Source organism: Delphinapterus leucas, chromosome 4 (genome assembly GCF_059928025.1).
Source record: "Delphinapterus leucas isolate spDelLeu-1000000601 "Yukka" chromosome 4, BTC_Dleu_Yukka2, whole genome shotgun sequence".
Taxonomy (NCBI): domain Eukaryota; kingdom Metazoa; phylum Chordata; class Mammalia; order Artiodactyla; family Monodontidae; genus Delphinapterus; species Delphinapterus leucas.
Window position 1 is genome coordinate 74,131,075 of NC_143132.1, and position 125,445 is coordinate 74,256,519.

At 40.6% G+C, this 125,445-nt stretch overlaps 2 protein-coding genes across 15 annotated transcripts; both read left to right on the forward strand.

Annotated features, from left to right (window-relative positions):
* The first annotated feature begins 8,435 nt into the window (after window positions 1–8,435).
* Window positions 8,436–88,101, forward strand: ATP13A3 (ATPase 13A3). Of its 14 annotated transcripts, XM_022569259.3 has the most exons (35): window positions 8,436–8,505; window positions 9,282–9,325; window positions 27,631–27,688; window positions 33,638–33,736; window positions 34,176–34,349; window positions 35,001–35,183; window positions 35,486–35,556; window positions 37,512–37,592; window positions 38,730–38,799; window positions 40,769–40,903; window positions 41,385–41,457; window positions 43,795–43,926; window positions 45,240–45,419; window positions 45,560–45,717; window positions 46,451–46,639; window positions 48,234–48,295; window positions 51,813–51,963; window positions 54,572–54,688; window positions 55,298–55,315; window positions 55,456–55,609; window positions 55,706–55,826; window positions 59,629–59,753; window positions 61,437–61,612; window positions 62,134–62,256; window positions 62,335–62,414; window positions 63,161–63,203; window positions 63,292–63,401; window positions 63,710–63,806; window positions 64,695–64,767; window positions 66,415–66,592; window positions 67,253–67,449; window positions 72,821–72,909; window positions 78,720–78,800; window positions 80,411–80,500; window positions 87,196–88,101. In XM_022569259.3, exons 4-35 carry the CDS (start codon window positions 33,686–33,688, stop codon window positions 87,391–87,393), a joined length of 3,780 nt encoding a protein of 1,259 aa, XP_022424967.2. In that variant the 5' UTR covers window positions 8,436–8,505; window positions 9,282–9,325; window positions 27,631–27,688; window positions 33,638–33,685; the 3' UTR covers window positions 87,394–88,101. The 14 variants fall into 14 exon arrangements, 13 of the variants coding, with proteins under 13 accessions (XP_022424967.2, XP_022425006.2, XP_022425012.2 ...); XM_022569298.3 differs by lacking the exon at window positions 80,411–80,500; XM_022569304.3 differs by lacking the exon at window positions 43,795–43,926.
* Window positions 88,102–90,762: 2,661 nt separating this feature from the next.
* Window positions 90,763–98,475, forward strand: GP5 (glycoprotein V platelet). The gene has a single exon (XM_089910666.1). It carries the CDS (start codon window positions 95,639–95,641, stop codon window positions 97,346–97,348), a length of 1,710 nt encoding a protein of 569 aa, XP_089766792.1. The 5' UTR covers window positions 90,763–95,638; the 3' UTR covers window positions 97,349–98,475.
* The last annotated feature ends 26,970 nt before the right edge of the window (window positions 98,476–125,445 follow it).

Consider the following 125,445-nt stretch of genomic DNA (forward strand, 5'->3'; position numbering starts at 1 on the left):
GTACAGTTACAATCTTGACATTACTTTTCACTTGTCTTATTGGCCAAGAACACAATTTCAGAACCAGCTTGACCCTGGGAACTACTAGGCTCAATAATAACCATTGCCTCTCCCCGAATAAAGAGGCAGGATACCCTAGAGCAGGGATCAGCCAACTTTTTCTGTAAAGGGCCAGATAGTATAAATATCTGGGGCTTTGTGGGTCATATGGTCTCTGTCACAACTACTCAACTCTGCTGTTGTAACACAAAAGCAGCCATAGACAATATGTAAATGAATGAGTATGGCTGTGTTCCAATAAAACTCTATTTTTAAAATCAGGCAGCTGGCTTTGACTTGGGGCCTTAAAGGGTAAAAGTACAGACTTTGGAGTCAGGTTCAAATCCTGGCACTATTACTTGCTAGCTGTGTGACCTTAAAGAACTTAATTAACCTCTCTGTGCTTTGCTCTTTTCGCATCTCTAAATTGATAATAGAACTTACACCACAGTGTTGTTATGAAGATTAAATAAGTAAATGTGTAAAGTACTTAAACAGTGCCTAGCAGATAGTGTTATACAAGTGTTTGTTAGATAATTAACCATCCTGTGAAGTAGGTAATATTATTCCTATTAAAACTGAAATTTGGAGAAATAAATATGTTACTTCTAAGAAGGCTAAGACTGGAACCTAGTTTTCCCATCTCCAGTACAATTGTTCTTTTCTCACCAGAGGTGAAATCATTACCTCTAAACACAGAGAAATCCTGGGAACAGCCTAAGGGGGCAGGCTTTGTCCCTAAAACCGTCATTTAAAGAGCTGCTTGTATTTCTCCTCTCCCTGTCCACACGAGGAGGCCCTATAAGCAGTAGTGTGCTGGAGCTGATTTGTGTTGGCTCATTAGAGCAGATTGCTAAATTTTCAGGAATCTGTGAGCTGTGTAAACTGTTGGTAGCTTGAAAATGGCCGTGGTGGGAGTATTTACACCATGAACCTGGCAGGTGCTCCAAATCAGGGCTTTTTTCCTCCAGGAGGCCTGGATCACTAGCACATGACTGGCTACGTGTCAGCAGAGAGCACCCCTCCAAGCAGGGGTCCTATGATCTAAGCGAGTTGGTAAACAATATTCAGCGGCATGTGACCCACCATATCCTAGTGTACCATGGCCTGAGAAGAATGCGCATCCCTGGCTTTCTGTCTCGTGGCAGAGACAGAAAAGATTACATGCTTTGTTTAGCAACAGAAACGAGTCAGCGGTGGCCCCTGGACTCTGATTTCTATACATCTGATTCACAGCTCTCTTCTTATTCCTGTTCCAACACACTAGTGTGCATGCACGCACACACACACACACACACACACACAGAGGCCTGTGTGGTTCAAGCTAAATAGGGACAAAACGACTTAGGAGGGACTAAGGGAAAGAGAGAGCTTGTTAGGCACACATCATAAAGTACTTTTAATGGTCACTTTTTATAGGAAAGGCAGTGAGTGCTGTGGCATTTTGTTTTTAGTCTTCTAAATTTTTTTTTTTTACTTCTTTTTTTTGGCTGTGTTGGGTCTTTGTTGCTGTGCACGGGTTTTCTTCTAGTTGTGGTGAGCGGGGGCTGCTCTTCATTGTGGTGTGCAGGTGTCTCATCGTGGTGGCTTCTCTTGCTGCAGAGCACAGGTTCTAGGCGCGCAGGCTTCAGTAGTTGCAGCGCATGGGCTCAGTAGTTATGGTTTGCGGGCTCTAGAGCCCAGGCTCAGTTGCTCCGCGGCATGTGGGATATTCCCAGACCAGGGCTCGAACCCGTGTCCCCTGCATTGGCAGGCAGATTCTTAACCACTGCGCCACCAGGGAAGCCCCTTTTTTAGTCTTTTCTAAGGTGAAGTCTTCCTGAACACTGTCCTCTAAACTGTGGGAGCAGCGGAAGAAATACAAAAGAGGGCTGGAGTCAGTCAGAAGGACAGTAAGACAAATCACTTCCTCTTATGAAGTTGTGAATCTCATTTTTCTTCTCTATAAAATGGGAAGCTTAATCATGCCATTGTTAGTTTGACATGGTGGTTGTGAAAATCAATGACAGTTTGTTATTCATTTAGTCGACATACTTGTTACTGAGTACCATCATTAGCCAGGTCCTCCACTAAGTGGTAAGGATCCAGAGATGGGTGAGTTGGGTCCCTGCTCATGAGAAAATCAGAATCTGGGTGTTTAAACAGATAATCCAAAGAGTTTGGATCCCAGAGGCTGGATCCCTGTGGCTTCATTTGGTCGTACTGATGAAGGGTTTGACCCTGGAGCCAAGTTGCCTGTGTTGAATCCTGGCTGTGTGTTGTTTATTAGCTCTGTGACTTTGAGTGAGTTATTTAGTATCTTTTCCTATCCTGTAAAAGGGAATTTTAAGCTCTCCTCAGTTTCATCTTTAAACATTGAGATGATAATAGTACCTACTTCCTGGATTATTCCAAAGATTAAATGAGATAATACATGTAAAGCTTCCTCAGTTTAAAAAATACAGATAATAAAATCTATTAAAAAATACAGATAATACAAATAAAAATCTCTTTAAAAATACAGATAATAGTAACTACTGCTGCTTTTAGTATTGGCATTGTTGTAATGATCAAATAACACACAAAAGTACTTAAAACTGTAGAAACAAAAACACAAATTCAACATAGACTAATGGAAGACACAGACGCTAAACAGGTACTTGTTCAAGGTTGCAAATGCAGTAAAAAGATGCACAGAATAGGGATGCTTAGCCTGAGAGTCAGGAAAGGCATTTAACAAAGATGATGTTTGGGAATGTAAGTTCATTCATTCATTCATTCATTTGACAACAAACATTTGAGAGTCTACCATATTCCAGGCTTCATCTAGTACTTGATATATAGTGATAAACCAAACCGATTCAGTCTTCGCCAGTAGCTGCACCAAAAGATGGCTTCTGGGGAAGGCAGGGGAAGTGCTTCCTGTGTCCCTTCCCCTTAATTCCAAAAATCCTTTCCCCATTTACAAACATGGACAACTGATCCTTTTTCAGTTTTACATAAAGTGTCATGGAAGCACAGCCGCAAGACAAACCCTCATTTCTTCGTCCAAAAAGACCACTACTTTTAAGCCCCTTCTAGAAAAATTCTTGAGTTGTAATCAGTCCTCATCTTCACAGAATTGAAATCAGGTGGGAGAGACAGGTGTTAAATACGTACATAAACTCACAGGTAATTAAAATTGTGGTAACGGTTATAAAGAAAATAAATGGAGGTCATCAGAAAATAAAGGAAAGAATAAATAGCCAGGGAAGGCCTTTTTCAAGAACTGAGGTACACGTATTTAAGGCATGAGCTGAACTTGTACGAGTTAGCCAGGCAAGGAAACAAGGGAAAGAGAGAAAGAAAAGGTTGTGCAAAGGCCCTGGGGCAGGAAAGAGTGTGGCATGTTTGAAGAGCTGAAAGAAGGCTTACTGTGGTTGGAATGAGGTGAGGTAGGGAAGGATCTAGGGTGGGGGGAAGGTGAGGGTGCAGGAATGCCACAGAAGGGGGAGTGATGGGCAGGCCGCGTCTAACCCTGGACTTTGTAGGTCAAAGAAGTTCACATTTTATTCTCAGTGAAATGGGAAGCAATTGAAAACTTTTATCAGAAGCTATGCTTGGAGTCACACACAGTAATACACTCTGGCTGCTATGTAAGAATGGATTGGAGGGTGGTAAGTGTGAAAGTGGGGAAATCAATTGGGGGCTAAGGTAGTAGTTCCAGGTGAGAGAGAAATTTGAGAGGTGGCTTGGATTATTCTAGTGGAAGTAGAGATGGAGAGAGGTGGAAGGATTTGAAGTGGATTTGATATTGGAATGGAAAGAATGACAGCCAGGTTTCTGGCTTGAGCAGCTGGGTGGGTGACAGTGTCTTTTGCTGACGAGAAAGTCTGAGAATGTAGCTGGTTTGGAGAAGAAGGGGAAGAGCTGGGTTTTGGATTAGTGAATTTATGAGGTACCAGTGAGACATCATGTGAAGATGATATGGACGTATGGCCCAGAGACTCTGAAGTGAGGCCTGGGCTGCAGGTATATGTCTACGGTTGTGAGTTATTAATGTACATGCAGACAATAGCTACAGCCATGGTATTTGAGGTCATCGGGGGAATGAATGTGGATCAGGGCTCTCATCCTTTTTTGAGGTTCCAGATGTCTTTGAAAAGCTGATAGACACTATACTTCTTCGTTTAAAGTATTTTCATTCAAGTTTAAGGAATTTATAGACCCCCTGAAGCCCATCCACAACTCCTGTAAGGTCCATAGATGACAAATGGAAAAAAAAAAAAAAAAAAGACCCAAGCAATAAGACTTGTGTATACAGAAAAACACGCCCTGGATTGAGCCCTGGAGAGCAGCACCATTTAGAGGTGAGACAGAGGAAGTATCCACAAGAGTCTGAGATGGCGTAGACAAAGACGGAGGAGCAATTCCAAAAGAGACTTATTGAAACTGAGAGAAAAGCCTTTCAAGAATGGGAGATAAGTGTTGCTGAGAGGCCTGAGAGATAAAGACTGAGAAGTGTCCACTGAGGTTGGCAACAGCAGTGACCTTTGCGAGGCCCAGGACTGTACTTATGAAGGGTTAGAGCTCTCAGAAGGAGGCATTGCCTGCTCCTCTGCAAAAACTGGAGTGAGGGAGAGATACTGGATGCAGAGGTGGGTTGATGTGTAGACTTGCAGGTGTTCCCTCTTGATGGCCTGCATTTTTTTCAGTGAACTAGAAGGTAAGGTGACGGTGAGAGAGGAAGACAATTGAGAACAAGGGTGGAAAGTGAAGTTAGAGCTTAGTAAGAGGACTGTTACCTATTTGGGGTTGTGATCAGGGGTTGGGTCTTAAAGAGTGAGTAGGATCAGAGGAGGGAAGGGCTGGGCTCAGTATGAACAGAAGTGTGGGCACAGAATCATCGTGGGCCAAGAGCCAGCCAGGCTTCCAGAACTTCTCAAGGCTTGCTCCACTCCCTTTCTCTTCATCCTGGGCTTCTCTTTTTTCTGGCTTGTCTTTCCCCTCAGCCTATAAATATGCTCAAGCTTTACCCAGTGACTCAGCAACTCCTCTCATCAGTGTCCAAATTCTCTTCTTTCCATACCCAAAACATCTGTAACAGGAAACTTTATGAAATCTTCAATTGCTCTTGTTCTTCCTATAGTTTTCCCTTGCTTGGTTGTGTGTTGCCTTATTTTGGGGATGTTGGCTGCTTTTTGAAGTCTGGAGCTTTGCGTGGTCTTTTAAAAGCCTGAGTGCATTGATAAGTTCATGCTGGAGATACAAGCAACAGCCAGAAGCCGGGGGAACCCCTGCAGGATTTTAGATAGGTATGTGTTTTAGACAGTTCACTCTGGAGGCTGCGTGGAGGATGAATTTGTCTGAAGGAGACTGTTAGGAGGCTACTGTAATAGTTCAGGCTGGAGAGGATGGCTGGAACTTTCGCCAGTGGGAATGGAGGTAGAGATTTGAGGGTTACTGAGGTGAAATAGAAATGACTGGATGATTGGATAACACAAAAGGCTGAATCTAGAATGACTCACACTCATTCCCAACTTTCTAATTCGGATGGCTGTGGATGGTGGTGCCAACAGCTGAGGGAGGAGCTGCTATGAAGGCAGAGGATGAGTTCGGTTTTGGACAAGCTGAGTTCGGGGCGCCTCTGTGATATCTAGATAGAGCTGCCTGGTAGGCAGTTGGATATTTGGGTCTAACTTTCGTGGAAGAGGTCTGGGCTGGTGATCACTGATTTGGTAATCGAAACTGTGAGGATGGAGGTGATTTCCTAAGAGTGGAATGAGACGAGCTGTGGGCTTGCAGTGGAGTCTTCCATATAAGGTGCAGACTCACAATTGGTGGTAAAACAGGATAGAAAGGGGCAGGGCACAACTTTTTAAAAAAATGACATAGCCATAGTACATGACAAAAACTACTGAGAAGCAACTAGGTCCAAGATGGTGGAGGATTCGACTTCCAGTAGACCTTGAGCCTCATTATACGCTCATTGTAATACCATGCTAAATGACACACCCACAGGCCCATGACAGTTTTGAGGCCAACCATAAAACGTCAAAAAGTGGAAATCCCCACCCCTTCCCCAAAACAGTTGGAATAATCCTCCCACTCATTCGCTTACGAAATCCATGCCATATTTCAAGGACTCTTGCTTCTTGCCTTCCGAGATGGCCCACACTCTGTCTGTGGAGTGCGTTTCTCTCTAAATAAATCTGATTTTTACCTACCACATCGTCTCCGAATTCTTTCACAATGAAGAAAGAACCTTAAATTCACGGGCAACAGTGGCACTTAAGGTGCCACCCAAGGAGGAAGAGGCTTTATTTACTGAGATGTGAGAACTGGAAGAGTTCTCACATCTTCTGAAAACCAAGACAATATTGAGATTCCAGAGGTGGAAGTCATCTGAGCTGTCAAATGTAGCAGAGAGATTCAGAAAGATACGGGTCTGCAGGATGCCTGCTAGGTTTGGGAAAATGAAGGTCATGGGTTACTCTTGCCCTAACAGGGTGAGGAAAGGTGTTGGGGTGGGGGGAGAAGAGGGGAAGCGTGAGTGCCTAGTGCTGAGAAGGGAGGAAGTGGAGTCAGCAGGATACACCACCGTTTAAGAGGTCTGTATGAGAGGAAGAGAGATAGTTTTGTTTTTAGAACCTAAGCTTGTTTAAAGGCTGAGGGAAAACAGCGACGAGCCAAGGAGCCCAGAGAGGTGAGGAAGGAGGCTTTAAGGGCTCCACGCCGCCAAGACAGCTTCTTAGAGTTTGCCCAACGCTTCCACGCTCCTTATCTCATTTAATCATTTGAGGGGGAAAACAAACGGTGAGACTGAGCCCAGGAATCGGGGAGTAGAGCTGTAGATCCATCCTGGTCCCGTGCGCAGTCCATGCCACGTGGTACCAGGAAGTGCGTGGAAACCGTCCAGCTCCACACAACCTACGGGCCAGGAGCAGCGTGTTCCTGGCTCCCGGTGAGGTGACATCGGTGCCGCGGACTTGGGGATGTGTGCTGCCCCCAGATGAGGTGTCAATACGTGTCACGGACCAAGGGTGGCAGCCCCCCGCCTAGTGTTATCATGTGCTATGAACCGGAGCATGAACGCTCCCTGCCCTCGGCAAATATGCCCAAGTGCTGTGCACCAGAGGTCGTTGAGTCTCCTCCTTTCTTACGCTCCAGCAGCTGGGAGTTCTGTTAGCCGTAAGGTGAATGACAGTAACAGTGATAGCCGGGCCTTAAGGGCGCGGGCAAGGTAGTCTCACGGCCGACAGATGGCGGGAGCCCGAGGAGGCAGATGGCTGAGCGCGCTCCTCGCGCGAGTCACCGAAGGGACGTCGCGAAAACCAAACTCGCGATTTGTTCATCCGGCCGGGGCCCTTCTCCGAGATAAATCTTCTGCGGAGGGAAGTATTTAATTTGCATCCAGCGCTGTCGGAAGAAACCCCTTACCGCTGGAGGCGGTGTAGTGGGTGCGTGGGAGCTTTCTCTTGGGTACGTCTTCCAGTCCTCAGCCCAAGGTCGGGCGAGCCAAGCAGGTTGTTAAATGCAATTTATAGTTTTTGGTTTGTTTTTGGAGGGGGGAGTCTGCTGTTAAGGAATGAAAGGTACCTGGATTGCGAGCCAGGATCTGACCTCCTCTCCAACATTCTAGTACAAGCTACCTCTGTGACCTTGACTCTGCGCAAGTTAAGCTAGGCCCTTCACTGCGACTCAGTTTCCCTGTTCATAAAATGGGGATTTGGACTATGATCTGGTCTGCACGGCCAGGATGGCAAATTCCACCTCCTCCCGCCAAAAAAATGAAGTCCTCCATTAGGAACATCCCCTCCGCAACAGCCGGCTCCTCTGTAGTGCCCTCCCTCACCCTTTTTTTTCTCCTCCTGCCTGGGGGGACGGGACCAAACGGGAGGAGGTGGGCGGGGCCGCCCCTCGCCCCGCCCACCACGCCCCACCCCTCCCGACTTCCCCTCTGCGCCCCTCCGCCTTCGGCGCTGGATGAGGCAATCACGTGACCTCACATCCGGCTCGGGAGTCCCGAGCTCACCGCGCGCGCTCCCCCGCAGCCAGCCGGCTCTCCCCGCAGCGTGATCCAGGCGCCACCGCGGAGGGGAGGGGGGGTTCGCTACGTCGGTGGCGGCGGAAGGCCGTTTCGGAGTGCAGAACGCCCCCCTCCCCTGCCTACCTCCCCCTGCTGCCCGCCCTTGTTCTCGCCCTGCTCCGGCTACACGCCGCCGCCGCGGGCGCAGAGGAGGAGAGCGCGGACGCTCCTGCGCCCGCCTCGGCCCGGGCCCCGCCGCGGCTCCTCCCTCCCTTCACCCCGAGCCGCAGCGTGCGGCGGCGGCGGCGCCTCGAGCTCGAGCGACCCGCGGCCGCCAGCGCCGGCCGAGGGCGATGGGGCTGGGCTGAGGCGAGGCGGCGGCGGCGGCGGCGGCGGCGACAGCGGTGGGCCCCGGCCCTGCGCGGCTCCTCGGCTGCTGCGGCCGGGAGGCCGCCGAGGAGACGGCGCGGCGGTGCCGGGTGAGTGGCCCCAGCTTCCCCGAGGCGTCGGAGGGCTGGGTGAGCAGGGCGTGGAGCCGGTGGGAGGTTGGAGGAGGTGAATGGTATTGTCGGGGGTGGCGGGTACCAGGTGAGCTCGTGGTCGGCCTCCTGGAGCCGGAATTGGGCATCACTTCTCGGGGAAGGTGTGTGTGGTGTGGGGAGAGGAGCGTTAAGACTGCGGAATGTCTGTCTGGGACAGGTGAGGCGCGGAGGAGGGCACCACGTTGTGGGTGTGAAGGCCTGGTTGGGACACGCCGCTTTGAGGGGAAGGCGAGTGTGTTGGGTTTGAGAGTGAGATGGTGGTCCAGCCCTTTCAGAAAGTACGGGAGATGGTGAGATCGAAGGTAGGGGTATTGGCAGGGTGCTTGATGGGTTTGTGCGGGTGCTGACTGAGGAATCTTCATTTCGTCCTTAGCCACGGAGTAGTGGAGCTCCTGGCCAGTCACCGCATTAAGCTAAGTGAGGCCCAGAGAGGAAAAGTGACTTACGACTTGCTTAAGGCCTCTCACTTTGACTCTAGAAAAACCCGGGGCCCTTTCTCCAGTACCTCCATGGCCGCTCTCTTTAGAGCCTTTCCTTCTCTCCACATCATTCGCAAAGTTAGGTTCTGGTGGATATGTGACCTCTTTTTTTTTTGCGGGGGGCGGGGGGAGGGGGAGCGGAGGGAATCTGACTGGGGATTGACAGTAGTAATTCAGAGCTTCCCAGTTTGGAAAGCTTTTGTGACAGGTGTTTATCATTTCCTCTTCCCACAGATCTGACAGAAACATCCTTGGATCTTGGTGTCTGGACATAGGAGGTATGAATCACTCAGATAATTAACTACTTTTTCATCAGTGTTTTAGAGCTATATTGAATGGTTACATTAGTGCAAAATGAATGGGTATGGAGTTGTAAACCTAGAAACAGAAACCTATGTTTCCTACATGATCCCAAACGAAATGAGTAGAACGTTTATGTATGTAATGGCTATTTTAGATCTATGAATCAGGAAGTTAGAATTTTTTAAAAATCTAAGAAATGCAGGGACGTTTAAGATAATTGCAAAATGAATACTTTTCTAAAGACTTTGTTGCTAAAGTGAAGGTGTTCTGATTTGATTGTCTCTTGAAGGGCGATTACTTAGTTAAAAATGCTCTACCGGGCTTCCCTGGTGGCGCAGTGGTTGAGAGTACGCCTGCCGATGCAGGGGACACGGGTTCGTGCCCCGGTCCGGGAAGATCCCACATGCTGTGGAGCAGCTGGGCCCGTGAGCTGTGGCCGCTGAGCCTGCGCGTCCGGAGCCTGTGCTCCGCAACAGGAGAGGCCACAACAGTGAGAGGCCCGCGTACCACAAAAAAAAAAAAAAAAAAAAAAAAGCTCTACCTTTGCTTAGAATTCAGCCTTTTAGTACCAAGGCACATTTATTAATTTTGTTTCACTGGAATATATGTGGTATTCTTTTCTTAGGAGGATTGTTGCTTTGCTGAATAGGCTACAGTTGCCAAAATAAATGTATGCGGGCATCCCATTCTGGTTTAGCGACCCTTTTTTAAGGCAAGTCAGTTCCTGGAAGTTGCTTGAAATAGTAAGCCTATTATTAATAATTGTTAAGAAAGTTTACTTTTGCTGCTACCCTTGCTTTTGCATTATCCACCATTAAAGCATATGAGGATGGGACGGCTAAGTGAGATTTTTGAACATTATTAGAACAGCAAAGCCTGTTTTTGGTCAGGGGATTGGATAGGAAGAACGTTGACATTGGTTGGTTGCGTTACTTCCTAAGTAGTACAATTATAAAAAAATAAAAATATTAAGTAGCAATAAAGTTGACAGGCTTCACTTCGACTCTGTGTTCAAATTATGTAGTAAGAGGGCAGAGTTCTTCGTCCAGGCTGACCAGGAAGCTTTATTTGGGGTAGCTTTGGTTGTTAAAGTTTTAATTTACAACTGATTTGAGATAAATAGGATAAATTCCTATATAGATAGGAAAACAGTTTCACAGTAGTTAAAACAAAACTCTATAACCTGAATGTCTAAACAGTATTTTCTGATGAGTTTTCTACTTGGTTCTGCTTATTAGTTATTAGAGCTAAAATCCTTCTGTTGGTTTAGTTAGCCCTAAATAGTTATTTCATTTAGGTAACATCAGTTTCCCATCTGTTATATTCCGAGTATGGATTCTTATGTGGATAATAATGTGTGTTTGTAGCTACAGAATATTGTAGTAGAAGAAGCATGAACTTGGGAATCAGACCTGAGTTTGATCTGACTTTCTTAACTAGCTGTTGACTTTGACCAATGCTGATGGTTATTGAGTAAGCTTACTGTATACTGTGCTTTGAATTAAACATGATGTGAATTGTCTCATTTAAACCCCATTTTACAGATGGGGAAACTGAGGTTCAGAGATGTTAAGTTGCTCAAAGTCACATGCAGCTAATCCGGTAAACCTAGAAATAGAAACCTCTACGTCACGTACAGTAACATAGAGCTAGGATTCTGGCTGTGTTGAAAGTCCCTTATACTGTTGCTTAACTTCCCTGTTCTGCTTTTCTTTCTTCTTTTTTTTTTTTTAATTAACAAAGGAGAATACTAGTACTTACATCAGAGAGTTTTGAGGATTAGCTGAGAGCATTTGTAAGGAAAGGAGCACTCTTCCTGGCACATAGTAAATATTCCTTTCCCCCTTCCATTCCATATACTGAATCAGGGCTGTGCTTGTTTAGCATGGTGGTTTTGTAACCACTGTGAATATAAGGTTTTAAATGTGAATATACTTTATTGCTGAAATGGATAGCAGTCCTAGGAAATGGGCAATGATGAATGATAATGGGGCATGCTGTGGAGTTTTGTCTTTAGTTTTTGTATTTTTTCCCACTGGTCTAGGTGATGGTGGAAATAGGAACTTCATGCTTGTGAATGACAATGAGGTGGTGGTTGTAGTTTCTAAAATCTTAGAAGACAGAAGTAGAATTTCAAAATGATATTGATTACTTGGTTCATCTAAAGCTGGCTTTTGTTCACTGGTATACTGGGTAACCTAAGCAGGGGACCTTGTGAACAGACCCTAAGTTGAATAGGAGTTAGCAGCTTATCACTAACTGGACAACATTCTTAAAACAACTCACAGTGGTATGCTAAAGGAAGATAATCTAGTGTCTGACGTCTACCTGATACATAACCAGAAGGTTTGTTCCAGTGATGGAATGTGTTCTGAATGTGCTGTATAGCTCATCTGGTTAAACCTGGATCTAAGAGTTAGCTGATGGGATTTAGTCTTTGGTTTTAGAACACAGTTTTTCTGTGTGAAATGAAGCCAACTGGCCTGTTGGAGAGAGTAAATCTGTAGTCATCAAAACCGTATTCTAATTAACCCACTTAACTAGTCCAGGTAACAAGCAAGAAGCAAGGAAATTATCATTACAGTCTTACTTTAATGTTGTTGATCTTCATATTTTGAGAGTAGAGAAATGAGAGAGGATCAGGATTGGGCTACATATTTTAAGATTTAGGTTAAAAAGTAAAAGGTTCTAGGCTTATTTAATCTGGAGAAAAGTATGTGTCAGTTACAAGGTAGAATGTCCTGAAGTTAATGGTAACTAGTAATTATAAAAATTGAGTTAAAAACATTAAAAACATATTAGTAAGATTAAAAATAGAGGTAATGTGAAATGTTATGAATAAATGGTAACTGGAAAAAACGATCACTGTTACAATGGTGAGTTGAAACTGATTTTTTGGTCCTCAGTAAGAAGGGAGAAAAGTGGAATGAAGGAAAGGGAGAGTTGTCCAAATAATCGAATATCTGAGACAGAGGAAAGTTGAGGATGAGGATTGCTGAAGAGTTTCCAGAGAGCTATCCCAACACCAGGCCTCGTAATATCTTCAACCCACAGGCTTGTATTGGGGCCTTTGCTAGGTCTGAGATTGTAAAATATTAACTCAAATAGCAAACTTGGAGACTGTCCAAATTAAAAAAGGACTTATGTACCTTATGTATGTGTCTCCCCAAGGGAAGGGTCCACATAGATTTATGAAAATGGAGCTCCTCAGAGGCATGTATCTTTGAAGTTACAGGTGAAAATGCATCTTTTATCTTATCTATCACCAAAGGCCACTAATGCTAGTATGAGCTGGGAATGCAGGAAGAAAGTAGTACCCTGTGTTTGAAGTCTGTTTTTTTGTATGTAAGATGGGATGAATGAAGTGAGGTGTAATTAATCTTTTTTTTTTGTAATTAATCTCTTAATCAAAATTTCTCTCCTGTTGACTCTTTCACTTACTCGCTGTGGATCTTGCTTTTAAATAACCCATTGAGGGAATTCCCTGGAGGTCCAGTGGTTAGGACTCTGAGCTTCTACTGCCCGGGGCCCGGGTTCGATCCCTGGTCGGGGAACTAAGATCCCACAAGCAGCACAGCGTGGCCAAAAAAATATATATATATATCTCCAATGACACTCAGATACTAGTTAGATTAGAAGCATAATTTCCAGGAAAGCTGAGTTAACTGTAAAGTAGAATTTCTTGATTACATGATGTGGAACACGCTGATATCTATATAATCTTTCTCAGAAATTATTAATAAAATTTATTTATATCTGTTGTTGGGTGATGAGGTGAAAGACAGGTCTGCCTCAGTGATAGCAAGCTAGATTGACTCCTGTTTTTTTGTTGTTTTTTCATTTTTTTCACAAAGGAATTTATGAGTTGGACATTGAAATAAGGAGGTATGAGATTGGAAAATAATAATGCTGAGTGGTTGTAGGTTATTTAGACTAGCCCCTTCTTTTTATAGGAAAGGAAACTGATGTCTGGAGAGGTAAGTGACAGCATGTTGGTAAAGGAGAAGCTTCCTATTAGTTGGGTGTTCTTTTCACCCTTGTCTTTAGTTTGTACTCTGTAGTAATGGCACATCTCAAAACTCAATGTATGTTTTGTGGGGTGTTTTTTTTTTTTTTCTTATTGAGAACCAACTTTAAAGGATTGATTTGGATCACTTGACAGACTTCTATTACATTTTTAGTTTATTTTAAAATAAGTCATGGAACAGCTCCCACATGTGTCTAGCATGGCTTCTTTACAGCATCCCTATTGCTCTATTTTTCCTATTTGTAAAGTAGGATGAAAAATATGTTAGTAACTTACTTTGATATATAAAAGACAAGTATTTTGGTTCCTAATTCTTTCTGATCTAAACAGCTGAGTAAAATGAAATCCCCTTTTATGTAGGGGCTTTGGGCCTACATTCTCATTTAAGATAAAAATCCTGTGAAGTCAAAATTACCCATGAAAAAGTCATTTAGGAAGGCCACCAGTTTGAAAACTGGTTAACTGACATATGGTTTTTCAATTCTCACAGCTAGTTTTTTCTTCAGCTATTAGTATAGGTTACTTTTTTCTGGAATCATAATTGGTTATGTGCTTTGGATTGACCAAGGAACACCAGATTTAGTCTGCGTTGCATGCTCACTCTGGGACAAGGATGTGAGGGCAAGCGTCCTGCCACCATTGTTTAGAGTATTTTTCTCTCTTGTTTTTCTTTTTTCTTGCAGCACAGATAGTTGAATTGTAATTAAATCCATATGTAATGTGATTCCACAGTGTGAATAATGGAGAAAGAAATCAGGTGTTTAGGAAAATCTGCTATTTCTTAGGGTTATACTGGGTGTTCTATACCACACAAAAAACCTAGCATAATTAAAGGGCTAAGTAATAAAGTTGGGATTATTGGGGCACTGTTGGTACTTTTTATAATTCTAGATGGATATTCAGCTACTATCAGTGTTTTTTGTTTTTGTTTGTTTGTTTTGTTTATTTTGTTTTGGCTGTGTTGTGTCTTTGTTGCTGCTCGCCGGCTTTCTCTAGTTGCGGTGTGCAGGCTTCTCATTGTGGTGGCTTCTCTTGTTGTGGAGCACGGGCTCTAGGCGTGCGGGCTCCAGTAGTTGTGGCACATGGGCTTAGTTGCTTCGTGACATGTGGGATCTTCCTGGACCAGGGCTCAAACCCGTGTACCCTGCCTTGGCAGGTGGATTCTTAACCACTGCGCCACCAGGGAAGCCCTGACTATCAGTGTTTTTAAGAGTTAATGTCTCCTTACTGCTAGCAAGATTTGCCTTATTTAAAAACAACTCTGTAAGTTAATGTTTTCCATGAAATTTAAAGTATTTGAACTTAAATATCATTCTGGGGATAGCACAGTAAGAAAACGCCAGTCGTTAAAGAAATGTTATGGTGACTAAAGATTTAACAGTCATATGCCCTGGGAGAGGGCATGTGTATTGGTTAAAATGTGGCCTCAGAGCCATATACAAGTGATTTTGAATTCTAGCCTCATCACTTACTAGCTCTGTAGTCCCTTAACCCTATTTAGCTTCTTCATTGGCTGAATGGAGGTAATAAAACATAGAGAATTGTGAGGATAAGAGGCTCAGTAATTGGTAAATTACTATTATTTATTAGTTTAATAACATTTAACATATTCAAAACAAGTCACACTCCTGTGTGTACCTGTGTGTCGTGAGAGAGTGTGTGTGGGTTGTGATTGAGGATTGCTTTTTCTCAACTGGAGCAGCAGGCAATAATGACATACTGTTTAATTCAGGCTTTTATAGCAAAAATACCATGATTTTGCATCTTTGGTAGTGACATCCTATAAAGCTCAAGATGTTAATTTCATGGGTCTCTAATGTACATTTGATGTATATTTTTATCTTGATGTTTCTGGGTGTGTTTGCAGTCTCTTTTTCCCCCATCCTCTGTGTTAATGTTACCTGTTGTCTCTCTCCCTGGCTGCATTATAAAATTTAAAAATATGTTTATTTAATAGGATTTTATGTTTCCTTTTTTTTTTTTTTTTTTTTTTTGCAGTATGCGGGCCTCTCACTGTTGTTGCCTCTCCTGTTGCGGAGCATGGGCTCCGGACGCGCAGGCTCAGCGGCCATGGCTCACGGGCCCAACCGCTCCGCGGCATGTGGGATCTTCCCATACCGGGGCACAAACCCGTGTCCCCTGCATTGGCAGGTGGACTCTCAACCACTGCGCCACCAGGGAAGCCCTATTTTCCCTTATTTTCATTTAGAGATTCTGGTTAGTGAAATGTGTCTACATCTTTTCTTTAAAAAGAAGTCTTGAAATTTTGTTTTACTTCTCTGGCCTTCGGATTGATTAGATGTAGTCACTGGTTCTTTGTAGACCAAATATTTTTTCCTTATTGTTTTCCCAAGCACCTGAGATGGAGTTCTTACTTACATGCTAATTATCATAATATAATTCAGTTTACTAAGTGAAATGTAAAGTACTGCAGGCAAGTAACCTGAGTAGCACTTAATTATTTGAAAGACTAGTCTAGCAAATTGTTAGTTAAAATAGATTTTTATTCCATGGGTCCTATATAAAAATATACTTTTTATAGTTATCACCACTGTCTTAGAGTTAGTTGTTGAATAATTTTGAGCTAATCTACAGTTGTTTTCTGTTCAGTTTTTGGTGAGAAGAGTAGAAAAACTGCTTAATTTTGTCAGGTTCAAAAACATCTTAATGTGTGTTTTCTCAAAATCCTTTCTAATCTCTGGTGCAGCCCTTACCTTTCCCCATGTTACTTTAAAAGTTGTGGCAATTACCAATTGTTGTAGTGTGTAAGAGTTGTGAGTTTTATAGGCAGTAAGGAAGGAGGCTGGGTTAGGGCCTCTTAGTTGAGCCCTAAGATTGTGTTGGCACATCTAACTATTGGATACTTTTTTAGTTCCTGTCTGTGCCAAGCACAGGGCTAGATGCTGGGTATATGTTGATGAGTGAGTTCTGCCTTCTTGGAGGTAAACAGTCTAGCAAGGGAACACGGAACTGCTGCTTTGCACGCCATTCACATTGTATTCTTTGGGAATGTGGCCCCTTGGCACGTCCTTGGGTCTCTTTCAGTTGAGAAAAGTTCAGAATCTCCATCACGTACAAGTTAATCCATATCTTTGTCAAACAAGGTCTTTCATCATAACTTGATTCTGTTCCATCTTTTTAGCTCCATTTTCAGCCATTCCCCAGAGGCCATCCTGTGCTCCAGCTAGTTCAAGTAACTTGTATTCCTGACATTTTCTGGGATTTCTCACCTTAGCACTTCTGCATATGGTAATTCCTCTACTTGGATTCCATCTCTCTCTTATTTCCCCTTTTTACTGCTTGTTTGCTTGACGAACTTCACACCCGTCAGGTCTTAGATCAAGGGAGAGTTCTTCTCTGAAGACTCTTTTGTCCCTTGCCTGCCTCTTCCTCCCTCCCTGTGCCTCTCCGTGCTCCCAATGCTCGCATGATACTTACTTTACTGCAGTGTGCAACTGCTTTGATAGGTTTGTTTACTTGTCTAGCCTAGGTTTGGCTTCTTGAGGTTAGAAATTTAATCTTTGTAATCTCCAACATTTAGCACGTACTTGGCACGTGTAGACAATGACATTGTAACAAATGATTTTTTATGAAATAGGAAGTAGTGATAAACCATACTGATTCTTTCTAGAATGCTAATTTAATAATTACAGATTTATTTTGAAATATTAAGGATACTTGGGCAACATCTTGGTTTTCTCAATTAATTTGCCTTTTCCTAAATCAAACAATGGTCTAGGGTTGGATTTTAAGATATTACTTGGTTAGAATAGAGGCATTGTTTTTTTTTTTGTTTTGCTTTTTTGTTTGTTTGTTTTTGCGATACGCGGGCCTCTCACTGTTGTGCCTTCTTGCGTTGCAGAGCACAGGCTCCGGACGCGCAGGCTCAGCGGCCATGGCTCACGGGCCCAGCCGCTCCGCGGCATGTGGGATCTTCCCGTACCGGGGCACAAATCTGTGTCCCCTGCATTGGCAGGTGGACTCTCAACCACTGCGCCACCAGGGAAGCCCTAGAGGCACTGTTTTAAGTTCATCGGTGACCGTGTTGGTGAGACTTTCTGTCCATAATAATGAAAAACTGACCATCACTGGTCTCTAAAGCAAATAAAACTTTTCAACCCAAAAAGAATGGGTGATCCGTAGGATTGCCATAGCACCAACTCCATCTGTCTCTGCTAGTAGTGCCCACTGCTGCTCCTGGGAAGCAGGGAGACTCAGTCAGGAGGACTCCCAGATTTTTATGGGCCAGCCTCTCTGAGTGGTAGAACTGTAATGCCCACTCCCTGTATCTCCTTCATGCTTAAAGAAAAAATATTTTGGGGACTTCCCTGGCTGTCCAGTGGTTAGGACTCCACGCTTCCACTGCAGGGGGGCACGGGTTCAACCCCCTGGTCAGGGAACTAAGATCCTGCATGCCTCATGGTGCAGTACAAAATAAATAAGTAAATAAATAAATTGTTGCCTAGAGATTCATCTTAGATTTGCCAGCTTTGAGAAGCTGTAACCCATTTGTGTATTAACTTCTGAACAGAATAACTCTTGATGAACTGGACGGGGAAGTAGTTGATACTGATGAGCATAGTCTTTTGGCGGCGGTTGTATAGAGTTAGGTGAGGTCACTAAGGACCTGGAGAGAAGGTATTGGGAGAGTCAGGAAAGGGAAAGGGGCATAGGGATGAGATGTGGGAGTGGGGCAAAAACAAAATTTACTTTGTTGTGAAATTTTGCCCAGAAAAAGGAAAGATTTTACCCCTTCCTCACACCTCCTGTCTTGCCCTGTCTGATTCAGTCAGCTGTGTTGCTGGGTGCTGGCCTGCTTCCCAACTTTAAGTCTGTTTTTAGTCTGTAAGCCCAATATTGTGAGACAAGTGCTGACTGCTCTGACACGTGTAGAGGAGCGACAGAGGTGGGACAAGTCTGCTGCGGGGTGGAAGGGACAATCAAAACTTAGTAGAGAAAATAACTGACCAGGGGCTGGAAGGACTCACAGGAGCTCTTCAGCCAGCCTAAGTTAGGGAACGGCATTCTTAGTAGAAGGAACGATGTATATAAAAGAATGGAATCAGGAATCAGTAGGGCTCTTTGAGGAACAGCAAGTTGTGTTCTGTATAGATGGGATGTAAGGTTTGTAGGAGGTGAATAATAACCATTGATGAATGGAAGGTGATGTTGACAACTAGGCAGGGCCAGGTTCTGAAGGATTTTATGTCTCCCAATTAGTTGTGACTTTGTCCTTGGAGCCCAATTGGGTCTCTCTTTTGCCCCAGTTTCCCATGGTAGGCAAACACATAATAGTATCGTGTGTTGTAAGACTTTCCAAAGTCTTGCTGGCAAGAGGGCTACTTAACTTTGTTTAATGCAGTACTTTTCTTCAATTTATATGAGCAGTCAATGCCTTTAAAATTTTTTTATTTTGGGGCTTCCCTGGTGACGCAGTGGTCGGGAGTCCGCCTGCTGATGCAGGGGACGCGGGTTCGTGCCCTGGTCCAGGAGGATCCCACATGCCGCGGAGCGGCTGGGCTCGTGAGCCATGGCTGCTGGGCCTGCGCGTCTGGGGCCTGTGCTCCGCGGCGGGAGAGGCCACAGCGGTGAGAGGCCCACGTACCGCCACAAAAAAAAAAAAAATTTTGGAGGGACTTGTACCAGTTGGGAAATGCTGCTGCAGACAGTAGGAAGCCCTTGAAATTTTAAGCAGAGAGAAACGATCACATCAGGTTCGTATATTGATTAGAATGAGGAAGACTGGAGAGGGGATCAGGACCCAAGGTGAGGCATGCCAGTGCAGATAGGGTGGGGTGAGATGGGTTTGAGAAAGGCAGGAATGATAAGACTTAGTGCCCAGATGGATGTAGAAGGTGTGGGATAGGAAGGAGTCTAGGATGACTTCCCATTTCCTAGCATGGCTTTTTAGGCAAGTCCTATTCGTTAAAGGAGTAGAGGGAATTGGTAGTGGCAGCAGCAGGTGAGAGGGCAGGTTTTTGGAAGAAAGTTGAAACAAGCCATTTGAATTTAGCTGTCTGCAAACATGGACTGTAGATTTTTTTTTTTTTTAAACATCTTTATTGGGGTATAATTGCTTTACAATGGTGTGTTAGTTTCTGCTTTATAACAAAGTGAATCAGTTATACATATGTTCCCATATCTCTTCCCTCTTGCGTCTCCCTCCCTCCCACTCTCCCTATCCCACCCCTCCAGGCTGTCACAAAGCACCGAGCTAATATCCCTGTGCCTTGCGGCTGCTCCCCCGTAGCTGTCTACCTTACTACGTTTGTTAGTGTGTATATGTCCATGACTCTGTCTCGCCCTATCAAAGCTCACCCTTCCCCCTCCCCATATCCTCAAGTCCGTTCTCCAGTAGGTCTGCGTCTTTATTCCTGTCTTACCCCTAGGCTCTTCATGACATTTTTTTTTCCTTAAATTCCATATATATGTGTTAGCATACGGTATTTGTCTTTTTCTTTCTGACTTACTTCACTCTGTATGACAGACTCTAGGTCTATCCATCTCATTACAAATAGCTCAATTTCATTTCTTTTTAAGGCTGAGTAATATTCCATTGTATATATGTGCCACATCTTCTTTATCCATTCATCCGGTGATGGGCGCTTAGGTTGTTTCCATCTCCGGGCTATTGTAAATAGAGCTGCAATGAACATTTTGGTACATGACTCTTTTTGAATTTTGGTTTTCTCAGGGTATATGCCCAGTAGTGGGATTGCTGGGTCATATGGTAATTCTATTTGTAGTTTTTTAAGGAACCTCCATACTGTTCTCCATAGTGGCTGAACCAATTCACATTCCCACCAGCAGTGCAAGAGTGTTCCCTTTTCTCCACACCCTCTCCAGCATTTATTGTTTCTAGATTTTTTGATGATGGCCATTCTGACTGGTGTGAGATGATATCTCATTGTAGTTTTGATTTGCATTTCTCTAATGATTAATGATGTTGAGCATTCTTTCATGTGTTTGTTGGCATTCTGTATATCTTCTTTGGAGAAATGTCTATTTAGGTCTTCTGCCCATTTTTGGATTGGGTTGTTTGTTTTTTTGTTATTGAGCTGCATGAGCTGCTTGTAAATTTTGGAGATTAAGCCTTTGTCAGTTGCTTCATTTGCAAATATTTTTTCCCATTCTGAGGGTTGTCTTTTGGTCTTGATTATGGTTTCCTTTGCTGTGCAAAAGCTTTGAAGTTTCATTAGGTCCCATTTGTTTATTTTTGTCTTTATTTCCATTACTCTAGGAGGTGGGTCAGAAAGGATCTTGCTGTGATTTATGTCATAGAGTGTTCTGCCTATGTTTTCCTCTAAGAGTTTGATAGTTTCTGGCCTTACATTTAGGTCTTTAATCCATTTTGATCTTATTTTTGTGTATGGTGTTAGGGAGTGATCTAATCTCATACTTTTACATGTACCTGTCCAGTTTTCCCAGCACCATTTATTGAAGAGGCTGTCCTTTCTCCACTGTACATTCCTGCCACCTTTATCAAAGATAAGGTGTGGACTGTAGATGTTTGAATCCGTGGGTCTGGAGCTCCTGAGAGAGCAGTGCTGACAATACTGATTGGTGGTTGCCACTCTAGATGGGCCAGTGGTGCCACCCTTTGCCCATGATATTGTTACAGAGAGAGAAGCATGGAGGAATTAATAGTTAAGAAGTAGGCAGAGGAAGTAGAGGCTTGGGGAATATTAATAAGAAGTGGACAGAGGAGGTAGAGGCTTGGTAACCTGGCTACCTGCCTCAACACCCAGTCTAGTATAATATGAAGTAGATCAGCAGCATTGTGAGAGGTAAAAAGGTCATTTGCGGGCTGTCTTAGGAACCTACGCTGTTTTCCGTATGAAAGCGTGTATTTCAAGTACACGCTGCTTTCAAATGAAGTTTTGGAAAATGGATGGTGCTGTCTACATTAATTTGTTGGCAAGGCTTTTCGGTATAAAGTCACCCTGTGCTTGACTTTCTAGGGAAGGTGAAAAATGCTAATCTTAGTTAAGTGAAGATTTTTTTTTTTCCTGTTTTTAAAAGACAGTATTGATTGAAAACTGGTAAATGATAATATTTTGTAAACTAAAAATCCCTTTTCAAATGTCAGTCACTATTATTACGGTTGACATAGTACCCAAATACATTGATTTTTTTTTTTTTTAATCCTGAATAGTGGATTATAGAATGATGAGGAAGTTTAGATTTCTGTGATGGTTGTACCATGAGTAAGGCCGTTATCCTCTTCAGTAGTAACTTAAAGTTCTGTATTATTGAAATATTTGCTGAATGGAAATGTTAAGGCCTTTATACTTCCTTTCTGTGCTGAATCAGCATGAGTAGGTTTCAAATTGGGGAAAAGGAGTAAAGTGGAAAAAAATTCACATAATTGAAAAAAGTTGATCCAAGTGCCTATCAGTTGTAAGTGGAAATTTGCAGGATTGTACTTTTTGTACAGAATGGTTTCCTGGTGATTTTGTGCTTCTTTGAGGTTGAGCCTTTATAATGTTTGGAAAAATGAAATGTGAACCATACTGTAGTATAGATCATGAGTAAAACTAATTTTGTTTTCTTGTAAGCATAATACAATAATCCTGAAGTGACATAATTTTGTTTTCTTGTAAGCATAATACAATAATCCTGAAGTGACATATGCTGAGTTAGTGAAGAAAAATTATTTTGGAGTTTGTTGTTATAAGAAAAATGAACATATCTGTAGTCTATGTGTGACTCCTTAACATACTGAAGATTTAGAAGTATAATTCTCCGGAAAGTTCTTCTGTTCTTCCTTTTTCCTTCTCTACCTTTCCCTATCCCCCCACCCCTTCTGATCCTAGTTCTTCCTTTCCACTCTCCTGCTCTATTTTGATACTTTTCTGTGCAAATGATTACTTCTTGTTTCAGTATGCAACTACAGTGTAATCTTTTTGAATATTTTTAATAATCAATTTAAACTCAGCATTGTACTGCCAATAATGCACTTTACTCAACTGAAATGACAATGCTATAACCAGTTGACACCAACTTTGAGTGTGTGCATGCATTGATCACTGCGTCACCACGCTTACCTGTCAACTGCAGCAGTAAGATTTCATCAATAAGTTACATCCCGATTTTAACTATGCTAAAATGTGGAAAATACGAGTCTTAGAATTAATGAATGTTTAAATTTCAAAGACCATCTTTTAAATTGCTGATTGAAATGTCAAACAAGTTATTAGGGATTGGATTAATAGCATTACATTTTAGAAGAAATAGTCACTAATTTGCATTAAAATGGAAGAAACATTCACGTATATATTGCTTAACAAGAACCCTTACCTTACCTCTGAAAAGTGTAACTTTTTTTTAGTTGAAATATAGTTGATGTACAATATTATGTGTTACAGATGTACAATATGGTGATTCAATATAGTGATTATACTTCATTTATAGTTATTATAAAATATTGGCTATATTCCCCATGTTATACAATATACCCTTGTAACTTACTTTATACGTAATAATTTGTACCTCTTAATCCCTTACCCCTAAAAGTGTAACTTTTAGTTTGGGGACTTAGGCACAAACAAACAATTTGGTTTATTTATACAGTTGTTATTAGAACTCTTTTTTAAAATAAATAAATTAATTAATTAGGCTGCGTTGGGTCTTAGTTGCGGCACACGGGATCTTCGTTGCGGTGCACGGGCTTTTCGTTGTGGCACGTGGCCTCCAGAGCGCACGGGCTCAGTAGTTGTGGCACATGGGCTCTCTAGTTGTGGCTCGTGGGCTTAGTTGCCCTGCGGCACGTGGGATCTTAGTTCCCCGACCAGGGTTGACCAGGGATCGAAACCCGTGTCCCCTGCATTGGAAGGTGAATTCTTAACCACTGGACCCTGTTATTAGAACTCTTGATTTGTCAGTTCCTATTGTATTAAATGCCCATGGCACACAATTTCTTTTGTGCGTGTTTTAAAATACTCTCATTTGTTTCAGCTAGGCTTGTTTGTTTGTAGGTACCCACTTTCACCCCTAAAGAAAAAAAAAAGCACAAAACATTTATAGTCTATTTCATAAGTCTAACAATGCAGAGAGGAATTTGAAGAAACTGTTAGTAGTAACATACATGTATAGGTACATGTGACATGGATTTCTAGTTGGGATTGTTGGATCAAAGTATGTAGGAAGTTTAAATTTTTGTATACTGTCAGTTGGTTTTCCAAAAAGCTAGTAGAGATGCACTGTTAACAGCAGTGTATAAAGGTGCTCTTTTTTTGTGTGTGTGTGCCAATTTAATAGGCAAATAATGTTTTATCACGTAATTTCATACTTTACCTCATCTTGTTTTCTAATAGGATCATGTGCTCTTTAATTGTTACTGTTTTCCCCCTCCCTGGTTCTACAGCATTGTAAGGTCCCTAAATTCTAGTTTCAGATGATTGTGAATTTGGCAGTAATCTTTATAAAGGGAATAATATACCTGCCTTTCCCTCCCATTATCATATGTTTTATGTGTATTGCCATGTCTTATTTTTCCATTGAGACCCATGAAATAGAAGTTCTATTATAGGCAACTCCTACTTTCTCTTATTAGTATTTCCATTGGTACTAAAAAAAAAACATATAAAATTTCTTACCTTTAATCATTCTTGATCAGTGATTGCCTTGCTAAGGCTTGTGAAAACTGTCAGCCTCTTTTCTTACCAATGTTGGAACGTCACCTAGTGGTGAAAGAGTGCAAGAGACGCCTATATACACAGGCGATACTTGTGTAGCTCAGAAGCTTTCATGGTTGGAGTAAATCATGAGTTATTGGGTTGGCCAAAAAGTTCGTACGGGTTTTCTGTAAAATGTTACAGAAAAACCCAAACAAACTTTTTGGCCAACCCAGTATTACAACCGTCTCATTTTAGTGGAGAAGTTGAAACCAAGATGGGTGAAGGAACTTGCAAAATAGTTCGTGTTGAATTAATTGACATTTAAGAACAAGTTGAAGCTGATTCTTGAGTTGTGTACTCTTTTCATTTGTTTTTGTTTTGTTTTTTTGTATTTTGGGATAAAGTTGTATATCTCCTACTGTTCCTAATATAGTAGTGAATATGTCATATATGCTCACTTAATACTTATAGTTGAATTAGTTTGATAAAATAATTTAGAATTTGCTGTTGCTTATGCTGTATCACTGGCTAGTACTTTTCCTCAGTGGAGCCAAAATATGGAGGAGACAGAAAAATAAAAATAGCTAACTGTAGCTTTCTTGAAATATGCTTGTTAAAGGAGCCTTCAAAATGGTACTTGTACCTTGTCTGGGGTAAAATAACAATAAGAGTGCATCCAGGCAAAGAGAGTGGAATGGTCTGATAGAGACCATCTGGAGGGTCCTACAAGTTCAGGCCCACAGTTTGCCACGTGTGGTAGAATTAGAATTCTGTACATATGCTCAGTCTTCTTCCTTTCCTTTCTTTCTTTAACTATTTAAAAATATTATTGCACATAGGTGGTGAAAGCATTCAAAGAGCACGAAAGTCTCCCTCATTCCCATCCTGACACACTGTTACCCCTGATAGTTACGTCACCAATTTACAGATATATTCATCCTTTGGTTGTCTTAGGGGTGGGTGCCAGTTTTCTTTTGAGGCCTTTTTGGTTCTGCCAGTTTTGAATATTCACTCTTTAGGACTGGTCTTATCATAGTGAGCCTTTCTACTGCTTTCAGTTGTCTGCTGTAGCATTTTTCATAATAGATGGTAAGATTTTGAAATCAATCTAGCAATTATAATACTTTCATAACTCTCAGTCCTTGAGTATGGAGTTTTAGAAAGTCACATACATGAGGAAGGTTTAAGGGGAAGTACAAAAGTTTTAAGTTCAAAGTAACTTGAATAAATGAAAAAAATCTCTCACTCATATTAAGTAGACAAACTTAATTATGCAAACTTAATTATGCTGTATATAAATTATGTATTTTACTCATTTCCTTTTTTTAATAATGAGAATAAAGCATAGATACCATTTGTCAGTCCAAAGGTACCTTCTCCCAGTTTTTACTGATTAAATACTATACAATTGACTGTAATAGTCAAAGCCATTATTTTGTCTAATGATAGTCTTACCACATGGGGTTTCTCTGAATAAATGGGTTGATTTCTTTCTTTAAATAGCGTATATAATAAAAGTGATAAAAATGTATGCATGTATGTTATACTGCAGGGTAGGTTATGACTCTTAATGCTCTTGAATTGACCCTAAGACAGAAAATTGCATTATCTTTCCTAATTATAACTTATTTTGTTACAGCTATCACATTGTTTTATAACTTACAAAAAAAATAATTTTACAAAGACTGCATTTTACAAATGTAAATACAGTTTTAGTTTGGTGTATATTGGATACAATGGTCTTCCTTAAGCCTAAACACAGAAACAAAAGCATGTATTATAAGAGAAAGTTCAAGATGGGAAGTGATAAAGTGGGTATTGAGTAGAGCTTTGTTAAGATTTAGCTGGTATCCTCGTAAAATTTCCATGTATTCATTAAATTATATTATGTCATTCTTATTGTTAGGAGCTGACTTGAAGTGTTAAGTTTTGCCCTCATAAAGTTGTCACAATTTGGTTACTGTTGTTGGGAGATTGAGATTTTGTCATTCTTTTTACACAAATATTTGTATAGATACTAAAATTAAGGTTGGACAGTGAGTGGAGTTAGGATTTTATATTAATAGGGCATATTTCAGTTGTAAAGGTAGAACGCTTTTGAATTGCAGAAAGTCATCTTAATTGCTGTGGATGCTACAAATTTGACAATGAAATAATATTGATTGAAATATTGATGAAATAATACGGAATGCTGGCTTTGCTGTTTATACTTCAGAATCTTTGAAACACCCTTTGTTTTGTGGTTCTGAAAGGTGTGTTTATCAAATCTTTATTTAACATGTATAGGTATGTTTAATTCTCAGGAAAAAACCTAGAACTACAAAATAAAGTGGGATGATTCATTTTGTTTTTCAACAATACAAGGTGGCCCCAAAATTTTAGTGCAGTTTTAATTTTTAAAACTTAAGAAGTACATTTTCCAAACTTATAAAAAATATCATTTGAGAATTTTTAATACTTATTTAGTTTTGCAAATATTGAATAGTATATTTTTAATTTAATTTTTTTTGTGTGGGTGGTACGCGGGCCTCTCACTGTTGCGGCCTCTCCCGTTGCGGAGCACAGGCTCCGGACGCGCAGGCTCAGCAGCCACGGCTCACGGGCCTAGCCGCTCCGCGGCATGTGGGATCTTCCCGGACCGGGGCATGAACCCGTGTCCCCTGCATTGGCAGGGGGACTCTCAACCACTGCGCCACCAGGGAAGCCCTAATTTTATTTTTTTAACTTCAGTTTCCCTGAAATTGGCAAATACCAACAGAAGTAAAAAATTAAATTAAAAATATTTATTCAGAATTTGCTTGAGGTTTTACTTGAGTGGCAGATCATTCATTCCCTAATTCACCTCATAAAATTACCTGCTTTGGAAATCTAAGCACATACATTGAGTATCCTCAAAGAAAACCCTCCACATATAATACTATAATATTGTTACAGCTCATGCGAAACTCAGGTTTGAAGCAAAGATGCCTTAGGTGTGGGGATTCTATGCTTGTTAAGGCCAGCTCATCTTGTTTTAGGAAATGAGATCTGACTCTTAACCCTAGGTTTAAGACTGTGCCTTAAATGGTTCTTAGTAATTACATAATATGAAAAAATGAGTTAACTTTCACAAAAATTAGCATTAGATTTTGTGTGATTTATTCCTGATAGCTTCACTTTGTCCTGTGCTGCTGTTTTTACTCACACAAAAAAATCAGGTTCATTGTAAATGCAAGGAAGGGTTTGGTTAAGCACAATAGCCTATAAGATGCTTGCTATTTAGATAACATCAAGGCTCAGTCATGCACCGTGGAATTGGGACTTCAGTATGCTAGCTAGATATGATTTATTCACGTAATAGGAGCTCTGCAGTGACAGTCAGATGGCAGAAGGTATGTCTTCTGAAAACCCATTTAAAATTGGAGCATTAAAAAATCCTAAATTTTAATGTCTTAGTCCCTTTGAAAACAGTTCAAAAAGAACCCAAACAAGTATGTGGCAGAAAATTGTCATTTGAATGGATTTTTATGCTTAGTTTCATTTTATTTTTGTTATTAAGAGCCGGCTTTTGAAAGCTCTGCTAATATCAACAGTTGGAAAGAATGATGATACAGTGCTATTGGTAAGAAAAATTTCTTTGTTTTTTATGATCTAGAAATTGACTTGATTAAAAAGCACATGCCCTCAAGCAAACCACCGGGAGTTATACTTCTGTAAGTTAAATGGATTTTAGAAGTTTGATATTAATGTTTTAAATATCTAATTGGGTAAATGGTAGAATAGTATTTAATATGTATTTTCATCTTGATAAGTAATATATTTTGAAATATGTTATATAGATTTTTATCTTCATGATGTCATAAAAATGTTAAGGGCTTTCTATATATGTACATGTTTTTAAAATTTATACATTTATGATATTTATATGTTTTAAATGTAAGCTGTTGCAGTTGTCTCACTGGGTTTTACTAAAAGTTTATGTGATGAGTGAATTCTTAGTAATTTCCTATGAAGTATAATATGTTTATAGAGAATAATAATTGGTGACTTTTAGAGCAACTTTTAATTTGAATTACTTAAATTATTTTTAACATTGCATCTTTGGTAAAGTTTGGTAAGACTTAAGAACTTTGCCTTAAAAAGTAGAACTTTGCCTCAAAAAGTAAGTTAAATTTCGGAGAAATAACACTTATAAAAAGAGTAGTGAGATAATACAGTCAAGAATTGTATTTAGAAAAGTATGAACATAGATTGTTGTAGGCAGTGCACCATGTGTAATGGCTCATTTAAAAATAATTTGAGTATTTTTTTTGCTGTGGTCAGTTTTTACCTGTAGAAGATGAGATGAAAATATAGTTATCTTGGACTAATTTGAACTCTGTCAAGAGATATTTGGGGAAAAGATTTTAAATAGTTATGAGCATATGGAATTAAGGAAAACATTGAATTTTAATGATAGTTCTTTTTCTAAAATTATGAAAAGCATGCTTATTTATCTGCAAATATATTCTACATTGAAAACTTAGAATTTACAGAAGTGGGGAAGTACATCTATATTTCTAGGCAATGGATGAAAGACAAGAGTGAAGAAGAGTTAGATTCAAAACCCAGGGGTAAGAGTTTATGGATAATACCTGAACATAATAGGTTGAGTCAGTAGATTTAGGACTCAGAGTCCTCAAGATTCATATCCCTTTGTGCCAGGAATGACTATCCTCTGAAAATTTTCTTTTATTTTCACTTCAGATGGGTGAATTTTTTTTTTTAATTCAAGTATATTGATTTACAGTGTTGGGTTAATTTCTGCTGTATAACAAAGTGATTCAATTGTGTGTGTGTATATATATATATAATATATATATATATACACACACATTCTTTTTCATATTTTTTCCATTTTGGTTTATCACAGGATATTGAATATAGTTCCCTGTGCTATACAGTAGGACCTTGTTTATCCATTCTATATATGATAGTTTGCATCTGCTAATCCCAAACTCCCAATCCATCCCTCCCGCACACCCTCTCCCCCTTGGCAACCACAAGTCCATTCACTATGTCTCTGAATCTGTTTCATAGATAAGTTCATTTGTGCCATATTTTAGCAAATGGATGGCTTTTATTTATTTAAGAAAACTTTTCCATTATGGACAATTTATACATATTAAAGAGTAGAAAGATGAGTATAATGAACTCTCATGGACCATCACTCAGCTTTTTTTTTCTTTTTTTAATTTTAATTTTTTTCCATCACTCAGCTTTTAAGTCAGCTTTAGCAGTTATCAACTCACAGCCATCCCCTGACTGATAAAGATTTTTTTTTTTAAGTTTTTTTATTGGGAAGTAAGTTCAAACCTGCAGAAAAGTTGGTTTGTTTGTATAAAGTTGTTTGTTGGTTCCTTGATTATCCTTCTGATATCTGCATAATCTATAGCAGTGTCTCCTGTTCTATTCCTGATATTGATAATTTGTACCCCCCCTTTGAGTTTAACTAGAAATGATCAATTTTATTAATGTCAAAGAACCAGATTTTGGTTTCATTGATTTTTTTCATTTTTCTGTTTTTTAAAATTTCATTTATTTCTTCTCTGAGTTTTAGTCTTTCCCTTAAGTGCCTACACTGGGTATAACTTGCTGTTCTTTTTCTACTTTCTTAAGAGCATTGTAAGAGTGTACTTTCATTTCTCCATGTTCTTTGTGCTTTTGCTGTGTATAGTTACCCACTTAGTTACCATTTCTGGTGCTCATCAATCCTTTGTGGAGATCCTTATTACCATTGGTTATCTTTTTTCCCCCCATCTGAGGAATTCTCTTACAATTTTTTTTTTTTTAAATAGTGTAGGTTCACTGCTGGTGAATTTTTCCCAGCTTTTGTATCTGAAAAAGACTTTTATTTCACCTTTGATTTGGGAAGATATTTTTGCTGGGTATAGAATTCTCAGAATAGTTTCTTTTTCTCAGTACTTCAGAGATGTTGCCCTGCTGTCTTTTCACCTGCATTGTTTTTAGCAAGAAATTTAATGTCATTTTTATTTATTTTCCTTTGTATGTGACATGTCTTTTTTCTCTGGCTTCTTTCAAGATATATATATATACACACATATATATATACACACACATATATATACACATATACACACATATATATATACATGTATATATATACGTGTGTGTGTGTGTGTGTGTGTATATATATATATATATATCCCATTTTTCATCATGGGTTTTGATGATGATATGTCTTGGTTTAATTTCTTATGTTCTTTGGTTAGTGTTAGTTGGACTTTTTTCATCTAATCTGGAAATTTTGGGGCCATTATAGAATTACATATTTTTTGTTCCCTCCTGCCTTACATGTATATCAGGGTGCTTGAGATTGTCACACAGCTTACTGATGCTGTTATGTTAGCTTCTTTTCCCCTCTAGTCTTTTTTCTCTCCATTTTTCATTTTGGATATTTCTATTACTATGTCTTCAAGTTCATTGATTATTTTTGTGTAATATCGAATCTGCTGTTAATCCCATCTAGTGTGTTTTTCATGTCAGACATTGTACTTTTTATTTTATGTTTGATTTGGTTCTTTTTTATATTTTTCATGTCTCTGCTTCACATGATCAGTCTTTCCTCTTGCTTTTTGAACATATGAACTATAGTTGCTTTTTGAACATATGAACTATAGTGGGGGGACAGTGTCAGGGCAGAGCTCCTTTGCAGTTATTTTAATGTCCTTGTCTACCAGTTCTATTATCTCTGTCAGTTCTAGGTCCTCTTCTGTCCTTTGATTTTTCTCATTGTGGGTCATATTTTCTTGCTTCTTTGCAAGCCTGTTAAGTTTTTAAATTTTCATTTATTTATTTATTTTTTTGCGGTACGTGGGCCTCTCACTGTTGTGGCCTCTCCCGTTGCGGAGCACAGGCTCTGGACGCACAGGCTTAGCAGCCATGGCTCACGTGCCCAACCGCTCCGCGGCACATGGGATCTTCCCGGACCGGGGCACGAACCCGTGTCCCCTGCATCGGCAGGCGGACTCTCAACCACTGCGCCACCAGGGAAGCCCAAGCCTGTTAAGTTTTAATTGGATATCAGACATTGTAATTGGATATTTTGTATTCCTATAAATCTCCTTGGACTGTGTTCTGTGAAGCAGTTAAGTTACTTGGAAACAATTTTATTCTTTCAAGTCTTAAAAGTTTTGTTAGGCAGGATCAGAGTAGCTTTTAGTTTCAGGGTAATTTGAACCCACTACTGAAGCAAAACCCTCTGAGTACTCCACCTGATTTCATGCAGCTAATGAGGTTTTCCCACTGATTGGTGGGAACAGGTACTCTTCCCAGCCCTGTGTGAGCCCTGATGCATTTTCCCCTTAAACCTTTTGGGTGGATTTTCCCCTGGTCTTGGTAGTTTCCTCACACACAAGTGCTGATCAGTATTCAGCTGAAGACTTGAGAAGGGACCACTTTGCAGATTTTCAGTGTTCCTTCTCTGTACATACCTCTTCTCTGGTAATCTGCCCTGCAAACCCAGTCACTTTGGTGCCTCCCCAGACTTCCAGCTTCATCTCTTCAACTCAGGAAGATTGCTGGGCTCCCCCTGGGTTTCCTGTCCTACATTTTTTTTTTTTTTTTGCATCCTGTAAATTATTCAGTTTGTAAACTGGGACAATTGTAGAGCTCACCCATTTTTGTATCAGTTTCTTTCATTGACGTCCAGTTCCTTGAAGACTATATAGTTTTATATATTTTATTCATTTTGTTGTTTTAGTTAGGAGGGCTAGTCTTGGTTGGAAGCAGAAGTCTCTCCACTTAAGAATTTGAAGAGGTTCTTCCCCTCGAGAAACATATTTTAGGTGGTGGTGGGAAATGGGGATCAGAATTATATGTTTTGATTGTTAAAAATGACTGGTAAATCCTGAGTGATGATCCTGAGACACAGTCCAGAGCTGAAGGAAGAACCACGGATTAAAGGTTAAGAACCCCAGACTGGAATCTTTAGTGGGGACAGTGTCAGGGCAGAGTTCCTTTGCCTTATTACCCTTTGAAGGTAGGCATGTGCACATTTGAAACCTTGCAGGATTGGGCTAAACCTTACAGGTTCAGGCAACAACAGCTGATCTTTTCTACAGGGAAAGAGGTTGGACTTGCTAATTCTCCCCCAAAGTCTGTAGCAGCAGTTGTATAGCCCTTGAGAATAACTGCTGCCTCAAGTTGTATTGGTTTGATGGAACAGTCTTACAATGGTGGGATGACTCTGGTACTATACTTTTCAGGGCTCTAACAGCACCCTAGACTGAGAAGAAATTGTTACTAAATTGCCTAAAAGGTTTTGTATGATAATGTGTCTTGTTTTCCTCTGAGAAACAAGATACCTCTGAGGCTTCTTTTCCAAGATGGCACTGAGTCCAATATATTGTGTGTGTATGTGTGTGTTTGTAATTAAACTCTTGCATTTTATTTCTGTGGAAAGCCCTGACTCTACCTAGCCCTAACCCCGTCTTCAGGGCTACCAGAAAGTAGAGAAACTTTGCCCATTCAGGAGGCATCAGTATTTTTTATTGGTCATTTTGTTGATGACATAAATCAGGAGATTTCAGTAGTCTTATGGCGGGGGGATTAACTTGAAATCCTGCAGTTGGTTTTACTTTGCTATTAATTCATATCATGTAAACATTACATGTGGCTATTGCTGTCTTAGCACAAATTCTTTATCAGATCATTCATTCAGCAAGTATTCTTTGAGTGCCTACCATGTGTCAGACTTGTGCTATACACCATATAGATGAGTGGAGGTATGGCATCTGGAATGAGGGAGGTAATATTCCCACTGTGTTCTGCAGAGATCAGCCTAGTCTAAAGCAGTGGCTCTCAAACTCTTTGGGCTCAGGGCTCAGACCCTTTTACATTCTTGAAAACTGTTGTGAACCCTAAGGAGCTTTTGTTTATGTGTTATCGCCACATTAGTTTTATAGATCTTTAAGAATATTAATTTAATAGAACAGTTATGATACTACATGTTAAGTAACATATTTTCCAAAAATATATATATTTTCCAGAAGCAAAAAAAAAAAAAAACGAGAAAACTGGCATTGTTTTACGTTTTGCAACTCTCTTTAATGTGTGGCTGAATGTCTAATATTTGAATTTAATCTGTTTTTTAATACAGGAAAAAGATTTTTGTCAGTGGGCTCAATGAATTTTTTCCTACACAAGCATTATGGGTAGTCAGGAACAATAAGATTGCTCAGTGGACTTGGCATCAGAATGACATAGTCAGTTGAGTGGTCTCCAGTAGAGGTACACCTGCCTTAGAGATTAACCCAGCAATTGCCATACATGTGATAGGTGCTCAGTAGATGAGTCTGGGGAATGAAAACGGAAGAGTCTGTACAAATAGTTTCTCTCAGAGTTTAAATGGCTTTGTAGCAAGGCTAGTGCTAGTATAAATTAATTAATGAAATATGCCAAGTTTTGTGATAGTAGTAAGCCAGGCAGTTTCAAGAACTGGCACACCATTGAAAATGTCATGAGAATCAGCACTTTAATGACTACTTAAATATCAGTTAAACTTGTATCAAAACAAGAAATCTGGTAGTATGAAGTTAGTATCAGATATAGACTACCAAGATACAAGATAATGTTCTAATATTTGTTCCTCTTTCCCTCAGTTATCTTCAATTGTTCTGAAGCACAAGACCTTTCCAACCACTGTAGATATGGACAAAGAAGAAAGAAAGACTATCAACCAGGGTCAAGAAGATGAAATGGTAACCAGCTTTTATAATATACTTATAAAGTGTGAAGAATTTATATTTCTAGGGAAGTAGAAAAGTATATTTAAAGAACTGCTAAACTAAAATACAATAAAACAACAGCTAAATCAGTGTGCTGTCGTCTTTCTGACTGTGTTTTTGAGTTGGGATTATGTAACACCTCTGGTTCCAGTATAGTTCCTGTTTCACTTGTGAACTGTTAAAACTTAGAGGAAAGAGATATGTTTTTTCATTTGATAATTTAAGAAGTTACATTAGCTAATGCTTAAATATATCCCAAATGCAAAATTTCTAATTTTCCATTTAAAAAATGTTTAAAGTCAGCTTAATAAAACTCAAGTCTTTGTTGGTGGTATGTGAGGGGAAAGATAGGGTTCTGACTTTGAAATTTACCTCTCATGTCACTTGATGTGTAATCACTATGTCCATGCAGGAGATTTATGGCTATAATTTGTGTCGCTGGAAGCTTGCCATAGTTTCTCTCGGAGTGGTGTGTACTGGCGGCTTTCTTCTCCTGCTCCTCTATTGGATGCCCGAGTGGCGGGTAAAGGCAACCTGTATTAGAGCTGCAGTTAAAGACTGTGAAGTGGTGCTGCTGAGGACTACTGTAAGTCCACGTGTTTACTTGTAGCTGATTATTTGAAGAATAAAATAATGTCTTTGTGTGTATTCAAAATAAAATACGAAGAGAACATCACTGCTAGGATACAATGAGGAATACTAATCCTAGTATTTCTAAAGCATCTGTGTTTGAAGTGACTATTATCCCAGTGATTAGAGTTTAAAGGAATCTTAAAAATGATCACATCTACCCTTTTTTATAGTTCTTGATGCACTGAGAGATTGGATCAGTGGTTGGTCTATCAAGGTCTCTTGACAGGACTGTATCCCAGATCTCTTCTACTGTGCGATGCTGTTGCACCCTAGGATTTGTTTTAAAATCCTAATTGGAAGCATTTTATGAGAGGCTTTAATATCTAGTCTCAGTATATAGTTGGATAAATTAAGAAATTATGATCTTTTATGAGATCCTCTCAGTGAAGTATGACATACAAAATGGTGAGCAGTTGAAAGCACTTCATGTTTGAATTTATGCATCTTCGTATTTCGAAATGGTTTAACATTTAGTGAGTGGAAAGTGAGACTTTCTCAATTAGAGATAAGTAAATAATATATCGTGTAAAGAATGGAAACCAAATATATATGGTTATGTAATATGCATAATTGACTCTTTATCCTTATTCCTTTCTCTTCTAAGGATGAATTCAGAATGTGGTTTTGTGCAAAAATTCGCTTTCTTTCTCTGGAAACTCCCCCATTTTCAAGCCCCAAATCTATGGCTAATAAGGTTTCGAATGGCCATGCAGTTCACTTAACTGAAAATCTGGCTGAAGAGAATAGGCTTGAGATGAATAAATATTCACAGTCTCAATCACAACAGGTATTGTGATCTTAGTCTCAAAGTTCCTTTAAGAACCAGAATTGTTACATTTTATACTATTACGGATAGTCTATAATTTTGTACTTGCAGTTTTTTTGTTTGAGATTATATGCATATAAAATGCCTATTTATCACTGTATATAACAGTTTAGTTATTTACTAGAAGAAATAGATTACATGTCACATGTGATTGCTTTAATTTTAATAGTTGTTACATTGTATGCTAAATTTGTGTTAGTAAACTTAATTGTTAACAAGTGATAATAATGCTTTTTGATGTAACCTTTATGTATGTTCTACAGATTCGTTATTTCACCCACCATAGTGTAAAATACTTCTGGAATGATACCCTTCACAATTTTGTTTTCTTAAAGTACGTACTTTTCTTTTGTTTGGATTATGAGTATCTTGATAATGTTTTAGCTAGAAAAGAATTCATTTTAGTGTTACATAAAATTGAAGAGGTTTTTGTTACATAACTTTCATTCAGTTGTTCATTAATAACTCCTTGGTGTTATTTGAATACTTACTAACCATTTTAGAATAAATCCTATCTGCAACTTGTACCTTGGCAAAACTTACATAAAAGTTAGAAGCAGTATGCTCCCAAAATCCAGTCTGAGTCCTTTTCTTTTTGAGGATTCATCTAAAGTGAATTTCGAGTATACCTTTATTTATTTATTTATTTATTTATATTTTTGTGGTACGTGGGCCTCTCACTGTTGTGGCCTTTCCCGTTGCGGAGCACAGGCTCCGGACGCACAGGCTCCGCGGCCATGGCTCATGGGCCCAGCCGCTCCGCGGCATGTGGGATCTTCCTGGACCGGGGCACGAACCCGTGTCCCCTGCATTGGCAGGTGGACTCTCAACCACTGTGCCACCAGGGAAGCCCTGAGTATACCTTTTAGTCTTTCAGTTCTTTTTCTTTTTGAGGGTTCACCTCAAAGTGAATTTCGAGTGTACCTTTTAGCCTGTCAGAGTATCTGAATTATCACCTCTCAATTTCCTGACAGTTCCATCCACTTGTACTTAAGGGATGGAGTGATAGACAAACATTAATTTCACTTTAATATGTGGATAAAGATGGGACATCATCAAACAAGTTAAGCCTTGGGTAGGACATATTGGAATAATCCTTTAAAATTTATTTTTTGTGGAGGCTTCAAATGATATAAGTACTAAATTAACTAGGATTCTATTTTTATTGCTGTTAAAGTGATTATTATAAACACTCGTTAAGTATTGTTGCTTGAGAGTGGCAAAGGAATTCTTAATATTAGCAATAAAAAAAGAATCACCTTGTGAACATTTAAAATGTTCATGCCTGGATTTTGTTCCTCAGACACTAAAGAATTGGTATATTCTGGAATGGAGCAGGGCAGTTCCACATGCCCACTTCTGAAGACCATTCCTAGTTAAGAACCATTGATTTCTTTATAGAACACTGCCTATAAACTGTCATTTTGTTTTTTAAAAAAATTTTGACTTGGAGCTGATCCCTGCTACCTTTGGAGAAGTAATCAATCTCAGTGGGAAAAAAGAGTCAAACATATTTGCTGTGTAGCCTTTGCCAACCACACCAACTTGTAGAATTTAAACTTATCCCAGTGATAACAGCTAATCATGGGGCTTGGTTTTTCTATCCGAAAAAAGTAGAAAAGGATTGGAGTTAAATGATGTGTTATATTCTCTTTAGAGTTTTTCTGAATAGCATCTCAGTTAAAATAAGCATAATTAAGACATTTGTGGTGGAAAGTAGATGTGCTAATTGAATCCCAGTTTTAATTGTTACAGATTTTAGACATTGCCTGTGACTCATACAGATTCAGCACTTCTCTTCTCAGTATGTATTAGATGAGGGAAGGATTTAGATTGATGCTTTTGTAGAAAGAAAAATGAGTAGGACTTCTTAGAGTGAAGCTTAAAAATTGAAGAGGGAAAACTAGATAAAAAGTAAAAACTTTTTCATCTTTAGTTTGGAATTCTTGAGTTAGTCATACTTTAATTTTATTAATTATTAGCTCTTACAACTTTGGCACAGACTTAAAGGATAATAATATTGTTACATAAGCTTGAGTATTGAGAGCCATCTTACTATGTGACACGTTGGATAATTTAGAAGTTGCCACATTTGAGACTTAGACCTCTCATTATTGTTTTATCTTAGGAATTGGAGATTTAAAAATTGTCATCCATATCTCAGTTTTTGTTAGGGGTTTCTATTTGTAAGGAAGTCACACTTTAAAACCAGGAATATAGAAAAATGAGGCATTGAGAAATTTGGATATTTTAAACTTTGTTTAAAGTAAAAACTTTGGATTTATTTAGGGGACTGGATGAAGGTGTTTCTTGTACGTCAATTTATGAAAAGCATAGTGCAGGACTGACAAAGGGGATGCATGCCTACAGGTAATTTTTATCCAACTAAGGTTAGACCTATTATCAAAATTCCTAAATAAAGTAGTATATATAGTCTACCCTTTTACCATATAGTTGTAATATTAACAGGTATTTAAGTATTATAGTAGATGACAACTTATTGATATTTTATTTGGGTAGCATTGTCTCTCAGTTTAAGAATTATAAAAATGTTGAAGCTGATTTTGAAGTGAATATCCCTGATAATATACTGTATTTCATCAGTTCTAAGGTGCACACTTCCCTGCATTTTAACATCTCTATAAGGAGGGTGTGTCATACAGTGGGTAGAGTGTCACCCTTTACTTGACAGCATTTTTGTCTTTCTTGATAGTACATAAAATCATGGAATGTCTTACAATTCAAATCTTAGATTTACTGAAATGTTGGGAATTGTAAGCATGAGCTCAAATTTACCACAATGAAAATTTGTAAATTGGGAGACATAATCCTTTTTATAGTGCTATTCTTTGCTAAAGTATAAAAGTATACCAGTGTATTACATATCGTAGAGATAAATGCCTTTTTCAACTACACTAGAAATTTTCTTGTACTCCTATAGCATGTTCTTTCAAAGGGTTGGAATATAAATTTATTCATTCAGGCTTCTACTTCATAAAAGGCAAGAATTAATGTATCATATAGGAAGTACTATTATAAGGAATTTAAGTGGAAGGTTTTAAGCAACTTAAGCATTAAAAAAAGCCAAATGTATAATGTTTTGAAATAAACATTTTTAGTACAGTATTCTTATTAGAAAAATAGTACAGGACCCCTCAAATTTACTTACGTAGTCTCTTGCAAAAATTAATTGCAATTCAAAATTGTTGAGATGTATTGTGTTCATGGGTGGAAAAGAAAGTCTTTTGTTGATATTGTTATTATAGACTAGTGGGAGAGGTACTTGTCACACAAAAAGATAAAGTGATAACAGTATAGTTATCCAGTATGGACTACATTGATTTAAATACTATAGATAGAGAGTTTAAATTGTAGAAGACAACTGTTTAGAAACATGAATGTTTAAGTTCTGGATTTAAGGAGCAGTCGGTGGTTTGAGCCTTACCTAAATTGTTATTATGATATAATATAATGTAATATTATTATTATTGTATTTTCCTGTTATAGAAAATTGCTTTATGGAGTAAATGAAATTGCTGTGAAAGTGCCTTCAGTTTTTAAGCTTCTAATTAAGGAGGTAAGACAATTGTACTTGTCTCAACATTTGTGATCAATAGGTTTGCCATTTGAAAAGAGCCAGGATTTAAGTAATGATATCCTTGGTGTTTTGTTTTCTAACTTCTCTTTGCTTATTTTTTTACTTGGAAGGGCAGAAAGATATTCCTCTGATAGATCAGTAATTTGGGAGCATGATTACTTTTTTATTTTGTCTAATTTTTTTCTTTTCGAAGTCTGTAGTTTTTTGTTTTTGTTTTTTTACTCTCAGGAAGTTGCACATCTAAACCTTGCCCTATTTTACAGATGTATACACCTGTCTTTTCTTTTTTCCCGCTAATTTTTTTGGTTGTGCTGTGTGGCATGTGGGATCTTAGTTCCCTGACCCAGGGATCGAACCTGTGCCCTCTTCAGTGGAAGCGTGGAATCTTAACCACTGGACGACCAGGGAAGTCCCTCCTTCTAATTTTAAAAACGATTAATCATGTTTTCTTCAGGTGGTACACTCTTAGGAACTAGGCATTGTGCCAGAAGTTTGGAATTAAAAACATGACATGATGAGTAACAATGAGGAGCTTGCACTTTAGCCCAGGAGTAATACATGTCAGTAGTTACTGTGGTGACCCTTCAGTTGTAAGAGCCGTAGAAGCGGTGGGAATGAGGGATTGCAGGCATGTAAAGGAAGGAGTAAGTGGTTTTGCCGAGGAGAGTTGGGCTCTCCAGTCTTTCTGGTTTGGGGCTAAAGTATAGAATTAGCTGTACTGAGTGAATACTTTTAGTAGAAGGTACAGATTGTTTTCCGTCAGTTCCTGAGAGTGGCCATATAATGCTGATTTAGAGCATAGCAAAGTGTAATAATGATTAGGAATTAGAAACACTGGTTTATAATGTGACTTCATCAGTAACTAGCTTTGGTCATTAGAAGACCTTTCTCCCTGCTGTTCCTTTATTGGTAAAATTGTAGGAAATCCTTTAATGATCTCATTTGATTTTTTTTTTTTAAGGGAACTTTTATTTATTTATTTATTTAATTTATTTCTTTATGGCTGCTTTGGGTCTTCGTTGCTGCGCGGGCTTTCTTTAGTTGCAGTGAGCGGGGGCTACTCTTCATTGCAGTGTGTGGGTTTCTCATTGCAATGGATTCTCTTGTTGCGGAGCGCGGGCTCTAGACACATGGGCTTCAGCAGTTGTGGCTTATGGGCTCTAGAGTGCAGGCTGAGTAGTTGTGGCGCACGGGCTTAGTTGCTCCGCGGCATGTGGGGTCTTCCCGGACCAGGGCTCGAACCCGTGTCCTCCTGCATTGGCAGGCGGATTCTTAGCCACTGGGCCACCAGGGAAGCCCATCTCATTTGATATTGAAGTAAAATGGGACTATATATGTGAAAGTGCTTTAAAAAGTACAGAAGCATCAATTTTAAAACATTGGGGGGTTATTAATGAAATTGGTAAAATACTATAAAATTTGGGTAAACAAAGTCTATTGCCAGGACTCCTTATCTTTTTTGTTTAATTCAAATTTTAATACTTAATTATTTCCTTAGAGAAAGCAAAACAGTGTAACTTATTTCATGTTTGTCTTCTCTTTGGACTCCAGTGAACCTTTGACATAATAAGTAAACGTTTGTTCCAGTTGGTTAAAAGTTTTTGTATCCTTTAGCAGCACAGTAATTATTGAAAGTAAATGTATTTTATTGCTAAAGCAGAATGAAGAACAGCTAAATTCACACGTGTTAGCTGTTTCTAGCTGAATCTGTATTTGGGTTTGGTATGAACCTAAATGGATGCAAATAAATTAAGCTTATTTAGTCAAACTCTAGTAGTTTGATGGTAAAAAAAAAAAAAAAAGTAACATCCTGCCCTGCTCTTTGGGTAGTTACTTGTTACTGTAGGATACTACAGAGCTTATCCTGTAAGTATCCTGTTGGTTATTTCTTAAATCTGTGTGCTTATAAATATCTCATTCAATTTGACTTAAAAATCTTGTTTTTTAGGTTCTCAACCCATTTTACATTTTCCAGCTGTTCAGTGTTATACTGTGGAGCACAGATGAATACTATTACTATGCTATAGCCATTGTGATTATGTCTGTAGTATCAATTATAAGCTCCCTATATGCCATTAGAAAGGTAAGTCCAATTTATTATGGGTTTCACAAATGTGTTTGTATTTTGTAATAATAACACGTAAGGTGTGTAGAATGATACTTGGTATAACGTAAGTACTCCATACAGTTATTCTTTTAGTTATGTGAATATGTGTTCCCTTTCCCTCTTTTTTGAGGTGGGGGAAGGCAGCTGCTTTTTAAGAGTCAACGTATCACTTGACTGCTTTGAGGCTGTAGGATCTATAGTTGCTTATCTAAGACTGGAATACTGGAGGGCTGATTCTGCTGTTTTCAGGGCTGTCTCATTAAAGTGCTTCTTATTTTGTCTAATGTTTTGAGCTAAAATATTGAATGATCTTTGAATCTTTTGGTCTTGACCTTTTCAAAGGCAGAGTGATATGAATTTATTATTTTAGCTTGCCTTATTTTATATTACCCTTGCTTTCTAATAGCTTGAAGAGTTAGTTTATATTAACGAGTTAAAATTTTTTTCCCTGATTCAGCAATATATTATGTTGCATGACATGGTGGCAGCTCACAGTACTGTGAGAGTTTCAGTTTGCAGAGTAAATGAAGGTAAGTAAGTACTTCAGTTTACTCTTGGAAAAGTAAATTTAAAAAGATTTCCACTAAGCCCTAATGTGTGATGAAGCAAGCCCAATATATTATACATATGAACTTATTTCCATAAGAAATAAAAATGTGTGTTTGGATTTGTACTCATGTTTCTGTATCAAATTCTTTTATTTATGTGAAATTGTATTTTTCTTTTTCTATAATGTGACACATACTATACTAGGCTCTTGGGATACAGTGGATGGACATAGTCCTTGCCATCATTGAACTTCAGTCTAGTTGGAAAGACATGATAAACAGAAACAGTAAAGTGTGATAAATGCTATGATAGGGAGAAGTCAGGGTTAGATATTAGAGCTCATTTACTGTAGGTGTCAGGGATGCCTTCTTTGAAAAAGTATTCTTAAGTGATTGAATTAGACAGACAAAAAGTAGGTGAGAAAGTGGTAAGGTGGGGGTGAGAGAGGGATAGAGGAGGGTTCTAAGTGCCCAGAGGCCTGGGTATTAGAGAGAGTTTTGTCACTGTAATAACTGAAAGAAATTCAGCGTGGCAGAGGCAACAACTAGATGGTGGACAGCCTTTTAAGGCTTGTTAAGGGATTTGGACTCTCCCAAAAGGCAGTGGAAAGCCATTGAAGAGTTTTAAGTAGGAGAGTGATATGATCATATTTGCCTATTTGAAAAAATCGTTCTGGCTGCCATGTTCGAACTTATTTAGAGGGGATTAATATTAAAGGCATGAAATGAATCAGGGTGAGGGTTGTGGAGATGGAGAGTGGTGAGATGGGTTTGAAAGATACTTAAATGCGGGCGTTGAAGAAGATTTGATGATTCATTGGATGCAAGGTGATACAGTGGTGTCAGGCTGGGGGCATGGACGTTGGTGTCATTTAATTAAATAGGGAACACTGGAGGAGAAGCAGGATTGTAGGGAAGGATAATGTTTTGGACACGTTAGTTTGGTGAGATATTGAAGAGGTAAAGGAGATAAAGGGGAGGCAGCACAGCATCATGGGCCTTGGAGACAGTAGCCGCTTTGATTGATCAGGAAAACCAAATCAGTCTGCATTCTCTTGGCTCAGTATACTACATCCAGGTGTAAACCCAAGTTGGCCTGGCAGGTTGCTTTCTTCCGTGCGCTTCCTGGTCACTTGCTAGAGTACTAGCTGATAGTTTCTGCCTCCCTAGCTGCAGTCTTAGATGTGTAGCTTATTGGTGCTCCTCCTCTCCCCACTCTGCCGCTGCCGAAGATCCTGAGGATGCTGGGACAGATGCACTGCTCAGTGTTTAGCTTCCTTATCCCCTTTGTATAGTCCAACAGATCATTGATATTTAGTTTCTCAGTGCACCTAAGAGGGTTAGAATTTCACGTGGCATTAAGGCATTGACCCACGTTTTTAAAATAAGGGATCTTATTAAGAAATGAAGATTATTATACTTACTACATGCAAAATAGCATCAGAATTCTTTAAAAGTTGTTTCCTCATAGCTTAGTAAACTACTTCTACCTTTTTTTAGAAAGGGAAGAGTACTTGTCCTGCAGACTGACATCACAAACAGTAGTTTTCTCCTCACCCATCTTTGCTTAGAAACTAGTGTAAGTCTCTTCTAAGCATAGTTTAATAAAATCTAGGGGTAGGGGAAGAGAGAGAGAATGCCCAAATATAAGGCCACCTTTTACTTGGGAAGATCATTAAAGAAATGTTTAACTAACTTGAATATAATACATAAATTTCTAAGGAAATAATGAACTAGGTATGACACACGTTTATTTTATAAACTGATTTAAAATGTCTAAGATATTTTGGGACTATTTTAGGAATATTGAGAAAACAATGAGACATTATGGATCATAAATAGTAGCAACAAGAAAAAGAATGCTGTTAAAAAAGAAAGTGCTAAAGTTTCAATGCTTTTATCTGTTTCCGAGGGATTACAGAACTCTGAGTTTATTTACCTGTTGCGGGGGCGTCCTGTGTGGATTCATCATCTGTTTACTCATAGGGCTGGTAGCTAAGATTGAGCGTCCACCATTGTAATGAGTGTTGAAGCCCACCTCCCTGTGAGCTTAGAGGGGACTTGGCATCAACTCTGTGCAGTTGGCAGCCTATCCAGGGACAAACTAGCTGACACATTTAGACACCATGCTTTGTTAGCTTAAGGAATAATAATCTTATTTATCAAAACTCTTCATCTATTGGGATTTTTCTGTTTAACTCCATTATATTTTTAATGTATTTTTGAGATCAGGTGACCTTTGGATAGATCTTTTGTTTGCTGTATTCTTATTCCAAGTTAAAGAATATTCTTTTCAGACTTTTCTTTCTTTAAATTCAGAAATCCAAGAGATCTTTTCTACAGATCTTGTGCCAGGAGATGTCATGGTCATTCCGTTAAATGGGACAGTCATGCCTTGTGATGCAGTACTTATTAATGGTACTTGTATTGTAAATGAAAGCATGTTAACAGGTAAACTAAATTAAATGAGTAAAACCCAGATGAGTTGTTTATAATGATACTAGGATTAAGTAGCTGTTGATTAAGCTATGTCACTATTAACTGTGCTGTTTGTGTCCTTTACTCATGAATGTCATGAATGTGATAGATATTTGTGAAAAGATTTTCTTTTATTTTGAGGGAACCAAATTCTGCATTATACTCATCTGTGATACTAAAGCACAATGCTGTTGTTCACGATATCTCGTCCTTCTTCTGTCCATTCTTTTGACATGAGGAAATGCTTTATAGTAAGGGAAGAGGAAAGAAATCCTTTGCCCACAGCATATTTACTTCTCACTTTGATGTGCAAAAAGTGGGATTAGGAGAGTTGATATTTTTATTAAATTGGGGAGAAATAGACTTTAAAAGAGCTTCCCTTTGGAAACTCACAATCTGGAGGTAGAGCTTTATATCTTTATTTTTTTTTAATTTAATTTAATTAAAAAATTTTTTTTCTTTGAACATTTTTTTTAACATCTTTATTGGAGTGTAATTGCTTTACATTGTTGTGTTAGTTGTTGCATAACAGTGAATCAGCTATGTGTATATATCTTTTTATCATGACTATTTTTTAATTGTCATAGTCAACCTGGCAGGAAAGTGATTCCTATATAGTACATTTTTGAACTGTTAAGAGTCTTAAAACACACTCATACACATAAATATCCCCACACACCTGTCACCTTTGACATAAGAAGTGTGAATGCTACAGAGCACTACATTTTAATGTTAAAAGAATTTGGCTCTTTTTTACTGTTAGAGAATTACCATACTCCTCTGCCTTGCTTGGATGCTTGTTCTCTTCTTACTCGTGTGTGTGTGTGTGTGTGTGTGTGTGTGTGTGTGTGTGTGTGCACGCGCGCGCGTGCGCGCGCGCGCTTGTGGTCGGGGAGTGGGTGGGATTAGGAGTGGATCTTCACATGTTGTATGTGCTTGGGGTTGCAGAGTGCTTCCTAGGTTAGTTCTCAGGGATACCAGAACAGGTGCTGAGGCGACGGTAGCAACCTCATCTTCTTATTTGAAACTTGGCACAGTTATTTCCAACTGATAACCTTTGAGTCACAGATCACTTTCAGGAATTATTGTGGAAGACAAAATCTGATATTTCTGGGAAAGGAAATTGATAGACCAAAAGCTAATTGATTAAGCTATGTTATTCACACGTGAGAACTGTTAATAACTGTTGTCAACAGTATGATAACATTTAGGATATTTAACAACTCAAGATTTGTGTGTTTGATACTGATTTCTATGCTTTAACTTATGGATTTTTTTTTTTAAAGGAGAGAGTGTTCCAGTGACAAAGACTAATTTGCCAAATCCTTCAGTGGACGTAAAAGGAATGGGAGATGAATTATATAGTCCAGAAACACATAGACGACACACTTTGTTTTGTGGGACAACTGTTATTCAAACTCGTTTCTACACTGGAGAGCTTGTCAAAGCCATAGTAGTTAGAACAGGTAGAAAATATTTAATCTTGCGTGGTTTAGCATATTTGAAGCCTATCGAATGCTTAATAAGAGATTCTGTTTTGAGAGATAATTCTCATTTTCTTATAAAAATACTATATAATCATTTTCTTCTTTAATTTTTTTGAAAGGATTTAGTACTTCCAAAGGACAGCTTGTCCGCTCCATATTGTATCCCAAACCAACTGATTTTAAACTCTACAGAGATGCCTACTTATTTCTACTGTGTCTTGTGGCGGTGGCTGGCATTGGGTTTATCTACACTATTATCAATAGCATTTTAAATGAGGTATGTACATGGGACCCTTAATAGAGTTTGATTCTTAGCTTGATTCACATGTGGCTCTTGAAGATTTGAAATGTAGCTAGTGAGACTGAAAAATTTAAATTTTAATTTAATTTAAATTAATTTAACTTAAAAAAAAGCCATATGAGACTTGTAGCTATTATGTTAGAAGGTACAGATCTAGAACATCACCATCAAAGCAGAAAGTTTTGATCAGCTCTGGTTTAGATGATCTTTTATTTGCTCTCTAGTTACTTTAAAAAAGGGAGGAGTGATCCCATACTCACCAAGAGCTTTATTTTTTCTTTTTTTAACCTCTGGTATATACAGCATTAAAATTATTTGTGATTACTGAATTGAAGGTATTTCTAAGGGACCTTGTCAAATTTCTTTTTTCTATCCCCTGTAGAGACTAGCATAGTAGTAAGAGTCAATATCTGATAATATTTGTTGACTTTGAAGTATGTAGTGTATGAAGTATATGGGGCTATTAAAGTAAGAATTAGCTTTAAAAATAGTTCATTCCCACAGTCCACTGACAATTCATTGAGCTTTCCATTTTGCAGAATGTCTAAAGGGAAAAAAATTATAGATAGTTAATACATGAATATACATACACACTTACTATATATAAGATTAAAAATGGTTTATAGACTTTTCACTAAAGAAACACCCCCATTGGGTTAATAAATATTTAATATTGGGGGTCTGACATTTATTTTTATGTTAACTGTAGGTAGAAGTTGGGGATATAATTATCGAGTCTCTTGATATCATTACAATTACTGTGCCGCCTGCACTTCCTGCCGCAATGACTGCTGGCATTGTGTATGCCCAAAGAAGACTGAAAAAAGTGGGCATTTTCTGTATCAGTCCCCAAAGGATAAACATCTGTGGACAACTGAATCTTGTTTGCTTTGACAAGGTTGGTTCAATGTCATAATCATTGTCAAAGGTCACTTTGTAGCTTTGTAAGTCTAAAGTATTTAGATTAATGGTTTCTGTATTCTTTATCAACTAATTTGCACACGTTTTAAAAGAAATGTTCTTCTCATTTTTCTCTTTTAACTTATTTGGCACATGCATCATTTTTGTATTATTTCTTCTCATTATTTTTTCAATTTTTGATACTTTGGATATTGCTTATTTGCCCAAATCTACCATTCATATCCAGAATTATGCCTTATAGTAATAGTAGTAAAATTTATCCGCTCTTTCATCTTTTTAACAGAATAGGCTCTATACAGATATAGTTACTGGAATGTTATTGCTGTAAAGTATATACATTTAGTGTTTGCTCTGTGATTTCATTGAATGTGTTACAAAATTATGAAAGACACTGATTATATGATTTTATGTGAAAATGACAAATTTTGTACCTGTGTGAAATATACCTTGCCTCTTACAAAGGGTTCTTCTTTCCTCACCTGAAATTAGTTTTCCTAAATGTTTAGAGAATTAAACCTTGGTCAGAAAACTTTCCATCTGTCTCTTCTGGGTGACTAACATGATAAGAATTTGATTTTTGTGCATCTTCATTATTAAAGAAAAAAATATGAGATGTATTTTATTAAGAGAAAAAAAAAAGTCATATCCCATGACTGTGTTTTATATGAATCTGTTCAGAAAATTTTACTTAAAATTTTGCTTAATCTTTTTTGGAAATGTTTTTAAAATTTTTAAGCAGACACAAAAGTGGAGAAAAGGATGCAAGTATAATAAATCCTCGTTTGCCCATTATCCAACTTAAACAGTTACCAACATTTTGTCAGTCTTATTTCACTATCCCCTCATTTTGAAGGTGGCAGCATCAGACATTATGTTATTTCATCCATATACTTCGGTATATAGCTCTAGAAGATAATGTTTTAACAGAACTTACCACAGTACCATTATCACTGCTTACTACACTTAACAAAATTAACAGTTCCTTAGTATTACCTAATATCCAATTCATATTCAGGTTGCTCTGCCTTTCTCAAAAATATCTCAAATTTTTACAATGTGTGTTTTCAGTCAGAATCCAAATAAGGATTTCATTAGTTATAATTAATCTGTGACCATTGCTTTTCTTGCCTCTCTTTCCCAGTCGTCTTATTGAGGAAACCAGGTTATTTATATCCTGAATTTGCCTAATTGCACCTCTTGATGTCATTTAACTTGTTCCTCTTCCCTTTTTTGGCTCCCTATGCCCTAATCTCCCCATCTTGTGTTGGCATCCTTCATTGATTGATAGGTCGATTGGTGCATTGTTCCACCATTTAATACTATAAGTACATAAGTATACTATTCTACACATATCTCCCCCTACCCCGCCCCACCCACAAAGAGGAACCACACCATAGGGAGTGTTCTGCACACTTTTCCTCACTTTTTGTCCTGCAAGTTACTCTATTAGTACACGCACAGAGATCTTACTTATCCCCCTCCCCATCTTATAGCTGTATTATACTCCATTATGTAGATGCAGCATAGCTTTTCATGATTTTGTAAATGTGTGCTTTTTTTTTTTTTTTCAGACTGGAACTCTTACTGAAGATGGTTTAGATCTTTGGGGGATTCAACGAGTGGAAAATACACGGTAATTATTAGCTAGACTTGATCATTTATTTTAGTTAATTTTAATAAATATTTTAATATATGAAACATTCAAACATACAGAAAGTAATATTATAGCTGTGTACCCACCACTAAGATTATACAGTTGACATTTTGTCATATTTGCTTCAGATCTCCTAAAAGATTTAAAACATTACAGATATTGCTAAAGTCTTAACCTATCCCTTTTTCTATCCCTACCACCATTTTGAAGTTGTATTGTTATCTTTGCATGTTTTTATATTTTTACTTCATATATATCTACCCATAAACAAGATCTGTTTATAAATAAACATACACAACTGTTATGTACTGTATGTGTTTTGCTGCTTTTTTGCCTCATAACATTGTTTTCAAGATTCATCCATGTTGATATGTATAGATCCAATTTATTAATCTTAACTGTTGTTTAGTATGCTGTTATGTGATTAAACCATAATATTTGTTCTTCAGCTAAGGGACAGTTTCATTTTTTCTCCCTTTTTCCTTCCACTTTCACAAACAGTGTCGCAATTAAAATTCTTAGGCACACAACTTCTGTGAGCATGTGGTTGAGTTTCAGTAAACCAGCTTCTTAAAAGTTTCACTGCTGGGTCATACCGCACATGCATGGCCACAGCTCTAGTAGGTACCGTCTACTTGCTCTCTAAGTGATGGTGCTAACCTACATTCTCTCCCTCAGTGGGTAAGAGACCCTGCTGCTCCATATCCTTGCTAAACTTGCCATTGTCAGACTTCTAATTTTCCCAAATGGATAGATATGAAATGGTATTTCATTGTGGCTTTGTTCAGAGTTTCTTTGTTTGGAGTTTGAGCGTATTTTCACATTTTTGGAAGGAGGGTCATTTAGCATTCTCTGTATTGTCAGTTTATATCCTAATTTTTTTAATGGTGTTGTTTGTCTTTATCTTATTCACTTGGTAGAAGTCCTTTGTATTTTCTGGGTGATCATCTTTTTCAGTACTATACATTAAAAATATTTCACCAGTCTCTGTTTCATCTTTTTACTTTGTTTTTGCTGTCTTTGGTGCTTAAAAGTTTTACTACTATAGCTGTGTCTATGCTACTTTTTATTTTTTCTCTCTCAAAAGTCTGTGGGATTTTGGTTTATACAGTCTGAGAGACTATTGTTTGGTTCACGTCATGTCAGAGCTGTCACATCTTCTTGGTAAATAGCCTGTCACATTGTGACCTTACTTATCCCTGGTGATGCATCTTGCCTTAAATTCTGTTTCATCTAATATTTGTATAGTTTTACACCAGCTTGCTCTTGCCTGATGTTTGCCTCCTATATCTTTTTTTCTATCTCTTTACTTTTCAGTCTTTACGTTCACATTTATTGCCATCGTGTTCACATTTATTGTGATTTCAGATATATTTGAAATTATTTCTACCATCCCTCACCCCAATTCCCAAACACATTTTCTCATATTTCTCTCATTTTCTCAGAATTTATACATCCTAATCTTTTACTACTTGTCCTTAAGTTATTAATATTCATATTTAGAGTCTAAAGTCCATGGGTGTCTTTATTAGTTTCTAAACCCCCCAGAACCCATGCACTGTACACTACTTTTACTTTTACCTCCCTTTTTTATATGTATTTGTTGCATAACATTTTATGATTATGATTTTGTTTTTATACAGTCTGCATGCAAGGATTTACCTAGGTTTACGGATACCTTTGCTAATCATTGCTTCTTGTATCCCATTCCTCTGGATTAAATTGCCATCTTCCGTAACTACATTCGTTAGTAGTTCTTTGTTTCGTTCTCTCTCGTGAATGATGGTGTAACTGTATAGATTCCTAGGTTGACAGCTGTGTTCCCTCAGCACCTTGGAGGTGTTATTCCATTTCTCCTAACTTCTTTTGTTATTGCTACTGAGAAGTTTTAGTCTTCTTTAGTAATTTTTTTTTCTACTTTGTTTAAAAAAATACTTCTTTATGCTTGATTTCTGCAGTTTTACCATGATCTTTTTCTTTGTGCGGTACTCATTTTGCTTCTTGATTCCAAAGATTCATGCTTTTCCTAAATTCTGGAAAATTTGCAGCCTTTTTCTGTTCCATTATGGCTTTTCCCCCACTCTTTGTTTTCTCTCCATCTGGGAATCCTAACCATACCCTGGACAAGAAATTTCATTTGGTTCTTTCCAAATCTGCCTCTCCCCTTTTCCCCGCCATGGTGTCTTGTTCTTTTTCTAAGTCTGTAATTTTAAAATGCCTTCTTTGCATTCTTTCAGATTGCCATTCTATTATCTCAAGTTTATGGGATTCTAATTCTGTCTTTGTTTTGTCTGTTGAGTCGTGAGAATTGTTTCCTGGTTCATTTTTAAATTATGGACTCATCCTTAGCAGGATTTTTCTGTGAGTCTCCTTTGTGGCTGTGTTGTGGGAGCTCCTCTCTAGAGAGTTTAGACTTTGGCCAAAAGTAGTGTCAGTGGTGCCAGACAAGCTGGAATGTTACTTTCATAACTTGGGGATTTCTAGGCCAGGCAGTAACATACATTCAAGCCCAAATGCCATCCTGAGTAGCGTAATGGTTTAGAGTTTAGGTACTGACACCAGACCTCTTGTGTTTGAATCCTTGCTTTGCCACTTATATGCTGTGACTTGGCAAGTCACTTAAGCACTCTGCTTCGGTTTTCTCATCTGTAAAATGGGGATAATAAAACACCTTCCTGTGGTATAAGGATGAGAGGAGTCAAATAAATTTAAAGTTCTCGGAACAGTGCCTAATGCATAGTAAATATGTTATATAGATATTAACTGTTTTCTTGAACTTTGGGTGGGGGAAAAGAGGTAAGCTTATTCTTAGTTATGCCTTTGTCTGTGGGTAAATTTTTTCTGGTATACTCTTTTTCCAAGGGTGTAGCTCTTCAAGAGCACTGGCTGTCTTAGGTGAGAGGGATTCTCTCCGTTCCAACTCCCCACTTTGTATGTGGCCACAACTTTGTCTCCTGTTCCCCGTGTGGTTATTAAAACCCAAGGCCTTAAGGGTACTGAGATGGCTCTCCTCCCTCTTCCTTCTCCCCCGGACAGTCACAGCATCTGTTTAAGGTCACACCCCTCTGGTTTTCCTTTCCCTGTTTCTGGCACTTGAAATTTTCCTTTTCTTTCTTATGAGCCCAGTTTTGCATTTGAAAGGTAATGCGTTACACATTCATTTTATGTTTTTACAAGAGAGTTTTTATGTGTTCTAATTTGCCATGTGTCCATAGGCAGGAGTTTTAATTATTGTTTAGTATGTAGCATTTTCTATACTGTTAATGTCTGGTCTAGTTATTCAGAATCTAAGGTAATAGTGTATTTTAGTCATGTATAATAATTTTCATGGAAGAAAATGTTTTTGAATGTCAAAATCTATAGTGAAAATTAATACATGCATAAATGCAAACATTTTATTTCTACTTTTTAAAATAATAAAACCTGAAAAGTCCTGTTAGACTATTGTCTTCAGTCTTGGGATTTATGAATCTAATTCAGTGAATTTTCTATATAGTTTTCTTTTGCCAGAAGAAAAGGTTTGCAATGAGATGTTGGTAAAGTCTCAGTTTGTCGCTTGTATGGCTACTTGTCATTCACTTACAAAAATTGAAGGAGTGCTTTCTGGCGATCCACTTGATTTGAAGATGTTTGAAGCCATTGGATGGGTAAGTTCAGTGTTTTAAAGTACAATTAATTAACTTTAGGAAAATAGTAAAAATTAACTTGCAAAGAATTGTTTCTTCACATTGTTTTGACAGTGGTCTATCTTGTACCATAAAAGGAACTATGTAATTTCTTTTTTTTTAATTAATTAATTTATTTTTAAAAATTTATTTATTTTGGCTGCATTGGGTCTTCATTGCTGCGCGTGGGCTTTCTCCAGCTGCAGCGAGCGGGGGCCACTCTTCATTGTGGTGTGCGGGCTTCTCATTGCGGCGGCTTCTCTTGTTGCAGAGCACAGGCTCCAGGCACGTGGGCTTCAGTAGTTGTGGCTCGCGGGCTCCACAGTGCAGGCTCAGTAGTTGTGGCTCACAGGCTTAGTTGCTCCATGGCATGTGGGATCTTCCCGGACCAGGGATAGAACCTGTGTCCCCTGCATTGGCAGGCAGATTCCCATCCACTGCGCCACCAGGGAAGCCCTGTAATTTCTAAAGATACATCACTGGAGAGATATTTATAATTGTCTAAAAAGTCTGTTTTAGTTAAATTGACTCATTCAAACGACCTTTAATAGAGGATGACCTGCTCAGGGCCCTGCTTCATGTTTACAAGAGAAAGCAGGTATCAGTATCTTGAGGCAGTAGGTCTAAGGCAGTAAGAAGATCTCAGTGACACAGTTCGTTGGGCATAGGGCAGGAGTACAGAGTGGGCATGTGTCTTCAGTGCTCTTTTGTCCCCATCCATGTACTACTTCCTGTGTCCTTACTCTCACACGCGCACACACACGCATGCGCAGAGGTTTCTGTCTGTTCACTTCTTTGTTTGTTTTGTCCTTGATTATTTTAATTTCTGAGTGCTCGCTTGTGTTCTCTGGTTTGTTTTCTCTGTTCTTCTTCTATAGATGTAATAATAGTTTGTTTTTAAAGTTCCTTTCTTGCTTCTGAATTTTTAATTTTCTCTGGGTCAGGTTTTCTTCCCCCGCTTCCTATATTAATCTTCTCCTTTATACTTTTAGAAAAAATTGAGGTGTCATTGACATCTCCTTCATGCTTTTGGTTTTCATTATGCATCTTGATGGTACTTTTATATTTAAGAATGAAGGCCTGATTTGATAGTTCTGGGTAGCTGCAACAAGGTTTTCATCCTTGTTCATATGTATGTTGGTCTGTTTGCCTGAGAAGTGTCTTCCCTGAATGGGAAGGCTGACTGGGGGAGCCTGTTGTGTACTGAGGGTGGGGCCCCTTCAGCAGGCATTCTTCAGTTTCAGGGGAGCAGAAGTAGTCTTTAGGTTGCTTTCCCCGCCCACTCCCCCAATGCTTGCACATGCAGTACTCTAGAATGCTGCCCCTCATATTAGCAGCCCTTCCTCCTCTCAGGTAGGTAGTTCGTATCTGTAGAGCATGACTCCTGGGTTTTTTTGGGGTTTTTTTTGTTTCTTTTTGCTTTGCTCAGCTATTCTGGCTGATAAGAAATGTTCCCACCTCTCCTGTATGTCCTTTTGTGTTTATTCTGGGCTACTATTTCCTTCATTGCTATATCCATCAATATGTTTCAGTCTTCTTGCTTTGCTTTCTGTTTTCTTTTACAGGGTTATTTCTTTTTGTGTGTTTTGTTAGTATTTTGAAAGGGAGGGAGATGAATGAAGAAGTACTCTGCCACTTTCTGAAAGCCCACAATAAATACTCATTAAATTTAATTCCTTAAAGGAGACCCACTTCATTTGTAAGGAGTAGAACAAAGTACAGCTGATTCATCTCTGATATTCTCTAAAGCTGTTCTCCAACTGAATAGATTTTCAGTAGATTTTTTGTTCTGTATGTGAATCTTCTAAAAAGTGGGTTTAAATAAGTAAGTTTGTATAATAGCATGCTTTTTTGACTCTGAGATGCTTTGATGCTTGATCTTACCACAGAGTATCTATGGAATGTTTTTACATAACTGGGCACTACTATTATTTTATGTGATTAATACCATGTAAGGTGTTAAAATGTTTCTTAAGAACTGTGTAAATGGGACACAGCTCTCTTCCCCTTCATTTTCCCGTTGATGATTCCTTCACTTATAGAGCCAAATTAGTTGTATTGTCATGTGCGTGTATTTAATACAAGTTTTTGATAGAATTTTTCACCAGAAATATTTTAAAATTAAATTTCAAGGAGTTAGGATAGTAGTACTTTAATTAGACATATTCAAGGTGGGAAACTAAATTCACATCTTTGTTCCTCAGAGTGCTCTTGACCCAGTGGTTCTGCTAACCGTATCTGAGTTCCACATGTTTTTGAATCCTCTTCTGTTGGCAGAAAGGAATCCCTGGATGATAGACTGACAATTTTTGGAACTGCAAGGACCTTCTTTATCTTGCAGAAATAGTCTTTAAACCCAACTGGTTGTAGGAGCAAAATTAGAGAAGTTTTTCTCTATTTCTTTACTAACCTCTGTCTCCCCTCTCCCATGAGTTGCTAGGACTTTAACTAACTAGCTTTGTTTATATATTGTTTTACTTTTTTTTTTTTAACTTAACTGAAGATAGCCGTAATGTTTCATTTTAAAATGGAACCAGTGAATTGAATTTATGAATTTCATGGATCAATACTTTGAATATTTTCCTTTCAGATTCTGGAAGAAGCAACTGAAGAGGAAACAGCACTTCATAATCGAATTATGCCCACTGTGGTTCGTCCCCCAAAACAGCTGCTTCCTGAATCTACACCTGCAGGAAACCAAGAAATGGTGCAGAATTGTTTTAAGCTAGATAATACTGTTGGTGCTCACATTTTGTCCTCATTTTAAAATATTGCTGGAAGATGAAGTCACATGTCCTCTGTCTAACTCTAATAGAGATATGAATATGTTTACTGCATTTATCAGAAACTACACCTGGTGTGTTGCAGGCCTTCTGTGTAAAACATTGAGATTCAATTCTCAGTACTATTACTTTTTTCCTATATACTGAGTGGCTTAGTGCCTTGTGATTTAGATGCATGGTGGTTAAGACTTTTAAATTGCATCTGTATTCCTGGGACTTAATAAAAATAATATGTGAAAGGCTTTATTTTTAGGGTAATTTTTAAATATGTTCCTATTAGTTTATGTTAGAACTTAATATTTTAATGTTTCTAGGATAGCAGAATGTTTTAAAATACTCAAGAATATACTTTTTTAAGAAATGGGAGGTGGTAAAGAAGCAATCTTAAAACCTGACTTTGAAATATTCAGAATTCCTTACTGTTTTCCAAATAATGTTTTGTGGATGTGTAGTTAAAATTTTTTTAGCTTGAGTGTGTTAATGGACTTAATTTATACTATTACTTTATTCTTTTCGTCTTGTTTTATTTTTAGGAGCTGTTTGAACTTCCAGTAAGTGAAGAATGTTTACTTGTTACCTAAGTATATCTTTAAAAAAAATTTTTTTTTTAATTGAGGTATAGTAGATATACTTGTGTATCTGTTTTAATTCTTAAAAAATAATGGTTTGTGCATCTTTTGAAATTACATAGGCTATTTATGAGATAGGAATTGTTCGCCAGTTCCCATTTTCTTCTGCTTTGCAACGTATGAGTGTGGTTGCGAGGGTGCTAGGGGACAGGAAGATGGACGCCTACGTGAAAGGGGCGCCGGAGGTCATTGCCGGTCTTTGTAAACCTGAAACAGGTAAGGAAGCAGCTAGGCTTTGAGTGAGATTCTGTTATTTGTGTAAGCTTGTAGTCACAATTCTAATAATGACCTTTATTTTCTCCTTCTTAAAAGTTCCTGTTGATTTTGAAAAAGTTTTAGAAAATTACACCAAACAGGGCTTCCGTGTGATTGCTCTTGCACACAGAAAATTGGAGTCAAAACTGACATGGCATAAAGTGCAGAATATTAGCAGGTAAGGTTGGTGAATGGTTTTTCTACAGTTTTTCCAATAAAGCATCATTTATGTTTATAAAAGTCTTGTACAATAATTTATATTCAGTTACTTTATTTATTAAATATTTATTGGATATATGCAAATATGTAACAGTTCAATGTTTGTTTTAGGCAGTTGAGATAAAAGTACAACTCTCTGGAACTACTTTTATTTTTTTAAAGCTACCTTACCTTTAAAATATTTATTTATTTATTTATTTTTTGGCCATGTTGGGTCTTCGTTGCTGCGCGCGGGCTTTCTCTAGTCATGGTGAACGGGGGCTACTCTTCGTTGTGGTGTGCAGGCTTCTCATCATGGTGGCTTCTCTTGTTGGGGAGCACAGGCTCTAGGCACACGGGCTCAGTAGTTGTGGCTTGCGGGCTCTAGAGCGCAGGCTCAGTAGTTGTGAGAACGGGCTTTGTTACTCTGCGGCATGTGGGATCTTCCCAGACCAGGGCTTGAACCTGTGTCCCCTGCATTGGCAGGCGGGTTCTTAACCACTGCGCTACCAGGGAAGTCCCTCTGGAACTACTTTTAGTTTATTTGTTAGATATTTATTGAGTGCCTGCTATGTGTCAGGCATGTTTTAGGAACATAATTATGTTTTTGGTAAACATAATTCTACAGAAGTTTATTTTTCCCCAGTGATCTACAGTTATTCCTTGGTATTTGTAGGGGATTGGCTCCAGGACCTGCCTCACGGATTCAACTGTGAATTTTGTAGTACTGTAGTATTTATTGAAAAAAATCTGTGTGTAAGTGGACCCACACAGTTCAAACTTGTGTTGTTCAAGGGTCACCTGTACTTGCTTTTGCCCAGTAGCTGAAACCAAGTATCATCAGTCACAATAACCACACCCTCCCACCCTCACCCGCAAAGGTCAGATGGCCATTACCAGCGTCACGTTTACTTCCAGTTATAGCTATGGGTTTCACATTCAAGGATTGTCACTTTTACTATAACTGATAACAGACCGACCTTTTGAAGATAACATTTTTGTTTAGGAATATTTCACGGGGTACCTAGCATTTTGTAAGCAGAAAGAAATATTTATTGGCTATCCTGCTAATTCTGCCTATCAAACAGACTTTTCTTCTTACATCCCTGCCCTGCTGCCATTGTCTCTAATTCAGGGACTTGGCTCTTTAGACCAGTCTTTCCTATATCTAATCTGTGTACCACACTATATCTACAGAGAGCTCTCATTCAAATCTAATACTAGTTTTCTACCTGGAATTCTTATAAATAACTCCCCATCATCTACTGGCAGAGTTCACAAGCAAGAATATGAATCAGGAAATAAACAACAGAATACATACTTAGTTAAAAAAAAAAGTAAATGATTCAAACAGATAATTATCAGAAAAAGACATGCAAATGGCCACTGAACACATGAAAGTGATAAGACACTTCAGTCTTGGGGAACTACAGAATTAAACCACAGCAAGACATGACTTCTTTCTTAAGGTGTACAGAATTGAAAAGATTGATGATATCAAGTGTTAGAGAAGGCTTGAGAAAATTTTAACAACATACTGCTGCTGCACTATTGTAAATTTGTAAAGAACATGCATAGTACCTATCAAAATCTCAACTTGCTTATACAGTTTGACCCAGCAAGTGCAGTTCTAGGAATCCAGCCTAAAGAAATATTTCTATGTGAGCATAAGGTTCAAATTTAAATAGTATAAATAACACGATATGATAGTGGTTAAATCCTGAAGTATTAATACTTCTGTTAATTATTCTAAGCGCATCATGTGAAAAGGGTAGGACAGTGTTTATAGTACAATCCTGTTTTTCTGGATGAGAACTAAAGGAGTGGAGTGGATAGCCAAATAATAACTAAAAGTAAAAACAACTTTAGGAATTCTACCTATTAAAACAGAATACTGTGGGAATTTGGTCTAAGCAGGGACGTTTAAAAAACAAAAAAAAGACAGCGGCAACCAGATGATCTGATGCATGCATACGTGTGATTGGGAGCCACACGTGTAAAATATTATACCCTAATTCCTACGAAGGGAACATTAAGGGTTGTCTTTCTCTACGGCTTTGCCTTTTACCACCTCTCCTCCCCCACCTTGAAGACTGAGAACTGAGTTGCCTATGGTTCTTGAGCCTGTCTTTCAGGCATCCTTCTGTGCCTTGGACAGGCTGTTCCATCTGTGCAGAATACCCTACCCTCCCTATCAACCCTTCTCTCTCTCTACTCCCCTTCCTCATCTTTCAACCAAGATCTTCTCTGTGTTTCCATTCTACCTGTAGGAACAGGTTTTGGCATTTCTTTTACAGCTTGAACCTGTATATCTTGAATATTGTACTGTTCATTAACTAGAGGGCAAGATTTCCATGACCTGTATCATTCCTAGGAGAGTTAGAAAACCAGCTGCAGCCAGAAACTAGAACCTCACAGGAAAATGGTTACAGAGCTTTGACCCAGTAGTTTCACATCGGTACAGCTTTGTGCTTTGAAATGCATTTTCAGGCTTCAAGGCTTATTTCTCCTGTTACCACCAGCAGGATAATTCATATGAAGTTTTCTAACTATTCTTTAATATCTTTACCACTCATTGTATAATTACATAATTTCAAAGATGTTTAAATTTTGTCGCTGTTGACTTAAGCACCCTTATTTTGAATTTTGTGTAGGAAAACCACTTGGTTATTGCAAGTCTGAAATTTCGGCCCCTATCTTCAAACCCCATTTTCACTATTGAAAAGAATATTTCTGTGATATAATTTTGATAGCTTTAGAATTTTTAAGAATGCAGCTGTCACTGAACAGACTTCATCTCCATTGTAGTGCTGAAGCACATATTATTTTTGCATAATCCCTTTGCTTGCGTGTCTGTTTCCCCACAAAAGGGTCTTGAGAGTAGAGATCATGCCTTTCATCTTTGACCTCCCAGTGATGAGTGTACTACTTGGTGCACAGTAGATGATCAACTATTTGAAGAAATAGCATCTTGATAACTATTGAATATTAATATTCTAAAAGACCCATCTCTGGATCCTGAGTAGATCTCATTGTTGGACTGCTAATAGTTTTTGTATCACGCTTCCAGCATCAAGAATTTGATCAAGGGCTTCCCGGGTGGCGCAGTGGTTGGGAGTCCGCCTGCCGATGCGGGGGACATGGGTTCGTGCCCCGGTCCGGGGAGGTCCCGCGTGCCACGGAGCGGCTGGGCCTGTGGGCCATGGCCGCTGGGCCTGCGCGTCCGGAGTCTGTGCTCCGCAGTGGGAGAGGCCACAGCAGTGAGAGGCCCGCGTACTGCAAAAAAAAAAAAAAAGAATTTGATCAAGAGTTTTATAAAATTCCTCAAAGACTTGATAATGAATCCAGTATAACTATTGAATGTGCCTGTGTACAGTTTTTCCTTTTCTCTTAACATTTAAATTAGAGTATATTCGATGGGGAATGGTAAAAAATAGATATATTTTATGGTCATTCATTTTGTAGGTAGGATACAAGATGAATATTCCTTAGTACTAGAAGTATTTAGTGTCTTAGACAAAGATATACGTTTCCTAAGGATCTTTATATGCCCATGTTTCAAGGGTAAAATTTAATTTCAAAATGTATTTCTTGGGAATTGTTTTTTTCAGATTTAAGTTCATTGAGATCGAACTCATAAACTTAGACATTTATGGTTTATTCAGCATATAAAATGTTTTAATTTATAATTTTTGGCTATTTTAAATTGCCTTATCAACATAAAATGAACAAATACTTGTTCTCTTGACTAAATCGTTATGTTAAAATTTCTTTTTCTGCAGAGATGCCATTGAGAACAACATGGATTTTATGGGATTAATTATAATGCAGAACAAGTTAAAGCGAGAAACCCCTGCAGTACTTGAAGATTTGCATAAAGCCAACATTCGCACTGTCATGGTCACAGGTTAGACTTTATAAAAGGACACAGGAAAAAATCGAGTGTGACTCTTAGAGTTCAGGTTATCTAATATTGAGGAATGATCAGTTAGTTGTAAAAGCATACTTATTACTGTTGATATATAGCTCCATCTAATACCACACTATTATCCTATAACTCAGGTAATTAAATTTATTATATAGTTGCTCCATCTTACATTGCCCTATTTCAGCTCTGAATACCTTTCCAAGATAGAGGACAACTTTACAATACACTTTGGAGGTCTAGCAAATCTGTATATAATAAGTATAATACAGTAGTGAAAGGCACACTGTAAATATTTAACAGCTCTTTTTTGTTATCTCTCTTTAATCATATATTTCTTATAGCAGTTGTTTTACTCTGCCTTGTGTTAGTTATTTGTAGATTTGTTTTCTCTATTAGAATATAAGATTCTTGAGGGTTAAGAATATGATTTACTTATTTTGAGACTGTCTATAATTTTTAGAACTGTGCCACATACATGGAAAATGATTAATAGATATTTGTTATAATTATATTTTTATATATAAGATAGTACATTTATCATTGTTTGTGTGTAACAGTGAAAAGAGCCATTTTTTGGTTTCTTTCTTGACTGCTACATCTAAATGATTCTCCTGGTGTTTATCATACTGTTATAATCAACAGTTTATCATACTGTGGATGATATTAGATAATTCCTTTCTTAGTCGTATGAAATTGTGGCAGCTCTTAAAGTGTTTTTTTCTTAGCAAATAATCAGATTTAAGATATTCACTTTATGGCATTTACGTGTACAGTAAGACATATGGAAAAAGCTTGTGTACATTTTTATGTTTTAGACTCTGAGATCCATCTAATACCATACTTATTACCAGATAGCTCAAGTAACCAAGTTTATTAGCATCCCAGCAGTTCTTGGTTCTCATGATCCTGCTTCAGAGCACTTTGTCTGTATCACTGGCCCTTGTTTTCCTGCCCCGGACAGAATATGGCATTGTGTCTCAAGGATCTCTCAGGTCATAGGAAGACACGCTTGGAAATAGTGTGTGGGAATTGAAGGAAGAGACAATCGTGCCCTTCCATTCTGGTAGCAGTGGGCTCCCCAGACCTTTGCCTGATTCTCCTGTACCTCTGCATTTTCCTCTCTTGATCTTGTCTTTACGGTGTCTTTAGTTCTTTCCTTTCGTGACTGAGAAGTTGTCTGTCTTGCTTCTCTTTATATCTTGTAAAGATTGTATTCTTGTTACTTTGCTTATCTTTTTGTTTTGTGTAATCTTACTTTTGTAACTCAGTTTTTTCTGTGATGCTACTCTCATATTCTTGAACAGATTACCAGTCACTCCCAGGTTATTTCAACAATATTTATTGAGCACTGTGCCAGGCGTTGAATGGGTACCACTAGTCCATGACTCAGAAAGATTGAGACTGTATTTGTCTTTAAAAATGGTGGGTGAGAATGTTCTTAATATTTAGTATCTGTGTGCTTTTGAATTATTTGAGGCTTCTTTTGATATATATATATATCCTGATTTTATTATTTTTAAACTCCAAGAGTAAGGACCATACATTAACTTCATTTTGCCCAGCCCAGTAATGGGGACTGTAGTAGATTCTCAGTAAGTACTTGTTTAATGCATTCATGTTTCTGTTGTAATGGTAATGTATTTTCAATATTTTGAAAATTAGGTGACAACATGTTGACTGCTGTCTCTGTGGCCAGAGACTGTGGAATGATACTACCTCAGGATAAAGTTATTATTGCTGAAGCATTACCTCCAAAGGATGGGAAAGTTGCCAAGATAAATTGGCATTATGCAGACACCCTAACACAGAGCAGTGATTCATCAGCAGTTGACTCAGAGGTGATATCAAGTAGAATTTTCTTTTACAAAACTTGCTTGTTTTAATTTATTCTGAAAAAATGTGCATTAAAAACACAACAAAAACTCAACAAGAACAGAAGCCTGGGCCATCTCCTCAGAGACTCTGATTCATTAGGACTGGGGCAGATGTAGGTCTCTCAGTGTTTAGATTTTGATATTTAGCCAAAGTTGAGAAGCACAGTTTTAAAGTAGAAGAATCCCAAATACTTATCCTATTTTAAAAGTAGTGGTAAATGATGCGGGTGACCCATAATGTTTAGCTCATGGCTCATTTCAAACCGAAGCTGATATTGAGCCTTCCTTAAGTTTTAATTTTTAAATAAACAATATAGGCAGATTACCTTAAAACTGAATTTTCTTTTACTTTCAATAAATGTTAAACATTCAGTTGTCTTGTGTAAAACATCAAATGAAAGAATTTAGTTTTGGATCAAATATATTTAAAATAGGATTGTGTTACTTGGTTTGGCTAAATATTGTTCTGAATGTCTTATACACAGGCTATTCCAATTAAATTGGTCCATGATAACTTAGAGGATCTTCAGGTGACTCGTTATCACTTTGCAATGAATGGAAAATCATTTTCGGTGATACTGGAACATTTTCAAGACCTTGTTCCTAAGGTTAGTGATTTGGGTTATGTATGTGTTCATACAAATACGCTGTGAACAGTATTATAAAGAAATTTATATTTTTTCCAGTTGATGCTACATGGCACTGTGTTTGCTCGTATGGCACCCGATCAGAAGACACAGTTAGTAGAAGCATTGCAAAATGTAGAGTAAGTATTGGTGGATTTTGTTTTTGTTTTGGTGTTTTTGGGGGCCTGCTGCGAGGCATGCAGGATCTCAGTTCCCTGACCAGGGATCGAACCCGTGCCCCCTGCAGTGGAAGCACAGTGTCCTAACCACTGGATTGCCAGGGAATTCCCTGTTTTTTTAATTTTTTATGAATTGTAGTTTTGTCTTCAAAACCAGAAAAGTAACTAATATTTCATGTATATAAACTTGTCACCTGTAAGATAGGTAAGTGCCTCTTTAAAAGAGGCTCATCTGCTTATTTATTTAGGTAAAGTACAATATCCACCATTCCTTTTCCAGGTGATATCCATGGGGATATCATTCACTCTTGAGTGATAGAAGTGATGTTATACTTTTAGTAACTAATTATGTTTCAAGTTTTTAAGGGAGAAATCTTTACTGATAGCCTTAAAAGTAAGTGTACTAAAGACTAGGCAGGCCCGATCTTTGCTCTAAACATTAGGAAACTGAGATGCCAAAATGATAAACTAATGGTTGCCCATCTTGTGACAGTACTGGAGCAGTGACCCAGGTCATTTGACTTGCAGGCTGGTGCTGTTCGCAAAGCAGCATGCCTGTGGTCATTGTAATGAAAAAATTCATTAGTCCCACTGGGGGAATCGGGGTCTGTCAGCTCTTCAAAATACTGTGTTGGAGGAAATCTTAAGTTAAAAGTTGTATGTTTTTGGAAATTAATCAAAATCTTAACATAATTTTTGTTTCTTAGTTACTTTGTTGGGATGTGCGGTGATGGGGCAAATGATTGTGGTGTAAGTATAGATTTTGTGATTTGTAGTTCTTTCTGTGGCCTAAATCACATGCACAAAACGCAAGTAATTTTATTCTTCAAACCATTAGGCTCTGAAGAGGGCACATGGAGGCATTTCCTTATCAGAGCTCGAGGCTTCGGTGGCATCTCCCTTTACCTCCAAAACTCCTAGTATTTCCTGTGTGCCAAACCTTATCAGGTAGTATACATTGAAAAACTTCCCATTATCTTTTTGTAGCTTGCTCTAAGAATATAGAAAAAAAAAAGTCATAGAAAGTAATTTGAATCTGTTTTAATGGTATGTTAGTGTATTTGATCTATAACTCTTTAGCAACAGATTGATTGCTACTCCTCATTTCTTCCAGTTCTGCTTTGGCTAAGTTCTTTTGGTAGAAAAGTGCTTTGTTGTAATGGTTGAATGTTGATGTTCATCTGTCAAGATATAATTGTGGTTTGGAGGAGGCATTTAGAATACTTCTGTTCACATGCCAACATTTGTTTTCACAGGGAAGGCCGTGCTGCTTTAATGACTTCCTTCTGTGTGTTTAAATTTATGGCTTTGTACAGCATTATACAGTACTTCAGTGTTACTCTACTGTATTCTGTGAGTACTGACATTGCTAACAGAGATGGTATTTAAATTAAGATATTGAGCATATATGTTTCAGTTTGAATGCATCCATTAATTGTGGAACTTAAATAACTAGCATCTGTAAATATTCCTTTAGTGTACTATATTTCGAGTAGCAAATTGAAAATCTCATTAATCTGGAATAGCATTTTCCTTAACTGTGGATTCGGCCTTGTGAATGAAAGATGATTGTATTCTTTTTTTGCCCTTAGTGCAGATTGGACATCTTTTTAAGAACTCTTCAAAATGTCAAGCTGTGACATACTTTAGAATTGCAGTTAACTTTGCTATCCATTTATAAGGAAAGGCCAGAATGAGAAAAGATGTTTCAGCTGTAGTTTTAGGACTTTTAGGACTTGTATAAACAAGTGATATCCCTAGGTACTCCATAGGTTTTGTAGTTGAAGTGATCTCACTTTAGATTTTTCTCTAAATGAACATTGGTGAGATCCCAAGGAGTCTTTGTGAAACTATCCCCTTTTACCATTTGTGGAAAGTATCAGGCAGGGTGGTGTTAGATATTAAGGAAGCTTCAGGATACTAATTTTCAAGAATGTCCAAATTATGTGAGTAGAAGTTTGTGTTTTCTTTTTGCCAAAAAACTTTTAAAGTTTTTATTGAATGAATTTTTTGGAGCTACTTTTTATACTAATATATTAAATTGAATTTTGCAAATATGTTATATTTCACTAATTTAAAGGCAAATCTGTTCAATTTTTAAGCATGTCCAAGTGTCATTTTGAAGTTGTCATTTAAAACCAGGGAGGAAAAATCTAATAAAACCAGGGGGAAATGGTATAAAAGTGGTGCTATAAAAATAGTTCCTGAACACTAACTATTTAAAAAAAATCCCTTCTCTAGATCTTAAGTAACCTAGGAGACTTCCAGTTTCTCTTCATTGATCTGGCAATCATTTTGGTAGTGGTATTTACAAGTGAGTATTTTGCTTTGTTATTGTTTTTAAAGCATATGAAATTCTGATGTGACTTATTAAACTTTGGTGAATTTACATGAACAGTTGTAACACAGTGCATATCTCTCCATTTTCCCTGTAAGTATGTTCTTTTATTAGTGGTTATTTATATTTTGCCCCATTTGTTTTATTCTTTCTCCATTTTTTTCTGAAATATTTGAGAATATGTTTATGTTATCATGACCCTTTGCCTCTGAATGTTTTAGTATATATTGCCCTAAACAAAGTCATTTTCTTATACAGCTAAACACAGTTATAATGATCAAGAAATTTAACACTGATACAATTTTACCTAATCCATACCCATATTCAGGTTTTGTTATGTGTTCCAGTAAGGTCCCTTATACCTATTTCACCCCCCTAGTCCCCTAGCCCAGGATCTAGTCTAGGCTCATAAATTTCATTTAGTTATCATATCTCTTTTGTCATATTTAATCCAGAATAGTATGTCAGCCTTTTGGGGGGGGGGCTTCTTGACGTTGACATTTATGAAAGAAGATAATCCAGTTACCCGAGTTTGTCTGATGTATTCTCATTAGACTCAGGCTATGCATTCTTGGCAGGAATCCCAAAGAAGTGATGCTGTGTCCTCCTGAGTACATCATATAAGGAGACAAGATGTTGATTTGTTTCAGTATTGGTGATGTTAACATCAAAATAAATAATAATGGTAATGAGATATGATCTATTTAATCAAATGAAAATTCATAAGTCCATAGTGGAAATAAATAAGTGATTGGGAGAGAAGGGAAAGCTCTTCCTTACAGTAAAATGCTAACTAATAATACAGAAGGAATGATTGGCTTATACTATGGAAAGACCCTTGTCTTACTGACATCTTAGGCTGGCTGCGTCTTCACTGTGGGGGACTATTGTGTGTGTCATAGGATGCTTACCAGTATCTCTGGCCTCTACCGACTGGATGCCAGTAACACTCCCCGATATGTGACACCCAGAAATAACTCCAGACATTGCCACATGTTCTCTGGGGGCCAAAATCACTTTGGTTGAGAACCACTGAGTTTGACAGTCTTTAGTGGATGCTACAACTAGTGAATGAAAGTTGATAAGGAACAGGATTTTTACACAGTCTTAGTATCTTTCTACAAATTACTTATTAATTACAAAGAGAAAAATAGAAACGCTACAGTGGAGAAACTTGGTGGAACACCTTAATAAGCGATCAGAGCCTTTTTTTTTTATGTTACTGTTATGTTTATATAGCTTCAAACCTTTGTTAATATCTTCTTAAGAGGAGGAAATATGTATTATTTTAACTGTAGCTTTGCAATTAAAGATTCAGAAATAAACATACAAGGGTGGTGATGATATATGCTAATATTTACTATTCTTTTTACTTGTACTAGTGTTTCCTTTGAATTTCAATAGACTAATGTAAAAAGTACTCCTGAGCCATTTTTGAAAAAGCCTAAATTGTTTACTTTTACAGATTATTTAGATATGTATAGCATCTGGCTTGTTTTTTGGACATTTTTCATGCTAAATATTTGTTAGAGAAAAACAGGGTTTTTTTTTCCTAAATGTTCCTAAATGAATCTGACAGATGAATTTAGATATAAACGTTTCCTCTCTTTCTTCTCAATGTAGTGAGTTTAAATCCTGCCTGGAAGGAACTTGTGGCACAAAGACCACCTTCAGGTCTTATATCTGGGGCCCTTCTCTTCTCCGTCTTGTCTCAGATTATCATCTGCATTGGATTTCAATCTTTGGGGTTTTTTTGGGTCAAGCAGCAGACGTGGTATAAGGAATCGCATCCACATTCAGAGTAAGTTGGTCAGTCCATTAAAAAGTATGTGTAAAATGTATGTAATATATATGCATGCAAAAATAAGTTTAAAATTTATGTAAAAATTGCATGCAGCTTGACTAAGCACTTAAATAATTTGGCCTGTATTTGACTTTATCTGTAGGAAGGTGGTCAGGCCAGGTCCTAATCACTACCAAGATGGGGACATGGACCAGTTTCTTAATTTGCTGCTGAGCCTTGCTTTCCTTATCTGTAAAATAAGAAAGTTGAAATTAATCACTAGGGTCTCTTCTAAACCCAGAATGTTTGTGTTCCTAACTTCTCTATCCCCAGTTTGGGAAATGACATTTAAAGCCTAAAACAATTTAAGTAAAGCTATTAAGTGGGTCTTTTATTTGTTTATGGGCAGAGTGTTTTCCAGTTCACAAATTATGATAACATTATTTTAATCAGCTACACATAGGTAAACACAAGGCCTGTTTACCTTTACTATGCTAATATTACTCCCCAAATTTAAAGAATGGGGAAAGGGTTAAGTGAGAGAGGCTTATTAATTAATGAAGTTTCTTACTTTCTTGTAATTTTTTAATTGATTGGAATGTGACTAGAAAGAAAAACTGGTTTCCTTTGGGAAACATATTGTGTTTACTAATATAAAATCTTTTGTGTGTGTTTTAGTACACAGGAAGCTTTTAATACAACAGGAAGCCTATATGGGAATTCTTCACATTTGTACAATGAAACCAATCCTGATAGACATAATATAGAAAATTATGAAAATACCACAGTGTTTTTTATCTCCAGTTTTCAGTACCTCATAGTGGCAATTGCCTTTTCAAAAGGAAAACCCTTCAGGCAACCTTGCTACAAGAATTGTAAGTTTGGCATTTATTGTGATTCCCATCCTGCTTCCCTTCTTTAAAAGTAATGCAAGAGTAGAGTTAAAACTGTCCTTTCAAAGTAAAATAGATCTTCACAAATAGAATGAACCTAGTGATTTAGATGTTTACTGTCTTGTTTTATTCTCATGGTAGCTGCCACCCTAAGTTTAAAATTAAAGCCAGCAGTTCTAAACATTCCTGGTTTTCACACCCTATTACTTCTGGCTCCAACTTTTATTTTTACAGCCCATTGCAAGGAGAGTTAGAATTAGAAGCAGGAACAGAGGTTCCTCAGTTGGAACAGTGGGTATTATACTTTCCTTCTGGGTGGTCTGCATAGCACCAGCTGTCTTTTCTCATTTTTGACACTGTTCCAGCCAGTATTCACCTGGAATTCTTCATTTCTGTCACCTTTGCATCCACCACACTTAAGGGGCCAGTAGAATGGAGGCTTGTGCCTATGTAAGCTTGTCTGCCTGTGGCAATAGGAGATAGCACATTTTGATTGATTACAATTAGGGTTTTTGGGGGAAAAAATTATTCACTATATGTAAATTGCTAGTTTTAAAAATTTGAGACTGTACTAATTAATATATGGAATAACTTAAATTTTTTTTCACATAAAACTGTAGACTTTTGCAGTATCTTGGGATGAGTAGTAGTTATTCTTTTGCTGTAGAGAAATGCCAGTGTTCTAGTTGGCAGAATGTCAGGCCACAGGTTTTGGTGTGTTACAGGGGTGATAACTACTCACATCTCTCTCTCATGTTAGAGTTAACAAAGCATATTCACATATGTTTTCTTATTTAGTCTTTACTTCTACCCTCTGGTTTGTAGGGAAGGTTTTATTACTTTATATTTTGGACAGGTAAGACTGTTTAAAAATATAAGTGCTGATAATAATTGAAATCTGATTTTTCTCTTTTTTAAAAAGAACTGATATTTCTTATCTAATAAATGGAGGCTGTATGACTGAGAGTCATATTAAAACCAGGGGGGACAAAAAGCCTTGCATAGAAGGTTTATCACTGTACTTTTAAGAGAACTTCATAACTTAAGTTACCTTATTATAAGGTGAACTTAAAACATGTATATCAACCTTAATTATTATTTTTAGTTCAATATTTTTAAATTTTAAGGAAATATTGAGCATGCCCAGGGGTAGCTAAAACATCTATCAAAGAACAAAACTTTCTTTACATGAAGAAAACTGGTGTTCAGACTGGTTGATAATAAGTAAGACAAGCTGCACCAGGAAAGTTAATTTAGAGGTCTAAGTAAATCCACCCTATCCATATTTCTCCAATTAAGAAAGAGAAAGAGAATATTAGTTGCCTATTTTTTTTTTAGTTGCCTATTTTTTAAACACATCTTTTATATTATTTTGGGAAACTTCCAAAAAAAATTAAAGGCTCAAATATTTTGGTTTCCTATTTAATTTCAAATTGATTTAAATAAACTCAATTGTTGATGGCTGGACTTTTTTTTTTTTTAAACGTGTTAAAACTTATATTTTAGTAGAAATATAGCCACAAAACCTTTGTCTTTACTATAAGCAGCTTGTGCATATCTGTCAGTGCATACAGAAGTGCATGCTGTCATTAAAACATGCCTCCCAGAAAATACAATAGGAACAGGAAAGTCAACGTATACATACTTTGTGATTTTCACATCCTGTCTGTCTTTCTGTCATTGAAGTCCCCTGATCTTGGAATGTAGTAAAGAAGGAAAAGTAGAGAAGAAAGTAAGAAATGACAGAAATAAAGTACTACTGTATAAAGTGATATACAATGTAAAGTATAAATATAGATGGAAAAGAGTGGGGAAAAGGTTAAGGCTTTCCTAGAGCTGACATTAATTAGCCTTTCCTTTTGTCCTGCACAATAGACAGTTAACAGGTCTTCACTGGGACCTGCTAGTTGCTCTTCTCAATATCTAAACAGTGTAACGTATTCAGTCTATCTTGAGGTGATTATTTTTAAGAATTAACCTCAATCTTAGGTATTTAAGGCATTATAGAGTTTTTTGCTGTCTTCTAGTGGTTCAGTTTAATCTAAGTAAAACCTTATTTCAGCCTGTGGTTACCCATTTTTAACTTTAGCTTAGCCCAGTTATATTTTCTTGTTTGACTGTGCTATCATTTCAGGGGCCACGATCTTACGGACTTAGTTCTAACCCTCTCTCTTAACTAGATGTGATTTCTTGAGATCTGGCTTCAATTTTTGCTACAGTTTTTTTTTACTTGATCCCTATAATTTACTGCTTGTGAAATCCAGGTTCTTTCTCAGTTTATGAAGGCATTATTACTGACATGCCAGTATCCTTCCTGTTCAGGCCTATGTATCTTTTTTTTTTTTTTTTTTTTGCTGTACGCGGGCCTCTCACTGCTGTGGCCTCTCCTGTTGCGGAGCACAGGCTCCGGACGCGCAGGCTCAGTGGCCATGGCTCACAGGCCCAGCCGCTCCGTGGCATGTGGGATCTTCCCAGACCGGGGCACGAACCTGTGTCCCCTGCATCGGCAGGCGGACTCCCAACCACTGCGCCACCAGGGAAGCCCAGGCCTATGTGTCTTTTGCCTGTTCATCTGCCATGCCTGAATTGGTTGGAGCAGATACCTAGAGGCCCTGCAGAATAAGGTGGCCTTTGAAAGACAAGTAACTGAGTAAGGAAGGAGGGAACAGAAGTACGAAAGACTTGAAATCTGTGTTATAGATCAGGCAGTCCTGGTTAGTATTTTTGAAGAAGGAACAAGAGAGGTATATATCAGAGCCATGGACAAGTATTGCGGATTTATTTACTCCATGTAGGTTTTTATTTTTGAGTCACTTAACTAAGGGGAATATGAAGGAAATCCTGTATGGTGCCTTATTTTGATGCCGTATTCCATCAAAAGGAACTGGTATCATTAGAAGAACAGTTCTGTGATGCCATAGCTGGGATGTATGTAATAATAACTTAAATCTACTGTTTCCTCCAGGATCATCACCATATCCCCGTTTTATAGTTAAAATAATTTGACTCTGAATGACTCGACGTTCACATAGCTTTGTGGCAGCATCTGAAATAGAAGCTAATTCTTTAACTTGTGGAACATTCTCCCTCAGCCGCCGGTCACCACCAACACAGAATTTGTTTTGATAGCTGTCTTCTGGTGAAGAGCATTCCTTGCGCTTCAGTACGATCACTAAGGAATCACTGACCATGCCAGGAGAATCCCGGAGTTGAGAGCACAGTCTACTAGAAACTCATACCTCTCCAAAATGAATCCCTGACTTTTCCATTCTTGGTTGAAATCCTTATTGATTTTTTTCATTTTGGTGGTTATCTAAATCTGCTAGCCATCCACCTCCCCTGTCAGGTTCCTTTGAATAGTGCCTCTTTTTCTCCCCTGGCTAAACAAAGGAAAGATTCAATTATTTATTTTTTCCTTCAAATGGAAATCTTGGCAGATTTTTAGAGGTGTGATCAAAGCGGGTGGTTATAGGAGAAGGACAGATGAAGAGTTGAGAAATACTGTTGAGGTAGATGTAAGAAGTTTTTGAGCTTGAGTAAAAAAAAAAAATTTTTTTCTGGTAACACGTCAGGACTAGATTGCAAGTCTGTTTTTGCTTATCGTTATAAAAATGCAATAGGAGTTGAAAAACATTCAATATGGGCTATTTATTGAAACAAAACCTTTCTGTCTTTTCTTTGGGATTTATATTCTGACTTTTTTTTTTTTTTTTGGTCCTTTTTCTGATTTAGCCTTTGTGTGTGTGTGCTTGTGTGTGTGTGTTCATGTACTTCCAACTAGTACTTTCCGAACACTTTTTCTTTAACTGACTATATAGATATTTGAATGGCTATATAACATGTATTACTTTCATTGCTGCATTTATTGAACAGAATGTTGTATCCCCTGTTTGAAATTTATTTTTTATTATTTGGTGAAATTTTTATTTTTATTTTTATTTTTTGGCCACCCCGCGCAGCATGTGGGATCTTAGTTCCCTGACCAGGGATCAAACCCACGCCCCCTGCATTGGAAGCGCAGTCTTAACCACTGGACCGCCAGGGAAGTCCCATCCTGTTTGCAATTTAGTAGACTGTTGGAAAAGATAAAAATCTAGAAAAAAATTTCTTTTTTATCTAAGTGGGTTCCAGATTTTTCACCCTGTTGGTCAGTGGCTCATAGTAAAAGAGTTTCCCCACTTTTGGCATGAATGTTAGTATAACTTTCAGTCTAAGCTTCTAGAACAATAAATATATATATAAAACAATAAACATATATATATATAAAAAACACAGTATTGTTTCTATAGAATAATAACTGTTGGCCTATAGTTTTCAACTGATGGATTAACAAATTTCATATTTACAAATGACTCCCACATTTAAAAATATTGAGACCCCTTCCTTCATTTACAATCTGTAAATAGTATATTAAACTTCTTTACTCAGTCTGAAGGCTTCATGATAAAGTTTTGGTTATATGTGGTCCTAGTAAAGTTTGAGTTTTGAAGCCAACCTCAAATAGGAACTTAGAAATAAATGTCCAGACCAAAGAAAAAAGGGGGGAAAAGTTGGGGTCTGTCAATATAATTGAGACTATTTCTGAGCCCCCTCCACCCCCATGGCTTGTTACATAAGGGTGTGCTTGTATACGTGTATGTGAATGCATGTATGTACACAGTTAACAAAATGTACACAGTTAACAAAATGAGCAGGGAGTTTTATTTTTGAGTTAGGAAAGTGATACAAAGTGCTGATGGATGGAATTTACCATCCCTACCTACCACAGTAAGCCACAGGGTTAGCCCACATTTAAAGTAGCAGATCATCTCAGTTTCTGGGTTTTAGCTAGCGTTTTCTGTGGAAATATTTTCACGGAGGAAATTAATGAAAAAGTGGGATTCACTGAACAGAAATATACTTACGTTCAGCTTAGAGTGCCTCTGTTTAGGATTATAACATAACTAATACTGAGAATAAATGTTATCAGCATTTTTACAGTCAGTTGTCTGCATGTATGTTTTAAATGATAATCTAATTTTGCCATACGTAGTCTAGTCTCCTACTTGTGAATTATAGATTGGCTTGGTTGTCTTATAAAGTAGCTATCTATCTGTGAGATACACAAATAAATATTCGTAAAGGTCTGTCTCTTATTTTTTATAAATGCTGATTATTTTCACATTACATAAATAAATCCTTTGGGCCTGCATGATGTATCATACTCTAGCAAATATCATAGAGCACACATTTTATATACTTCATCAACCTGGATAGAAGTATTTAAAACCAAATTTAAGATCGACAGTATACCAGTATGTGCCTTTTTATTTAAAGGAACTCCCTAATTTAATTGTTTTACTTTCTGTTTCAGATTTTTTTGTTGTGTCTCTGATTATTTTGTATGTTTTCATATTATTCATCATGTTGCATCCAGTTGCCTCTATTGACCAGATTCTTCAGGTAAGGCTTAAGCACATCAATTATTACTGATTGTCTGAGGAGTAATAGGATCTGGGATAGCAGTGGTAAATAAGACAGTAGTGGAAAATGACACATTAGTATCACATAGCCAAATGAGACTTCTGGATGATTGCTAGGGCTTAAGATCTGTCCCCCTCCTCTGCTCTTATGTTACTGGGGAAAGAAACTAAACTGTCTTTGTTTCTTTTTTCCAGGATCTCTTCTTTCCTAATTTTCGAAGATCCAGTTATATTAACCCAAAGGGAGCATAATTAAAACAGCAGCCTTTCTTGACTACCTGATATTTTTCTTTCCTGTTTCTTCAGTCTTTGCTTCTAGTTCCATTTCCCTTTGTCCACAAACAAATTAAATGTCCCTTGGTCTTTAAAAATAAAAGAACATTGATTCCATTATTTGACCCGTCCCTTACCAACCTACTTCTTGAGTAGTCTGCCTGTGCTGCCTCATCACGTACTGTCCATTGAGTTCTTATTCTTGTTCTCATTAAAAACTTTATGAAAGATGAAATACTTGTTTTATACAAACGAATATGCATACACGTTTAAGTTGTTAATCATTAATAGCAATAAAATAATACCTAGGAGTCCAACATGTAACCTAAAAGAAAGGTAGCATTACCAACACCAGTAAGGCTCTATTGTGCACCTTTCTCCAAACACCCAGAGGGAACCACTACCTCATTGCCTTACTTTTCACTGTACTATATATGTATGAAGTCTTAAAAGATAGTTTTGCTTACTTTTGAACTTTATGAAAATGGTATCTGGTAATTGCTGTTTTACTGTGACTTGCTTTTTCCCAAAAGCCTTATTATGATGCTGCATGCATTTCATTTTCATTCTATATAGTATTCCGTTATAGGAATATACCATAATTCACTTCTCAGTTCTCCACTGGTAAATACCTGGATTGTTCATAGACTTTTCCTGAATTAATGGTCCTGATGTAAACATTCTTATACACGTCTCTTAGTGTAAGGGAGTGAGTAACATCAAAGAGTTCATCGCAAGTACAAGCAGCAAGGGGGTGGTACAATGCTGTTGAGAATTTAAAACCAGCAGTAAAGCCCACTAAACGTCCATCTGCTAGAAATATCACCTTGTCGTGGGAATTCTAAACAATGTCAGTGGTAAAATACTCCTTCCATTACCACCTGCCCTACCTTGGCATACCACTAGGGCAGACCGTCTTCTGGTGTGTTCTAGTATAAGTTTGAGCATGTGCTCTTTAGCTTTCTGAGGTTCCACTTGTTTTCCAAAGTGATTATACCAATTTATACTTCCATCAGCGTATGAGATCTTTTGTTCCACATCTTTGCCAATGTTTGTCTAGTGGGTGTAAAGTGTGATATGACTTTGTAAGTAATTTTGATATATGGTTGGATAGGACCCCTATCCCCACCTCACATTGTTCATCATGATCTTTTTGGCTGTTCCTGAGCTTTTCCTCCTCCGTTATACATTTTAAGTTTATACCAGGATAAGCCCTCTTGGAATTTTTATTAGAATTACACTGGATTTATCAAAAAATTGAGGGAGAGAATATCTCTATTTCTTCAGAATATCTTTCTCCCTAAAGGTGTTTTTTTTTTTTTTTAAAAGAAGATGTTGGGTGGTAGGAGATTATTAATTTATTTATTTTTGCTGTGTTGGGTCTTCGTTTCTGTGCGAGGGCTTTCTCTAGTTGTGGCTTGAGGGGGCCACTCTTCATCGCGGTGCGTGAGCCTCTCACTATCGTGGCCTCTCGTTGCGGAGCACAGGCTCCAGACGCGCAGGCTCAGTAGTTGTGGCTCACGGGCCTAGTTGCTCCGCGGCATGTGGGATCCTCCCAGACCAGGGCTCGAACCCGTGTCCCCTGCATTAGCAGGCAGATTCTCAACCACTGTGCCACCAGGGAAGCCCTCCCTAAAGGTTTTTATACACATTTTTGTTAGATTTATTCCTGTAGTATTACGGTTTTTGTTCCTCTGATAAGTATCTGTTTAAAATTGCATTTTATAGTTCTTTTATGCTGGTGGAAACAGTGCAGTTATTTTGGATATTCATCTCGTATCCATCAGCCTTGTCAAACTTTATTCTTAAAAATTTTAGATTCTCTAGGATTTTGTTTTAGACAGTTATCTATAAATCGTGACTTTTTTTGTTTCTGACATTTCAGTCCTTAGTCCTTCTATGGGTTTTGCATGTCTGTTAACCACACGAATGTTGGTGTGATAGTGATGTACTTGTCCTGTTCCTGACTCTACAGGGAGTGTTCCTAGCATTTCACCACTGGATATATTGTGGGCTGTAGGCTTCTGGGATATACTCTTTATCGGGTTGAGGAAGCTTATTCCTATGGTGTTGTTAACATAAATAGACGTTTAGTTTTATCTAATCCTCTTTCTACAGCTGTTGAAATGATCACATAGTGTTTCTTCCAGGAGAATGTGGTGAATTACAGTTGACTGATATTCAAATGTTGAACCAACACCATTCCTAGAATAAATCCAACTTGGTCATGATGCGTTCTTTTTTTATATCTGCTGAATTTGGTTGACTATGATTTTGTTTAGGATTTTTGCTTGTGGTTGCATGAGTGAGATCAAACTTAGTTTTCTTTTCTTGATGTATTGACAGGTTTGGGCATCAAGCTTATAAGCACTTTATGGATGAGCATTCCGTTTCATGCACTTTTCCATATTTTAACTAATCCCTTTAATGGATATTTAGGTTGTTTCCACTGTTTTGCTATTATAAACAATGCTGTATTTGCAGATTCTTGCACACTTCATTAAGAAGGACAAATACGTATTTAGAGGTTAATGTCAGAAGTAGAATTGCTTGGCCCAAGGGTATCTAGAATTTGAATTTTTATAAATACTATGTTATTGAACTTTGAAAAGGTTGACAGTTTATAGTCTTACCAAGAGTGTATGAGCATCTCTTTCCCCACACGCTTCATTCAGGGATTTAGATAAGCACTTTAGGCAAAAGAAGAAAATAAAACACATTTATATAATATTTCTCTCTCACCACATGCCTTCTACTTCACAGCCAAATTATTTTTTGAAAGAATGCTACATGCAACTCACCTCTCACACACTCATCAACTAATCTAATCTGGCTACTACCCCTGCCAGTCTACTGAAACTGCCCTTGCCAAGGCAATTAACAACCTTCTTGTTAAGTCCAGTGGATTTGTACCCCTGACGTGTGTGTGGTTTTTTTTTTTCCCCTCAGTCTTACTTGTCTCCTCAGCAGTGTTTGACAAGTTAGCCATGCCATCGTTCTTGAGACATTCTCCCTGGAATTCTATGATGCTTTGCTTTCTTCTGACCTTTTCCTACTTCTTCTGTGACTCCTCATTCTCCATTGTGGTTCCAAACCCTGTGCCTGTGTCTTAAATGTTAGTGTTCCACACATTTGTGTTCTTGTCTTACTCTATCCATTCAGGTGACCTCATCCTTAATTGTGGCTTCCCCTGTAGTTGCCATCTATGTGTTGAAAACTCCTGACTTTTTTTTTTTTTTTTTTTTGCAGTACGCGGGCCTCTCACTGTTGTGGCCTCTCCCGTTGCGGAGCACAGGCTCCAGGCGCGGAGGCTCAGCGGCCATGGCTTACGGGCCCAGCCGCTCCGCAGCATGTGGGATCTTCCCAGATCAGGGCACAAACCCGTGTCCCCTGCATTGGCAGGCGGATTCTCAACCACTGCGCCACCAGGGAAGCCCGAAAACTCCTGACTTTATACCCTTAGCCTAGTCTCACAACTGAGCTTTAACCTGAATATCCACTAACATACTGAACATTATATGCGTGGTTCACCCATCAGTTCTCTCAGTCAACATTTAAAAAACTAAGCTCATCATGTTCTCCCTCAACCCTGCTTCGACTCTGTTTCTTTTTTTTTTTCGATTCTGTTTCTTGATACTACCATTTATCCAAGGCAGAAGTGTGTGTGTATACTTGTCTTTTCCTTCTCTTTTCATGGCCAGTCTGGTCCTAGATTTTCTCAGGTTTCTTATTCTGTATCCCTGTCTCTCTCTTTACTCCAATCCCATCTGCCACCTAAAAGGAAACTATTGTTTCCTACTCAAAACACTTCTGACCCCAGATGTGTGGGGTTGTTTCACACCAGCCAGTTCTCTGGACACCAACTGGGTGTCTTGCAGTTCAGTTTTAACGCTAACTACCTGGGGCGAGCACAGACCCTGCGAGTTAAGGGCATGGTCCCACAGATTGCCCCCACTCCAGGCACCAGATGCAAGTCGCAGATTGTCACCTGTACTTCTTCTGACCAACCAACTATAAGTCATGGTTCCCACAACCCTCTTCTCAGCTTTGGTAATTTGCTGTAACAGCTCACAGAGCTCAGTGAAACACTTACGTTTATTGGTTTATTATAAAGAATATAATAAAAGGTACAGGATACAGCCAGATGAAGAGGTACATAAGCCAAGGTCTGGAAGGGTCCCAAGCGCAGGATCTTCTGTCATATGCCATTGGGATGCTTCACCCTCCCAGCACACGGATGTGTTGACCAGCCCAGAGGCTCTCCAAACTCTGTAGTTTAGGGATTTTTTTAAAATGGAGGTTTCGTCATATAGACATGATCAATTATTAACTCGATCTTTAGCCCCTCCCCTCTCCCTGGTCTTTCTGGTGACCAGCCCACATCCTAAAGCCCATCAAGAGTAGCCTTATTAGGGCTTCCCTGGTGGCGCAGACGTTGAGAGTCCGCTTGCCGATGCAGGGGACACGGGTTCGTGCCCTGGTCCAGGAAGATCCCACATGCTGCGGAGCAGCTAGGCCTGTGAGCCATGGCCACTGAGCCTGCGCGTCTGGAGCCTGTGCTCCACAACAGGAGAGGACACAACAGTGAGAGGCCCGCGTACCGCAAAAAAAAAAAAAAAAAAAAAAAGTAGCCTTATTAGAACGAAAACATTCCTGATACCCAGGAAATTCCAGGGGATTTAGAAGCTCTGTTTAAGATATTCCTATCTCTCCCACCACTCAGGAAATTGAGTTTATATATAAACTCAGTTTATATATAACTCAACTCTCAGATATAAATATATCTGAGACCAGATATATTTATTTCTCATTATGTCTGCCACCACTGTAGTTCAGGCTACCATCGTCGCTTGCCTGGATCAGTATAGCAATCTCCACCCCTCAAATCCTTGCTGAGCCGTAAGTGTCTTTCTAAAACATGCTTTATCGTGCCACTCCTCAGCACTTGACACAGGTACTAGTGTGTGCCTAGGTGCTCAGTAAGTATTTGCTGACTAAAGAGATGAATGTATGGATGAGATTTTTTTTCCTTCTTTCTTCTTCTCTTTTTTTTTTAGGCCTTAGAAATTAATCACAGGTTTTAAAGTGAAAACTTCCTTCTTAAATTGATCTGCACAGTTCTTTTTATGAATTTGTCTTTAAACAGTGTAGAGTTTTGAGTAGTACTTCATTATTAGATCAGTATCTACTTCATTGTTTAAAGATAGGACTTTATTTCTAAGATGGAGACTTGTTAGAAATTCATGATCTAGTAGAGCATGGGCTTTTGAGTTTGAATAGGATTTGTCTCTTACGTTCGACCACTTTAATGTATCTTTTAAACCTTGAGTTGCTTCACTTTGCGTTTTATCATCTGAAAAGTGGGTATAGTGTCTACCTTGTGGCATTGTTGAGGATTGAGTAGATGGTGTATGTGGAAGTGTTTGGTATATGATAGGAATTAAATAAATTTGGAAATTACGATGTAATGCTATAATGTCAACTACGTACTATATTAACGTAATTTTTGTCTTACAGATAGTGTGTGTACCATATCAGTGGCGTGTAACTATGCTCATCATTGTTCTTGTCAATGCCTTTGTTTCAATCATGGTAGAGGTAAGCGCTTTACATAATTAAGTGGCTGCCTTGCTGCTTTGCAATTCTTGGTGATTTAATGGTAATGGGGGAAATGGATAGGTAACGTTATGGAAGCCCACAAAGAATTTCCGTTTCATTGCAGTTAAATTCATTTAGCCTTCTCTTCTCAACTTTTCCATGAGCTAATAATAGTCATATTAAGAGATAGGACGGAATTCCCTGATGGTCCAGTGGTTAGGACTCCGTGCCTTCACTTCCGAGGGCGTGGGTTCGATCCCTGGTTGGGGAGCTAAGATCCCGCATGCCATGCGACGTGGTGAAAAAAAGAGAGAGATGATTTAGCTGAAGTCATAGGTGGGAGAAAATAAGCAGTTATAAATAAAAAATTAGTGACTGAGAGAAAGGAGAGAAGATTGGTGCTCAGGTGGCCCATAAACTGGTAAACCAGTGGCCATGAAATCAGAGCACCACCCAAGTCCTGTGATGTACAGTAAAATCTCCCATTTAAGGGAGGAAAGGGAGGGGGCTCTCTCCATGAAGTAGAGTAAATCTTAATCATTAGAGAGTTTATTGAAATTGTAAAATAGTGACCATGATGAACTTCCCCAGTCTCAGCCTGATTGCTGGAACTTCTTCCTTGGTATTTACTTCTAAGTTTCCCTTAGAGGGAAGAGGTCTTAAGTACTCTTTGATCCATTTTATACTGTATAGTTATTCTCCTACTAGGATTCCTTTAGGTCAGCTTCTCTAAAAGGAGATAGTAAGTTCTCACTTGCTGCTTATTAATAAAATTTGGTCTGTTCTCAGAGCTACTGTTATTCACTCTTACAGTAGCAGTATGCCAAATGAAGAAGGAGATACAGTTGTGATTTTTAAGTTAAGGGTTTCATAGAGTAGGCTTCTGAATTAAAATTAGGTAATTTGTGGGAAACATGTATACTTTAAAGATAATGGCTGTAGACTTGGAAATTATGTTTAATTTGATATTTTTCTAAAAGATGACTTGGTATTTAAATTGGGGCCATAGTGGACAGCATGGTTATTACGGTACTGATCTTTTTAGGTTGCCCATTTTAATGTATTTTTGCTGTTTTATGGACAGTAGAAAGCATGTCCAAGATACTGTACTTTAAAAGCTTTCCTTTTTCTATAGTATAAGTTCATCTTTTCACTCAAATGTTATTTAAGATAAAATCTTTTTATAAAACAGAATTTCTAGGGAATCCTTTCTTAATCTCCCTTAATTTATTCTTGCTTACTATCAAAAGAATTATTTTTCATCATATGCATATAGATATAGTTGTATATAGATAGAGATAACTCAATTCACTGTTAAGAAAAATACTTCAGATTATAAGCATTATTTTAATATGGGAAAGCCCTGAGGATTCATATAAAAGCTATACTTTGTAGAAAATTTATCAAGAATTTTATGATGGTTTATATTTGTTACAAAAGTCCTGTTGTTATTCTTTATCCTTTTGCAATATAAACTGAAATCCTCTATATGAAAACCAAATCATGTTTTTCACGAATGTCTCAGCATTGTGTGAGCCTTTTTAAATGTATGCATTAATAAAGAATGACACAGTCATTTTTAATTCTTAACTCGCTGGACTATCTCTCAGAACTTCTTCCTTGACATGGTCCTTTGGAAAGTTGTGTTCAATCGAGACAAACAAGGAGAATATCGCTTCACCACCACACAGCCACCACAGGTTGGAAATCAGCCCTTACTCTCAGTTCTTCACGTCAGTTGTGTGCTCTGCATTGTGTAGGGTGGTGTCCTGTTGTGTGTTGCTCAACCTTCTCCTCTACGCCTGGCGTTTCATTTTTTTGTAAGGAGTCCTAGAAGATTCATGGCAAATATTTGTTACGGTCTTTTTAGGACTTCAGAAATTTCATAAGGCTCTTTTCCATTCCAATCCGTATCTTCTCTGTGTGTGAAGGTCTTGTTCTCAGTGGTAAATTTTTTCATTTCTGTCTGGCTTAAATTTTATGTTTTCGGTTTTTATGAGTCCCATTAGCGGCTAAATGAGATTCATGTAAATAAAGTTATGGAATGGGAATTGTTTCTTCATGGATCAGAGTCCAGAGGTCAAAATTCTGAGGAATTATTTCTGATTTCTTGTCAGTTACTGTGCCTTAATTTTGGGTGACTTTTTGGTTTTCCCCAGCATATGTGTCTCATCATTTAGACACATTTTCAGAGAGATAGTGTTCATTTTTATACAAACCATGGTTTAAGGACTTTTGACTTTCTTTGTGGTGAAAAGAAAAGAGAAGCAGATAAATAAAACCCATTTTTTGGTGTTAGGATGTTGAAATTCTTGATAGAAAATATAGGTTAGTCTTGTTTTTTAAACCAGTACCATTGAATCACAGCTCTGAGCAGCTTTTTGAGTATAGAGAACTTGACAGCATAAAGTTCCACTCCCTCATTGTGCCCATTGCTGTTTGTAGGTGGGCGATATGCTTTATACACATGAGTTCTAAACCTTTCACTCATCCCAAGCCAGAAAGCAGCTTTCCGAATTCAAGAGGATTCCCTGGCGTGGGTCACTCACTTATTTTTAGCCTTCTTTTACCTGAGTAGCTATGTACCTTTGCTTTGGTAGCTATGTACCTTTGCTTTGGTAATTCATCAGGCTTGATGCCTGGTGTAGTAGTATCACAGGATCACTTTATAAGAAGTTCTATAGAGCACCATTTCCTTTTCTAATGCTTGATGATGAGTAAGGATAGTTTTGTAATAATGTGATAAGTCTGGAATCTGCTTTAGTTTCTTTTTCTCAAAGCAGTGTAAGGCACAGTTGTCCCTAGTAAGTATGACCAGAGCTGTATTAGAGAGAGGCTCAAGTCCCTGAGCTACATCTCCTCTGTGTCTTGGTTACCTCACTACATTGCTTCAAAGGGTTAACTTTGGGTCCTATCATCAGTCTTCATATAAAATATTTGTACTGGCAAGGCCTTGGCCAAGGAAAACATTTCCATTGTTTTTAGCTTTTCCAAAGAGATCTCCAACTATTGATCTAAACAGGAAACGCAGGTTCTGAAGAGGAGCTGTACCCTAAGTCAAAAGTGGGTATCATAAAGCTCCTTTAAAACATTTGAATTGGAAAGCCTTCCTCACTTTTCAACCAAAATTAAATGGCAGAAAATTCTATCATTTGCTACATCTTTTTTCTAAAATTGTGTCCTCATTATTTTTAAGAGTTTGTGCCTCTTATGTGAACTTGTGCCTCTTATGTGAGGTTGTACCTCTGAAGTGTTCTGGGGAGAGAGTGGTCTGAGCAGGGAGGCTCCCACCGGCCCCATGTGTTTACCAGTTCTGAGCACCACTGAGTAGACAAGAAGTTTGGCCTTCAGTTTCTAGGGTCATGTTTTAAGAAAGCATTTTTTAAATCATTGGCTTCAGAAAAGAGAGTTCTTATAACCTCTTAGCACAGAATGCTGTGCTTTCATGTTCCAACGCTTCCGTTTGTAGTTTGCTCTCACTGTTCATATTTGTGACCCTTGGAGAGCCCATCAGTCAGTCAGATTACTGTAAGGCTGTAGCTCTCAATTAGGGGTAATCCCCCCATCCTCCCGGGGACACGTGGCAGTATCTGGAGACATTTTTGTTTGTTACAATTGGGGGGTGGTGGGGGTGAGGTTGCTACTAGCATGTGGTGGGTGGAGCCTGAAGACGCTGCTGAGTAAACATCCTACAGCAGCGCCCACGACAGAGACTGTCTGGGCCAACATGTCAGCAGTGCCGAGGCTGAAAAAGCCTGCCATAAGGTGAAAAAGCAAGTAAAGATGAGAGTGACCTGCTACACCTAGGAGCCCATTCTGTGCTCTTTCCTACCAAGAGTCCCATGAGGTCTTCTAAGATCGCAGCTCTCAACCTTCTCTGTTAATGTCGGGGGAAGAACAGCCATGTTTCTTCATTCCTTCCTTACCACATAAACCCAGAGACCATTGAGTAAGTTTCGAAGTTTCACAGCTAAAGACCCTGGACTAGGCTCCAGGTCTTAATGCAGTTGAGTTGTGAAGTCGAGAACCTCACCTAGAAATCTCAAGTAACCACGTCCAAAATATCTGGTGATCTGCAAGGCAGCTATGTAACACCTCCAGAATCCTTCCAATCTTAAGGTGTTTCTAACTTCGTTTTATACATAAAGAAACAGCATTCAGTCAACTGGCCATGGTTATGCAGCTTATGAGTGGCAGAGCTGGGAGTTGAAGCCAAGGTTTCTGATTTCAAGAGGAGTGTTTTTTCCACTGTGCCACACTGTCTCACATTGTGAGGCCACAGAGATGCAAACTAATAGAACAATCAAGTGACAAAATGGAGACAAAGAACAGCTACTGTTTTCAAAACCTACTTTTTATGGTAGATACTGTGAGGCATTTTGTATAAATTCTCTCTAGTTGTTACAACCACCTAAGAGGTTAGGGTAGAGAGACTGAAGATATCCCTGTCTTCACAGATGAGGAAACAGTGTTAGAACTGGAATTGAGGTTCAGTTTTATCTGGGCCCAGGACATAATATTCCTATAACAGAAAGCCTCCATCTGTTCTTTAAAAACGAAATAAACCTTTAGGTGTCATTTTATTTAATAGTAGACATTTTAGATATTATGTTTATTTTGCCCACTGAACATACATACAGCTAATCTAATTTAGATACAGAAAGATTTTTATATAATAGTCATTTATTTCCTACAGTGGTTCTTTTTCTTATTAATGCACAGTGGCCTCAGTAAATGTCCATTGAATCAAATTGAAAACAGGTTAAATAAACCATTTGTAAATAATCAAAGTTAAAACTTTTATGTAACTAATTATTTTTTTTCTGTAGTGATCTTTAGCAGCTCCAGATGTTAATACTTATTCTCTGACAAAAATAGAAAAGAAAAAAAAAAGATTCTTGAGATGCAGTGATTTTCAAGTAAGGATATTCATCACAAATGCCTTGAGCTCCACCTTTGATCTACTGAATGAGAAGTCTTCAGTGGAGGGGCCCATCACCTGTGTTTTTCTGTACAGCTTTACCCGTGTTTGAGATCTGTGCTTCATATTCTCTTTCGAAGAAGCGTTTGTGCCTACCCTGTGTCTGGTAAACTGAGGCTGCTTAGTGGTTAGATGTGGAACTGGAGTCATACCATCATGTATCTTGATAATGCCTGAGAATGTGTCCTGATTATGTTTCCCTTTTGGGGGAAAAATCCAGATGTTAGCTGTAGTCTTTATTGCCACTTAGGATATTATTCGAGTTTATTTAGATAGAATGCTCATTCTGATTGTGTTTGTCTTATATTCAGGATTGGTATGGAAGAAGAGTTTTATGAAAACCACAGCACCATTACGTTTTCCCCATAAGCATGGCTTTATATCTTACATACTGCCTATGAAAACATTTCCTAAAAGACACTGCTAGGAGTTAGCTGGCATTGGGGTTCTGGAATGAACAGCTTGGACTGGTCTAAGAAGCAGGAGAATTTTAGCTGTAGATCTTTTTAAAAGTTCTTTGTGTTTCTTCTGCTGGGCTGTGGTAGCCACTTTGCCTCCTCTGAGGGATACACTTGGTTATTTAACCACTCCTTTCAGGAGCAAATCACAAGATCCAGTTGCTGGGGCTCCTGTGTTCTGCTTCAGAGACTTACCCTAGATGTTTGGCGAGGTCTTGATGCTCATTCTAAGCCCCGTGATGCTTCATCTCTTCCCTCTCCTTGTGCAGTGCTTGCCTTTGTCCTGTTGCCACTGTCTTTTCTCCCTTGATTTAGTTCTATTCTAGCATGCCTGTAGCACTGTTTATTTTCTGTACCAGTGAATTATGTTGTTTAAGGATGTCTGTGGTATGCTTGTGCTTGTAAATGAACAAGCCTATGCTTGCTTATAGTGTATTTTTTGTGTATGCTGTTTGGGGGAGGTGAGGGTACAAGAACAAAATATGAGTCTAATTGTAGTGGAGGGGGAATCCCTAGTGTTCCTTGTGACTGAATTTATTTTTAAAATTATAACAAGTGTATGTTGCTTTTAATAGGGACCTGAGGATTTTTTTTAAAAAAAGCATGCACATTAACGTGAAAAGAATTGTGATTCAACTGTGATTCTGTTTGCAGTGGGTTTCATTTTAATTTTATTGCTTGCCTCATTTTCCACAGGTGGGGAAATGATGGATTTTATTATTTTGTGTGTGTGTGTGTGTGTGTGTGTATGTCTTACATTTGAATACACTTGGCTGTGACTTTCCTTAACTCAGCCTGTTTTGCATTGCTTTCAGCCCAGCTGGCTCATCTGGACAGACAAGGCTTACATGTTTCTGCCTTTTTTTTTTTTAAAGTCAGCATTCACCACTCGCCCTTTTCTGTGATCCTTTAACAATGCTACTTGCTGTAAAATAAAAAGTGACAGCTTTCACATTGATTTAGGAACAATGAATTTTTTTTCCCCTGCAATTAGACGGAAGAATTTAAACACCTCGGGGAAGAGATAGGTCCAAGTAGTGAACTGTCGCCTCAGATTAAATATTAAGGTTTGTCATGTATACACCTATACCGAAAAGGAATTATTTGTTATTTGGATCACCTGAAGAGTCCTATAGCTAACCTCTTCTATATTCTAATGCTAAATGTTTTCTTGTGGACTTCCTTTGAGGTGATGGTAATAACTCTCCTTTTAGCTATGACAATAAAGAGGCCACTAGATGAATAATCCTCAAATCTGTATCCCCACTAACCCACCCCACTTCTAATTTAATATAGCTTACTTGTGACAAACCACAGTTTTTGCCTTTAAATTCTTGGTAATGGTGCAGCTTACACTGTTTTGTCGACAGAGTAAACTAGAAGGCCTTCAAAAGCATGTCGTTATTGCGTATCATGCTCTCTGCCACATGCCCACCCCCAGTTTTGAAGAAGGAGAGAGTAGTAGGTTCCTGGTTGTTGTTTCAGTACGATGAGACCTACCAAGTCAAAGTATGAAAAAGTTTTAAAGAGTTTTCATTTTAAAGTATTTTTGCTATTCTCCATTGGCCAATTTAGAAACCTGTGTTTCAGGATCTGTGTTATAGCAAATTTGCCTTTCTTGATCATGAAGATATTTTGAGAGTTAACATTAGAATGCTTCCGGAATTTTGTGAGATTACAGCTGACCCTTGAATAATGCCAGGATTAGGGTTGCTGACCCTCCCTACAGCCAAGAATCTGCTATGATTTATATAGTTTATAGGCTTTCTGTATACAGGGTTCCTCCATATCTGCAGATTCAACCAACTGTGGATCATGTAGTATTTGCTAAAAAAATCCACATGTAAGTGAACCTGCGCAGTTCAAAACCGGTGTTGCTCAAGGGTCATCTTTACTTCAGTTGAGCTTAGACCTGGTTGTAGCCTAGGTTATATGTTGATGGCAAAACAAAACAACCTGGGATTTAAATTTTGCTTTGTAGAAGAAACATCCAAAATAGTTAAGAATTGACTGTTCTTCAGAGGTGAATATAACTACAGGTCTCAGTATAGTCATTTAGTTTTATTTCATTTATTTCCGGTTCCAATTAAGACGAATTCTGAGGGCCTGTATTGAATTTACATTTTTGTACAATAACCAGGGACTCTGCTTTCTTGTCCTTCAAGAACTATTTATCTAAGATCACATCCAGTGAAAACATTGGGATTGATCCGAAGGAATTCTGTGACAGCAGAGCTTTTTATAATGAAATAATACGAAGAATTAGTACTTGCTTTATAGTTTTCTATGTACCTCTTTCCAGTTGTGGAGCACCAAGGGGAAACCATCATTATAAAATAAAATTGTTTTTATGTTAATGAGAATGTGGTTTTAAAAGAAGTGATTGACATTAAACATGATCTAAGTTCTGATTTTGACCTAACAGTATTTACATAATGCTTTGAAAGGTGATATTAACAGTAGCAGTGGTATCTTTACACTGTTTTCTTTCAAAAATGATCAGGTGGTTAAGTTGCTAGAAGCAGTAGTACCAAAAGATAGTTTAGGATAGAATGAGGGTTTTCATATTAAATATTAAAAATTTTTTCTCTGAATAGTTCGAAGTTATTCTTAATACATCAGATGTTTTATGTTATGGAATCAGACTCCAGGTATACAAGTTATTTTTAAAATGTATCTGCATACAGGAGGAAGTAGGAACATAGAACTAAATAAAATGAAGTATAAATTACATGGATACTTTAGAAATATAATCTTAAAAAAATAATGTTCCTAAATAATGGAAAGCTGACTTTTTTTTAAGCGTGGATTTTTTTTTTCTTTCCTTCATGTATTTGTTGTGCCCAGAAGTAATTTTCTCTTATTTTTCTGTGCTGATGAACTGTGCTTTAACAAACTGGTTAAAAACAACAGCTCTTAATCTACTGGGTGTTCCTCTTTTTCCTTATTTTCTTAGGAGTCAGTGGATTGGTGGGGGAAATGCTGCTTGTCCTGGGCCCTGAACTGTAGGAAGAAGATGCCAAAGGCCAAGTACATGTATCTGGCCCAGGAGCTCTTGGTTGACCCGGAATGGCCACCAAAACCTCAAACAACAACAGAAGCGAAAGCTTTAGTAAAGGAGAATGGATCATGTCAGATCATCACCATAACATAGCAGTGAATCGGTCTCAGTGGTATTCTAGTAGCAGTATTGAGGAGAATGTAAATGTAGGACTTAATCTGATCCTGTGCGTCAGAATGGCACCCTTTCAATTTATGTCCCTGCCAATATAGTAGCTGATTTGAGGGTTTTTTTAAAACAAAACAAACAAAAAGAGATTAGCCTGTCAGTTAAATTAATAATCAAACTTCAAAGTCCTATACCTTCATTCAGTAACTCTAAATATTATATATATTTCCAGAACTTGCTTGATTGTTATCCTCAGTGATACTCTTTATAGGGTACAGAAAAAAGTTGGTATCTGGAAGGTGTTTAGATATTAGCTTCTAAGACTTTAGTTTATGCCTTTAAATTTATTTTCACAGCCCCCTTATTAGGAAAAGTCATAATTTATATACAGGCCCTAAATTTGTGGTTGATAAATAAAATGGGTGTTAATTAGCCTCCAGTGAAAATAGGTACAAAGCCTGTTTTTATTTGATTTCAGTATTTCTCCCAAAGAAAACTTAGTGTGCATACCACCAGTTCCCTTTAATAGCATAGGGTTAGGAGTGAGTTTTACGGTGTTGCAACTCAGGTAATTTCCATTTATGGTTTTATATTTTCTGTCCAAACTGCCTGGGTTTTATTTTTTCTAATCAGCAAGGTGCTTCACTGCCTTCTTGAGATGTCCCTCAAAGCTATTAAATAGATCTTGTGCTACGTCTGGTGTCAGTAGTATAATTTGCTTTAGTTAAATGTTGTTGAAGCCTTTTCAGTAGGAAAAAAGCTGATTTCTTTTGGCAGTAGATGTAGATCTATCTTTCTAATATCTCTTCATACCTATTTTTTTCCTCTCAGGCTTTATATTATTTTAAATGTCTTTTTATTTTCCTCTACGTCTTTAATTACCTAAAGACATAGGATAATAGTTTTCTGTTTTTTAGTTTTATGAGTTAGAATTTTATCTCCTAAAATTTTAAAGGTTTGATGTATGTCTCTCCTGTTAATAATGAGGCTTAAAAAAATGAGTGGTTTTGAATGACTGCTATTTTTTCAAAGCTGTATGAACCTGGCGAGTTTGTTTTATGCCATTAGGTGGCGCCAGAGGTCAGAGTTTACCTATTTTGGATTGGGTGTTTACGAATGAGCATATTTGGTTGTGGAAATTTCTGGGAGAAAAAAAAAATGAAATAAAGTTAAAAAGAAAAGTCATTCATTGAGCCAAAAGAAATGTGGAAGATATTTTTCACCTTTCTGTTTTGCCTGGTTAATGTTTAAATTCTAAACAAAATTAAGGTAATTTAAAAATGCCTTTATAGGTAAGATCCAGCAGTTTGGCAAAGACCAAAGTTCTGATAAACAAGAAAACTGATACTGCTGTAAAGTGGACACTAAACTACTAAGACTGTGTGATCTTATCCTGTGCTCTTCCTTGACCGATAGCATGCTTGTGCTTTCTACTTCTAGCTGATCATTATTTTCCTGATACATATTTACCAATTTGATCAAATGTTACCCAGAACCATAAAACCAAATGGTTCTCATTTTTTATGCTGCAGAGACCTGATGATTTTTGGTTAACTGTAGAAAAATGTATGTTACACTCAGGATCCCTGTTAACTGCTGTGGCCACTGGTGATTCTTACAAAAATGTAATCAGTTTTCCATCAAAAAAGTATGATACTATATTAATACACATTAGATGATAAGAACAATTGTCCCATGAATGATTCTATGAAGCTATGCATCTTAGACCTCTTGAGCTGTGATTAGCACTGTTTTTATAGTTACTTACTCTCTTTATCATTTTATAATTTCCACATTCAGTTCACTTCCAATACATACGAGTGATAGTCTTCAGTGATCTCCCACAATTGTAAATTTTATTCTTTGATTTAAATACTGAAGCATATAATTAAAGTAATTGCGAAGTAGCAGCTTAAAAATCCAACTATCAGATTGGATTTAACATCTTTAAGAGCATGATCATAAAGAGCTATATTTTTGACAACCTTCCCCCTTTTCTAACATTTAGATTTTATAAGGGTTTTATATCACATCTGTCCATATTGTTTTCAAAGGAATGAGGTTTTTAGGTAGGTGGACAAAGCATTTGTAGGAGGTTAGATTTGAACATAGACAAGGTGGGTTGTTCAGGTTGAAATGGATGGCTTCCAGAATGTGATTTGAAGAACGCCTGTGAGTCCAGGTGTGGGTCTTACTTAGTGCCATAGATAGACGAGTCCTCTCTCTGTAGGTCACCATTACGTAGTAATTTTGATTCTGAATTTCACATTAAATTATTTGAGTGTATACAGATCTAAATTTTAAAATCTGTACATATATTATTTTGACGTATTAAGATGAATAAATATTGCTGATTTAAATTTTATTTATGCACATACCTAAAGGACAGAAATGTCCAGGAAAGTAATTGTTAAATAATATGTAACTTTTTAACTTTTTAAATAAATAACAAGATTTTTAATGTGTGTCTCCCTCAGGGTTGTTTAAAGGTTTTTTTCCTCCCTCAGATATAAATAGTGGTAACTATATGTTTTGTATCTTCTAGCACCAACTGCTGTAAAGCAATGCTGCAAATAATGCTTGAATAAAAGTGGCTAAGCCAACAACAAAGTAAAACCTTTTTATATTAGTTTTATAATCCCTACATTCGAAAGCTTTCCAAATCGTACTTGCATTTAAATAAAACTGTTGCAGTTTTTACTATTCATTTTGTTTCCCATGTTTATGAAACTACTGCACAGTTTCAAAGGCATGGAAAATTATATCAGTGTTTATGTACTCTGTTCCCCCAAACGGCTATGGATCCAATGTCCAGAGAAGAGCAAAATTCCAGCTTTAGAAAACATTCTAAGATTTCGTGCATGCAGTTTTGACATATCTGAAAATACGCTTTTTGTATATTTATGGTGGGAGGTGGTTGGGAACTTTTAACAAAATGTTAATTTTTGTACAGTCTGTAGGCATTTACACATATTTTTAATGTATTAAGATTTGGTAATTATGTGCACATTAAATTAATAAAATAATTACTTCCTGTTACGATTTGTGAGTTCCCTAAGACTTTGGATTTTTTTAAGTAACTTTATATCAGAAATGATACTGCATCTTTATATTTTTTAAATAGTATTGCTGCTCAAGAATGGTACCCTGATGTCAAAAAGGCATACATTCAGAATTGTACATTCAGCACTGTAGATAACCTTATGAAAAATTTTTGATTGAAGCTGTTCAAAATAAAGATTTGAATAATATATATAACATTTCTTTTTTTCTGTGTCTTTATACACGTTTGTTTGCTCTTTAGTTGCATGAATACTGCCCAGATACTCTGGATTTATTTTCCTGCTTAATACTTCCCCCATTTCTCTCTTTTTTTTTTAACTTTGAGTTTTTGAAGAAAATAATGCAACTTGCCACACACCACGTCATGTCTGTGACCGGCCCATGGAAACCCATCAGTCAGATACAGTGTAGAGCCAAATGTTAAGCATCAGGAGGTCTGAGGGAAATGGTGAAATAGAAGACTAGGGACTTAGAATTTATTAGTAGTTGGGAAGATCAGACGGAAAGCTAATGCCATGTAAGCCATGGTAAGTTTGAGGGGAAGCGGCATCCATGGATGCAAAAAGAGCGCTCCATGGTACAGGAGACCTTGGAGCTAACTACCGGCCATAGGAATCCCAGAGAGGGCAGGATGTGCTGGGCCTTGTGCTTGGGTAGGAGGGCTTTCCTTGTGTCACAGGTTCTGCAGGAGCCATGTGTCCTCTGCTGTGGGCCATGTGGATGGTTGGCTGGTGTGAGACCTACTTTGAGCCCAAGTTCCTTCCATTCTCTGTGGGTTGTGTAGCAAATGATCGTGTCCCTGGCACCACAGCCTGCAGGTCGCAGTACAGTTCTGCATGTCTCTCCTTCCTTTTCCCCCTCCATCACTGCCAGGTGCTTTACTCTGGGTATATACTGCAGGGAAGGACAGAGGGAGTTCTAGGAGTTTGAATGAGATTGTCCCCGTACCAAGTTGGGGTTGTGGTTACTCTACAAGTACAGAGAGATCGCTGCTGTGCCCTGGCCTTGGAGTCTCTCCCACGGAGGAAGAAAAGCATATCTCATTCGGTAGATACCTGGTTTTGAATGGCCAAACCCTGTAAGCCAGGGTTCTGTGACTGATACAGAAGCTGCCACTTAGGACAGCAGATTCCTGACTTGTTTCATGGATTCCAAAATCCAAAGGACTTGAAACACGGGTGCCGTCATTACTTCAGTGCTCAAAGTACTTCTCAGTACCTCATCAATTTGCTCATTGCATCAACTCTGCTCCTCCACTGTCTGCAACTTCTGTGCCCAGTGTTCCCTTCTTGGCCCATCATAATGTCCTCTCTTCAAAATAAAACTTGGAGGTAATTCTCACGGGAGATCTTCCTGGGGAAATGGGCTAAAGAAGCTTCACCCGAATTTGACTCGAAGTCGTACTCTGATTATCCCACAGTACCTTTTCCCGGGCCTCTGTCATGCTGGCTTGTGGCATTTGATGGGCAAGGGGCCTTTCACTTGGTCTGCCCGTGTGACTGACTGACTCACTGGTCACCAGGGGAGCTGTTCCAGGCTCTGGAGCCGCTTCCCTTGATTTAAGCGGAAAGACGGCTCAGTGGCTTTCCCTGTGTTTTAGGACTGCATATGCTTAGAAGATCATTTCAGTCCCTTCAGCATTTAATGGGCTTCGACTGCATTTGGCTACACTAAAGGCTGAATAGATTTCAGTTCCTTTTCTATAACACCTGACAATGTCGATTTGGGGGACTTTTTTCCCAACGATAAAATAATTTAAGAACCACTTCTGTTGTACCACTGGACTCAGATTCCAGAGGTTAATGTTTATTCTTTTGCAATTCAAGCATTGACTTTTCCCAGTATTTTAAAATACCTATATTCCTACCTTTTTTCTTAAATAATGCCATTTTCCCTTCCAAATCACTTTATATTTGCATGAAAAAAATTTTAATAGTGACATTAAGCACATTTGATAAAATTTCAAAGCTCACAGAAAGGTATATAAGGAAGTCACCTTTTTCCTGGTTTCTCCCCTGAAGGGGGAATACTAAAGTTTCTTGGGTGTATTGTTCTAGAAAAAATATATATGCTCATATGTTTTTAAAAATCCTACACACATAGAACCCCATGTTATATGCTATGCTGCCCTTGTTTTATGTCATTCAGTGTATTTTAGAAAGTTATGTCAGGGACTTCCCTGGTGGTACAGTGGTTAAGAATCCGCCTGCCAATGCAGGGGACGCGGTTTCGAGCCCTGGTCCGGGAAGATCCCACATGCCGCGGAGCAAATAGGCCCGTGCACCACAACTACTGAGCCTGCGCTCTAGAGCCCACGAGCCACAACTACTGAGCCCGTGTGCCACAACTACTGAAACCCGCGTGCCTAGAGCCCGTGCTCCACAACAAGAGAAGCCACTGCAATGAGAAGCCCGCGCACCGCAACGAAGAGTAGCCCCCGCTCGCCGCAACTAAAGCCCACGCGCACCAACAAAGACCCAACGCGGCCAAAAATAATTTTTAAAAGGTATGTCAGTACTTGCAGCTCAAATCCATTCTTTTCAAAGTCTGCAAGGCATCCTATTGCATGGATATACTATAATTTAAACGACTACTTCCCTATTGATGGTCATTTAGATTTTCTTTTTTTTCTATTAAAATCCTGCAAATAAATTTTTGTGTACATGTCTTAATGAGCATTCCCATAGGACATATTTTTAGCAGTGGAACTGCTGGACAAAGAATATGTATGTTTAAAATTTGGTTGATACTACTAAATTTTCCTCCCCAAAGTTTGCTACCATTTATATTCCCACCAATGTAGTGTAAGAATATCTACTTCTTCACACTTCATAAAACACTGGACGTTTTCAGGCTTTACATTTCAGTGTGGTGTTGGTATAGGGGTTATCAAATAGCCCAGAAACAGACCCACACAACATTCATCAGATGTTGATTTATGACAGTGCTGACGTTGTAGCTCTAAGAAGGGATATACATATATAGGACAGCTGGTTGTCCTAATGGAAAAAAATAAAATTGTACTTACATCATACACAAAAATCACTTCTAGACAGATTAAAGACCTAAAGGCGAAGGACAAAATTCTAAAATGTAATAATAAGGTGTTATAGGAGAATATTTTTTTGGCTTGAGAGGAGAGGAGGAATTATTTTAATAGACATAAAAAACAAATCTTAAAGATTAATAACTGCCTATATCAAGACTTCTGTCCATCAAAAGACAGAAAGCAGGTGGAAAGGCAAAGCACAAACTAGATGAAGATATCTGCAACACCTACAGTTGACAAAGGATTAGTATCCTGAATACATAAATAATGCCTACAATTCAGTTTTTTAAAGACACAATCATACATACTTTGCATATAGAAAAATGGTCAAAAGAACCCAAATTTCTCAGAAGATGAGGCACAACTGTCCCTTAAAAATATGAAAAGATGCTCAAGTTCATAATTCAATAGGGAAATGAAAATACCATACCGAGACAATTATTTCATACGAATGGCAAAAATTAAATTTAAAAATTCAATTCCAAGGCATGGGTGGAGATGTACAGGAACTGTCATACACAGTAGGTGGCAGCATATATTGGCACAACTACTTCGCAAAGCAGTTTGACATCCCTATGTTCAATTGAACATGTGGACACCCTTCAACCCAGCAAGGCCATTATGGAACATATTTGAGAATGGTTTTAGCTTTACTACTCCTAAAACGAAAAAAAAAAAAAAAAAAGAGTAGGGCACTTGAGAATGTCCTTAGCCTTATTCCTAAAAGGGGGGAGAGGGGAACTGGAGTAGAACTGGAGCGAAACGGCAGAAAAAGGAACACCCAAAGGAAGTGTAGCCCAACCAGGGGTGTGGTTGCTGCAGTGGCCCAGCTGTGTCACTACTGGACACACATCACAGAGTCATATTGTGCCTCTGGGGAGAAACTGCTCTCCCTCCTGCTCTTATCATTCGGCTTTGGCCATAGGACTCGGGTGATATATGGTCTCTTTCTCAAAGTTTGAAGATATTCGTCATTAAAAACCAGAATATGCCCTCTGAGATAGGGTCCTTAACATGACTTTTATTCTGGGAAAGCCTTTATCCTCAGGATGCAAGGATACTTCCCTCTTCCTCTGGAATGTGCCAGGTCACATGCAAAGCTCTAAGCCTTTCAGTTGCTTTGGGGTGCAGCACCGTTTCAGGTAAGGCCAAATATTTTAAAAATTAGTATGGGCAACTGGAGGGCTCGGTTAGTCTGTACGGATAAGAAATAAAATTCAGTACAAGAAGCAATTCGTTTAAAATTACATTGTTTTGGCAGGTTAGTATTACTGTATTTCACAGATAATTCAGTGCCACGAGTACTAATTTTTATTTAAGCATCTTAGAAGTGATAGCTCCTTATTTATGGCTCAATCAGAGATACTACTCTCAAATTCTAGCTCTGTGACCCTGGTTAAGTTACTTAACCTTTCTGTGCCTTAGTTGCATCATCCTTTAATTGGGGATAATATTAGTACCTAACTCATAGGGTTATTGTAAGGATTAAGTGAATTAATTTAAATAAAGTCCTGAGAACAATGCGTGGCGTAAAGTGATAGGTACCATTACCTACTATTACCTACTTTTCTCAGTGTGGTTCACCATGATGGGGTGGTCCTGTTTTAGAGTAAGTTGGCACTGAAGATACAGCATGATTGTGATAAAAGGAATCAGGTGATGGTTGCCGCTGTTTTAACAGACTTTGCTGTTCCCTTCAGGGCTGTAGGTCATAGCCACCCCAGGCTAAGTCATGAAGTCAGGAGCAGGGCTATGTTCACAATGCACACTGCTCTGTGATGTCTGTGAGCTTGACTGTGAGAAAGATTATTTTAATTAGTTCTATGTAAAGATTTAAAGGTGTTGACTTTTCCATAGCTTGAAACTGCTTTCATTTCAACGATTCGAACTAAGAGTGGAAAATCAGTAAAACGAACGAGGCCTCGTAGTGTAGAATGAACGTCTTTTCACCACCCAGGAAAATCAGCACTCCTAAGAGGGAGACTTAACTTGTACCTGGGTAACATTCAAAGTCAGTGATAATCCTGGCGAAAGGATCATGCAGGGTTACAAGACTGAAATTCGAGCGTTTGTCCTTTGTGTGTTGCCCACAGATCTGCCGCGGTCGCCTTTCCAGACATGCTGAGGAGCGCTCTGCTGTGCGCCGCGCTCGGGCTCCTGCGCGCCCAGCCCTTCCCCTGCCCACCCACCTGCAGGTGCATTTTCCGCGACGCCGCGCAGTGCTCGCAGGGTAGCGTGGCGCGCATCGCGGCGCTCGGCTTGCCCACCAACCTTACGCACATCCTGCTTTTCCGAATGGGCCCCGGCGCCTTGCTGAACAGCAGCTTCAGTGGCATGACCGTCCTGCAGCGCCTAATGCTGTCCGACAGCCAAGTTTCGGCCATTGCTCCCGGCACTTTCAACGACCTGATAAAACTTAAAACCCTGAGGTTATCGCACAACAAGATCACTCATCTTCCAGGCGCGCTGTTGGATAAGCTGGTGCTCTTGGAACAGTTGTTTCTGGACGGCAATGAACTAAAGAGCCTTGACCAAAACATGTTTCAGAAACTGGTTAACCTGCAGGAGCTCTTTTTGAACCAAAACCAACTCGCTTTCCTCCCTGCTAGCCTCTTCACACACCTGGGGAACCTGAAATTGTTGGATTTATCGGGAAATAATTTGACCCACCTGCCCGAGGGATTGTTTGGGGTCCAGGTTAAGCTTGAGAAGCTTCTGCTCCACTCGAACCAGCTCGTGTCTCTGGATTCGGGGCTGTTGGATAGCCTGCGCGCCCTGATGGAGCTGCAGCTCGACAGAAATCACATCCGTTCCGTCGCACCCGGCGCCTTCGACCGTCTGCGAAGCCTGAGCTCTTTGACTCTTTCCAGAAACCGCCTCGAGTTTCTGCCCTCTGCCCTCTTCCTTCACTCGCACAATTTGACCTTCCTGACCCTGTTCGAGAACCCGCTGGAGGAACTCCCCGAGGTGCTCTTCGGGGTGATGGGCGGCCTGCGGGAGCTGTGGCTGAACGCCACCCAGCTGCGCACCCTGCCTGCCGCCGCCTTACGCAACCTGAGCGGCCTGCGGGTCCTGGGGGTGACGCTGAGCCCGCGGCTGAGCGCGCTCCCGGAGGACGCCTTTCGGGGCCTCGGCGAGCTGCGGGTGCTCGCCCTGCGCTCCACCGGCCTGGTTTCCCTCCCCGCCGGCTTGCTCCGCGGCCTCGGCGGGCTGCGCCACTTGTCGCTGCGCCGCAACCGGCTGCGGACCCTGCCCCGCGAGCTCTTCCGCAACCTCAGCAGCCTGGAGGAGGTCCAGCTTGACCACAACCAGCTGGAGACACTGCCCGGAGACGTATTTGAGGCTCTGCCCCGGCTGGCGAAGGTCCTGCTGGGGCACAATCCCTGGCGCTGCGACTGTGGCCTAGGGCCGTTCCTGGCGTGGCTGCGGCGGCACGCGGGCCTCGTGGGTCGAGCCGAGGCCCCGCTGTGTCACGGCCCCGGGCCGCACGCCGGCCTGCCGCTCTGGGCCCTGCCCCTCGGCGACCCCGGCTGCCCGCGCCCCGGGAGCCCGCCTTCCCGCCGCCTCGCCCTCGGCTCTTCCGAAGGCCCCCAGCAGCCCACCCTGCCCGCCGCCCCTGCCCGCGCTTCCTTGGGACCCAGGCGCTCCGAGTCCTGGGCGTGGGCCCGGCCGGTGGCCGAAGGCAAAAGTCAGGACCAGAACCTGTTCTGGGGTCTCTATTTTCTGCTTTTAGCTGCTCAGGCCATAATAACCGGGATCATAGTGTTTGCGATGATTCGACTCGGCAGGCTCTTTCGGAAATTAATCAGAGAGAGAGCTCTGGTTTGAGGCAATGGTAAAACCTTGCAATTAATTAAAAGGTGACCAGGGTATTGTCAGACGTGGCTCTGGAGAGAGTCCCGACGGGTTGCCGCTGTCTTCCTCTCCCTGCTTCCTCTTCTTCTTCTCCCATCTCCCTCCCTCCCTCCCTCTCTCCCTCCCTCCCTCTCTCCCTCTCTTCCTCCCTTCCTCTCTCCCTCTCTCCCTCTCTCTTCCCCTTTCAGTCTCACCTCCCATTCCCGCCCCGCCCCGTACCATTTACAGTCAGAAATTGTGGCTGCCTGCTGTGCCTTTGTCTCCTTCTCCTTCGTGTGCATCAGGGGGCGCGGGCTGTGAAGGCCCCTCCCAGTGCCCGCCGTGCCGGCAGGAGGGAGGGTTCTCTCCACTGTTTTCAGAGGGAAGGTGCAAAGGAGGCAGCCAGCTTCAGTCCAGGGCCCGCCTCCCGCACCTGGCAGGTGTCTGGTAAATGTTTGTGAAATGAATGAATAACATGAATACAGGGGAATCCAGTGATAATGGCTTTTCCTAGCGGAGAAGATGGAGTGCTCGCTTTATCTACTTTTATTTGAAAAGCAGAATTCTTCCAGTTCTTGGACTTCCCTGGTGGCGCGGTGGTTAAGAATCCGCCTGCCAATGCAGGTTACACGGGTTCAAGCCCTGGTCTGGGAAGATCCCACATGCCGCGGAGCACCTAAGCCCGTGAGCCACAACTACTGAGCCTGCGCTCTAGAGCCCGTGAGCCACAACTACTGTAGTCCGCGCGCCTAGAGCCTGTGCTCCACAACAAGAGAAGCCACCACAATGAGAAGCCCGCGCACGGCAAGGACGAGTAGCCCCCGCTCGCCACAACTAGAGAAAACCCGCACGCAGCAACGAAGACCAAACACAGCCAAAAATAAATAAATAAACAAATTTATCTTAAAAACAAAAGAACTTTTCAAAACAAAAAAAATAATTTTTCCAGTTCTTTTTCTGTCCTGTTTCTTCTCACTTTATGTATGTCTGACCTGTGGGGTTTGGGGGAGAGCGCTGAACTCCATCCACACAAAAGCATATTTTCAGAGCAGGTCCGCTGTGTGATAGGCTGAGAGAGAAAACCCAGCCTTCCCTCTGGGAGCTCGGTGCCCAGCGCAGAGCCCTTACAGCAGGGTCCGGGCTGAGCGCCGAGGAGCGGGGGAGGGGCGGGCACGAGAGCAGGTGGGACGGGGGTTAGGGGAGGAGCGGGGGTGTTCGGGGGGGTCTAAGTGTGGGGCTGGGAGCGCCCACTGTCCACGGATGCGTGCCCGTGAAGGGCTGCTCTGCTTGTTCACGGGGCCTGTGAGTTACTAGTTGCTTCCTACAGGGGTGAAGACTGTCATTTTGCCACTGGGTTGGTTTTCATTTCCTGAAACTAAACGCTACCTCATTTCACAAGCCTTTACGGAGCACCTGACAGTGACAGGTGTTCATGAATGTAATGATAAGCTTGGGTTTTAGTTTATTATGCTCGGATCACGTTCTCATTTATTCCAGTTGAAGGCAGTAAAACTCTTGCTGCTTTCATTGGGTGTCTGCTTGTGAGAAGCAGTGGTTAAAACGCAGCCTGGAGAGTCGGAAGGGTTCAGATCCCACCTCCACCTACTAACTCCATAGGACTGTGGGCAAGGCACCTGAATTCTCAAAGCCTTTGTTTCCTCATCCCTGGAAAGGTATAAATAGTACGTGCCCCTTAGCGTTGTTGTGAGAACTAAAGGCAATAGCCCTGCATACAGTAAATGCTCAGTAAATGGTAGCTCTTATTATTAAAGGGCAAGCAATTATTACTGCTGTCATCATTTCCAAAGAAGAGCTTTGAGCTGTTCCCCCACCCCCGCCCCGTGTATATAAAGATGAGAGCAAACATCCTCAAACTGGAGATAACATTCAAGTTAGTCTTCACTTGTGGGTGGTCTCAGCCCTGTGTGGTCAGTCTCTGTGCTCAGGGTCCAGAGAAATAGGTCCTCCAACAACCACTGGATGTGGAGCAGAAAGAGCTGGGTTCCTGGCATTGTAGGTGCACTTCTCTTTCAAGGCCAAGTTCACATGTCTCCTCCTGGTGAAGTCTTCCCTGACTGTCCTAGCAGATTAAAGCATTCCCTTCTGTGTGCCCCCCTCTCAGGCTATCTGGCACTAGGCACCCTCCCACTCCAACTGGTTCTGCTCACCCTTCACTCTAGGGGTTGTGTGTGTGTTTATGTGCCTCCTTGGCTTATTTATTTACATTGCTCCAAATTTTGAAACTACCTACAGCATAAAACTCATCCACTGCATATAGTATTCTTCAACTGTTTTTTCTGGGCTAACACATTTTTGAGATTTATCCACATGAAGCATTTGGCTCTAGTTCATTCATTTTAGTAGCTACATAATATTCTATTGAATGAATATACCACAGTTTATCTGTTCTCTTGTTGATGGACATTTACTTCCAGTGTTTTTTCTTTTCTTTTTATGGCCCATTACTCTACATCCTTACCACCTCTTGATAATGTCAGAATTTTAAATTTTTGTCAATCTGATATGTAGGAAATTGTATTTCATTGTTGTTTTATCTTATATTTCCCTGATAACTAGTGAAGTTGAACTTATTTTTAAATGTCTATTGAATGTTCAGATTTATTCTTAGAATTATCTGTGCATATCTGTCAACCAACTTATAATGGGGCATGTTGTCTTTTTGGTATTGATTTCTAGGAACTCTTTACATATCCTGGACACTAATCTTCTGTAAATTATATGCTTTGCAGGTATCTTTTTTCTGTTCTTATTTCACTTTATTCATACTATCTTTTGGGGAGCAGAAACTTTAATTTTAATTTAGTCAAGTTTAGCAATAAAACTTTATAGTTTGGGCTTTTGAAAAAAAACCCTTGTCTTAAGAAGATCTTCCTGGGGCTTCCCTGGTGGCGCAGTGGTTAAGAATCCTGCTGCTAGTGCAGGGGACCCGGGTTCGAGCCCTTGTCTGGAAAGATCCCACGTGCCAAGGAGCAACTAAGCCCGGGTGCCAGAGCTACGGAGCCTGCACTCTAGAGCCTGCGAGCCACAACTACTGAAACCCGCAAGACTAGAGCCCATGCTCCACAACAAGAGAAGCCACCGCAATGAGAATTGAGATGCCTTCACACCTCAAGGAAGAGTAGCCCCTGCTCGCTGCAGCTAGAGAAAGCCTGTGCGCGGCAATGAAGACCCAACGCAGCCAAAAATAAATAAATAAAATGGATCAATTTATATATAAAAAAAGAAAATCTTCCTACTCTCAAGCCATGAAATTACTCTCCTTTATTTTCTTCTAAAAGTTGTAAAGTTTTTCACATTTAGATCTTTAGTCCACATGGAATTTATTTTAGTATACGGTGAGATGTAGGGAGCCGACTGTATTTTTTGCAAACATACATCCTATTGTCCCAGACCATTAATCACACAGTCCATTCTCTCCCCGCTGGTTTGCAAAGCTGTCATTTATCAAGTTTCCTTATATGCATGGGTTGGTCTCTGGGTCCTGTAGCCTAAACCATTGGCCTATTTATCTAGTCTTATACTCACTGTCTTCATTATTGTAGCTTTGATAATTCTCGGTAGAGTCACCACTCCACCTTGTTTTCCTTCAGAAAAGTTTCATCTCTTCTGGGCCCTTGGCAGTTCTATGCATATTTTAAGGTCAGCATGTCAAGCTCCACTGAGAAACCCTGCTGGAATTCTGATAGGCAACTGGCATCCCCCAGATCGAGTGTTCAAGAGAGAGATATCAAGACAGAAGCCAGTGTCTTCTATAGCTTAGCCTTGCTAGTCGCATTTCATCAGCTCCTCAGTATCCTACTGGTATACGCAGGTCAGCCTCGTCAACGTGCGAGCGCACCAGCTGGAGTGAGAACATCCGGAGGCAGGGATCACTGGGGCCATGCTGGAGCCTGGCTACCATGGGTGTGTAAGTTTGTGTGGTTTACTCTTAACTACTGATTTAATTTCAATGGTCATAAATCTGTTCAATTTTCTATTTCCTCACTTTTGTTACATTATATATATTTTTTGTTTGTTTGTGTTTTGCGGTACGCGGGCCTCTCACTGTTGTGGCCTCTCCCGCTGCGGAGCACAGGCTCCGGACGCGCAGGCTCAGCGGCCATGGGTCACAGGCCCAGCCGCTCCGCGGCATGTGGGATCCTCCCAGACCGGGGCACGAACCCGTGTCCCCTGCATCGGCAGGCGGACTCTCAACCACTGCGCCACCAGGGAAGCCCACATTATATATTTTTAAGGAAATTGTTCATTTTGTCCCCACATTTTCAAATTTGTTAGCCTAACATTTTCCATAATATTTAATTTCTCTGTTGTATCTGTTGTTGTCATCCCCCTTTTATTCATCCTTAATACTGTTTATATCCATCTTTTTTTTCTATATAAACTTCACGAGTGTTTTTTCTATTTTCCTACTTTTACTGAGAACAAACTTGGGGTTTTGCTGCTCCTCTGTACTGTATCATTGTTTTCTATTTCATTTATTGTCGGCTTTATTATTTCCTTCCTCCATTTCCTTTGAGTCTATTTAGTTGTTTTTCTCTACATGACTTCTTAGGTCAAATACTTAGCCCATTAATTTTCACTCTTTCTTCTTTATCGGGGTGTAAATTTCCCTTAAGGACTGTGTCGAGGTTGATGACTTTTATGTTCTCTTACTATAATTAACATTTTGGTGGTTGTTGAAAATGAATAAAAAGGAGTTGATGTTATCGTTTCTTGGGAAATATTGCTTACTATAGTGTCAAGTAGTACATTGTAACTACATTTCCTTTCTAACACTTCCTTCATCTTTCTAGAATTTGTGGAAACCGCTCTGGACTTCTACCCAGCTGCCTCTGGGAACTCCTCTCCATGGCTTTCATTGGTTGCATCCACTATCTCCTAAATTCCATGTCTTCCTCTTTCTAGTGTGCTCTCCCATCTTACAACTTCCTAGGAGAAGGGATACAGAGGGTATCCATTTTTCTGAGTCCTTACCTGAAATTTTCTTTATTCTCCCCTCATACTTGGTTGCTAGTTTAGCTGGGAATAGAATTCTAAATTCAAATTGTCTTTTGCACCAAGATTACTGGTAAGAATTCATTGTCATTATTTACAGCTGACTCATTTTTTTCTTTTTGAGAGCCTTTAAGATCTTCTCTATATCTTTTGTGTTCTGCTGTCAATATGATGTGCTATGTATTCCTCTTTATTTCATTCACACAGCTGGAAACATCCAGGGTCCTCTGGAGACTTATGTCCTTAAGTTTTGTGAAATTATCATATACTACTTCCTTGATAATTTTTTGCCTCTCTTTTAATCCTTTATTTATTTATTTTAATCTTCTCTTGTGTCTTGTCTTTGAAATCTCTCTCTTCTACTTTCTGGAGACTTCTCAACTCTGTCTGCCAACACTTTAATTAAATTTTTAATTTCTGCAGTTGTATTTTTAATTTCTGTGGTGCCTGTTCTTTAATTGTTCCTTTTTGTAGATTCTTACTCTTGTTTAATGGATGCAGTCTCTTTTGGATTTCTCTTAGGATGCTAGGGTTTAAAATGTTGTAGTTTTTAAAGTTACCTTTTCCTTTCTGAGCTTTATCTATTTTCTCTGGGGTTTGTTGTTGATTGTTGTTTGCCTCCCTTAAATCCATGGTTCTTGGTTCATATTTTAAAAGGGAGGCAATAAAAGTCACTATCAGAGAGCTCTGTACACATGGCAAGTTTCATGTTTGGGTTCTGGGGTAGCAGGCTGAGTATTATACTGGGAACATCTACAAGCCAGAATGTTCGTGGAGGGTTGTTTTCTCTAGAACATTGTAATTTAAAAAAATAACTTGTTTGTTTTCCTAGGTGTGGGAGCAAAGGCAAATGTTCTATATAGTAGCTTTCAAATAACGCCCTGGTTTTTACTCCCCGTCTCACACACACCTGTCCTGCATTGTACCTGGTGTAATCAATTTTCAAACCTCTCTGGGGCTCTGTTAAGAAAATGAGATCTCTCTGCTCAGCTACCTTCAACTGTTCTGTTCCATAAATGTGTTGAAATCTCTAGTCCAGTGATAATCCTCTTCCCTTCCCTGTGATGTAGTGGGCTTATCATTTCAATTCCTTTGTTACCATCTAAGTGGGGTCCTTGGAGGGAGAGGAGATAATTGGGGACAAGCAATTTGCATGTTTAACTGCAAGTCTTTCCATTTCTATTCTCCAAGCTTCCAGCCTCTCTGCCCGCCCACCCCAGCATGTTGTAATTGGCTTCTCTTTCTGGAACAACTGCAGGTTGGGCTCTGAATCTCTGCTGACATGGGGACTGACCAAGTCTGTTTTGGGAGAAGTCACTTTGGGCTTCCCAGCTTTTAAAAATCACCATTACTACCAGGGCGTGCCGAAGGCAGGGAGACTCCAGGACTCGCTGTGCAGTAGCTGTGCCCACCCTCATTAGGCATCCGGAATGTTACAAGATGATTTCATCGCATCATGAAGAGACAAGCATTAATTGAATTCAGTGACTGGATCCAGGGTACTGGGGAGCCTGAGATGCCCAGGGGGAAAAACAATGAACAGCTTCTTCCCAGTGACACTCTTCCTCCATTCCCTTCCACCTCTCTGTTGATGCTTCCAGGTGCTTCCTAGCTTTTATTACCCCAACACAGATATTGATATTTTCAAGTCCACTGCTTGGGATGGTTCTGTGTTCCAGCAGCTGCCACATTCGACCAAGCTTTATTAAATATGTAATACATGCTTGGCACCATGAAATCAAGTTTCCTAACCTTTACAACTGCCCTGGGAGGTAGGTATTATTATCCCATTTTATCAATGAGAAAACTGAGGTCCAGAGTGGAGCAGTAATGTACCTAAGGTTATGATCGGCAGAGCTGTCTGTGAGCTCAAGCCAGAGCTGTCTCCTGGCTTCTGGCCTAGACTATTCCAAGCCCCCTCCCCCACTGCTTCTCCTGGTGTGGATGGGTCACCTGCTCGAATCAGGACCTACTGATCGGGGGAGGCGAGCACCAGGAGGACACTCATTCGTGGTTGTAGACATCCTGACCTCAGCATTCTAGTCCCTTAAGCCTTATTAGGGGCTCCCGAGAGCTGAGAGTTATTTGTAGGGGCTTTGGTTGCTAAGAAGGAGAAAAGAAGAGAGAATAAAGAGAGAGAAAGAGGGAAGAAAAAAGGCTGGGAGAGAGGTAGTTGAGAGGGGAAGGGAACAAGAGGAAGGAGGTAGAAATCCAAGTGCAGGTCATTCTGACAGTGGCTGCAAGCATGGCCCTGACCCAGCAGGAGCTGTCCAGAGCCCACGGGAGGCACCGCTGTGTGGTGGGAAAGATAGAGTTGGTCTGAGATATGGGTCTGAGCAATGCCACTGACTGGGTTTCCGCATCCTCCTGGGGTGGTGTAGGAGTCGAATGGATGTAAAAGTGCACTGTAAGCTGGAGCTCTGTCCCGAAGGGTCCCCTGTTTTTGGCACACCGTGGGGGCAGGGTGGTTCTCGATCTACCACCTCCGCATCCCGGAGCCAAACCCAGAACAGTCCCACTTGGCACAAAGAAGACCCACGAATGCAAAACATCAACAGAAGATGCAAAGAGATAAAGGGATGCAGGATGTGTTTTCTGCACAAGCCTTTCCCATGGTCCTGTCCTCCCTCCACAGGCCCCGCAGCCCAGAGCTCCCATGCTCTCCCCTTAACCGCCGCAGCAGGAGCTGCCAGATTGAGGCCCGCCAGAACCCCAGCTTGACAGAAGGCAGAGAGTGGGGCCTCTTCCCTGGCTCCAATCCCCTAGCAATTCATGGCCACAGTGACATCAAAAGAGAAACAGAAAATGTCGCTGTTTCTGAGGTTTTGCCCCCTTCAAGCTCAAGGTCAAAGTCAGCCTCAGTTTAAACTCTTTTCAGTTGATTTGTAGGACAGGAGTAGAGGAGATGACATCAGTGAAACTCTGCAGCCCACCCAGCTTTGGGAATGCTATCATTCTAATAAGGTATTGGCCCGATGACCTGCCCAGGAGCATTTAGGTGGAACAGAGTCTATCTGAAGATGAACCTCAGAGAACCTCCTGGCTGCATCAGACCCCTGTGTGCCATGACCCTCCCACTGCCCAGCATCCTTTCTGGTTCAGTTAAAGTAACTCCTGGGCACCGTAAGATCTGTTAACATTTCCAGTGATGATGAAAACATCAGGGCTCTCTTTTCAGATCTGTCAATAGGAAGAAACAAGCTGCCTTGACAGGTAATGTATCACACAACCCTAGAGGCAATCAGGCTCTTTCTGGAAAAGAAAATAAAGAAAAGCAATCTAAAAAAAGTTGGGGAAGGGCACAAAAACTAGCCAGGCTATCCTGTCCCCATGCCTTGTGCAAGCACATTCTTGTAAATCTCTTTTCCCTTTTATGCCAGGGTGCTCCTGCAAAACTACAAAGCCTTAAAGGATCCACTCCCACAGGCAGAGTTAGTTGTTCTCTGTGGAACATAATGGCCCAAATAGCGGCCACCAAAGATGTCCATGTTTTAGTCGCCTATGAATGTGTGAATAGGTTACCTTCCACGGCATAAGAGACTTTGCAGAAGTGATTAGGTTTAGGACCTTGAGATGGGAAGATTATCCAGGTGAGCCCAATGTAATCACAAGGGTTCTTATAAGTGAAAGGAGGCAGGTGGCTGGAGAGAGATTTGAAGATGTGACAATGATGCTATTGGCTTTGAAGATGGAGAAAGGGGACAATGAGCCAAGGAATGCGGGCAGCCTTTAGAAGTTGGAAAAGGCAAGGAAGTGGATCCTCTCCTAGTTCCTCCTGAAGGAACCCAGCCCTGCTGACACCTTGATTTTAGTCCAGTGAGACCCATTTCGGGTTGGTGGTCATTTGGTATAAGAGCAACAGGAAACTAACTTTCCCCACTTCCATGCCTCAATTACAGCATCTAGCACATTTTACTATAATTCTATGTGTATGGATCTGCTTAACTGGGCTCCTTGGGGTCAAAGCTATACATTAAGTAGCCTCTCTGTCATGGTGCTACTGGGTCTAGTAGGTGCTCAGAGTTAGCTCTCCTGAATGAATATGTCACAGCTACACTGGCCCGTAGAATCAGACCTGACAGAGGTCAGCTGCGGCCCATGCTGTGCTATAAGGGGGTTCACCTTTGACCCCACTGCCTTTAGAGAGTTAAATGTTCTTCCTTTTTCAGGTTTTGGAAAGTCAGGATTTGCCACACATTTAATCGTGAGCACAGGTTCCCATAACTGTTCTCTGAGCAAGTGTGGCCTTCGTGTGTGTCTCTCTGAAGCTTGGAACAGAGGGTCTAAACCCGAGGTAACAGGAAGGAGAAAGGGCACGTGGATTAGGTCTCTAGGAGGGTGCTTTGAGATGTTGGCCTTCACCTTGAATGTTATGTTCAATCCTGGGGAGCCAGGATTAATAATTAACCTAGTAGAGAGAGTGTAGAAGAAAATGACTAGGATGAAGGGTGGGAGAGAGAGCTGATGAAGGGCTGGAACCCAGTCACAGGGAAACTGGTTGAGAGAGCTGGGGTGTTCAGCCCGGAAAGGAGAGGATTTGGGGGGCTGATCACTGTGTTTAGCCAGTTCAAGGGTTGGTATGGGGAAGAGGAAGGGATTTGTTCCATGGGGTCTCAAGAGACAGAACGAGGACCACTTGGCAGGAAACACAGGGTGGGTGGTGGAGGAGACGCTTGGTGCCAGGGTTGGCGTGGCCATCACGTGGGACCATGAGCTGTCTCTGTGAGCTCCTCAAGCTGTGGCCGCGCAGCCCCGAGATGGAAGGAATTCCAGTGTTTGATGGAGACAGATGTGAGGCTGCTACATGCCCTTTAAGGTCTCTTCTCCCTCACACGGCCTGTGATTACTCGACCCTGCCCTGGGTTGAACTGGATGGATATGGGTGTACCCTGCTGCCCAGACTCTGGCCGCTGGAGACACTGGCCGTGGCCTCGTTGAGCTCATCTGCACAGAGAGGAAGAGCAATTTGCAGGCTCTGTGTCAGCATGGGTCCTTAATGCCCTGGGGTCAATCTACATCCTCAAACATAAAACCAGCCATCCCAACAGCAGGCTTTTTGCAGTTTGCTCTTTCCGGGGAGGAGACCTCTCACTGGCCAGCAGGGCCTCCCAGGGGTTTATATTCCCAGATTGCTTTGGAAAAGCTCAATCCTAGGTTCCCACACAGTCCTTAGAGGGCTGGTCCCCGGCCAAAGTGTGTGTCTGCTTTTCTCCCCTCTTCCTGTGCCTCTTCTAGATACCCAGCCCCCTGCCTAGGGATCAGGTCCTCACTCTGCTACTGACCAGCTATGTGACTGTAAGTGAGCTCTTTTCCCTCCTTGGGCTGTAGTGTCCGCATCTGTAAAATGGGGGTCTGGACCAGGAGGTCACTCCCACTCTGATGCTACAGAAACCCAGAGTCTAGGACCTGAAAAAAATCACTTCCCTTCCTTGTACATTTACCTCTGTCCTTTCAAAGACACATCCCTGCCCCCTCCTCCCTGCCCACCCCAGGCTGCCCTTGAATGACTGACCCTGCTCATCTCCCTCCTAACACTTAAGCAGCTACAGAAAGGGCCTTTTCCCAGAACGAGTGGAGAATCAGTCTAAGTGCCTGTTCAGGTGTCCCCGTGCCCATGTTTGTTCCTACTGCCGGCACCACACTTTGTAGAAACACATTTTGGCTGGTGGTGCTCATGACTTGTGGTTGGAGGGCACCCTGGTGAGGCCCCCTCTGAGCCCCAGGTTCAGTCCGTGCTGTGGCGGAGTCCAAGGCTCCCCGCTAACTAGGAACACAGCCCGTGTGTTCTGTAGCAGCTACCTGCTGCCCAGTCCCTGCCCACAAAGAGAAGGCTCATCCTCTGGCACCACGCCTAGAATCTCACTCATCCTAGTGCGATGGCCAGATATCCCCTGGGTTATCGTGGCCCTGCTCTTACGCCCGCCACCGATGGCTGGGAGTAGACGTTCTTGGAACAATCATGGTGAGACATGGGTGAGAAAGTGCTTTGTGATTTGAAGAGCTCCATGTGAGGAATGACTACATCTGGGAGGTCCACTGGGCACCCACGGGACAGTGAGGTAGGGCCTCCCCAGGACTTGGGTTCTCCCTGGTAGCATCTGGGGAAGCGTGTTAGGTCAGCAGATGCTACTGTACGTAGGCTTAGATGTGTTGAGTCAGGTGCTTCCTGGAAAAAGAGTGCGACCCAGAACAAGAACAAGACAGAGAGAGAGAGAGAGAGAAGAGTGAGAGGAGTACGCGTGGACCCCATCTTGGCTGTGCCCCTCACTGCACGGCCCTCGGCAAGTTCTCCTTCTCTCTAAAATCAGTTACTTCAACTGTAAAGCGAGAAGGTTGCTTTCAATGCCAGACATCCACACGCCACTATCGGTGAGGCTCTGTGAACTCAAGCCTCTTCTCCGCCTCCTTGGGACTCCTGGACCACACAGCTCCTGAGTTGTCACCAAGGCTGAGGCAGTAGGGAGACCAGAGTGGTCTGGGTAGCTCAGTGGTTGGAGGAGGGAGCCAGTGGGGCCATGGGGATCCCTGCTTGGCTGCATCCTCCACAGGCCTCCCTCACCGAGCAGGAGTCAGGGGGAGAAGTGAGGCTGATTCCCAGGGGCCCCCCCGCATGGTGGATGGTACAGCTTCCCGGGCACATCATTCTCCTGACAGGCCTGCAGTGCCAGCCTCTTAAACAGAGCCCAGCCCTTTGGACTTGGTTTATAGATTGAGTTATGGGACATCACATAAACGCCCAGTGGAAAGCCAGTTCCTGCATCTTCCTTTCTTCCTGAGGAATTCCCGCTTCTGCTCAGATTAACCAGGTGGTCCCTTTGTTGGGCATTTAAAGACTCTCCCTTTTAAAAACGCTTGATTTTATAAGAAGTCAAGTCGAAGATGGGCAGGTCTGGATTTTCTGGAGGGAAGCCGTGCACTTCAACACTTGGCCGAGAAAGCAGGGTCAGCCTCACGGCCACTTGATGTTTCGAAGCTCAGGTGAGAGGAGCAATATTTAGGGCGAGTTGCTGGAAAGAGAAGACGTGGGAAGTGGCTCATACACTCCCCCAGGTACCCTAAAAGATGTCTCTCAGACAAGCCAGAGGTGTAGAGAGCTGTAAATGTATTTTTAAAATTCCCATCCATAAATCCGTACAGAAAAGTACATAAATCGCATGTGTGCCGCTGGATGAATGATCACAAAATGAATTTTGAAGTATTCACTTTTAGTCGCATTCCTGAATACCTTTGAGTCCTTCACTTTTGTTTTTCCTCCTTCTTTCCTTCTTGCTTTTTTTTTTTTTTTTTAATTAAAACTTTATTTTTCTTTTTGGCTGCCCCGAACGGCATGTGGGAATCTTAGCTCCCCGACCAGGGAGCGAAGCCGTGCCTCCTGCAGTGGAAGTGCAGAGTCCTAAGCACTGGACCGCCAGGGAAGTCCCCCTTCTTGCTTTTAACTTAGGTTATTTTGTGACATTTTATTTGAGCTGCCTCAAATCCTTTCTGGAACCAGGAGGGATGAGAGTAAATACGCAGAAAGACGAATGGGTTGATGGATGAAAACACAGTTCTCTGAGATGACTGGGAAGCTGATCCACCCAGAGCCACCAGTCCTGAGGGCCATGACTCCATCCTAGACATGAGGAAATGCCTCCCAGCAGGGATGGGGTGGTGATTTTAGCAGGGGAGAGCCCGGGGTCATCCTTGTTCTGCCCTGACGCCAGCTCTCTCCTCCGCATCACTTGTCACCCGGGTCGCCATCCATCCTGTTAACCACTTCCTGCCTACCTTCCAGGCTCCCAGTTGTAATAAGCACTATCACTGCATTCCTGTCTTCAAAATCCTCTGCTGTCAGCAGCGAAGCTTAGTCATTTCCCTTAATTTGCCAGCAGGGAAATGGCCTATGCCAGAGAAGACAGCCTGTCATTCCAAGGACTCAGGTGACGGCTCTGACAGTGGAACCCAGGCACCACGGTCATTTAGTCTTGTTTTCCCCTCAGAGCAATAACCACCAGCTTCAGTTATGAGGAGCCGCAGCTCTTTCAGCTGTCTCATTTCTTATGCAAAGGCTGACCAGAAGGCAGTCTTCAGGAATAATACGTTGCTCCTCTGAAGAACAGAAACTAATAGTCAAAGGTGTGGTGTATGTGGCTTCCCTGGTGGCGCAGTGGTTGAGAGTCCGCTTGCCGATGCAGGAGACGCGGGTTCGTGCCTTGGTCCAGGAAGGTCCCACATGCCGCGCAGCAGCTGGGCCCGTGAGCCATGGCCGCTGAGCCTGCGCGTCCAGAGCCTGTGCTCCGCAGCGGGAGAGGCCACAACAGTGAGAGGCCCGCGTACCGCAAAAAAATAAAAAGGTGTGGTGTAACGCAGAGAATGTTGGATTCTAATCCCAACCTTTGACTGAGACTTCTCTAGAATTCAGTTTCCTTTTCTAGAAGAGCATAGATTTAAACTAGATGAAGTCTGGGCTCCTTTCCGGGCCCCACTCTCCTCCAACCCCTCCCCCAAAGCACATGGTTTGGGTGGGTAGTGGTGTGAGAACCCTGACCACTTTTAGGTACCAAAAATGGTTCTGGATAATAACACATGTATAAGCAACTGTTTGAACAACAGAAGAAACCCCAATTCCTTCTGATACCGATTTTATTTAGAAAACTTTGCTAGACATTTCTTATTTGGACAAGTCCTTAAAAAAGGGAATAGGGGCCAAAGACCTGAGATGAACCTTGCTATGAGAATGTCTCACTTTCTGAACTGCAGGTGCTGCAACCTTTCAAGGTACTGGATTGAATAAATGGCCTAAAAGCACAGGTTGGAGTTTTTCAAAGCAAATGAGGCGGCAGAATTACAGAGGCCTCAGCTCAGGCAAGCCGTCTGAAGGGGCTCCAATCTGAAATGCTCTTTTCAGGCCTTACGATGGAACTGAGTCGCTGAAGGCTCCAAGTGCAACGAAACCTCTGAAGGAGTTGGTCACAACTTATCCAGACCCAGCCCAGCCGATTCCCATCCTGCAAGAGCCGCTGCCCCCCAGCCCAGCCTGGGGAGGAGCCTGGGTCACTCTATGCACCTGTGCGGTGAGAGAACGCCAGAAAAACGTTTACCATTTATACGTAATAAATGATAATAATAACAATAATAATAAATAAAGCTGGAAGCTGTCGGGTCTGGGCACTGATGTGTGCGGTGGGCAGTGCAGAGTCAAGACAGTCTGAAATTAGTCAAGGCGAATGCAAACATAAAATGTGAACAAAATTTGCCCACCTCCCTCCATCACTTCCCTCCTCCCTCCCTCCTTCCTTTCTTCTCCTTTATCAGATGAGATAGGGGGAAAAGTTATGATTTTTTTCGTAGAATAACAGACTGTCATAAATAGTTAGCTCGTGTAATGTCCCCACTTTATGAATGGGAAAACTGATACCCAGAAGGGGAAGTGACTTGCTAAGGTCCATGTTCTGAGCTCCCAGCTGTCGTCCATGCCTTTCTTGAACCTGTTTGTCTAGCTAACTGCGTTTTCTTGCTCCTTTTTGGGTTGTATACTGAGAGGAATCTGTAGAGAGTGTGCTGATCAAGGCAGGTTTCTCAGAGTGGGGAGCAGGGGAAGAATGAGGCTCCTTGGATCGAGCGCAGGTGCCCCTGTGTTTTTGTGCAAGCTTCAGTCATCTAGGGCATTCAAAACAGACTTGTTCATTCATGTAATAATTAAGGAAAACACAGCAGCTCTTACAGCACTCATCTCTGACCTTTAATTAGGTGTGGTGACGCGCTGGAAGCTGCTCTAGCCGTGAGGACCACGAAGTTGCTAGTTTAATCATTTCAAAGGCTGCTCTGTTTTATTGTGGCATAAAATTTGGAAGTCTCATATTAAAATGTACAATTAAATGTAACTCGAATAAATCGCTTTAGGCCAAAGAGAACTTCTCCCTTCTTCCTGTGATCAGCCCTGTCCCCTTCCCACCCCCATCTGTTAACTGTCTATTTTCAAACTCCCTGAATCCCTTTGAGGTAACTAGATGATTGGGTTCTTTGAAAAACAGTGTTTAAAAAGGCATTTGGCAAGCTTGCCGGAGTCAGTCTGTAGATTCAGAGATAGCTACCGGTTAGGCTCTAACTGTCCTACCTGCGTGATTTGAGGCTGCTGGGACAAGAAAGCAGACTCTGAGGCCTCTTGATCTACATGGGCTGGTCTCTTGATAAAGTAAACGAAACCATAACAACGACTACCCTTCCTGGTTTGCAGTCAGCTATGGAAAAAAGTCCAAAAAAGTCTCTCAGCCTGGCATACAAGGGCTTCACAATCCAGTTACCTATAAAAGCTCACACCCTCAAACAAGTACCCTTTCTTGCCTTTGGGCCTTTGCTCACCCCAGGGCCCTTGCCTGGAATGTCCACCCACCCCCTTCAAACCCTTTCAAAATCCCTTTCATCCTCGAAAGCCCTGCATCCACCCTGCCATACTTCCTTGATCTATCTCGGCTGGAGAACGTTCCCCTCCTCTGTCCCTTCTGGACACAACGCTTGCATGAGGTCAGGACCTGTTTTTAGTTTGGGATGCTTTATGTTGGTTGTTCATGTGTCTCAGGCCCCTGAGACTGAGCTCTGAGGATGGGGGCTGAAGGTCATTCCAGTTGGTCTCTGCAGACAGTTCGTCCCTAGCAGAGCACCTACCTGGAGCCCAGCTGATGGCCACAAAGGTTTGCTGGGACATTTGTCCATCTGGACTGTGAGCCTAGCCCATCCCTATGGTCCTACCTGCATGACTCACTTAGGAAAACAGCATTTCACTTGGGGGCTGGTCCTAGGCAGTGGAGATCCCTCCTGAGAAACACTGAGCCCTCGCTCACAAGGGTTGGCATGGAGGATGGGGTCTTTAAAATATGAGGAATTTCAGAAATGTTTTCTTCATTATAAAAATCGTCAAATCATTTCAGAAAATGTGGAAAAAGTATAAAAGACAAAATTATAGGGGAGGGAAAGATGGTTCTTATTCCCGTCACCTAGAGGCAGGCCAGTCTTCCTCCAAGGCTCAGACATGTCTGCTGGGCGAGGGGAGCTGAGTTCAGGCCAGAGCAGAGGGGTGGGTCCTGTGACCTGTCCGCGTCTGGGTGATCCAGGAACCAGCTCACTTAGACTGGGTTTCTGTGTTCTTTATTTTGGATAATGTTTTCAGAAAGGCTTAATTTTTAAGTTCATAGAAAAAACATTTCACCAGTTAAATAATCATCTTTAACTCTGTCTAGCATACCATTGTTAAGGGCACGCTTCAGTGGCGTTAAGCATATTCATATGTAACCATCATCACCATCCATCCCTAGAACTTCTTAATTGTCCCAAACTGAAACTCTATACCCATCAAGCATTAGCTCCCCATTTCTCCCTCCCTCAGCCCCTGACAGCCACCATTCTACTTTCTGTCTCTGTGAATATGAATACTTTAGGCACATCGTATAAGTTGTATCATACAGTATTTGTCCTTTTGGACACTTGGGTTGCTTCTCCCTTTCGGCTATTATGAATAATGCTGCTATTAACATGGGTGTACACTTATCTATCTATATCTACCTATCTATCTATCTATATGTACATATACGTACATACACCTGGAAGTGGCATTGTTCGGTCATATGGTAATGCTATGTTAAATGTTTTAAATTTTTCTTTTATATTGGAGTCTAGTTGATTTACAATGTTGTGTTAGCTTCAGGTGTACAGCAAAGTGACTCAGTTATACATATATCTATTCTTTTTCAGATTATTTTCCCATATAGGTTATTACAGAACATTGAATAGAGTTCCCTGGCTATGTTTAATTTTTGAGGAACCAACATACTGTTCTCCATAACAGCTGCACCATTTTACATTCTCACCAGCAACACAACAGTGTTCCAATTTCTCCACATCCTCTTCAACGATTACTAGGTTCTATTTTGGGCATAGAAGCCATCCTAATGGGTGTGAAGTAATATCTTATTGTGGTTTTGGTTTGCAATTCTCTGATGACTAGTGATGTTGAGCACCTATTCATGTGCTTATTGGCCATTTGTATATCTTCCTGGAGAAATGTACACTCAAGTCCTTTGCCTTTGTTTTAATTGGGTTGTTTGTTTGAAGATTGCTTTTTCACATGTGAAATCCTCTCTGCTCCCAGGCTTGACAACCTCCGACCAAACAGCCTCCTTGGGACACTCATGACTCAAAACACATCACCATCATCATCAGGAACAGAATTCTAGGATGAAAAACCATCTCATGACACCTGCCTTTGGAGAAACACCATTAATAACCTGGTATAGGTGGAGATGGATCTGGGAGCTGTCACTGGGGATTTTAAGAAGGTGACTTTCAGAACCCTCCTACACTGCTGGTGGGAACGTAAATTGGTGCAGCCACTATGGAGAACAGTATGGAAGTTCCTTAAAAAACTAAAAATAGAGCTACCATATGAGCCAGCAATCCCACAGGCATATATCGAGACAAAACTCTAATTTGAAAAGATACATACACCCCTATGTTCATAGCAGCACTATTTACAATAGCCAAGACATGGGAGCAAACTTAATGTCCATCAACAGAGGAACAGATAAAGAAGATGTGCTGTATATATACGCAATGGAATACTACTCAGCCATTAAAAAGAATGAAATAACGCCATTTGCAGCAACATGGATGGACCTAGAGATTATCATACTAAGTGAAGTAAGTCAGACAAAGACAAATGTCATATGATATCATTTATATGTGGAATCTTAAAAAATGATACAAATGAGCTTATTTGTACAGAATAAGCTCACACAGAAACACACTCACAGAAACAGACTCACAGACATAGAAACAGAAACAGACTCACAGACATAGAAAACAAAGTTACAGTTACCAAAAGGGAAAGGGTGGGGAGGGATAAGTTAGGAGTTTGGGATTCACAGATACACACTACTATATATAAAATAGATAAACAGTAAGGGCCTACTGTATAGCACAGGGAACTATATTCAATATCTTGTAAAAAACTATGATGGAAAAGAAAAAAGAAGGTGACTTTCTGCTTGTTTGTTCCATTAATATTATTCTGCATATTTTAAGTGTTTCGTTCTTCCCTCATGAGGCTGGTGTGCAATACTTTACATGGCCCAAATCATGCCACTTTGGGACAAGTAGGAAGATTAGAAAGTCATTTTTTCAAAGACTGCCCTTTTCCTGAGAAGTAAAAAGCAGCCATCCTATAAGAAGAGGAGGGTGGGGAAGAGAGAAGGGCCCGCCCACCTACTGAGCATCTACAGCGATCAGGACTGAGCTGGGCCCTTCACACATGATTTTTCTTCTCATCCTTTAATCAGTCACGTCAGGCAGGTTGTTACTGAGTTCACACACGGGGACAGGGAGGCTTGGAGAGGTGACGAACTCACCAAGGACCCAGCCAGAGAGACAGGTAAAGGTGGCAAGGGCCCCAGAAACCTAAGCCCTTTCTGTGACAGCAGGCACTTCTGCTCCTGGCGCTGGGACCACACCTGAATTTGGTGTCAGGAACCTGTTTCAAGAAAATATCATTCACTCTATCTCTTCACAATTCCTCCCTCTCTGCTGGACATTTCCACTCAACCTCTGACATGTTGAATCTTGTCACCCCAAAAGCCCGGTGTCCCCTCCAGAATGAGCCTTCTCTCCCATCCCTCTCTCCGGGACCCTGCCTCCTTCGCCAGCTCATTCTACTGCCCCCACAGCACCACCACGCCTATGGGCTCCCTACCACCGCCACGCCCACAGACTCCGCACCACCGCCACGCCCACGGGCTCCCCACCACCGCCACGCCCACGGGCTCCCCACAGCACTGCCACGCCCACGTGCTCCTCCGTCAGCCGCCACATTGTCGTAAACGCTGCCCCACCCCTCAAACGCTGCATCATACTGCTCCCACCACCTCCCTCACTGCTCTTTTTGGTCCCTGCAGTTGGCTACTCTGCCTTTGTCTGCCTCAGTAATAGTGGGAAGCCCCAGGCTGCCTTTCTGAACCCTCTTTTTAGCTCACTCTGCACCCAGACCCCTTGAGAATCTGACGAAAGTCATGAGATTTTTTTTTTTTTTCTCTAGAAAATCGCCCATGCACAGCACATGCACTGCCATGCTATCTCACGGAGTCGCCCGCTGCCTCTCCCTCTCATCCTTTAGGTGTAGAGCCTGCTTTAATCAGTGAGGTTCTTGGACTCCAGATTAACACCATTTCTGGACAATGTCCTCATCTATGGCTCCTTAGACCTCCATCAGCATCCAGACCCTTTCCTGAGCTCAGACCCTGATTTCAGACTCCGCTGGACAGTCTACATTATGGTCCCATGGGGCTTAAATGCAGCCTGTCCAGGTGAGTCTGCCATCGTGCTCCCAACGCCCTCCCCTGTGTCTTCTCCCCTTCTTTATGGTACGCACCATGCTGAAAACCTGGTTGCTTTCCTTCATGAGTTTTTTCTCTTTCATCACCTGTGGCGTGGACTGCTAAGAGCCCCCCAGTGACTGTGCACACCTACTTTCATAGTTATAAGTGTTTTACTTTTGTACATGGCGTTCAGCTCAAGACTACGTTTCCCTTGCAGGAAGGGGCAGCCCATACGACTAAGTTCTGACCCATAGAAAGTGAACAGAAGTGACATGTGTAGCTCCTAGGTCACGCCGTGAAAAGGAAGGACTGAGCCCTTCCTCCTTTCCTTTGGCTGGAATATGAATGTGAAGGCAGGAGATGGAGCAGCTATTTCAGCCATGAGATGGCAACCATGGATTGAGATGGCAGAGCAGTTAGATAGATGGGATCTCAGTCCCTGATACACCACCCTTCCAGCTCTAGATGGAAAATAAACCTTCATCTTATTTGAGCTCTTGCTTTTGGGGGCTCACTGTGTTGTGACCTAACCCATATAGTGACAGCCCCATTGTGTTACCCCACTTACCAATGTAATCAATCCATCACCATGTTTTACCAGTTTTACTCCTTACATAACTTTTGATGCAGTCTCCTCTTTCAGTCCTCACTGTCTGGTCTTAGCTCAGGCTTTCATCATCTCCCATCTGAGCTATTGCTATACTTTTTTTATTAGGTCTCCGTACCCACACCTCCTCCTCCCAAGCAATCCATCTTCCGTACTGCTGCCAGAACCATCCATCCTCTACACCAGTGTTCCTCAACCTCAGCACTCCTGACACCTCAGCCCAGATTCCTCTTTGTTGTGGAGGGCTGTCCTGGGCACTGGAAGCGATGTAGCAACATCTCTGGCCTGTACTCACTTAACACTACTTGCATTCTCCAAGTTGTGACAACCAAAAATGTCTTCAGTCATTACCAAATGTCCCCTGAGAGGGTGGCAAAATCACCCTTGGTTGAAAACCACTGCCCTACACCAACCTGACCACATCTCTCCTTGGTTGAGCCCTTCCATGGCCATCCATTGCCTACAGAATGAGTGCAGTTGGTGGGACCCTTCATACAGTACATCCTGCAGTCCCCCGGATGGTGTTCCTGCAGAGCCCTCACACACACCCTGCCCTCTGGTTATCTGCAACTATTTGACACATGCTCGATGTGCCATGGTCCTTGGTGCCTTTTAGCTTTTGCAAATGCTCTTTGTTCTTCCCAGTGTGCCCAAATGCCTGCTCATCCTACCAGGCTTAGACCAAGGGTCACCTCCTTGGGGAAGCCTTCCTCCCATGGCTCAGGCAGGCTGAGCGGCTCCCTTGTGTGGCCCCATCTCATACATGCCTTACACTTGAATATGACTGTTCATGTGTTTGAGTCCCCTTCAGACAAATTCACTTCTGTATACGGGCCCTTGGCTGGGCCTGACCTTTAAAGAACGCTTGGTTTGCTGAGCTGGGGCTCCAAGCTGAGCAACCAGGATGGTGGAGGGAAGGAACTATATGATGTGTCCAAAGGTGCAGGAGAGGTGGTGGCGCAGTGGTTGAGAGTCCACCTGCCGATGCAGGGGACACGGGTTCGTGCCCCGGTCCGGGAAGATCCCACATGCCGCGCAGCGGCTGGGCCCGTGAGCCGTGGCCGCTGAGCCTGCGCGTCCGGAGCCTGTGCTCCACAGGGGGAGAGGCCACAACAGTGAGAGGACCGCGTACCACAAAAAAAAAAAAAAAAAAAATTGAAAAAAAAAAAAAGGTGCAGGAGAGGAAGGGGCTTGGAATGAGGTGAGCCTGTTCATGGATCCCAAATGTCTGAGGGACTGGCCTGTGGGCGAGGGCAGGGACGATGGGGCCTGAAGTGGGGAAGAGAACCATCTGTAGAGGGTCCAGGGAGCCAGGATTCAGTGTAATAAAAAGAAACATTAAAAAAAATAGAATTTTGTTTTTTGTCTTAAAATAGTTGTCCTAATGATCAATTAGATGAAATTCAGGAATGTATGTTTATTTATTTATTTAAAACATTTTAAAATTATAGTTGGATTTACAATATTGTGTAAGTTTCAGGTGTACAGCACAGTGATTCAGTTATATATATATTCTTTTTCAGATTCTTTTCCCTTACAGGTTATTACAAATTATTAAGAATAGTTCCCTGTGCTGTACGGTAGGTCCCTGTTGGTTATCTAGTTTATACATAGCAGTGTGTATATGTTAATCCCAGCCTCTTAATTTATTCCTCCCCCAACCCCCCTTTCCCGTTTGGTAACCATAAGTTTGTTTTCTGTGTTTGTGAGTCTTTCTGTTTTGGAAATAAGTTCATTTTTGTCTTTTTTTTTTTTTTTTAAAGGAAACATAAAGCAACAGATAGTTCTAAAAAATCCTCATTCATCACTACTCCCTACCCCCACTACTGGAGCAGTTTTTTGTGTATCCTTCTAGATCTTTTTCTGTGCATTTATATAATAGATATAGACAAAGATATACTTGTGTGTACATGTAAACGCACACACACACACACAGATGTATAGCTGTTTGAAATTTTCTCTCACCTGCACTCTTCTCTCTTGTTCCTCCTTATCTGTGTTGGGAAAGGTTTTTTATAAAACGGAGTAAGTGGACAGAGACTTAGGTGGCGGCCACATCCCAGTCCTGTTGTAAGAGGCTGTCTACGTGAGCACAAGGGATGCCTGTGTGTCTTTGAGATCCGCTGCTCTGAGGAACCACCTAAAATTCCTCCTTCAGAGAACAGCTGGGGCTATGGGAATGAGCTGGGAACCACAGCCATGCATCTGGAGCTCAGGGGTGTGGCCTTCTCTGCCTCCAAGACAGCTGGGCCACTGGGAGGGGAGCAGCAGCTGAAGGCAGAACAGGGCCACCTGGGGAAGGTGAGAAGTTGGGGGACAAGCAGAGACAAGGGCCCTGGGTGCGCATCTCAGGCTGACTCCGTGGGCACTCAAAGGGCCATGCGATGGGAAAACTGAAGTTTTGTACCACCTGGCTTTTTGTATGATCGTGATCAACAAATAGAAAGAGTGCTTTCCTAAAACCAATAAGTGAAATCATATTATATATATTAGCCTGCTTAAAACATCATATACATTTTTCTTTCTCAGCAAATAAAGGTGAACCCCCTCTTTTAAATTAGCTACTTGGTATGGGTTTTCATGATGCAGGGAATCATTGTGTTATGGACGGACACCTGCATTGTTTACAAAGATCTGTTATTGCCAACAATGCTTGAATATATAGCTTCATGCCCACATGATCCTGTCAGTGAATGCGGCACTGACGCTGGTTTACATGTTTTGAATTTTGATATCTACTGCTCCACCAATTTATATTCCCATTAACAATGCGTGAGACCACCAGCACCCTTGCCAAGCCTGGGTGTCTCCATCTTTTTTATTCTGCCAATCTACCAGAGGACCTCATTGTGCAGTACTGACAGCCCCATCCTGGAAGTAGACCAAGTGGGTCATAACTTCACCTCTTGAGGGTGAGGTGGAGGGGCTTCCTCCCCAGTGGGGCGGCTGGATGGTATGGTTTGCAGTTCCCTGGATTCTGTGCTTATTCACCAAACTAGAGAAACATGTGTGGGTGGGAGTGCTGAGTTCTCTGAACCCCGAGGCAACCTGGTCCTTCTGGTACTCCCAGAGGGGCTGGAAGGTGAACCCTGAGGTTTACAGGACCTACGGGTAGTGAATCAGCCTTTTACTTTCACCAATAATAGATTTCACTTCTGGGGACTGAGTGGGGTCATTTTGCTTTCTCTGTAGCCGAGAGTATGCTTCTCCGTGAAAGAGAGGGGCTCAGTGAGCGGAAGATCTGAGGTCCTATAGCTGGATCCCGACAAACACTCTTTTTTATTTTTTTAATTGAAGTACAGTTGATTTACAATGTTGTGTTACTTTCAATTGTATATAGCAAAGTGATTCAGTTATACACATATATATGTATATATCTATATTCTCTTTTTTTCAATTCTTTTCCATTATCGGTTAGTACAAGATATTAAATTTAGTTCCCTGTGCTATACAATAAATCTTTACGCTCTTAATCTGGGGAATGGACCTTCCTGCACAGCCTGGTTACTGTATTGAAACCCGTGTCTTTTCATGAGGACCAAAGAAAATGATAGAAGTGCTTTGAAAACTGCAAGCACCCAAGGGTCCTCCATGAAACCTGGAAACCCTGTGTTACTGCACCTCCTGCAGCGTGGCTCTGACTGTGCCTCTCGCCTCCTCCAAAACCTTCGGTGGCTCCCTCCTGCCTGCAGAGAGACATCCCACTCCTCAGGGAGGCATCCCAGCCCTCCCAGCTGGGTCTGTCACCCACCCTGGGCTCTAGCCACACACAGTGCTTGGTTGTGAGCTCTCTCGCCTTCTTGCTCTGACTCCGTGATTTTCCTTAACTCTCCCCCCCTCATTTCCAGATCCTGTTCATCTTTTTTTTTTTAATTTAAAAAATTTCTTTCTTTCTTTATTTAGGCTGTGCCACGTGGCTTGCAGGATCTTATTTCCCCAACCAAGGATTGAACCTGGGCCACGGCAGTGAGAGTGCCCAGTCCTAACCACTGGACCGCCAGGGAATTCCCCCTGCTCATCTTTTCAAGCCACCTTTTACATGAAACTCAAGCCCTATCCCTTCAAATGCACCCACAGGTATCAACCTTACCTCAGGGAAGCTTCTGTCAGTGACTTCACTCCCCTCGTCCCCGCCTAATCCTTCCTCTCCACCAATCCCAACACAACCGCACTTCTATCTACAGTATTATGTGTGTCTGAGCACACAGTGTGGTGGAAATAGCATACAATCCACAGTCTAAGATTTGAATCCTAGTTCTGCCACTTAGTGTGTGATCTTGGGGAAATTAGTTAACTGCCCAGGGCCTCAGTTATTCTATCTGTAAAGTGGGGGCAATTACTCCCACTCGTGGGATTATTTGGTAATCAGTGGTTCTCAGTTTTGTGTGTGTGTGTGTGTGTGTGTGTGTGTGTGTGTGTGTGCATGTGTGCTGACTCCCCAGGGGACGTTTGGCCCTGTGTAGAGACATTTTTGGTTGTCACAACTTGGGAGGGATGCTACTGGCATCTAGTGGGTAGAGGCCAGGGATGGCCTAAGTATCCTATGGTATATAGGACAGCTCCCTACGACAAAGAATCCTCTGGGCCAAGATGTCAACTGTGATGAGGCTGAGAAAGCCGGTGTAGATGAAGGAAAGTAATAAGGTGCTCTAGGCTTTCTGGCTCACAGTAGGTGCTCCCTGAACAGCCTTTCTTTCTTCCTGCCCGCTGAGTGTCAGCTCTTTATGGGCAGGAAACGTATCTGATTCATCCCTGTGTTGTCTGGAGCTCCCAGCATAAGGCCTAGCACAGGGCGGCTGAATGTCAGGATTGGGAAGGAAGGAAAGAACGTAAAGAGGGAATATTCTTATTCTTGCAGGTTCTATGGAAAGGCAGTTGAAGACCCGAATGTGGGGATATGGAGCCTCCAGGGGAGTAAGAGGGAGGAAGTTTTCCACGTGGACTATTATTTGGAAGGAAGGCTGGTGGCTGAAGAGATGGGCTGGGTGCTGTGTGGAGACCCCCTCCAAGTACCTGCCCCTTTTGGGCCAGCATCACTTAATGGACAGGGCACTTATTGTTTCTGCCTCTGAATCATGGGGCCACGGTGAGGAGGAATGTGGCATGATTCAGGCTGAAGGGCTTGACTATGGCAAGCTCCCCAAATGACTATTTCGGTAATAACGCTACGCACTTTTATGTTTTCCTTTCATCACAGTTCTCAAAGCACAGTGCAAACGTTAATTAAGGCTTTCAGCATGGCATGAGGCACTGTGTGTAAATATTACTCTCCCCACTTGGCTGAGAGGGTAAACTGAGCCAGGGGAGGGCAGGTGGCTTAATCCAGTGTGGCTCATACCTTGTTGAGGCTCCACCTTGGAGAAGTTGGGGTTTAACAGCCTCCCTGCCTCTCCAACTATGACTTCTTTCTCTCCTTCCCAGGCCCTCTTGGTAATACCATGAGTAGAAATGGTTTCTTATTTCCCACCGGGGCAGCAGGATGACAGCTCCAATGCAGAGGTGCAGGGCATAGGGAGCTCCTCATTCAGATATATCCCTTCACTGCCATGTGTCACCACTTCTGGGGGGGGGGGCAGTGAGGGGACAGAGGATGATGTCAGAAGGCAATCGAAACATTGTGGTTTTTTGGGTTTTTGTGTGTGTGTGTGTGTGTGGTACGGGGGCCTCTCACTGTTGTGGCCTCTCCTGTTGCAGACCACAGGCTCCGGACGCACAGGCTCAGCGGCCATGGCTCACGGGCCCAGCCGCTCCGGGGCATGTGGGATCCTCCCGGACCGGTGCACGTACCCGTGTCCCCTGCATCGGCAGGCGGACTCCCAACCACTGGGCCACTGGGGAAGCATGTTTTTACGGACTTCCCTGGCGTCCAGTGGTTAAAACTCCAGGCTTCCTCTGGAGGGGGCACAGGTTTGATCCCTGGTGGTGGAACTAAGATCCCACATGTCCCGTGGCACGGCCAAAAAATAAATAAAGAAAAGAAACATTGTTTTTAGGAGGGACACTGGGGGTAACTTTAACTTTCCTCGGAATTTTTCCAAAACCTTAACAACAGGTGAATCGGGTTAAGCAAATAAGAGGGTTCCTTGTATTGTTCCTGCAAATGTTCTGTAAATTTGAAATTACTTCCGAATAGAAAGTTTAAAAGGAAAAAGAACGGATGTCTTTTCTAGAACCGCGGCGGCCAATGCAGCAGAGAGAGTCCAAAAGAAACACTGGAGGAAAAGAGACAAGAGGAAAATGTGTTCTTAAAAAAGAAAAACAAAATCCAAAACACTGGCAGAAGGAAACCCCTTCCGCTGAGCGCACAGGCTTGCCTCCTTGGGTGACACCGCACCTCTCTGTCCTCGCACGTCGGGGTGCTGCAGTGGCGCGCGTGCCCCTCCCCGCCACCGCGCCGACACTGCCCCTGGCGGTGACTCACGCCGGGCATCCTTTAAATACGGGGAGGGACCGGCGAGCCGCACTCACGCAGCAGCAGTGAGCCGCCCCACGTCCTCCTCTCTGGCTCCCTCTGGTTGACGGCCGCCGGGCGGGCGCTGAGCTGCTGGTAAGTAGGAGGGCTGGCCTCCTGCCTCCTCCCTCCCTCCCACCGGCCTGGAAGGACCCGGCTAGCCTCCCCCTCCTTTTTTTGCTGACCCCGCTCCCCGGGGAAGAGCGTCCAGAAGGGGCAGCGCTGGCGCGGTGCCTGGGGATGCTCTCAGAACGCGGCCGGTGGAGCCTGCACTGGAGGGCCACGTGGCCGAACCCAGGTGCCTGGGGCCACAGCCCCTCTCTGCGGATCCCTGACCAGCCTCTTACTCTTTTTGTCCTGACCCGCCCTGGATGTCGACCTGGGACGCTGAGAAGATGTTTTAGACCGGCAAAAAGTTGACTTTGAAAGTTGACTTTCAAATTATCACACCAGTTACCCATCGAGCTTACCTCTTACGGGATACAAGCTCCACTGGGAGAAGAGTTTCTCTTTTTAAGATCCAGGTTACTTGAACCCAAGTCCTCTTCCCCAGCACTTACTATGGTGGCCACCAGCGGCCTGTCCTGTATTTGGGTCTGTTGAGGACCAATGGGGGTATCCCAAGTGACAGAGCTGTCCTCTTTTCATAGGCTGACTTCTAGTTGCTACAAAAGTGGCTTCACCAGATGTGCTGGCGCCTGGTTTGGATTTCCAATTTGGAATTCGGCTGTGGACTCAGGGTTGTTCCAGACTCTAAGTTTGTGTGCGGCTTAGGCGGCTCCATCATTCTGGCAGCTTTCCCCTCTTGCCTTGGCCACTAACGGCTTTGGGAAGGGAGAGTCAGGGCTGGAGATGGATTTGTGATGAGGCTGGTTTGCATTTAAAATTGTGACTGTTGAACCTTTACCAGATTCTCTGCTCAAATGTAGAGGCAGGAGCGGGGCCAGGGAACCACCTGTGGAAAACCAGGACTTTTCTAGAGCTTCCCACCGTGCCAAGTGTGAGAGAGCCAGTCTACCTCCAGGGGCCAACTGTGTGACCTCAGGGCAGGTTGCGACTCTCTCTTGGATGACACATCACTCAGACTGAAGGTGCTAGATGCCTGTCTGTCACGCTCTGGCTTCTCCTTTAGGATTATATCACCATATCAACCGGTGTTGGTGCCACTGGCTCTGTAATTTAGAAATTCTCTAATGGCTGTCACTTCTTATACTCTGAATCGATTGAACATCTGGGGTACATTCAGGGCCAGACAGTCCTATTTGCCTGTGGTCTTGAGTCAGCTGGGCGGGCTCTGCAGGGATGAGACAAGAATGTGAGAGAGGTTGGGGTGTGGGGAAAGGTTCTGAACAGACCCTGCAGAAAGTAAGGGCACGGAAAGGCTCTCCCAGGGCTGGGGACACTACCTGGGCTTGCTCAGTAAATGGGGGGTGGGGGTGGGGGCTGCCACTGGAAGTAGATCCAGATGTGGAGAAATAAGGAGAGCTGGGAGAGAAGCTGTTCCAGCTCGGTCCTGCCAGCAAACACTCCCACAGCTGTGACTACACGTGGCAGTTTGCCTCCCTAAATCCTGACCGCGAAAGACTGACGGCAGCTTCTGGTTTCACTGCCTCCCTGGGCTTTGGGGACACAGGATTTAGAAACTTCTGTTAAGATGCTTTGATGAGGGGCTGGT

Coding starts and splice junctions, on each gene's coding strand:
- GP5 (XM_089910666.1), top strand. CDS start 95,639: ATGCTGAGGAGCGCTCTGCTGTGCGCCGCGCTCGGGCTCCTGCGCGCC.
- ATP13A3 (XM_022569259.3), top strand. CDS start 33,686: ATGGACAAAGAAGAAAGAAAGACTATCAACCAGGGTCAAGAAGATGAA. Junction 43,927..45,239: donor AAATGAAAGCATGTTAACAG/GTAAACTAAATT, acceptor TTTTTTTTAAAG/GAGAGAGTGTTCCAGTGACA. Junction 48,296..51,812: donor CAACGAGTGGAAAATACACG/GTAATTATTAGC, acceptor TTTTCTATATAG/TTTTCTTTTGCCAGAAGAAA.